This window comes from Notolepis coatsorum (assembly GCF_963971535.1).
Source record: "Notolepis coatsorum genome assembly, chromosome: 8".
In the NCBI taxonomy this organism is placed as follows: domain Eukaryota; kingdom Metazoa; phylum Chordata; class Actinopteri; order Aulopiformes; family Paralepididae; genus Notolepis; species Notolepis coatsorum.
This window is the reverse complement of record NC_140172.1, coordinates 149,888,137-150,032,315: the sequence shown is the minus strand read 5'-3', so window position 1 is coordinate 150,032,315 and position 144,179 is coordinate 149,888,137. Positions and strand designations below refer to the sequence as shown.

Sequence of the window (144,179 nt, the reverse complement as noted above, 5' to 3'; positions counted from 1 at the left end):
CTACAGTACGTACAGCTGATGATCTCCAGGTCGATGAAGCAGGTCTCCGACCCGTGGCTGTTAGTAGAAGTGCACTTGTACTTCCCAGAGCTGGAGCTGCTCAAGTTGCTCAGCTTCAGAGTGCCGGCCTTGGCATCTGAAACACAGACAGGAAGCGCGTCAACATGGAGGCACACGGACCAGTGCAGGTGGTCGCTACATTACATTTACATTTAGTCATTCAGCTGAAACGCTTTTATCCAAAGCGACTTACAAGTTCTGTACGACAAGTCATCAGGAAGGGCACAACTCTATCAGCAGAGTAACAATGTTCATCAAGGTGTTGAGTGCTACAGTGTAGGTTAGTTTATTAGGACAAGTGCATGACAGTAAGGTTAGTTAGGGTTAGATTTTTATTTTATTTTTAATGGTTGAAGAAGTGCGTCTTTAGTTGACGGCGAAAGATTGGACGGGTTTCGGCTGTCCTAACTGGGGTGGGCAGTTCATTCCACCATTGTGGGGCAAGGACTGAGAATAGGCGACTTCTCTTTGATGACCCTCCCGGAGCTCGGATAGGAGTAGGTCTGAAGCTGCCAGAAGATGCAGAACGTAGGGGTCTTGAGGGTGTGTAGTTAGAGACCATTGACCGGAGGCATGGCCGCCTAGTTATAGTTGAAAGTGGGGGTGCAAGATTATTAAGTGACAGGCAAGGGGTGGTTTGGAAGGGGTCCGGCACAACCCCCTCCACGGCAGATTTTTTTTAATTTAATTTAATTATATTGCAATTTCCTGCAATATAGAGCCTTCAATCTTGACCAATAAAGCTGCTCTTTTCACTATAAAACTCAGTTTATATTGCAGTATGATAGCCAATTACTATAATAATAATAATAATAATAATAATAATAATAATAATAATAATAATAATAATAATAATAATAATAATAATAATAATAATAATAATAATATATTATTTAGGGATGTCCCGATAGCGTTTTTTTATTTTTTATTTTGAGTATCTGCCGATACCGATCTTTCCCGATCCGATCTTTCACATTAGAAACCAATTTGACGCATTTTTGTCAGAAACTGGCGAAGCTAGACAAGCCCCTCCGTTCACATCCCCAGCAGCAGTAGCAACAACAACAAAAACAACAACAACCATTCTTAAATCATGACGTCAACATCATGAAAGATTCACTGCGAGGGCTCTTTTAGCTAACGCTAGCTAGGCACGTAGCTATACATTACAGTAGCATCACTTCACTGTCTGCCGAGCTAGCGTTGGATACCAAGCAAGCTAACATTGACTTTAAAGCCAGCACTAGCTAATGGTTAGGTAACGCTAACTGTAAACGACCCTCCAGGTAGCGTCATTCAGTTTGTGTGTGATAGGGAACCTTTATTTTGAAGCACCGCCAAACCGGAAGTAGCTAACCGGAAGCTGATACCGCGAGCATGAGCTCTGCTTGACGGTCCAAATGAACGTTACAAGGAAATAGAGTTCTCCGTGAATATCTTCTTTATTCTTTTGTTATATGGAAATGGTCTACAAGGTAACTGCTGTGCACTTTCTATGGTTTTAATGTTGGTTTGAATTCACTTTTGTTTGTGTTTTGACAACTTAAAGTTATTCCTGCTACTGTGAAAATACGTTGTTTTCTAGCTAACTTGGTCATTGCAAAATTGCTAGCTTATCCACACATTTAATAAGGTCCAGTGTACCAGCATTTTAAGAGTTTTTGTTTGATTGTAGATTTGGAAAAGAAGACTTTCATGTGGGTTATGGTTAAGCCCCTTGTAACTGAGGGGTACAATTCCCTGACTGTATTACTAGATATGATACTTACTACCACTACCTTTGTACTTAATATTCGGCCACCCAGTACACGGCATAAATATATTATCATGAACACTCTCACGTAGATGAAACGGATCCAACACAAATGTACGAATTAGAAACAGGTCTTTATTTCCTACACAGCGATGGTGTGTAGAATAAGCACTTAATCACTTAATTACATTTATGAATTGAAATAGTATGCACTTTTATGGCAAGGAGTATTCGTCGGTATATCAATAGAGAATGTCCAATCTCTGAAGGCGCAGGTGGTAAATATACGACCTGGAATAGTTAAGGAATAACAGCAATGATACTTTAATGATTATAGGCTGGATACACTAGAGGGGGTTAATCCGGTCGCTTGTAAGCCGACAGGAGTAGGAGGGGGGGGGGGGTAGAATCCAGCTGCCTCGTCCGGCCAAGGGTATCCCAGGTGAACCCACTGTAGTGCCGTTCAATGCGCCGGCGATCCTTGGACCACAGATGAAAGCAGGTGGACTCTTTGTGGGCCGGCTCTCTCCGGTCCACGGGGGAGAGACGTGAAGAGACCTCGTCTTGCAGAGCGTCTCCTCACCTTGCATCCTCTCCAGGGGGGGGGGTTCCAACACACGGCAGTGTCGGGGGTCTTTATCCATGGAATAATCAAAGTATCCAAAGCATAATCCGTGCCTGGGAAGGCGGGCTGTCGTCGGTAGAATAATCCGGTATACAGGTCCACTCGCTCGTCGGCTCTGGGGCTCCTCGGGTGCAGCTTCACATAGGGTCAACCACCCTGGGTAAGCAGCCAGTTCTCTGCCCGAAACGATGGGGTACTGACTACGGTAGTATTCTCACCGCACGAAGCACTATATATTAACAGACTATTATTAGCTTAATAGACTACGTCCAACTCGACGATATAGTGCCAAATATGACTATTCAAATATTAATATACACGATGTCTCAATACCGATGGTAGGCGAACTTGGCCTTACTCCCACACGTGGCGTCGCGGGGAGGCTTTACGTCTGTGACTCTATTGGAGGGTAAGAAACTGGACTGAAAAGAAAGTCCTACTTTAGTAGCGCAGTATATATACGCACTATGAACAAATAGTCCCATTAGTGGTGCGGTAGCCAAATTCCTACGCGGAACTAGGACTTGTTCGTACATGTCGAGCGGTACGTTTGAACTGGGTCTGAGGGGTATGGCAGCCTGGCACCAAGGTCTCGACCAATAGTAGAATGGAGACTATTATGGGATGTTCAGTAGGCTAGAATGGATATTCAATGCATATTGTACAAGGAATATACAAGGGATATCAGGGAATATTAGAGAATATACAAATACAATTAAATATATATATATAAATAAATATATATATTCGGTTTAATCTGGCCCTTCACAACAGCCACCCCCTGAATAGGTCCCAGACCTAATCAGTTAAACAGAGACAGATTAATCGCGTTGTCTATTTACACATAAGGGTTTGCTGTAGGGGTCAGTCAACTTCACAAAGTCATAGGGTTGTAGGGTCATGGTCATCATCGATTGTGTCTGGGAGTCGAGGCAGTTCTATGAGCCTCGCCACGGGACGGGTGTAAGTGCGACCCTGGACGAGCACTTCAGCTGCTCGGACCTTGCCGTCGGCACCGGTGATCACTTTGCTTACGCGGCCGGCCGGCCACATAGCTCTGGGCAGTGATTGATCAATAATCATGACGACTGTTCCTTCTGTCAAATTGTCTCTCTCCTTTACCCACTTCTGGCGGGTCTGTAGAGACGGTAGGTAGTGCAGTAGGAAACTGTTCCAAAACTTGTCGGCTAATACTTGGCTGTACCTCCACATTCGTCGGCCGTTCGCTTCTTCAGGCCGGTACATTGTCTGGGGTAATGCAGGATCTAGCCGCCCCATCAGGAGTGTGTTGGGGGTTCTGCGTAGGCGACCACCCACTCTGATGAGGGTGTGAGCGTCGCTCTCGGGGGCCAGGTGAATTAATCTGCTGTCGGATGGGACGGGCTTTCCTCCCTGTAGACAGGCCAATTCATCGGGGAACGAGTCTCTCTGGGCTCGCTGCAGTAGAAGCAATTCTGCTTCCTCGTAGTTAGCTGCTGACATATCAGCGGGGGACTTGCACTCCGGGTGGTACCGCAGGAATGTTCTTTGTTGTGCACTCTCTATGGACGTGCAATCGTTTATGTTAGGGTCGGTGGAGGCTACGGTGCTCAATCCACAGAACACAGACTTCTTAATTTCCACCTCCTCTGGACTTGCTTCCCTCGGGATAGGCATGGGCCACTGTCCTTCCGGGAGTCTTAGGAATGCAGGGCCGTCACTGTAGACATTGCGACGGGTGAGGTCATCCAGGGGCATCCCCCGGGTGATGACGTCAGCTGGGTTCTGTTTTGTATCAACGTAGCGCCACTCTGTTTCTCCGGTTAACTCTTCGGTTAGGTCTTGAATCTCGGTGACTCTGACTCCCACGAAGACTTTGTACATGCATGAGTCCGATTTGATCCAGGCGAGTACCGTCGTGGAATCTGACCACAGGATTGTTCTAGACACCGGTATGGTGAGCTCACGTTGGATGAGCGTGGCTAGGTGCGCTCCGGCTAGGGCTGCGCAGAGCTCTAGACGTGGGATAGATTGTTGCTTGCGTGGGGCTATTCTCGAGCGGGCGAGGACAAATGCTGTGTAGATCTCTCCCCCCTGGTCTTGGGCCCGCAAGTAGGCTACTGATCCGTATGCGACCTCTGAGGCGTCACTGAAGACGTGTAAGTCCATTTTACATGTCTCTGGCTTCACCGTGGGTGGGAAGTAGCTTCGGCGCATATTAACGCCTGGGAGTGAGTGGAGCTCCATCTCCCACTCTCTCCAGGTGGATGCAAGGTGTGCGGGAATGGGGTCGTCCCAGCCCTGGTCCTTGTCCCACAATGCTCGTACAATCATTTTTGCCCTGGTGGTGTACGGTAGAATACATCCTAGCGGGTCATATTGTCGGGCGAGTGTTGTGTACACACTCCGTCTGGTGGTCGGCGCCGCCGCCGGCCTTCCCTGCTCCGTAGTCAGGGGCTTGTGTCTGTAGTGAAGCGAATCTGTTTTGAATCGCCACACCAATCCCAGGGTCATCTCCTGGGCTTCTCCCGGGATTGTAGCCATCCAGGTCTCGCTGCTGGCTGCCTTGTCCTCGGAGGAGAGGCTGCGCAGTACTTGCGGATCGCTGCTGGCCCACTGCCTGAGATCAAAGCCGCCTTTGATCAATGAGGCGCGGAGTTTAATCAGGAGAGCCTCGGCTTCTTCCTGGGTTGAAAGGCTTTGTAGACAGTTGTCTACGTAGAAGCTGTTCTTTACGCTGTGTCGGACCTCTTCGTCCGCTGCTGGGTCCTCTGCTACATGTTTCTGTAGTGCAAATGTCGCACAGCAGGGGCTGCACGTCGTTCCGAAGGGGAGGACTTCCCATTGGTAGATGGCTGGGTGCTCATCTCCTGGCTTCTCTCTCCATAGGAACCGTAACAGGGGCTTGTCCGCCTCTACTAATCTCACCTGCAGGAACATTCCTTTAATGTCCCCGCTGATGGCCACCTTTTCCTGGCGGAAGCGGAGTAGAACGCCGAGTAGGGAGGGGCCGAGTGTGGGACCGGGCAGTAACTCTTTATTCAGATTTTGGGATCCGATCTGGTAGCTGCAGTTAAATACTATGCGGTCTTTACCGTTGTGATGGACCTTGTGGTGGGGCACGTACCACGATTCAGTGGTCTGGTCAGCCTCTTTAATGTCCATCTTTGTGACGTGTCCCGCTGTGATGAGCTTCTCAATCTCAGCGCGGTATACACTCTCTTGGGCGGGGTTCTTGGCTAAGCGCCGCTCCGTGTTCAGCAGGTACCGTTCTGTGGCGTCTGTCTTGGCGTGGAAAGTAGGCATTCCTTCTCGCCGCAGGAGTGGCGTGGCGTATCTCAACACGCCGTTGACCGGGACTCTCTTGGTCCCTGTCTCGAGGAGGTGAATTGCGTAGATGTCATCTTTAGAGCGAATGTCTTTCTTTCCGTTCTTAAAGGGCGTTTGTTCCAAGGTCCATAGCCGCTCTACGTGTTGCAGGAGTGCGGTTTCTCCCTCTGTGACTCGGGAGTGGAGACATCTAGTGGCTGTACTTCGGTTGAGAGATTTGGCGAGCGGGCCTTGGAGAGTCCATCCCAAACGGGTCTCGACTGCTGCAGGACAGCCTCTGGGTCCGGTATGAACCCGGTCTATCGGGACAATGAGGTCTGCATGGTCGGAGCCTATCAACAGGGTCGGCATAGCATTGTCTATGAGCGGGATCGGTAACTTGCGCAGATGTGCATATTTCTCCATCAGCTTGGCGACGGGGTATGTGTACCGCGACAGTCCTATTTCTTGGCTGGTGAAAGCGTCTGCAATCTGGTACCGTCGCTCAGGCTGGCCGCTTGCTGCGATAGAGAATGAGACATTCTCGCCCTTTATCGTCTTCAAATCTCGTCTTATTGTCCGAATTGTCATTTGGGTTTCGCTTCCCCGCAGCCCTAGCTGGGCCGCAGCGGAGGCGAGCAGCAGGGTCTTCTCTGACCCGTCATCGAGGACGGCGTAAGTGTCCAGGACTTTATTCTGGTAGCTTAGTGTCACACGCACTACTTTTAGGAGTACTCGGGCTCCACTGCTGCTGGCGGGATCGATGTACATGACGCTCGCTTTGCGGCTGGATGGTGCAGGTGAAGGGCGCCGTCTGTTACTGTCGTGAAGTATGTCCAGATGGGCTCCATCGCACTTGGTGCACCTTTTCTTTAAGCGGCATTCGGCTGCCATGTGTGAGCGCGCACAGCGAAAACGGCGCTTGTTGGACTTTATCCATTGACCTGCTTCCTCCGCGTTCAGCTTGGGGAAGGAGTCACATTGCGCTAGCCAGTGTTCTTTCTCACAGTAGGGGCACACTATCTTCCACTTCTCCGTTCTGGAGGGGGTACTGTGGCTCCTGCTGCTCGGTACTGACTCCGATTGGTGCATCACAGTCACCGATCTTCTTCCATCATTTAGTCGTCTGGTTCCTTCTCTGGAGCCAGGGGTGCTCCGTCCGAATGTATCTAGCCGTAGGCTGCTGACTTCTCTCGCCAGGAAGTCTGCTAGATCGAGGAGGTTCGGTTCGGGGCCATTCGGGTCTCTGTGGTCCCTCTGCCGCCTAAAGCGCTCCTGACGAGCGGGCGGCAGCTTCTCCAGAATCCTTTCCACATTTGAGTTGGCGTAAAGTTCATACTTCCCCTTCTCTCTTTGCGCTCCCAACATCCCTACCAGGGACTGCACTCTGATGGACAGGTCGTCCAGTGCTCGATTGTCTATTGCTGGGGGTAAGCGGTCGATGTGTCGGATCTCCTGGATCACGTAATCCCATATGCGCCCATACCTCTGGTCCAATGCTACCAGCGCTGCTGTGTATGGGGTGGTGGAAGTCGCGTATGCGAGCGCTATATTATGTGCGCGGGGCACCTTTAAGTGCTGCAGTAGGATGGCGTATTTGTGGCGTTCATCCAATACATCCACCAACATGGTCTCCAGACACATGCGGAGTTCTGTATACTGGGCCCGGTTCTCTTGGGTGAAGTCGGGTACCATAGGCGTGCCAATGTATGACGCTGACTGTGGATACATCGGCGAGCGTTGGGGGAGAGGCCTCCTAGGCGAGTCTCCTCCCGCTCCTTGGTATGGGCTGGTACCGGCAGTGTACCATGGCCCGCTTGTCCAGGTGCTGTTCCTCGGTGCGGGTCGTGCGTCGTGCTCACCCGTGTATAGAGTCGGGGGTCTGTAGCGCAGCTCCGCGGGAGTATAGCCTGGGCTGTACCGGACCTCCTGGTCCGGTAGAGTACTGTGCTGTCTTCGGGCGTGGTTCTCCTCCTCTTCCTCTTCGTCTTCAGTTAGGTCATCCAGTGCTTGTAGTCTCTGGTTTAGCCTCTCCACAGGATATGCTGCTCCTTCCCGGTTGCTAGGTCTCGCTTGGACCGGTGGGGGGAGGTGGTCTGTGGGGGGTATAGACCTCGTCTGTTGGTCAAGTTCAGGGTTGTTTACTCGGCTAGGGGATGCCGCCCTGGAGGTGTGTCTAGATGAGTTCCTGGAGCCTCTGGCGGAGGGAGAGGGTGTTGTCCGTCTGATCAGCTGTTCTATTAGTTGCGACTGCTGTCTGTCGCGCTCTGCGTCCCGTAGAGCACCAGCAGCTGCTCGCTGGCTGTCTGCTCGGTCTCGGGCCACATTCTCTTCCATCTGAATGCGTCTTATTTCCAGGCGTATGTGCTCTTCTTCGCTCCGTTGCTGTATCTGCAATCGATCGCGTTCACCCTGGAGTCTATCGCGTTCAGTAGAGGCTTTCAGGCTGACGAGGAATGCCTGCTGTAGTGTCCTCTCTGCCTCGCTGGGAGAAGGCGGTTGTATAGGGGAGCCTTCCCTCGGGGTACTCCTTGCGGAGCCTTGGAGTTCTATCTCCACGGTGCTCTCCCCGTCTTCTTCCGTGCCGAGTTCTCTCTCGGTAGCGTTGTATTCCTCCCGGGACTCATCTGGGACTACTTCTTCAGTACTGGCGGGGTGTGAAGTCATGTCTGGTTCCCACTGGTCCCCACCGTGAACTTGGTCAGTTACATTAGAGCCCGTAGGGGCCTCTATGGTCGGGGTAGTCTGGGCGTTGGGGTTAGACATACTTTTACTTTCTAGTTTTACCGCGTTTACTGTTAGTAGAAGACTAGGTTGTTGACTGACAGCGTAAGCCTCTAAGTACTGAGGGAGCCGTCGTTCGCGCTGCGGCCGTTGGTTAGGAGGATCGTTTCGTGGAGTGTTCATCATAGGCCATTTCAATATTAATAACACTATATTAATATTACACTAATTACCATCCGGCTCGAAGGACCAATTGTAACTGAGGGGTACAATTCCCTGACTGTATTACTAGATATGATACTTACTACCACTACCTTTGTACTTAATATTCGGCCACCCAGTACACGGCATAAATATATTATCATGAACACTCTCACGTAGATGAAACGGATCCAACACAAATGTACGAATTAGAAACAGGTCTTTATTTCCTACACAGCGATGGTGTGTAGAATAAGCACTTAATCACTTAATTACATTTATGAATTGAAATAGTATGCACTTTTATGGCAAGGAGTATTCGTCGGTATATCAATAGAGAATGTCCAATCTCTGAAGGCGCAGGTGGTAAATATACGACCTGGAATAGTTAAGGAATAACAGCAATGATACTTTAATGATTATAGGCTGGATACACTAGAGGGGGTTAATCCGGTCGCTTGTAAGCCGACAGGAGTAGGAGGGGGGGGGGGGTAGAATCCAGCTGCCTCGTCCGGCCAAGGGTATCCCAGGTGAACCCACTGTAGTGCCGTTCAATGCGCCGGCGATCCTTGGACCACAGATGAAAGCAGGTGGACTCTTTGTGGGCCGGCTCTCTCCGGTCCACGGGGGAGAGACGTGAAGAGACCTCGTCTTGCAGAGCGTCTCCTCACCTTGCGTCCTCTCCAGGGGGGGGGGTTCCAACACACGGCAGTGTCGGGGGTCTTTATCCATGGAATAATCAAAGTATCCAAAGCATAATCCGTGCCTGGGAAGGCGGGCTGTCGTCGGTAGAATAATCCGGTATACAGGTCCACTCGCTCGTCGGCTCTGGGGCTCCTCGGGTGCAGCTTCACATAGGGTCAACCACCCTGGGTAAGCAGCCAGTTCTCTGCCCGAAACGATGGGGTACTGACTACGGTAGTATTCTCACCGCACGAAGCACTATATATTAACAGACTATTATTAGCTTAATAGACTACGTCCAACTCGACGATATAGTGCCAAATATGACTATTCAAATATTAATATACACGATGTCTCAATACCGATGGTAGGCGAACTTGGCCTTACTCCCACACGTGGTGTCGCGGGGAGGCTTTACGTCTGTGACTCTATTGGAGGGTAAGAAACTGGACTGAAAAGAAAGTCCTACTTTAGTAGCGCAGTATATATACGCACTATGAACAAATAGTCCCATTAGTGGTGCGGTAGCCAAATTCCTACGCGGAACTAGGACTTGTTCGTACATGACGAGCGGTACGTTTGAACTGGGTCTGAGGGGTATGGCAGCCTGGCACCAAGGTCTCGACCAATAGTAGAATGGAGACTATTATGGGATGTTCAGTAGGCTAGAATGGATATTCAATGCATATTGTACAAGGAATATACAAGGGATATCAGGGAATATTAGAGAATATACAAATACAATTAAATATATATATATAAATAAATATATATATTCGGTTTAATCTGGCCCTTCACAACACCCCTGTTGGAGAGAGAGAGGACAAGGTACTGGGATGTCTATTTTATATTTGTATTCATAAATGTATTGGCTATGTCACTGTTATTGGAAGCCATTTGAGTCAAGTGTTATGTTAGCTGATTGAACAATGTGAATGTGGCACTAATGCATACAATGTATATATATCTGAGTATATTTTCTTTGTCTTTCTCTGTCTTTTCACTTCAGCTCTTACGTTGTGAATTGAAATAAACATTCATGAAACACCAGTAAAGGAGTCCATCCATCACTCTCCCAGGGATGCTACAGTAAGAGCTTACTCTATGGTGAAGTGGAACATCGGATATTCGTCTCCCGGACCCTGCACTGAACTTCACCCTCACTTGAGTTGTTAAGAGAAGGAACAGTTTCATTACCTTACTATAGACCTGATAATTAATTACTTTTTTTTGTTTTAAAAATGCACACTTCATGTAGAGCTTCCTTTGTTATTGTGTGTATTCTAGTCATTGCTTTGGCATGAACACTGATGTAAATGCCCATAGATAACACATTCAATGCTGGTTATTTGCCCTAATTTACCATTCAAAGTGTCTGCTGTGCTATTTCTCTGTCCATGTCTATGCTGCTCTGTATGAAGGCGCAACCACATTCACTTTATTCTAACGTTGAAAGGTGCAATAATTAGCTCATCATGGCATCCTTAGAAGGGAAAGGAGGGTTATATAAGGAAACTAGCTCCCCAGATGAGGTCAAAGGCTTAGGAGAAGAGCATCATACAGAGGTAGGCCTAGGGTTGGAAGAGTCTGAAAACCGACAGAAGGAAGCCAGTGAAGAGGAAAAAGGTCCCACTGATATCCCTGAGGAAGAGGATGACCTAACTGAAGGTCTCCGACGCTCCCACCGTACACCGCGCCCAACAGAAAGGATGCGTGCGCACCAAGAGGAAGAAGCATGCAAAAGGGAGAAAAGACTGCTGTACCTGTATGAAAAATGGAAGCGCGACATTTGCAAGGCAAGACACGAGATGAAGACATACATGTCAGAGGAGGAGCTCTGGACTCTCATCGACAAACTAAATGGGTCTAAGATGGACATTTGTACGATGTATGTCGAAATCAGAGGTTCCGCCGCGCCTCACAATGACATAAGACGACGAGTGGATACGTGCGAGACAGTAACCAATGAATTAGTCAACATCGCTCATGATAGAACCATAGGTTCAGAAGACGATTTCAATGTCCAACGGGAAAGGAGCCGACTTCATGAACTGCGTCGCCATGACTACGCAAGGTCGGTCTATGGAGCTGCCTCTGACGTCTCTGCATTAACTCAGAGCAGCGGGTCTGCACAAGGCTCGTCTATAATAACAACGAAGCGTGTGGAGGCAGCGGCTGAACTAGCCGAAAAAAGGAAGCCACCTATCAGATGATGCAAGTAGAGGAAAAACAAAGGGAAGTTATACGCGAACTAGAGGAACAACAACGAAAGGCTCTGGAGGTACAACGGCGTGAGTTGGAGCGACTGCAGGCCAAGAAGGAAGTGTTCGCAGCCCAAGCCAAACTAAAGGTCTACGACGATCAGATCAGACATGAAGCTGCCGAACACATCAATGAAAGCGATGCAGAGACGAGGAACGCACCTGCTGCCACACTCTTTCCATCTCATGCTGCACCAACCCTTCATTCTGACATTGCTTCTCTCGCACAGGTCTTCCATGACAGCATAGCCTTGAGTAGGCTTCCTGCGCCAGAGCCATTCGTTTTCAATGGTGATCCTATACAGTTCATCGAATGGAAAACAACGTTTACTTCACTCATCGACCAAAGAGCAACAACCCCAGCTGAAAAACTCTACTACCTGAAGAAGTACGTTGGTGGCCCAGCACGCCAGGCTCTAGAGGGCACGTTCTATCGTAACGACAAGGAAGCCTACAAAGACGCCTGGAATAAGCTGAATCATCGCTTTGGCCAGCCATTTGCCATTCAGAGATCATTCAGAGAGAAGCTATCCAACTGGCCGAGGATTCAGCCTAAGGATGCAGAGGGACTCAGGGATTTCTCTGATTTTCTCAACGCCTGTCGGGATGCCATTCCTCATGTCAAGGGTCTTGACATACTCAACGACTGTGAGGAGAACCGAAAGCTCATTTACAAACTGCCAGACTGGGCAGCCGCCCAGTGGAACCGTCAAGTCACAAAACGCTTGAATGAATGTCAAGAATTTCCAACTTTCGAGGACTTCACAAAATTCATATCAACTGAAGCGGAGATTGCCTGCAATCCAATCACGTCTTTCCAAGCTCTACACTCATCAGCCACTAGCGCCGATAAGGGAAATGTCAGAGACTCTAAGAGAAACAAAGCCAGCGTTCTTGCCACTCAAGCGAACACTGACAATGAGAACCGGAAGTTTAGGACTAATGCTCCATGCATTCAGTGTGAAGATGATGGACACCAGCTCCACGCATGTGAAAGATTCACAGAGATGTCATTGGATGAGCGACGCAAATTCATAAGGGAGAAGAGACTATGCTATGGATGTCTAAAGCCAGGACACAATGCGAAAGACTGTCGCCATCGTCACTCCTGTGACACCTGCAAGAGAAAACATCCTACAGCCCTCCACGATAACAACTATCAAAGAGAAGAAAGGCCTGCACCTGATACAGAATCAGATCAAGACCCTGAGGCAAGATCCCTCAGTGTAGCAGTTGGAGGCTCATCCAGCACATCAATGATTCTACCAGTATGGGTTTCCTCCAAAAGTAACCCAACTGTGGAGAGACTTGTCTACGCTCTTCTCGACACTCAAAGCGATACTACATTTATCGACCAAGAGGTGAGTGACGGTCTTAATACAGACAAGCATCCAGTTAAACTGAAGCTTACAACCATGAGCGGAAAGGACACAATCCTCACAAGTGAGAGAGTCTGCGGCCTTCGCGTAAGAGGATATAGCTCTGCCACTCAAGTCGATCTTCCGGTGGCCTACACTAAGGACTGCATACCCGTAAACCGTGCACACATCCCCACTTGTAAGACGGCTAAGAAATGGAGTCATCTAGCAGGAATAGCAGACGAAATCCAAACACTAAAAGACTGCGAAGTTGGTCTTCTCATAGGTTATAACTGCTCGAGAGCCATGGCTCCAAGGCAAGTCATCCTCGGAGCAGATGAGGAACCATACGCTGTACGGACAGATCTAGGGTGGAGTATCGTGGGGCCCTCAGCTCAAAGCCAGGATTCGTTGAGCACCAGTCGCATGTGCCACAGAACCACAGTTAAAGAGCTACCCCCGGCCACACCGGCCGATGTTATCCGCATTCTAGAGTCAGACTTTAAGGACGGCAGTGAAGACGGAAAAACAGTGTCTCAAGATGACATCACGTTTCTGAAAATGATGGATGAAGGAATACGGAAAACCAAACAAGGCCATTACGAAATGCCCCTGCCCTTCAAACACAGACCCAGCCTCCCCAACAATAAGAACTCAGCCCTGATACGCCTTAATCACCTTAAAAGGAAACTGCAGCGCGACGAAGGGTACAAGAAGAAATACGTCGAGTTCATGGAAGAGGTTATAGGAAAGGGAGACGCAGAACTAGTCGAAGATGATGGGAGAGAAGGCGAAACGTGGTACATTCCCCATCACGGCGTCTTTCAGCCAAACAAACCTGACAGACTTCGCATTGTGTTTGACTGCTCAGCAAAATACAAAGGAACAAGCCTCAATGACCACCTCCTTTCTGGGCCCGACATGTTGAACAACTTGAGTGGAGTGCTCATCCGCTTTCGCCAGCACCCAGTTGCTCTGATGTGCGACGTTGAAAAAATGTTCCATCAATTTCACGTCCAGGAAGCTGATCGAGACTACTTGCGCTTTCTCTGGTGGAAGCAAGGAGACCTGAGCTCACCGCCCAGGGAGTTCCGCATGAAGGTGCATCTGTTCGGTGCGGCCTCCTCGCCAGGGTGTGCCAACTATGGACTAAAGCACTTAGCTAAGGAGAAGGCACACACTTACCCGCATGGATCGCGATTCGTCATGAGAAACTTTTACGTGGACGACGGGGTCACAAGTGTTGAAAACACTGAGAGTGCAATTCAGTTAGCCAAAGAAGCACGCAAACTCTGTGCCACAGGTGGCCTCCGTCTACATAAGTTTGTGTCAAACAACAGAGATGTCCTCGAGAGTATCCCGCTCTCTGAACGAGCAACCAACGTAAAGTGCATGCGCCTCACCTTTGACGAGCTGCCACTTGAAAGAGCTCTCGGGATTCAATGGGACACGGAGTCTGACAACTTATGTCTCAACGTCAACCTTAAAGAACAGCCTCCTACACGCCGTGGCATCCTGTCAACAGTAGCCTCCCTGTACGACCCCCTCGGGTTTGTGGCACCGGTCCTGCTCAAAGGGAAGATGATTCTCCAGGAGATGTGCAGGCGTGGAACAGGCTGGGACGACCCTCTCCTAGAGGAGCTTCGTCCAAAATGGGAGAAATGGAAAGCTGAACTAGTACAGTTGGAAAACGTCACCATATCTCGTACCTACTCACCTGCTGGATTTGGGAAAATCTCAAAGGTGGAGCTGCATCATTTCTCAGATGCCAGTACTAAAGGGTATGGTCAATGTTCGTACGTAAGACTTAAAAATGAGAAAGGAGATGTCCACTGCGCCCTGGTTATCGGAAAAACGCGTGTCTCGCCGACCAAGGTCACAACTATTCCAAGATTGGAATTGACAGCCGCGGTTATCTCTGTGAAAATGAGCAGCCTGCTCAAAGAGGAATTTGGCTCTCCTGGTGCTGAGGAGTTCTTCTGGACTGATTCGAAAGTAGTCTTGGGATACATAAGAAATGAAGCAAGACGATTCCACACCTTTGTCTCTAACCGTGTCCAACGGATTCATCTCAGCTCAGACCCTCAACAATGGAGATACGTCCCAACGAGTGACAACCCTGCTGACCATGCGTCCAGGGGCTTGACTCCCAGCGAGCTGCTGATATCCAACTGGTTCACTGGACCCAAGTTCTTGTGGAACAAAGAAATGGAGCTGCCGGCAGATGATGCTCCAGAACTAACTATTGGAGATCCAGAAGTCAGAAGTGCTTTCACACTTAGCACAACGACCAAGGAGCAAAGCACTATAGTTGATCACTTGTCTAAGTTTTCTTCTTGGTCACTCGCTACTCGAGCTATCGCACGCATTCAGAGACGCGTCCACAAGAATAGGTCTAGCGGCCTCAGCACTGTGGCAGAAAGAGAGGAAGCTGAATGCCACATAGTCAAGGGCCTGCAGAGATCAGTTTATCGCGAAGAGCTGACGCTGCTGAGCAAGGGCACTCCTCTGCCATCTAACAATCCCCTGCACTCTCTTGATGCTTACCTCGATGAAGATGGTATACTCAGGGTGGGAGGAAGACTGCGCAACTCCACTCTTCCTCACTTCGTCAAGCACCCGGCCATCATTCCTAAAGATCATCACATTACCGAAATGATAATCGCTCATCATCACGAAAGAACGAAGCATCAAGGCAAGGGTCTCACCATCAACGAAGTCCGGTCCAACGGCTATTGGATTCCAGGAATCAACAGAGCAGTAGCATCTTACATTCGAAAATGTGTGAGCTGTAGAAGGCTCAGGAAACCTACGGAAGAACAACGGATGGCCGATCTACCCCCGGAACGTTTAGAGCCATCTCCCCCCTTCTCCTTTTGCGGTATGGACTGCTTTGGCCCATTTCTTACAAAACAAGGAAGAAAGGAAAATAAGAGATACGGCCTTCTCTTCACTTGCTTCAGCTCCCGTGCAATTCATATTGAGATGTTAGACGACATGTCTACAGATGCACTCATCAATGGCCTTCGATCTTTCATTGCAATACGTGGATCTGTTCGTGAAATCAAGTCAGATTGTGGAACCAACTTTGTTGGAGCCAAGAATGAACTCAAGGAGGCTCTAAAGGAAGTAAACCCAGACCGGCTGGCCACATTCCTCGCCGAAAGGCAATGCGACTTCAGCATGAACACTCCCCACTCTAGTCATGTGGGAGGTGTGTGGGAGAGACAGATTAGAACAGTGAGAAGCGTCCTACGGTCCACACTGGCTCTGTCCTCCGGAAGACTCAATGATGCCTCTCTACGGGCCTTTCTCTACGAAGCTATGGCAATCGTCAACAGTCGCCCACTGACTGTTACCAACCTCAACGATCCTCTGAGTCCTGAGCCTCTCACGCCAAATCATCTGCTGACCATGAAGTCTGCCAAAGCTCTACCTCCTCCAGGGGATTTCATCAGAGAGGATATTTATGGCAAGAAAAGATGGCGTCATGTCCAGTATTTAGCAGAACAGTTCTGGAGCAGATGGAAAAAAGAGTACCTCGCCAACATCGCTCTTAGACAGCGCTGGCACACCCCAAGAAGAAATCTCAAAGTCGGTGACATTGTCATGGAGAAGTCTTGTGATTTGCCTCGTAATGAGTGGAAATTATCTAAGGTTGTCGAGACGGTGATGGACAAGGATGGGCTTGTTAGAAGAGTGAGGATTCGAATTGGAGACCAGAAGATGGGAAACGATGGACCACGTACTGGAAAACCTTCCACTGTCGACCGACCAGTACAGAAGCTGATCTTGCTTCTTCCGACTATTTAAACCTACAGCTATATAGTCTTATTTTACAGTATATCAAGTCTAACACTCTAACCTCTCGAACAATCAGAAGTCATATAGAATTAGCGGCAGTGGCTAGTCCGTAATGAACTAGAATGGAGAAGTAAGATGACTCCTTCCATCCACTGGTCTGGGGGTCCACTTTGGGCAAGTGGTAGCACCCCCTAAGCCTCCCTACCTGGGGTTACAGGCCAACTAGGTTATTCCTTATTATGGAATCAGTCGGATTTACAGTGTAATATAAACCACTCCTGATTGGTGGGAGTGTAAACGACCCTCCAGGTAGCGTCATTCAGTTTGTGTGTGATAGGGAACCTTTATTTTGAAGCACCGCCAAACCGGAAGTAGCTAACCGGAAGCTGATACCGCGAGCATGAGCTCTGCTTGACGGTCCAAATGAACGTTACAAGGAAATAGAGTTCTCCGTGAATATCTTCTTTATTCTTTTGTTATATGGAAATGGTCTACAAGGTAACTGCTGTGCACTTTCTATGGTTTTAATGTTGGTTTGAATTCACTTTTGTTTGTGTTTTGACAACTTAAAGTTATTCCTGCTACTGTGAAAATACGTTGTTTTCTAGCTAACTTGGTCATTGCAAAATTGCTAGCTTGTCCACACATTTAATAAGGTCGAGTGTACCAGCATTTTAAGAGTTTTTGTTTGATTGTAGATTTGGAAAAGAAGACTTTCATGTGGGTTATGGTTAAGCCCCTGTTGGAGAGAGAGAGGACAAGGTACTGGGATGTCTATTTTATATTTGTATTCATAAATGTATTGGCTATGTCACTGTTATTGGAAGCCATTTGAGTCAAGTGTTATGTTAGCTGATTGAACAATGTGAATGTGGCACTAATGCATACAATGTATATATATCTGAGTATATTTTCTTTGTCTTTCTCTGTCTTTTCACTTCAGCTCTTACGTTGTGAATTGAAATAAACATTCATGAAACACCAGTAAAGGAGTCCATCCATCACTCTCCCAGGGATGCTACACTAACGCTATAGCTGCAAGGTAGCTCATATATTGACGCTATCAATAGCCCCAGTCGAGTGCGGAGGCTCGCATCACCATACGAGAAATATTCAGTTTCAATCTGTTTGCGCATTTAGTATACAGTCACAGTGTTCGACTTACGTAATGATTTGCTCCATTTTGGAAACACAGACGAATAATCCTCAAAGCGAATGTTATCCAGGTGGACTTTCTTCATTCAAACGAGGCATTCAAAACAGCTGTTTGGCAGAGGACCAGCCGCCTCCCCCATTCCTTTGCTTGCTCTAGTCACATAACGTCCACCTTGCAAACATTGCAACTGGCTATATTGGACTGGCTTTGGTTTCAATTTTAAAATGCTTCCAAACTTCTGACATTTTGTGTAGCTGCACCGAGTCATCAGGTGGACATAACCTGCCCGGCCGTGTTTACTTGCAGGAGCAACACGTCACGTTGTGGTACCATCGCATGCGCTCATGCTCTGGGGGAGGGACCGTGGGAGGCAGTTGATCAAACCATTAAAATGTGGAGGGCGGGGGGGTCAGAATCTTTGGAAACTTAAAAACTCGCTATTAAATATCATTGCGTATTATTAATTTGATTGAAATTACGTAGTTATGGTTACATTTATATATTGGGGGGGGACATATCATATTTTTCATATGATCAAAAAGTGGCGGTTCAATAACAATGCTCTCTTAATTGGAAAACGACCTATAAGATTCCCTATATGGGAAGAGCAAGGCATACACTCATTAGGGGATGTTTTTAACAAACAGGGTTTTTGTAGTGATAAAGAAATAGGCAAAAAATTTAATCTCACCAAGTCCACATGGCTTTTTCACAAACAGTTGGAGCTATGTTTGAAGTCTCACGGTGTTCCATTAGACAGACCAATTGAACACCACAGATACCACAAATTCTTCTACTCAAGAGAGACATCGAGAGGTTTTGTTTCAGAATTTTATCATCAATTACTAACGTCCTCGTATGAAACCCTCCAACTTGACTCTGTCTGGAGGAGGGATATACCAGACCTGGAAAATGACTTTGATTGGCAAGGAGCCTGGGCAAATGTCCGACTTACATCAAGGAACCCGGATCATCAACAAATCAATCTTAACTATATTCACAGGACATACTTGACTCCTATAAGACTGTGCCGAATGGGGCTCAAACAAGATTCCAAATGCACCCAATGTACAAATGGGGACGAAGGGACATTTATGCACATGTATTGGGACTGCTCACCAGTTAAGGCATTCTGGAAAGATGTGACCCAACAAATATCAAAACTCGTATCTTGGAATATACCTGTACACCCCTCGGTATTGCTGTTGAATGATGTTTTTGAGTTTGCAGTGAATCCACAGCTAAAGAGATTGGTTTTATCGGGTATCACAGTAGCCAAAAAGCTGATCGCATCACGCTGGTTTCAACCGGAAAAAATGTGCCGTAAAGTTTGGTTTCTTACATATCTCGATGTAATTTACCATGAAATATCTACAGCAAGAATTCTGGGTCTCAACGAATCCAAAATGTCAATGTGGTTAGAAGTGGTGGAGAGAATAAAAGCTAGCTTATAATGGTAGTGTCTGGTTAGGTGCGAGGGATAGTGGAGGTACTTCTCAAGGTGGGGTCCGGGAGGGGGGGTTCGAGCTGAGCATATGTGTGTAGGGTTTTTTTTTTTTTTTTTTAGATAACAGGTATTATGGGTATATCTTATATAAAACAACTAACCAAAAGGTGATCTCATTGGATGTGCCCTGACAATTAATGCTTGTATATCTTATCGTGTGTTGTCATGTTTGTTTATATGTTTGTTTAAAAAATAATAAAAAAATAAAATACAAAAAAAATAGTGGCGGTGCAAAAGCACACGTTTGCTCCCCCAAGTTCAATTGTGGGGGTGCAGCTACTCCACTTGCTCCATTGCTCAGGCGCCGGTGACCGGAGGTAGGTGGGACTGGTAGCGCTTGGCACTCTGCACCTGTCCTCTGGCCCATGGAGGTGTTATAGAACTGGAGTAAGTAACATTGGCCACAGTACAAGGAATGGTCAGTTTACTAACATGCACCCTTTGACCCCTTGATTTCAACATTTTTGACGAAAGTGCACTTTTTTTGTACTGACCGAATCTATTTATTTATTGGACTTGACAGATCAACGATATAGGGATCCCGTTCTGGCAGTGTCATGGCTCTTGTGCTTTGAAGTGCCATGTACAGTATGTCTCTTGTCCCTGTTTTGTCTTGTTTTGTCTTGAATGTGTAGAAATGCAGCTGTTTGCCACATCATGCTCTAAATTGCACCTTGCAGGACTAATAACGTTTTTTTTTAATTGAATTGAATTGAATTAATTTCAACATAAATTGCTCACCCAGTACGCTGACATACGGAAGCCCTAAGAGGCCAGTTCAGTAAACGTGGTCGTCTGGTTCATAGAACAATTAGAACATGCTCAGTACGTGTCTGTCAGCTGATAGATAGATGCTGTCTGCTCTACTAGTCAACTTCACCAGCTGATAGATAGATACTGTCTGCTCTACTAGTCAACTTCACCAGCTGATAGATAGATGCTGTCTGCTCTACTAGTCAACTTCACCAGCTGATAGATAGATGCTGTCTGCTCTACTAGTGAACTTCACCAGCTGATAGATAGATGCTGTCTGCTCTACTAGTCAACTTCACCAGCTGATAGATAGATGCTATCTGCTCTACTAGTCAACTTAACCAGCTGATAGATATACTGTCTGCTCTACTTGTCAACTTCACCAACTGATAGATAGATGTTGTCTGTTCAGTACTAGTCAACTTCACCAGCTGATAGATAGATTCTGTCTGCTCTACTAGTCAACTTCACCAGCTGATAGATAGATGCTGTCTGCTCTACTTGTCAACTTCACCAGCTGATAGATGCTGTCTGCTCTACTAGTCAACTTCACCAGCTGATAGATAGATGCTGTCTGCTCTACTAGTCAACTGCACCAGCTGATAGATAGATGCTGTCTGCTCTACTAGTCAACTTCACCAGCTGATAGATAGATGCTGTCTGCTCTACTAGTCAACTTCACCAGCTGATAGATAGATGCTGTCTGCTCTACTAGTCAACTTCACCAGCTGATAGATAGATGCTGTCTGCTCTACTAGTCAACTTCACCAGCTGATAGATAGATGCTATCTGCTCTACTAGTCAACTTAACCAGCTGATAGATATACTGTCTGCTCTACTTGTCAACTTCACCAGCTGATAGATAGATGTTGTCTGTTCAGTACTAGTCAACTTCACCAGCTGATAGATAGATTCTGTCTGCTCTACTAGTCAACTTCACCAGCTGATAGATAGATGCTGTCTGCTCTACTTGTCAACTTCACCAGCTGATAGATGCTGTCTGCTCTACTAGTCAACTTCACCAGCTGATAGATAGATGCTGTCTGCTCTACTAGTCAACTTCACCAGCTGATAGATAGATGCTGTCTGCTCTACTAGTCAACTTCACCAGCTGATAGATAGATGCTGTCTGCTCTACTAGGAACTTCTTAGGAACTACTTAGGAACTTCTACTCATGTACAATAGAGAGCATCCTGACTGGCAACATCACCTCCTGGTTTGGGAATAGCACTGCACAAGACCGTAGCAGACTACAAAGAGTGACACGTTCAGCCGAACGCACAATTGGAGGGGGGCTTCCCACCCTCCAGAACAGTTACAACAAGCGGTGCAGGGGGAAGGCTAAGAGAATTATTAAGGACTCGAGCCACCCGAACAACTGCCTCTTTGAACTGCTGCGGTCAGGCAAGCGATACCGGAGTCTTAAGGCGAGCACAGAAAGACTCAGAAGAAGCTTCTATCCCCAGGCCATCAGGCTGCTAAACGAACAATAAACACTATGCAACAACCATCAAATGCACACAGCACACACACCCACACACTCACTGAAACCACACAAACACACTTTATATTTATTGATAAAGGATTTGCACTACAACTCGTACACCCACTGTAAATTGTACCTAAATTGCACCTCATCCCATTTCTGCCTTGCACTATATAGTATTGTATTAGTACACTGCACAGTATTGTATATTATATGGTAACTCAGTTACGTCTATTCTGCATCGAACATTGTACATATGTCTATACTGAACACTGTGACCTCATTTTTTTTTTACTTCTAATTTACATGCTATACTATGTTATTTTATTTCATACTTATCTTGTCTTGCACAGTCTCTGGAGCGTAACAGTAAGAAGCATTTTGTATAAAAGTATTCTGTATGACAACTATTAAAGAAACTTGAAACTTGAAACTTGAAACTTGAACTAGTCAACTTCACCAGCTGATAGATAGATGCTGTCTGTTCAGTACTAGTCAACTTCACCAGCTGATAGATAGATACTGTCTGTTCAGTACTAGTCAACTTCACCAGCTGATAGATAGATACTGTCTGTTCAGTAATAATAATAATAATAATAATTCATTTAATTTATATAGCGCTTCTCAATAACCCGAAGTCGCTGACAGTAGTCGGGAGCAGGAGTACAAACAAAGAAACGAAAGCAAAGAAACAAAAACAAAAACAACAAAGAAAGCAAAGAAACAAAAACAAAAGGATCATGAGACCATGGGGGGAACAGGGGAGACAGCCTGATAGCACAAAAAGACTGGAGACAGACATCAATCAGGTTGGAGGGGAGGGGGGGGGGGGGGTTAGGGGTGGGGGGGGGTTGAAGGCAAGGGAGAACAGGTGGGTTTTGAGGCGAGCTTTGAAGGTGGAGAGTGTAGGGGAGTCTCTGATGGACTGGGGGAGGGAGTTCCAGAGTCGGGGTGCAGTGCGAGAGAAGGCCCGATCTCCGAAGTTTTTAAGCTTGGATGTCGGGACAGTGAGGGAGGCAGTGGAGGAGGACCGGAGGGAACGGGTGGGGCGGTAGGGGAGAAGGAGATCAGTCAGGTAGGGGGGGGCAGGCTGTGGAGGGCTTTGAAGGTGAGGAGTAGTGTTTTAAAGTTAATGCAGTGTTTGATCGGGAGCCAGTGGAGGGAGTGGAGGACAGGAGTGATGTGTTCGCGGGACCGGGTGTTAGTGAGGAGGCGGGCGGCTGAATTTTGGACCATTTGCAGTTTATGGAGGGAGCGGGAGGTGATACCAGTGAGGAGGGAGTTGCAGTAGTACTAGTCAACTTCACCAGCTGATAGATAGATGCTGTCTGCTCTACTAGTCAACTTCACCAGCTGATAGATAGATACTGTCTGCTCTACTAGTCAACTTCACCAGCTGATAGATAGATACTGTCTGCTCTACTAGTCAACTTCACCAGCTGATAGATAGATGCTGTCTGCTCTACTAGTCAACTTCACCAGCTGATAGATAGATACTGTCTGCTCTACTAGTCAACTTCACCAGCTGATAGATAGATACTGTCTGCTCTACTAGTCAACTTCACCAGCTGATAGATAGATACTGTCTGCTCTACTAGTCAACTTCACCAGCTGATAGATAGATGCTGTCTGCTCTACTAGTCAACTTCACCAGCTGATAGATAGATTCTGTCTGCTCTACTAGTCAACTACATCGGGGACATTGAATCCTTGTGTTGTGTTAATTACAGCTCGAAGGTAGCAGTCCCTATAAGACAAGGTATTGCAATTTTTTTACATCTACATCATTTCATGGAGGAGGATTCAAGGATTCAGTGTCCCCGATGATGACATCACAATATTCAAGGTAATCTACTGTCAAACTAAATTAATGTGTGCAAAACTGTTTCGAGTTTTTGGATGTGTGGGAAATGATGTGCAAAATAAAACAGCGTTGTTTTTGGTGAAGTGCCCCTTTAACATCCATAGCTATTATATAAAAAAGAGCAACTCCAGCTTGAAATGGTTACACAGAAAACAAACTGCGCTGTGTGAAGACGTGGTGGGTCTACTCACTGAGCATGGGCATAAAGAAGACCTCCTGGGTGGGACTGGTCTTCTGCCAGAGGTAGAGAGGAACCGGTCGGCCGGAATTGGACCCGCAGTTCAGAGTGACGTTACCCTTCAGCACCGGCTTCCCCGACAGAGAGCATTCTGGGACGGAGGGCGGGACTAGGAGAGGGAGAAGAGACATTTTATTTTAGATGTGAAGCAATGTCACTCACTTACTCACTCGCTCACTCACTCACTCACTCACTCACTCACTCACTCACTCACTCACTCACTCACTCACTCACTCACTCACTCACTCACTCACTCACTCACTCACTCACTCACTCACTCACTCACTCACCCACTCACTCACTCACTCACTCACTCACTCACTCACTCACTCACTCACTCACTCACTCACTCACTCACTCACTCTGCCCCTAGTGGTGGTTCCCAGGCATGGCTATGACACTGTGTCCTTGTTTAATTTAGTACAAACCACTTTACTTATTTACCACTGTGGTGAGCAACACCACAACAGCAAATATAAATATATATAAATACAAATATATTACAACTAGTATATTTCACTCAATCAATTATCATTTTGTGTAACAAGCAGCCAGGTGATAAGAGGTAAGGAATATATTACTGGTTTAACCTTTTTTAGACAATGCATGTTTCTGAAAAAGAACGTGGCTACATGTACTATATAGTCATAACAGAAACCACACGTAGACTATAAGTATATCATGTTTGACATGAAACATTATTGATGGTCGTAGAAAGACAGGTCTGTGTGACACAATACATAATATTTCTTCTCTCTCTCTCTCTCTCTCTCTCTCGCAGTGAGACCAGACATCAGGGACATCAGCCTGTGTGTTGTATCTCTTAACCCTTTGGGTGCCGTTCACGTAGACTAAGTTTCTATCGCCCGACGGTTGAGTGCCGGAAACGTAGATCTACGTTTTTCTCACAATATTTCTTTTATTCGCTATTGCCATTCATAATTCAGCGGGGCACCTTGTGCATGCTGTTCTGAGTGTGTCTGAGCTGGCAGACGGTCTTATACCGCCCTCTAACGCCTTCGGCCACTATTGCACTCCATTAGAAACGGTGTAGTTTCTTTTCTCTACTGAGCTGCGGCGTGGGGGCGGGTCCTAAACACTCCGGCAAAACACGCGCTTGTAGGGACGGCTTGATAAACTGACCCCGCCCGCCCGTTCATGTGCAATGCCCAATAACGTCGGAGACAGGATTGCTGTGGATAACTGGAATGGCGATCAGATAATTGGATAATTTTTTTTGCATTACATCAGAGACCAGGTAAGGACTCTATATATCCAATCTTGCGTTGATCTGATATTTCTTTCTCCCGCGATTGAAGCTGTCTGTGTGTGCTGTGTGTGTGGCTGTTTACCGTTGGGGGGGGGGGGGGGGGGGCGCCGCACTCCAGGGCCCATTTCATGTATGCACGAGGAGACATAATAATGATAATCTAGCATTGATTTCAGGAGGATTCGATAATCAGGCGAAAAATTACAACGTGATAAGTGAATTACACAAAAACGCTATTTTCGCGTCTTTTTCCTGGAATTACTCAGAAGCACCCAAACTATATTCATATTCAAAACGGTATAAAACGGAAATGTACGGATGAAAAAATAATCCGGTTTTTTGCACGTTGACCAGAAGCAACTCACTGACAATTGACGGCGTTATTAGACCCATAGCTATAATATAAAATATCGTTTTTTTTTTTTAAACTTACGTTTTTATTCAACATTTATAGACATACAACACTTAGACAATACTTACAATGACATAACAATATACAAATATGGGTCCCTTGAATATGGCGTCGTTCAGCCGCTTATACCCCCATAAGAGGGGCCCCCCCCCTCCCATCCACCCCTAGAAACCGGGCTCCCCCACATCCCAGGTCCGTCCCACGCAGGGCCGAGCACTCAGCGACACGGGTCCCTTGAATTTGATTGGGCCAGGCCCAGTAGAGGGGCGAGGGGAGTTACTCCCCCCCACCGAGCCAAGCCCGCTACCTCCCATGTCACCAAGCACCCCACCCCATGCACCACGAACCCACAACCCACGAGACCCCACTCTCCCGGGCCAAACCGCATAGACGATGGCTCCCTGCAGACATTCCCCCCCCTGAGCCAAGCCCGTAGAACTCCCACATATCCCAGGTCGATGTGCGCGGAGCCGGGCCCCCAGCCACACGGGTTCCTTGAATCAACTGGGCCAGGCCCAGTAGAGGAGAGGGACCGATTCTCCCCCCCACCGAGCCAAGCCCGCTACCTCCCATGTCACTGATATCACTATAATTTATGAAAAAATAACACTGACAACACAATAAGAAAAATGAAATGAAGATAAAATAAGCCATATGACTAGCACTCTTTCCCCCGTTGGCGGTTTGGAGGGGAATCAGCTCTCCTGTTGAAGAAGCCCCCCCCCCCCTAGAGATGGAGATATCCCCCCAAGGAGATTCTCCAAGCCCCTCTTCATGTCCAACATTTTGAATTCTTTTTTTAAAACTTTGACCAGTCAGCTGGTTCTTTTAGCGTTTATCGCTTTTTCTGGTCAAGCATGACCGACAGAAACAGGTTGAATGGGGTATAGATTGGGGGAAAGACACTCTGAGAAAATACGGCGAGTCCGGGAGTCGAACTCGTGTATCCCAGATCCGTGACGCGCACGGTTGTCCCCGATGCCGAAATAGCATCCGAGGTACGCGGTGAGCTACTGGAGCTCCCCAACATTTTGAATTCTTGTCTTTCACAATTGTCCATGTGCACATTTAGAGCAACTGCTATTCTAACATAACAAAAAAAAAAAAAAAGGATTAAAGACAATTGGCACTTCCCAGGTTTTTACCCCTGTTGGCGGGCTGGAGGGGTAAGGCTCTCCTGGAGAGGGCCCCTCTTATAACGACGGAGATACCCCAGTGGGGATTCTCCAATGCCCCTATTATTGTCCAACATTTTATTAAAGTTCTTATCTTTCATATGATAGCACCGTTCCAGAGCTCCCGGTCATGTCTCCGAATGTGTTGCCCCATATTCCCCATCTTCTTGGTTGCGCTTCATGTCTGTTAGTGTCTACAGTTTAGTCTAGTACATGTTATTTATATTATATGTCCCGAATCAAGACCCAATTCCCCCAACTACTGTGTTTACCTTGTCTGTATTCCCATTGGTCTGTGTGTTATCTGCAGTGTGTCTCGAGTCATAACATCCATTCACTCTCAAATAATATGTATATGTGGTATTGAATCTTGGTCAGTGTGTGTGACCTCAGTGCTCGAGTCCTGTTTGGTGTGTGAGATCTCCTTATTTGAATCTTGGCTGGTCTGATTGATCTCGGTGCTCGGCTCCCGGTTGGTGTGTGTGGCCTCAATGCTCGCATCTTGGCCGGCCTGGGCGATCTCCTTGCTTGCATCTCGGATGATCCGGTTGGTCCGGTTGTATCCAGCGTCTCCTTGTCCCTCTTTTGGGGGGCGTTTGTTTTATTTCTTTTGAATTCGCCTCCATGTTCCTCTGAATATTCTGTATATATTCATCGTGTTAGCTTCCATGTTAGCTTGTAGCTTCGTCTCCAGCCTCGCTGTTGTCTAACACTTTTATTTCCTTTGAATTCGCCTCCATGCTCCTCTGAATATTCTGTATTGCATCGAGTCCAGTCCAGTTGGTTTGCATGTTAGCATCATTAGCGTTCTGCTTTGCTTCTAGCCTGATCCGAATGCTAGCTTGCATATTCATCATGTTAGCTTCCATGTTAGCCTGTAGCTCCGTCTCCAGCCAGGCCTCGCTGTGGTCTAAAGTTGTGTTGGCTTGTTTTACCTGCTGCGTCACCCCCTCGTGTTGTCCCTTTCCCTTCGTTGTATTTTCTTTGTCGGGGGTCATTCTTCTCTCACTTCTCCTCGAGTTTTGTGCACTGGGTCTTGTCATCGTTCTTTTATCTTCGCGTTGTTACTTTTTATCGTGTTTTGTAACTTTGTATTACCTTTCTTGAATTTTGGACCGGGAGCTCTGTTCTGCAGCTGCCTACCTGCTCCTCGCCAAACCGGAAGTCTAAAATATAGGTTTAGCTCTACAAACAAGGTGCACGTTTACATGGGGTTAATGGACGGCAAAGGCCAGATGCACTTCCCGGAAGGGGCGTGGTACTCAATGTGTTAAGGCGAGACACCCCAGGTGAATAGGCAAATATAATCTTTTTGGTTGATTTTGAGATTTTGTTATATTTTGCTTCCTAAACATGTCTTCTATGAAACTAGTGACAATAAGACGTCAATAACACACAATTATTGTGTTTATTTTACTTCATTTTGCCTGATTGCATCCATAAATGTGCACATAATTTAATGGGGAAGTGCCTAATTTGCATAATAAAAATAAAATTCAGAAAACGTGCAATGTAAATTTTCTTAGTTTATATGTACATAACAAACTGGGAAAGTGTCATACTGTAGTCAGTGATATCTATTCAAATATATGTTTTGCCTATTCACCTGGGGTGTCTCGCCTTAAGGCTTAAGGCGAGACAGCACCCCCAAAATTGCTTTTGCTTTTTTTCGACGATATTGAGATTTTGATATTTTACTTCCGAAACATGTCTTCTATGAAACTAGTGACAATAAAATGTCAATAACACACATTTAGTTGTTTATTTGACTTAATTTTGCCTGATTGCATCCATAAATGTGCACATATTTAACACAATCCCGCCCAAGCATGGATATATCCGTCTTTCGAATCCATGCTTAAAGGACAGAAGGACGGATATATCCGTGGCAAGTTGTTTTGGTTTTTATTCCATTTTAATAACCTATTCAAGGTCGCCGAGCTGCACTGCAGATGTACCCTACTCTTTGAATTCGCCTAAGTGCATTACCGGCCAGATCCTCTTAGGGGCGCTGTCGCGATAATGCAGTGTGCCCTGTGGCTGAACGGTGCACTATTTTTTTTGACTTTCAATGGAGTTTCCAGCTGGATTCTGGATCTGCAGCCTGTAGCTTGGAATACGTTTTGGATCGCGGATTTCACTATGCAATAAGGGGATTTATCATCAGCAGACTACAAAGAGTGACACGTTCAGCCGAACGCACAATTGGAGGGGGGCTCCCCACCCTCCAGAACATTTACAACAAGCGTTGCAAGGGCAAGGCTAAGAGAATCATTAAAGACTCCAGTCACCCGAACAACTGCCTCTTTGAACTGCTGCGGTCAGGCAAGCGATACCGGAGTCTCAAGGCGAGCACAGAAAGACTCAGAAGAAGCTTCTATCCCCAGGCCATCAGGCTGCTAAACGAACAATGAACACTACACAACAACAACCACCAAACGCACATAGCACACACATCCACACGCACACACTCACTTTAAACAAACACACTGTAGCACCCACTCCACACACTTTATAGCACACACCCACTTTAAACAAACACACTGTAGCACCCACTCCCCACACTTTATATTTATATTTATTGATGAAGGATTGCACTACAACTCGTACACCTTACTGTAAATTGTACCTAAATTGTACCTCATCCCATTTCTGCTTTGCACTATATAGTACTGTACATTAGTACACTGCATAGTATTGTATATTATATGGTAACTCAGAACATTGTACATATGTCTATACCGAACACTGTGACCTCATTTTCTTCTTCTAAATTACATGCTATACTATGTTATTTGATACTATCTTGTCTAGCACAGTCTCTGGAGCGTAACAGTAAGAAGCATTTTGTATGAAAGTATTCTGTACTTCTGTATGACAACTATTAAAGAAACTTGAACTTGAAACTTGAGCCAATGGACATATCGATCTACCAGATGGCGATTGATAACGGGGAAATGCTCGGGGGGATCCAACCGGCTCATGGTAAGATCTTTTTCACGTAAAGTACAGCCCGATCGGGCCTTGTTATGATACTCAACCAGGCCATCAGCCTATGTGGCTACTTAGACGAACACGGTTATTGGTAATCAATAATAAGAAACGACGATTTAGCTCTACAAACAGCCCCAAGTCTGTTTACATTTGCTGGTCCTCTAGAGTTATATTAGACGCATCCCAGTGGCCGCCAATGTGTTAATGGGGAAGTGCCTCATTTGCATATATAAACATAACATTTTGAAAACTTGCAATATATTTTTTCGTAGTTTATATGTACATAACAAACTGGGAAAGTTTCATAGTGATATCTATTCAAATACTTTTTTTGCCTATTAGAGGGTACTACACTTACTACACTTTGTAGCCTGTGTGTAGTTCTGTTCAGTTCAATAACATCATTATTATTATTATTCAGTTATCAGGCATGTGTTTAGGTTGTCTATTACTAATGGTTTGATTGGGTGTTGTGTTTATAAATAGCTGTTTCAAATAGAAATGTATGGCATTTTACAATACAAAACTTTGAGGTCGTTTTCTGAAAAACTAGTTTTTATGCATTTTACTTACACACAAAGAGTTGAAACTCCATTTCCCCTAGTACCTACACACACCAAACTTTCCACATTTCTTCCCATCCACATTATGCTTCTTTCTATAGAAAGGTTTGTTGAATCATTCATAGCCGGGTTTATAGTACATTTTATACCAAAACTAGGCGTTTTTTTATGACAATAGACAGTATTTCCTGATGTATGGGCTGATAAGAGGACATAGCCACAAAGTCTTTCTATACAAAGTTTCGTTTTGAATGTATCAACAAAATGAAACCAAGTTTTTGAATCTGGCATTATCCATTTTGGTGATGCGAGTCTTGGCGATACATGCAAATATGATGGAGTTTTCCTTTAAGTCTCCAGGCCGCAGTGAGACTAGACACCAGGGACATCAGCCTGTGTGGCGTATCTCTTAACCCTTTCACTGCCGCACTACCAAACGGTTAACCCTTTCACTGCCACACTACAGAAGGAACCGTCGGTAGTATGATAGTAAAGGGTTAACCTTTTGTAGTGTGGCAGTGAAAGGGTTCAGTCTCCAGGCCGCAGTGAGGCCAGACACCACCAGGGACACCAGCAGCACGTATATCTCTTACCCTTCACGTCGAGGCGGAGTTCCGAGGATGAGCTGACGCCGAAGCCGGAGACCTGGCAGATGTAGCGGCCCGAGTCCGCCTCCCCGGTGCTGTTGATGTAGAGCGACAGGTTGGCGGAGGGCATGGCGGAGGTGAAGCCCACGCGCCCGTGGTGGTGGGAGTCGCCCACGACGATGGAGTTGGTGGCGTACGAGATGACCTGTAACGCGGAGAATCAGCGGTTTAAAAAAATAATAATAATAATAATAATTATTAGTTGTCATTAGGGCTGTCAAAATGTATGCTTTAACTTTGGATATTAATTTAAATTAATTAAAGCATTAAAATAAATTAATCTAGATGAATCTATGGAGTGAAAAATCTTCAACGTTCTGAACTTTCAGCAGTATAATTTCGTTACTGATGATCAAGGAATTATAAACGACCCCCCCCCCTTTCCTTCATGCATGATGAAGCATAATGTATACCGATCATATACATTTGAATTTTTTAATATAGAGTGTATAGGAAAGAAACGCCAATCGATAATCTATCATATGCGTCAGGGCCTATAACTCTCGTTTTTGGAATTACAGCAGAAAACCTTAAAAACATACTTATATTCTAGACGGTATTAACACAACAATGTAATGTATGAATGAAAAAAATATAACGTTCCCACATCCTGAACGATAGATAATCGATGTTGAATGGGCCATAGTAATGTCAATATAGCAATACAATTTAAAAAGTTATAGCCCTGCAAAGAAGGTAAACATCTCCATAGGCTTTCAACGGTGGCAGACTGGGTACAATAATGGGCACAACCCCCGGCGCCCAATGTGTTAATATGATTTATATTACTATTAAAATATTATTAAAATAATATTTGAATCTAAATATACTTTCTTTGTGTTGATTTTACATTAATTCCATGATTTTACTCAAGTAAATATCTGTTACAAGCTTCGGTCTTAAGTCGAAAAATGCAATTTTTTATCTAGATTAATTAAAGAAAATTGTGAGATTAATTAGTTAATTTTTTTTAATCTATTGACAGCACTAGTTGTCATACAAAAATACAGACTACTTTTATATGAAATGCTTATTTCCGTTATGCTCCTGAGAGTGTGCTAGATAAAAATAGATAAGTATAAAATAGAAAGTCAAGTACGTAAACAAAGTGTAAACAAAAAGCACGAGTACAGTACAGTCATCGTACAGCACGAGTACAGTACAGTCATCGTACAGCACGAGTACAGTACAGTCATCGTACAGCACGAGTACAGTACAGTCATCATACAGCACGAGTACAGTACAGTCATCGTACAGCACGAGTACAGTACAGTCATCGTACAGCACGAGTACAGTACAGTCATCGTACAGCACGAGTACAGTACAGTCATCGTACAGCACGAGTACAGTACAGTCATCGTACAGCACGAGTACAGTACAGTCATCATACAGCACGAGTACAGTACAGTCATCGTACAGCACAAGTACAGTACAGTCATCGTACAGCACGAGTATAGTACAGTCATCGTACAGCATGAGTATAGTACAGTCATCGTACAGCATGAGTATAGTACAGTCATCGTACAGCACGAGTACAGTACAGTCATCGTACAGCACGAGTACAGTACAGTCATCATACAGCACGAGTACAGTACAGTCATCGTACAGCACAAGTACAGTACAGTCATCGTACAGCATGAGTACAGTACAGTCATCGTACAGCACGAGTACAGTACAGTCATCGTACAGCATGAGTATAGTACAGTCATCGTACAGCATGAGTATAGTACAGTCATCGTACAGCACGAGTACAGTACAGTCATCGTACAGCACGAGTACAGTACAACCAAAAGATGTACATCCTGATCTGCAATGCACACTTTTTAGAACTGTATATAGTAATCTTTATTTTAGTCATCTTATTTTATTCTATGCAAAATGTATTGTATTGCACTGCACACTTTTTTCGAATTGTATATGATAATCTTGTTTTAGTAATCTTATTTTATTCTATGCTAAATTTATTGTATTTTATTATTGGAAGCTGATATAGTCGAGGGACCACAATAAATAGATGTTCACTCTTCTTGCTGTAAAGTACTGAAATAAGTGACAATAAAGGAATCTGAATCTGAATCTCTGAATCTGAAGATGTTTGACATCCAACCAGAGTGCAAATGTAACAGTACAGTGCAATAGTAATATACAATGTACAGGTGATTAAACACGAGGCAAACGAGGCATAGCATTGGCTTCGGTCACCACAGTGTACAGTACGCTGGCTATCTGGTATTGACCAGTATATACAGTATATCCAGCAGTGTACAGTACGCTGGCTATCTGGTATTGACCAGTATATACAGTATATCCAGCAGTGTACAGTACGCTGGCTATCTGGTATTGACCCAGTATATACAGTATATCCAGCACACACACACACACACACACACACACACACACACACACACACACACACACACACACACACACACACACACACACACACACACACACACACACACACACACACACACACCACACACACACACACACACACACACACACACACACACACACACCACACACACACACACACACACACACACACACACACACACACACACACACACACACACACACACACACACACACACACACACACACACACACACACACACACACACACACACACACAGCCCCTCACCAGCTTATAGGTGCTGTTGGTCACGTAGTTCCACACCACTACGTTCTTGCTCAGGTCGCTGCCGGCACCGGGTTGTACCAGGCCTTCAACACCACCCTCTCACCACGGATCACATCCACCCTCGTCTGGGCATCTGGAGCATGGTCCACACACCTGGAGAGAGAGAGAGAGAGAGAGAGAGAGAGAGAGAGAGAGAGAGAGAGAGAGAGAGAGAGAGAGAGAGAGAGAGAGAGAGAGAGAGAGAGAGAGAGAGAGAGAGAGAGAGAGAGAGGTGGGAGAGGGAAGGGGAGAGTGAGAGTGGGGGAGAGAGAGAGGAGAGGGGGGAGAGAGAGAGGGAGAGAGAGGGGAGATAGAGGGAGAGGAGATAGAGAGGAGAGGGAGAGAGAGAGAGAGAGGTGGGAGATAGAGGGAGAGGGAGAGAGGGAAAGGGGGAGAGAGAGAAATAGCAAAAAAAATAGCATTTGCTTGTATTTAAATTGTTCATTCTAGTTCTAGACAATAAATCATCTTGAATCTTGAGAGAGATGCATGTAAGGAGAGAGGAGAGACAGACAGAAAGAGAGATGGAGAGAGAAGAGAGACAGACAGAAAGAGAGATGGAGAGAGAAAGAGAGACCAGACCGAAAGAGAGATGGAAAGAGAAAGAAAGACAGACAGAAAGAGAGATGGAGAGAGAAAGAGAGACAGACAGAGGGAATATATCCAAGTTCAAGTTTCTTTAATAGTTGTCATACAGAAGTACAGAATACTTTCATACAAAATGCTTCTACTGTTACGCTCCAGAGACTGTGCTAGACAAGATAGTATCAAATAACATAGTATAGCATGTAATTTAGAAGAAGAAAATGAGGTCACAGTGTTCGGTATAGACATATGTACAATGTTCTGAGTTACCATATAATATACAATACTATGCAGTGTACTAATGTACAGTACTATATAGTGCAAAGCAGAAATGGGATGAGGTACAATTTAGGTACAATTTACAGTAAGGTGTACGAGTTGTAGTGCAATCCTTCATCAATAAATATAAAGTGTGGGGAGTGGGTGCTACAGTGTGTTTGTTTAAAGTGGGTGTGTGCTATAAAGTGTGTGGAGTGGGTGCTACAGTGTGTTTGTTTAAAGTGAGTGTGTGCGTGTGGATGTGTGTGCTATGTGCGTTTGGTGGTTGTTGTTGTGTAGTGTTCATTGTTCGTTTAGCAGCCTGATGGCCTGGGGATAGAAGCTTCTTCTGAGTCTTTCTGTGCTCGCCTTGAGACTCCGGTATCGCTTGCCTGACCGCAGCAGTTCAAAGAGGCAGTTGTTCGGGTGACTGGAGTCTTTAATGATTCTCTTAGCCTTGCCCTTGCAACGCTTGTTGTAAATGTTCTGGAGGGTGGGGAGCCCCCCCTCCAATTGTGCGTTCGGCTGAACGTGTCACTCTTTGTAGTCTGCTTCGGTCTTGTGCAGTGCTATTCCCAAACCAGGAGGTGATGTTGCCGGTCAAGATGCTCTCTATTGTACATGAGTAGAAGTTCTTAAGGATCCCTCTTCTGACTGACTTGGAACTTCCTTAGGCACCTGAGGAAGTAGAGGCGTTGTCGTGCCTTCTTCACAACACTGTCAATGTGTGTGGTCCATGTCAAGTCCTCGGATATGTAGGCTCCGAGGTACTTAAAGCTGTTGACTCTCTCAACCGGTGCCCCGTCGATGCTGAGGGGGCTGTAGTCCTTGACCCCCGACCTCCTGAAGTCCACAATACGTTCAGGGAGAGGCTGTTTTCCTGGCACCATCCCGCCAGGACCTTGACCTCTTCCAGGTAGGCCCTCTCGTCGTTGGCAGAGATCAGGCCCACCACCACTGTGTCGTCAGCAAATTTGATGATTGTATTGCTACTCCGCTGAGCCACACAGTCGTGTGTGTACAGGGAGTAGAGGAGGGGACTCAGAACACAGCCCTGGGGGGCCCCTATCCCTATCCAATATATTAACCAACAAAGCAGAAACACATCTCAGGGTTGAGATAATGGAAAACTTCTTGTGCTCGTGCTGAACTCAGTCTGATCCCAGAAGGATAAGAAGAGGATGAGTCAGTGTCGTCAGAAACCTTCCAATCACGCTTTAAGAAGTATAGCGTTGTTTCTCAGTTATGAATAACTTCCGTGAGAACCTTGGGGCCCTGAGTCCGTGACCCATCCTCTTTTTATAATCCTAGTCTGTCAAATGGATGTAAAGCATGTCAATCTGTCACTTTAAAGGACACACACTCGCACGTTTCTACTGTATTCCTACCATGTTTCTACTATGTTTCTACTGTATTTCTACCATGTTTCTCCTGTATTTCTACCATATTTCTACTGTATTTCTACCATGTTTCTACTGTATTTCTACCATATTTCTATTGTATTACTACTGTATTTCTACTATGTTTCTACTGTATTTCTACCATGTTTCTCTTGTATTTCTACTATGTTTCTACAGTATCTCTATTATGTTTCTACTGTATTTCTACTATGTTTCTACTGTATTTCTACCATGTTTCTCCTGTATTTCTACTATGTTTCTACAGTATTTCTACTGTGTTTCTACTGTATTACCAGCCCTCACCTGATTCACACAGAATGATAGATATTAGGAGGCCAGAGAAGCATGTTGACCAGAAGGTTGCTCTGCCCATGATCAGCTGCTCTCCACTGGATCTGATCACTGGAGAGAGAGAGAGAGAGAGAGAGAGAGAGAGAGAGAGAGAGAGAGAGAGAGAGAGAGAGAGAGAGAGAGAGAGAGAGAGAGAGAGAGAGAGAGAGAGAGAGAGAGAGAGAGAGAGAGAGAGAGAGAGAGAGAGAGAGAGAGAGAGAGAGAGAGAGAGAGACAGAGAGAGAGAGAGAGAGAGAGAGAGAGAGAGAGAGAGAGAATGAATGAATGAAATTAATGAAATTAATGAATGAAAACTTAATTTTTATTTAACAGATTGCAGAATGGGTACAATACAGTACGGCTCAATACACACAATTGTTAAGGGAATGCATACCAGAGAAAGACGTTTGTCTTGTTTACATCAGGGTCCCCCATTTTCAATTCATAGTGACATTTATGACATACACAACATACATGACATTTATGGCATAGGGACATATAGGTATTTAGTACTGATACATTTGTGACATAAACGATATTCAAATATACAGTACTGTTACCCATAGATCCTAACAGAGTATATACATATGATGGGGAGGGGACTGTACATTGGGAGGGGGTGGGTGGGTGGGAGAGAAATATACATACGTTGGTGAGAGAATATACATGCGGTGGGGAGGAGACTGTACATTTGGAGGGGGTGGGTGGGTGGGAGAGAAACATACATACGTTGGTGAGAGAATATACATGCGGTGGGGAGGAGACTGTACATTTGGAGGGGGTGGGTGGGTGGGAGAGAAACATACATACGTTGGTGAGAGAATATACATGCGGTGGGGAGGAGACTGTACATTTGGAGGGGGTGGGTGGGTGGGAGATAAACATACATACGACGGGTAGAGAATATATACATGCAGTGGGGAGGAGACTGTCTATTAGGAGGGGGTGGGGGTGGGGGGGTTTGGACATTTACGGTGGCCAGTTTCGAATTGCAGCCTCCCGTAGGTGCTCTTTGAGAGCGGTTTTGAATGTGGGTAGGGATTCACATTCCTTTACAGCTTTGGGTAGGGCGTTCCACATTGATGTGGCATAATTGCGAAACGTGTTTAGTCCCTTGTTTGAGCTTCCTCTGGTGTTATGGTCGTGGTATTCACTGACCTTTGGGAAGTATTTTGACATGTACATGGGTACCTTAGTCGTATAGTGTATCTTGTAGACCAGGCCCATTGCAAGTTGCTGTACTCTGTCGTCTACTCTAAGCCATCCTAGGTTGTCAAAGTGGGCAGGGGTGAGGTGGGTTCTAGGGATAAGGTCAAGTAGAAGTCTGACCAGTTTGTTTTGTGATGTTTGTAATCTTGTTTTTAGCGCCTTTGAGGTGCTTTGGTACCATGAGGTGCAAGCATAGTCGTAGTACCCTTGAATGAGTGCTCCTGCCAGAGTCTTCAGGGTATTCTTGTTTACCAGAGAGGAGATCCGGTACAAGAATCTAGTTCGTTGGTTGACTTTTTTTTATTACATTGGATGCCATTTTGTCACAGGAAAGATTTGCCTCTAGGATGGAACCCAGGTAGGTAATTTCATCTTTCCTTGTGACAATATTGTCACCCACTGTTACTGAGAAGGGTCCGTGTACGTTTTGATAGTTCGTTTTTCATTTCAAACGGAAATACGAAAAAAGGAAAAAAAAAATGAAAAATACGAGGTGTTTTCCTATTTCCGTTTGAAACCAAAATCGAAAAAACGGGGAAAACTGAAATACGGAGCTGTTTTTCGTATTTTGGTGTCAGAATCAAATGAAAAAAGGAGTAAATAATGGGCCGATTTTGGTCCGTGTACGTTTGGATAGTTCGTTTTTAGTTTTTGATGTGAAGAATGGAGAACGGAACCACGTGACAAGTACATTTTTCAATGTAAAAGCCATGCACTATCTAACGTTAACGAATATATAACGTTATGAATAAATACATGCATACAGATCTATACCAGGGTAACGTTATGATACATACATTTTTCGTTTTGTGCATTTCATTTAGACATGATCTTTTATGTGAAGTAATAGCCTAATATGGTCTGTCCCAAATAGTGTTGTCTAAACGCACGTTATACAAATATCCTAGTTCAGTGGTCAGCAATAGGTGACTCGCAGGCTGAAATAGGTCCGCCAGCAATAATATCTGCCCGTCAGATTATTTTGAGAATATGATTTTTGTGATGAAGATTCGCTTTATTGTATCGCAATCGGGCGTGCTGCACACGCTCACACTATGGACACTTTACAGAAGGAAAGATCACTTAAAGAATAGTATAGCTTGAGATCGTATAATATAGCATTGTATAGCAGTGTACATAAAGACCCAATGCCTCATCCGTAGCTAACAGTGTACTGCACTGCCACCGGACCTAGCATGTCCTACCATGCTCTGTAAATAGCTCATGTACAGATACCGATATGCCTACTTTGTTTACTTGTTTATTGCACTATGTCGCTCTATTGGTTGGACTCTTATTATTATTACTTGTACTATGTGCACATTGTTGCGGGCGAGACCCCCCGCATTTCACTGTATACCTGTATCCCATGACAAATAAAACTCTTGTATCTTGTATCTTGTATCTTGTAGGTAAAGTTAGAAAGATATTCACAGATTAGAATTTCCGCAGTCAATAATTCTTAAGCGAAATGTTTTTAAAACACAAAGGACACCGCTTTCCTATCGTAGTAAGGTAGACCAGGGGTTCCCAAACTTTTCAGGCCAGGACCCAGAAAATAAGGCGTCAGAGAGCCGCAGCCCAATGCACATATTCTTTTTTTGTCAGGCGACCGATTTTTTAAGCCAAATATCACTTCAATCCTATTAAGTTAGTTCAAGTTAGTTATTCATTTATATGTGCTATTTATGAGAGGGCTAACTTGTTGAAAATAATAATGATAATAATAATAGCCTCATTAAAATACTATTGTTGCTTCGGTTGTTTTCAGCGTTTTATGTGCATAATCTGTTATTTAGTTTGAAATGTTCGTTGAAATAAGTAGATTTTTCGTTTTTGTTTATTTATTAAGTTAATATAAAACCATATAGTCACATTCTAGAATACAATAGAATCGAATTTTAGAATACAACTAGAAACACTGTCACTGTCTGATACTGTGCCATCAGAAATGTTCTAGAATGTTCTATTATGAGATCATACTGTGACATCACAAATGTTCTAGAATGTTCTATTATGACATCATACTGTGACATCACAAATGTTCTAGAATGTTCTATTATGACATCATACTGTGACACACAAATGTTCTAGAATGTTCTATTATGACATCATACTGTGACACAAATGTGCTAGAATGGTCTATTATGACATCATACTGTGACATCACAACGAAACATGTTTGAGTTCCATTTGAATAATATAAATAATAATATTGGTAAGGCTATCCCCGAAGCCTGTTTTTGGGATTCAAACTTCGTCAGGGTTCTTCGAACGGACGTTCGAACCTTCGTTTTTTAAGTGAAATGTTTTTAAAACACAAAGGACACCTCTTTCCTATCGTAGTAAGGTAGACAATGAGCTACAACCTTATTTTCACCTAAACGAGCCGTCCTCGGAGCTGTACAATTAATAATATCGATCTCTATGTGCAGTCGGCTGTGAGGCAAGTGCGCAGCCAGGGACCGTCTAAAAAGTGCAACACCGAAAAGAGACACTACAAAAAGATTCAATAACTTCACTGTCATACAATATGGTTTGATATTAACATTCAGTATTCAATATTGTCTGATTCAATATTAACATTCAGTATTTAAGTAGAACAGCTAGCTAGCTGTTGTGGACACTCACCTTTCCACAGCAAAACGGTAGGCAAGGGACCTTGGTTGAGAAATGCAGGTTTCAGTCTGTGTTGTAGGATAGACAGTCTATCTATCCTGTTAAGATGCACAATGAGATCTTCTTCTTCTTCTTATTTGAATTTCCGGCAGTGTAGACGCATCGTGGCGTATTACTGCCCTCCACAATTCTTGCTTCGCCCACACTTGAGAAAGTTTACACTCCTCTTCTTCTTCTCATCTTCAAAACACATTTCTATCGTCTCTGTCTCCTTCTTCTCTGCTCCTCTTGTCATACAATCACAATACAAACATCATCTCCTCTCTTGGATATATATAGAACACAAATGTTCTAGAATGCTCTATTATGACACCTTCTGTGACATCACAAATGTTCTAGAATGTTTGATTATGACATCATACTGTGACATCACAAATGTTCTAGAATGTACTATTATAACATCATACAGTGACATCACAAATGTTCTAGAATGTTTGCTTATTATGACATCATACTGTGACTGCAGAAATGTTCTAGAATGTTCTATTATGAGATCATACTGTGACATCACAAATTTTCTAGAATGTTCTATTATGACATCATACTGTGACATCACAAATGTTCTAGAATGTTCTATTATGACATCATACTGTGACATCACAAATGTTCTAGAATGTTCTATTATGACATCATACTGTGACACAAATGTGCTAGAATGGTCTATTATGACTTCATACTGTGACATCACAACGGAACATGTTTGAGTGACATTTGAATAATATAAATAATAATATTGGTAAGGCTATCCCCGAAGCCTGTTTTTGGGATTCAAACTTCGTCTGGGTTCTTCGAACGGACGTTCAAACCTTCGTTTTTTAAGTGAAATGTTTTTAAAACACAAAGGACACCTCTTTCCTTTTTTTTATCAATTTTTTTTTATTATTATTTAGATGAAACAAGACAACACATTAATCACAATCACAATACACAGAACTTCACAGGAAAATAACAAAAACAATAATAATACAGAAATAACAATTTATAAATTATAAAGACAAAAAGAAAAGAAAAGAAAACAGAGTTCAACCTTTTTAAATTTTAAATTCAAGGGGTACTATCTAATAAATGACCAAATAGTGAAGAAATAGCTAAATAGCTGCCCCCCAATAAAATCCCCAGTTAAATTCAAGACATCACAAAAGACAAGACAGACAAGACAGACAAGACATTTCCTCCTCCCCCTCCCACGAGACCGCCGGACTCCCCCGAACAAGCACCCCAACCCCGCTCAGCCGCACACGGCGGTCCTGACCTTCTCAGCTGCTGTGAACCACAGGTCAATCCCAGCCTGCCCCACCCCAATCACCCGCGCCGTGGATATCTCAAGATAAATCACATCCAACAGTGTTAGGGACCAGTTAATCACTGTGAGCTTCTCAGGCTCCTTCCATCTCAATGCTATTAGCTTCTTCGCTGCTGTGACGCCCGCTAGGACAACCCTTTTCAGTTGTACGGACGCGGGTAGTGTTGTTATATCGTTCAGGAGTAGCGTAACAGCTGTGAATGGGATAGTTAAGCCACACAGATCTGAAAGTTTGTCCGTTATTGACCTCCAGAAGCGGGCCACTGGTGGGCAATCCCAATACATATGCATATAAGTGCCAGTGGCCTTTTGAGAGCACAAAGTGCACCGAGAGTCGGTTATCAGTCCCATAGCAAATAGCTTCCTAGGTGTAAGATAGGTCCTATGAATATAATTAAAATTTATTTGCTGGTGATTGGGGTTGCGGGAAGACAATGCCACATTTGCCCAAACATCATCCCAGTCAAACTCGGGGTCCAACTCCGGGATATCCACACGCCAGATTGTATCCAATGATACATTTTATACGTGGATCGAATTAAGAGCGTATAAAAATCTGAGACAAACCCTCTGGAGGTCGTCCTGTCCACTATGAGCCTGAGGAAGGGGTGTGGGTGCAAAGCTTGAGCCCATGGCACGCCATGCGCCCTCAGCGCTGACCTTAGTTGAAGGTAAAGAAAGAAGGACTCGCCGGGAAGATCATAAAATTCTCTTAAGTCCTGAAATGCACGGAGGCCGTTCTTATCATAAATATCCTCCAGAGTATGAACTCCCCTCCTTTGCCATTGAGGAATATTAACCGGCTTGTGCCCAACAAGTAATTGCTGGTTATTAAAAATTGGAGAGTCCAGGTGCCATGGGCATTTAACCCCACACAACTTCTGTACATTACGCCACGTTTGGATCACGTGAGTTATGATCGGTCCATACCTCAGTCGGCATTTCGAAATAGGGACAGTGGAGTACACCACATCCTGCAATCTTAGCGGTGACACCGCCACCGCTTCTAAGGAGCGCCAAGAAAGTGAAGTTATTGAATCTTTTTGTAGTGTCTCTTTTCGGTGTTGCACTTTTTAGACGGTCCCTGGCTGCGCACTTGCCTCAAGGCCGACTGCACATATAGATCAATATTATTATTATTAAATGTACAGCTCCGAGGCCGGCTCACCTCATTTAGGTGAAAATAAGGTTGTAGCTCATTGTCTACCTTACTACGATAGGAAAGAGGTGTCCTTTGTGTTTTAAAAACATTTCGTTTAAGAATTATTGACCGCGGAAATTCGAATCTGTGAATATCTTTCTAACTTTACCTAAGTCTCCCGATTCCGATACAATAAAGCGAGTCTTCATCACAAATCATATTCTCAAAATAATCTGACGGGCAGATATTATTGCTGTTGGACCTATTTCGGCCTGCGAGCCGGCTATTGCCGACCACTGAACTAGGATATCTGTATAACGTGCGTTTAGACAACACTATTTGGGACAGACTATTTAAGCTATTACTTCACATAAAATATAATGTCTAAATGAAATGCACAAAACAAAAAATGTGTGTATCATAACGTTACCCTGGTATAGATCTGTATGCATGTATTTATGTATTTATTCATAACGTTATACATATTCGTTAATGTTAGATCGTGCATGGCTTTTACATTGAAAAATGTACTTGTCACGTGGTTCCGTTCTCCATTATTCACATCAAAAATGAAAAACGAACTATCAAAACGTACACGGAACAAAATCGGCCCATTATTTACTCCATTTTCCATTTGATTCTGACACCAAAATACGAAAAACAGCTCCGTAAAATAGGAAAAACCCCGTATTTCCGTCATTTTCTTTTCGTTTTTTCGTATTTCCGTTTGAAACAAAAAACGAACTATCAAAACGTACACGGACCGAGAAGCCGTCGGTCTTGCTGAGTTTGTTATTTGAACCGAAGAGAATGGACTCTGTTTTGCCCATGTGTAATGATAGTTTGTTATCAGCGAGCCAGATGTTGCCGAGTTCAGAGCTGAGGGTTTTTTCAACCTGCAACTTGTTTTTGTCAGAGACCAGCAGGCCTGAGTCGTCCGCAAACAGGAACAAGTTGCAGTCACAGGTTGACGACATGTCATTTGCATAAATTAGGAACAGACAGACAGACGGACGGGCGGACGGACGGACGGACGGACGGACAGACAGACAGACAGACAGACAGAAGGACAGACAGACAGACAGACAGACAGACAGACAGACAGACAGACAGACAGACAGACAGACAGACAGACAGACAGACAGACAGACAGACAGACAGACAGACAGACAGACAGACAGACAGACAGACAGACAGACAGACAGACAGACAGACAGACAGACAGACAGACAGACAGACAGACAGACAGACGGTGGCGTATCAGTCAGTAACAAAAGTGTGTCCTCTCTGAGCTTTAGTCTGGCAGAGCGACAGACTCGTCCTCAGCCCAGTCCAAAAAAAAGCGCATCGTCCTCGTTGAAAAAAGAAATAAAAACGGACACAATGGATGCATGTAGCTGCAGGTCCTTAACATCCCAACTTCCATTCTGCTGTATGTCTTTACACTGGAGGATGTATGTGGTGTTGATGTTGTTGTTGTTGTTGTTATTGTTGTTGCTGTTATTGTTGTTACATACACAGAGGGCCAGGCTGAAGAGAGAAAGAAACATGTCTAAAACAGAGCTTCCCTGGTGATTCCATGGTGCCCAGTACCTAAAAACCACTGCTCTAAAGGCCCAATCTCGAACTAAGTCCACGTACCTTGTGGTGCAAGTGCTGTCAGGACGTGACCTCTACAGGTCAAGTGTTAAGTGTCTTGAAGGTGTAATTGATTCGTTAAGGTTTGTATAGTTGATAAACACTGGAGCAGAATGGACCTGAATACAGTCCAATCTGAAACATGTGAATTATGATGTGAAGAGATTATTCTACATCAATAATAACTACTCTTATTACAATCCACGTGTGTATACCAGTTAATATGCACACATAACTCCCGGATTGGGCTCTTTTTAATGGCACACATTATAGCAATTAATGTATTCAAGACAAGCCTTTTATTTTTTTGTATTTACATATACAGTATATTGTGTCAAGTAAAGAAACAGGCTAAACTTATGAACCATATAATGTCGCTGCAAGTTCTGCAAACAAAATAAGTGAGTTATAAACCATAACAGACTGTATAACTACACATATTGATGGCCAAACGTGTGCTTATTTATGTACAGTATGTGACCTTCTAAAACAATGTGCAGTGTTCACTTGTTCCTTTGGCTTTCATGTTTATGGAAGAAGATTTGTACTAATATTTTCAAATAAAAGATAAATGGTTGTGAAGGTGTTTTTTTCTTTCTTTCATATAGAGATGCTAAATATGATCACTGATGATCACTTCTGGTCTGCCGGTTCCAAAATCAGTAGTTTTATTGTATCTTGTTCTCAGTTTGGCTTGATGCTGGTGCTTCAGTAAAGGTCACAGGGTCACCCGAAATCAAGAGGTTTCTTCCTCTAGGAGTCATGAATGTTCAAATGTGCAACTAACGGGTCAGGAGATATACGTGTCTTTGATTTGAAAATGTTGGCCTGATGGTGGCGCTAGAGAAAAGGTCATAGGGTCACCAAAATCAATAGGTTTCTTCGATTATGGTTACGTATAATGCTTATTCAGCACTCTTGACTAACATGAGACAGTGGCTCAGGAGGTAGAGCAGTAGTCTTGTAATCCGGAGGTTCCCGGTTCGATTCCCGCTCCTCCCGGGCAGCGTGTCGAAGTGTCCTTGAACGAAACACTTAACCCCTAATTGCTCCCGATGAGCAGGTTGGCACCTTGCGTAGTTACCTCCGCCGTCGGTGTGTGAATGGGTAAAAAAGTGAGGTACAAATTGTAAAGGGCTTTGAAACCTCAACGGTATAAACGGAATGGGCCTGGAATGTACATTATTCTGATTATAGAGTAAGCAAAAATATAAAATCAACAGAGTGTATATCTCAAATATATTAAGATACAAATCAAAAGAAATGACAAAACAGAACGTAAGAAGTGCGCCGGGCCTTGCAGAGATCGGCTGAAGAACAGAACACACGGCACCCGTAGTAAGAGTTGTTGTTGTTTTGGCTCGTTTTCCTTCCTCATCTTCCTCTTCCTCTTCACGTGGAGCTACAGTACTAAATTGGCAGAAAAAGGTGCATGGCTTTTGTATTCAAATGAAACAGGTTTTAATGTTTTTTTATGTGTTTTTTTGTAGTTATTTCTTTTCATCTTGAAGGATCCTACAGAGAGATGGACACATGTAATCGTGACGACATGCTATTTTAAATGTGATCCGGATTACAATCCAGTCCTGAATAGAAGAGTAAAACACAACCCTGTCGGACCAGAGAGGTCAGAGTGAAAACCTACGCGTCAGAATCTTCCCTGTTAAAAGAAAATCAATAAAAAGATAAAAACAAAAAAACAAATCAATAACAGAATAATTCATCCGTGTAATGAGGCGGCGATGTGTTTTCATTGCTTGCTTCTCATGCTCTGGAGAAAGACCTTTTAGCCAAGTCCTTCTGGAGAAAGACCTTTTAGCCAAGTCCTTGAAACTTTATTAGTTTCAAGTTTCTTTAATAGTTGTCATACAGAAGTACAGAATACTTTTATACAAAATGCTTCTTTCTGTTACGCTCCAGAGACTGTGCTAGACAAAAGATAAGTATGAAATAAAATAAGTATAGCAAGTAAAAAATAGAAGTCACGTACGTAGACACAAGTGTTCAGTATGTACATATGTACAATGTTCAATGCAGAATAGAAGTAACTGAGTTACCATACAATATACTATGCAATACTAATATACAATATACTATATAGTGCAAAGCAGAAATGGGATGAGGTACAATTTAGGTACAATTTACAGTAAGGTGTACTGAGGTATGGGTTGTAGTGCAATTTTTTTGCCAATAAATATAAAGTGTGTCTAGGTGTTCTAAAGTGTGTAGAGTGGGTGCTGCAGTGGGTTGTTTGTTTAAAGTGAGTGTGTGCATGTGGATGTGTGTGCTGTGAGTGCATTTGATGGTTGTTGCATAGTGTTATTGTTCGTTGAGCAACCTGATGGCCTGGGGATAGAAGCTTCTTCTGAGTCTTTCTGTGCTTGCCATGAGACTCCGATATCGCTTGCCTGACCGCAGCAGTTCAAAGAGGCAGTTGTTTGGGTGGCTGGAGTCCTTGATAATTCTCTTAGCCTTACCCCTGCACCGCTTGTTGTAAATGTTCTGGAGAGTGGGAAGCCCACTCTCTGTAGTCTGCTACGGTCTTGTGCGGTGCTATTCCCAAACCAGGAGGTGATATTGCCAGTCAGGATGCTCTCTATTGTACATGAGTAGAAGTTCTTAAGGATCTTCTGACTGACTTGGAACTTCCTTAGGCACCTGAGGAAGGAGAGGCGTTGCCGTGCCTTCTTCACAACACTGTCAATGTGTGTGGTCCATGTCAAGTCCTCGGATATGTGGACTCCGAGGTACTTAAAACTGTTCACTCTCTCACTCAGACGTGAGACGTGAGATATGAGACATGAGACGTGAGACGTGAGACGTGAGACATGAGACGTAAGACGTGAGACGCGAGACATGAGACATGAGATGTGAGACGCGAGACATGAGACAGATACAATGGCATGTAATCAGTGGTTTCTCTGGAAATGCCACCAATGATTGTCAAGACACACTTCCTAGTGGACAAATACATCCAGTTCAGTTCAGTTCAGTTCAGTTCAGTTATTTTTTATTTCAGGCTTTGGACACGGTCATTCCATAAATCGTCAACGTTTTACCAGCTGCTATTGCAGCATTGTCCATTTGTCCGAAAACGGCTAGGGAGAAGCACCCACATTATAGGCCCACTCAAAAATCTATTTCTGCCTAAGCCACTGGTGTGTAGCCTGAATATCGAGTAGCAAACACGGCTACGCTATGCTAACGTTTATCTACTTCTGTCATCAAAGAGGATAATATCACAAAGGTCAAAGAGTGATGCTGGTGAATGTACTGTAGCATGGCATACTGTACAAAACAACACATGACAGACATACATACCAACACTGTTACAGACGGCTTCAGGCCCTTCCTCTACGTCGTAATAACGTGTGGTGTAAGGATGGTAGCACCTTGAGTTACACCTTTAGTGAACTATTTACTAGGGCTGTCAGTTTATCGTATTAGATTAGATTAGATTAATTAATTACACAGCAAATTATCGCGTTATGAAAATTAACTCAAAATTTATAAAAAAACTAAAAAAAGTTTAAAAAGAGTTTTTAATCTCATTCATTCCATAAGAACGTAGAATACACATTTACAGACTTTTTTTTTTAAATGGTCCATTTGCATGTTCTTGGTATCTGATTCTAGGGACATCTATGGATCTCAGGGAATGTATTCCAGAAATACTGTGTCTGTTACTAGGCTAGAGTAAATTGTAATGAACCAAATGAGAATATCAATAAATTTTTTTAATCTTTGACTGTGAATAACACCATGCTAAAATGTACCAAACCTGAAAAATCTAAACAAATTAATAAATGGAAGATTAAACAGAAGGTTTTGTATAGATACAGTACTTAATTCTGCCATCCGGACACATGCCATTTGAAATATGATTATAGAATATAGAATATCAGGCCTAAAATGGTTATGCGATTAAAATGCGATTAATTAGATAAATTAATTACAAATCCTGTAATTAATTAGATACATTTTTTTAATCACCTGACAGCACTAGTAATTACCTCTGGAGCTATTTAGCTTGCAGTAGTGTTCCCCCTGGACTTCAAGTAGGAACAACAACAACACTAACACACCGTTTTTATGGACACTGAAGAACAAAAAGAAACACGTCTCCCCCTAATGTGACTCATACCTGGTGAGGAACATGACCAACATGATGTTTTACCTTTCAGCAGTGTAGGGACCTTCTCACTGTCCTCTTTCATAGCATAAAGAACTGCAGGAGGAGAGACACACATACACAGCTCAGCCATCCATCCACAAAAGGACTACCATCTGAACTGAATCCTGCACAGGCTGTCAGCCTCAAATTGATTATGCTTCAGCTTACTGTCTCAACTTGATCTATCCATCTATCCATCTATCCATCTCTCCATCTATCCATCTCTCCATCTCTCCATCTCTCCATCTCTCCATCTATCCATCTATCCATCTATCCATCTCTCCATCTCTCCATCTATCCATCTATCCATCTATCTCCATCTCTCCATCTCTCCATCTCTCCATCTCTCCATCTCTCCATCTCTCCATCTCTCCATCTCTCCATCATGCAGCACCTCTGGTGAAGTCGTCGGGCCTCTCTGAGATCACTGCAGCAGTAAATCCTCTCAGGTCTCAAGAGTTATTGACTCCATGGCTTTCTGATCCCTGGCTGTGACCTCTGACCCTACTGTCTGTCTGTCTGTCTGTCTGTCTGTCTGTCTGTCTGTCTGTCTGTCTGTCTGTCTGTCTGTCTGTCTGTCTGTCTGTCTGTCTGTCTGTCTGTCTGTCCGTCCGTCCGTCCGTCCGTCCGTCCGTCCGTCCGTCCGTCCGTCCGTCCGTTTCTTAATGGTGGCGTCATTCTGATATGATGGGAGTAGGTGAAACACAGTTTGCAGCAAGAGAACGGAATGGAAGAGGCAGAGACGGCAGGATACGTGTAAACAGACTTTACTGACACGACAGTACGTTACCAACGAGAACATAAACGGTAAAGCCGAGCAAGCGCTAGAGGACGACTGAGTTGTAAAACACGGAAAAATAAACAATAACAAAACAAAAGACTAAGTACTCACAAGCGCAAATTACAAACAGCAAGGCACGGGGGAACACAGGAGAGACGGCGAGCAGGATGACACTGAGAACTAGGAGGATACTGAGACAATGACGCCACAAGGAAGTCAGTAACAAGCAGACCTTAAATACTACCACTGATTGTAACAACTGACAGCTGGCGAGACCAGGCAATAATGCAAACAGACAACATCTGATAAACACACTAGGAATACACCAACTAGACACAGAAAACATAATCAAACATAACAACCAGACAGGGAGACGACATCACACACACACAGGGATGGCCCAAGATAACAAATAGTTAGATATTAGTTCTATTACTTGGAACCAAAACAAGATGGCCGCCTGTACCATCAGGCTAGTCTGGCCACTAGAGGGTAGGAGACCAATGTTAGGCAGAGAGCCAATGTTGGATGGAGGGCATTGCCCAAAGTTAGGTGGAGAGCACTGCCCAATGTTCCCATCCTGCCCCGTCCCGCCAGGACCGGGCCTAGGATCGTGACAGTTTCTAGGTTTTTCTTGGTGGGTTAAGGGAACAACCGCCTCCTGTTAACACAATCCCGCCCGACATCGGATAAATCCGTGTTTCGAATCCAACGGTTGAGGACCCGGCAAGGTTGTTTTGGATTTTATACCATTGTAATAACCTACTCGATGTCACCGAGCTGCACTGCAGATCTACCCTCCTCTTCGAATTCTGAAAAGTGCATTACCGGCCAGATCCTCTTAGGGGCGCTGTCTCGATAATGCAGTGTGCCCTGTGGCAGAACGGTGCACTATTTTTTTTTACTTTCAATGTAGTTTCCAGTTAGCTGGATTCTGGATGTGCAGCCTGTAGCTTGGAATACGTTTTGGGACGTGGATTTCAGTGTGCAGTAAAGGAATATATCATCAACCAATGGACATATCGATCTACCAGATGGCGATCGATAACTGGGAAATGCTTTGGGGGATCCAACCGGCCCACAGTAAGATCTTTTTCACGTAAATTACATTCTGATCAGACCTTGTTATGATAGCCATCCACCCGATCAGTGTATGTGGCTACTGAGGCTAACACGTTTATTGGTAATCAATAATCAGAAACGATGTCCCCCACCCCCCCTTTTCATGCATTCATGGTGGACCATCATACCGATCATATGCAGTTTGAGTTTTAACTGTAGCTTCTGTATATCCGAAATGCCATTGGATTTAACATTAGTAGCTTAGCGGCCTGTATCTCGCCTTCCAGGGAATATCCCAGCCGAAATCCCTTATAACGCTTATATTCAAGACGCTATAAAATGAGAACGTATTGATGATTTTTTTTTTCTTTAAGCCATTTTGAAGGGACGGTTTATGGTTTCAATTGACAATGAGAATGGACAGATAGCAATACTATAAAGTATAGATTTAGCTCTACAAACAGCCCCACGGACTATGCAAGTCTGTTTAGAAATGCTGGCCGTTTAGAGTGATTTTAGACGCATCCAAGTGGCCGCGAAAGTGTTAAACTAAACATAGGGAGGTGGTTGGTTCGCCGGTGTGTTGGTAGCAGAGTTGACTCTCGGGTTGAGGCCGAGCTTGACCCCGTCTGCCCGAGAGTGTACCCCTGCATCTTTCATGACGTCTGCCAATTGTGTCTGCCTCTCCTTTGAACCTCGACCCCGCTGGAGGGGTCGGGTTTGTGGAGGTCATGACATGGTGCACAGCATACCAAACACCCCTTCCGCCGGGTACTGTTCTCACAGTAGACCCTTTAGGTGCCTGTCTAGTCCGCAATGCTCCAGGCACAGGTAGAGTTCTGGCCTGTTGCCTGGATTGAGGGATCAACCCCTTTGGGGGTTGTCTCCCCGGCGCGCCGTCTGGCCCCACAGTATTGTGGGGGGGTAGCCTCTTGGGGCTTACGGCCATGCCAACCTGGACACGCCCGATCTCGTCAGATCTCGGAAACTAAGCAGGTTCGGCCCTGGTAGTTCTTGGATGGGGGACCCCCTGGGAATACCAGGTGCAGTAAGCTGGAGTGCTTCAGGCCGGCGTGCCAAAGAGGGGAAGGGCCTACTCTTGATTTAGGCCATGTCCGATACGCTGGCAATGTGGGGGGTGGTGTCATCAGTGACCGTCTGGTGGGGCCCCGATGCTACGGCATCGTTGACCTCACCGGGCCCCCTTTTTTGGGGGGTCCTGGCCCTCAGCTGTTCCTGGGGCTGGGTCCTCCTCCGCGCTCCGCTGCTACGGCCTTGCCACGGGGTTGGTTTCTTGACCTTGACCCTGTGATGTTGGAGACTGTGACGGGGGTGTTTTGCTTCCCGTCCGTTCCCTGGTGGCATGTGGGATGTGCGCCTGAGCGGTCGCGGGTCCTTCTGTGTGAAGGTAAGTCCCACGATCTGCTCACCCTGTGCGTTTGAGGTGCTAAACCCTCTTTGCACAGTCGGATCCGATTCCCTCCCGTCCCCCTCTAGGGGGGTCCGGGGGCTCGGGTCCTCCCCGGTTTTGATGGTTGTGGCAACTTGTGGGGGGCCTCAGCGGGTACATCTGTTGAGCTTCCGCTCTGCTCTGTGTTCCACTAGAGAGCAGAGCGTAAGCTATACGATAATATAACATACGGTTATCCTATAACCATAGTTATATGAGTATAGCGAGCGCTCTGCTCTGACTCACTGAGGACCCCGTGGTCTTCGCCTTCGGTGGTGAAAGACTTGGGAAGGAGCTGTTGGTGTGGTCACGACCCCGCTTATGTAGAAGAGCGGATGTGGGTGTGGCCAGGCGGATGGGTGTGTACATGTGGAGAAAAATGATTCATTGTTAGATTGGATAAAGGGATAGTTCCACTAGAGAGCAGAGCGCTCGCTATACTCATATAACTATGGTTATAGGATAACCGTATGTTCCTTCTTTAACTCCAAACAGAGTTAAAGTAACACTAAGGGGATTAGACAAATAACACTGCTCCGAGTAAAATGTTTACTATTTGGGAGTGTTAATTGCACTCCCTAAAGTGTCAAGTTATCAACTTTGAAAACATTTTAAAATTAATTTTATATACGTATATATTAATTATAAGAATTAATTCCAAGTGGGCGGCTAAGTGGCGCAGTGGGCAAGGCGCTCGCCACTAACGCAGGAGATGCTGGGTTCGAGCCCAGCTCTCTGCGTTGCTTCCGGCTTGGCTGATCGTTCATACTAATACAATTGGCAGTATTAGGTGGGAAAAGCCGGTGGGTGGGGATCGGACGTTGTGGACAGCGACTCCTACAGGTCGGTTGGTGCGCCTGTACAGCAGAATCAGGAGATATCGGGGGCAGCGTGAGCCTCCCACGCGTTACTCCTCGCCACTGAGAGATTGCGCTGTGCAGGTGAAAAGATGCGACGGCTGCCTCCTCGTGTACCGGAGGGGACACGTGATGCAAGGCTTCGTCCACATTGCAGCCTGCCAGTGGGAGGCATGGTCTAACAACGTTCGAGACAGGGGAGGGTAGAATTGGATAATACGAAATTGGGATGGAAGAAAAATAGAAAATGTAGATTAAAAAAAAGAATGAATTCCATAAACAAAATCATTTTCAAAAATAATTTTTTTTGATTATTTTTGATGATTTTCAGGGGCTTTTTTTGTATTTCGGGGGCACCGCAATTTTTTGATGAAAATTTACAGTCGACACTTTTTTTTACAGTCTTTGTCCCTATGTTTGATAATGTAATGTTAATGTCTCCAGATATAGGGCATTAGGGCTCTACGCTAACCTTTTTCCCAAGGAGCACATGTGCTCCTAAATAAAATTTAAATAAATAAAATCTAAATACAAATTTAGGAGCACACAAAGACATTTAGGAGCACAGTGAGAATTGTTCAAGTAACACAGAGTTTATTAACAAACTATTTATTACATGCATTTTATACTGTGCGTGTGCATACTAAGGGCTAAACATCTGTGCAAATAGCACATACCACCAAAATCACAAATTGGCCCATGCCTACTGACACGCCGAAACAGTACCTCATTGCGCAAACGGAAACGCTCCCACTGTCCATATAACTTGCGTAGGCATGGGTTTACTTCTTGCAACAGTGCTTTGGTAGGTGGGGTCCCGCTGGCCACCGCCTGCCATACTGGCCCCAGTTCGGGATCTTCTGCTTGGAGTTGCCGTAACTCGTCCCAGCTATATCCGCTGTTTCCCTTCTGGGCCACTATTTGCCTTGCGACGACCGCCGGAACCCCTGACGGATCGGTCCGCTCCTCGGGGCCCAGGCGAGCACGGACTTCTTCCGCCGGGATCACTAGGAAGCCCTCCTTCGGGCCCACCTCGTCCGTCTGCCTTGCGACAATCGCTGGGACGTCCGGCGAGTCGGTCCGTTTCTCGGGGACCAGCCGAGTACGGACTTCTTCCGCCGTTATCTTTTCACCGTCAGTTGTTCTGGTCCATGGCGCTGTTTATCTCTCCGGCCTTGCTCGGCTCGCTCGCTGGGTCCATGGCGCTGGCCTTGCTTGGCTCGCTCGCTGGCTTGTCTCGCGTCCATGGCTACCCCTTCACGCCTCGTCACTGCACATAGTCTCTTACTTTCAAGCAACTTCAAAACAAGCAATATCCGGGTCCAAACGCGCACCAACTGTTCGATTCTGATCGATCTGGCCAGTATCACGTCTTCTTGTGTTATCCTCTCTCCATCCAATTCCTCTGCGTTGTGTAATTTTAATGGTCCTGACGTCTCATATACTGGCTGATACAATCCTTATCTCTCCCCGTTAGTGCAATCCGCAAACCATAATAATCCTCCACCTTCGTAAGAATTCGACACTTTGACACAGCGTAATACCTTTCTTGGAAGAGCGTTGTTTATTCAATAAACAGAACCTCATAATCAGATGTTATCAAATTGTATCGTCCTTGCTATCGTCCTTCTGCTATTCAGTCCAATGGTGGTCAGGCCTGGTCGTTAGCCAAGACCATCCTCGTGGTAGCCGAAGCTAATAATGATGTGGCATCCTTCCTCCCCCCCCCCTCCGTGATGAGAGGAGAGAGTCTCTAGTCAGATTGTAGTCTGCCCTTAGCCACTCTTGGTCTGGCTTACACCCGGAAACACTCTCAGCTTTATAGGAACTTTGTCATAGCAACGATAGCCCGCCCCTCTTCTGGTTGTCATGCGACGCGCTGTCATGACAACGCTAATAACCTTTCACACATTTCAAAACGTTTCATTACTGTTTCATTAAGATGAACCCCTCTCCGCCCTGCTCTCTGGGCCCACACTCGCTATCAGCTTGTTGTGTCTTAGATCTGAATTCAAAACATTCTGCTCTGCTAACGCGGCCTGTGCCTGTGAAACCGCTGGTCCACCACCGTCTATATCAGGGGTGGCCAACCCGCGGCTCGCGAGCCTCATGCGGCTCTTTGCCCGTCAATGTGCGGCTCTTCCATCCATTTTTTTTTTTTTTTTAAATTAAAAAAAAGTTTTTATTTTTTTATATTTTTTTACTTTTTTTTTACTTTATTTTTTTTATGTCACTCATTCCATAAGGACGTAGAATAAACATTTACAATTTTTTTTTAAATGGTCCATTTGCATGTTCTTGGTATCTGAATCTAGGGACATATATGGATCAGTGTCAGAAATAGTGTGTCTGTTACTAGGCTTGAGTAAATTGTAATGAACCAAAGGAGAATATCAATTCTATTTAAAAAAATTTGTATCTTTGACTGTAAATAACACCATGCTAAAATTGACCAGACCTGAAAAATCTAAGCAAATGAATAAAGGGAAGATGATTAAACAGAAGGTTTTGTAGATACAGTACTGAATTCTGCCATCTTTTTTATAATGTAAATTTCTCCACCATTTTTCATCATATTGCAACATTGCATCATTTTTTGCAAGACGTTCACAGAAAGGTAGAGAAACTAACAGCGTTCTGTTTTATGGCAATAACGTTCAGGTTTGTGGGAGATAATCCCAAAAAATAAGAGAAATTAAAAAGTAAATCCAGAAGTCAGATGATTGACAGGGGCTGGTGTGAGCTTGGTAGGGTAGTTTTTCGAAATTTGAAAGCCCTGAGTCTCTTCCTTCAAAAGACTACACTCACTTTTGGCTGTGCCACTTCCTCCTGTCAATATGCGCCGGTTTCCGACTCAATGCCCTGAGATTTCTATAATCTTATATTTCACTAATAACAGTTAAAATAATTGGTAAACAAACGTAATGCTGAAAATATACACTTTTACTGTATATCTCGGGCTTAAGAGGTTAACCCTGTGAGGCCCAAATTAAAAAGAAATTAGCAACTTCAGAGGCCAGAGGGTGGGACATATAAACACATTTACTATCAAATAGCATTGTGAGGCTGAACAACAGGACCAATTGACTATACATGTGCTTAAAGGGGAACTATCTTATAAATGGCTTTTTTCAGTGTTTACCATTGTTTCTTAGCTATGTGGACTTATGGATATATGTCTCTAATTCTCATATTGGCGAATTCTTCCAATTCTCCTCTCACAATATTCACCCTCACTGAACTGAGTCATCTGAAAATGTGCATATCTGTGATGTCAGAGATTTCTCAGCTGCATAATAATGTGGCAGTTGATGTGGCAGTTGGCACCAGGCCACACAGTGGTTGGAGCCCAGCCTCAAAACGGCTTAAGATCTTGAGGTAGAAAAATGCGGTTTTTAGTACTTGATTAGAAATACAAAACAATGCATTTTTTTTGAAAAAAACCTAGGTGTTCCATAGACTCACAGGAATTGTGTAAAAGTGCCCAAATAGTGAAAGAAATAGTCAAATAGTTCCCCTTTAACATTTTTTAAATAAACATTATTTTTTTAAATGGCTAAAAGTGATTTTGTAATTTTGCAACCGTGGGTCTCACAGGGTACTTTTAACCCTGTGAGGCCCAAATAAAAAAGACATTAGCAACTTCAGAGGCCAGAGGGTGAGACCTATAAACACATGAAGGGTGCCGTGACTGAAAAAAAAGGTTGAGAAACGCTGGTATATGGTGTGGCTCTTTGTGGTACCACAGTAATTTTTGTGGCTCTTAGTCTCTGACTGGTTGGCCACCCCTGGTCTATATCATCCCGTGATGATAATGGTATTACCCTCTTAAAGCGTCTCTTTATATCAGTTTATAAACCAAATATACATTGAAAAACCACCAATTTCACTCAATCCCCCCTTGATTCTTATCACCCCTTCAGAATCATAAATCATTATTTGTTTTTTTAATTAATTATCCCAAAAATAGACTGTGGTTGAAGCAAACCAACCTCATCTCTTGTGCACAAAAAATGAAGACGGCCCGCGGTCAACCCAGTGATCTTGCTGGCTGATGTCCGTTTGCGCCCCCTTTCGTGCACAAAGGGAACCGAAACAGACTACCAAAACCAACAACATCCAACGACTCATAACAATTAGGGCCCCTCTGTCTGCTCCCAATAATTATATCCTGTTGTTTTACTGTTTTCCCTCTTATCTACCTTCTATATATATATATCCTTCTATATATATCTTATATATGAATCCTCCATTTATATCTCATACTCCTATCAATTATTATCAATGAACACAGGACTTCTCGCTGTTGTCTCGTCTCTCGATCTCCTGATTGACTCTGAAAGGAAGTCCCTGTTTGTCCATGATTCATTCAATACACCCGCCCATGCTCTGTTGTTTCAAAACGCCTCGAAACAGCGTCTCCGCAGGAAAGCCCCCTCCGATGTCCGCCTCGTTCTTCCCTGGGCAACATCGCCTGCGACCGCTGGACTCCGCCCCGTCGGCCGTCTCCGCCCCCTGTCGGTCATCTTGGTTGAGGGTCGTCTCCACCGCCGTCGGTCCTCTCCAGACTCTGAAAGCAGAAACACCATGCCAGCAGTTTTTCTGTACACTCGACCCTGTGTTTTCTATTAGTCTACCATGGCTTTTGGGCCTGCAGCTCGTTCCATGGAGTTATCTCCCGTTCTCTATATATTTTTATTCTGCAAGCCCCTGCCATGGCCACGCCCGTTCAGACTGTTGGACGGTGTGAGTGTCCTACAGCCCATGGCGCTATTTGTTCTCTATTAGTCTCCCACCTTCTCAATACCCATATCTGTCCTATAGGGCTGTTCCCTGTTTGTTGTCTTCCGGCGTGACACCCGCAGCTAACCGTTTCCCACTTCCGTTGCCCTAACTCTTCGTCCCACGAGTGGCCCCCAGCACGCGCCAGTTCTGTCTGGTGACCGTGTCTTCTGAAGACCCTGCCTATCTATCAGGTGTGAGAAGGTGCGACTGGAGATCAAACTCCCTCTTATTTCATAATTAAACCTATTTAATTAACTGCACCTCATCTCTCTGTGCAATTCTTATTTAACCCATTCAATAATTAAACTCTATTTAATGAACCTGTATATCTATTATTATTATTATGATAATAACATACAACAGAGCATCGCTCTAACATACAACAGAGCAGTCCGTCGCTCTCTCCTAAAAGGGGCAGTTTTGGCGCCCTGGTGCTGTCCCGTCGCTCTATCCTACACAGGGCTGTTTCCGTCGCCCTGGAGCTGTCCCGTCGCTCTATTCTACACGGGGCTGTTTCCGTCGCCCTGGAGCTGTCCCGTCGCTCTATTCTACACTGGGCTGTTTCCGTCGCCCTGGAGCTGTCCCGTCGCTCTATTCTACACGGAGCAGTCCGTTGCTCTTGAGCGGTCCGTTGCTCTATTCTACACTTTGAGTTCCTTTACAAAGTTCTCACATACACCACCGTGTATACACACAAGCAGTTGGTAATTTGAAAAAAATTAAACTCCTTAATTAAATTAAACTCTCCTAACTGGAAACACTAGTATTACTATAAAAATAGCACCCTTTTTGTACTCAATCTGGAGTCACTCCCCCACCCCGCCACTAGATGGTCGTAGAGACCTATATCTAAAAATTCCTCTATGGGTAATGGAAACTCCCCAGCACTACCCCCCCTCCGCCACTAGGTGGCGACCTACTCCTCCTCTATTTGCCTGTATTATCCCACTGCCCCCCCCTAGATGGCGGCCAAACTCAGTCTAGAGGATTTTAGCTGACGTGTCACTCTTGTTCCTGTTCTTATCTCCTCGTGGCCCTGCGGCGATTTTGTCTGCTCAATTTTGTTGACATTTCCTCTCATCTTATCTCGCCCATCCTCCTCATGGCCCTTTGCGGCCATCTTGTCTCTGTGCCTTTTCTTTTCCACTGTCCCTTTAATGCCTTAAACATTCTCTCGCTACCGACCACACCCGTAACGTTTGTTCACTGCTCCCTTCACGTCACAGTCCCGCTTCCCGCTTTCTGTGTTTTGAACAGTAATCAACTAAATACGATGTTGCCCCTTTAATTCACTGAACATCTCCCCTTTGCCTCCCTTCTCATCTCCTACACAGTGGCTTCTGTGCTCTGTAGATAAAACTCTCGATTTTCAAAACAAAAACCGTGCCGCTCTGCCTGTCTCAAAACACACTATTACAGCTGGCGTTCTCTCTGTGTCAAACTAATTACGTTTACGTTTACGGATGCACTATTGTTCGTTTTCTTATTGGCTTGTGAAGTTGTTGAGAGACTCACTTTATCTTTTCACCGTCAGTTGTTCTGGTCCATGGCGCTGTTTATCTCTCCGGCCTTGCTCGGCTCGCTCGCTGGGTCCATGGCGCTGGCCTTGCTTGGCTCGCTCGCTGGCTTGTCTCGCGTCCATGGCTACCCCTTCACGCCTCGTCACTGCACATAGTCTCTTACTTTCAAGCAACTTCAAAACAAGCAATATCCGGGTCCAAACGCGCACCAACTGTTAGATTCTGATCGATCTGGCCAGTATCACGTCTTCTTGTGTTATCCTCTCTCCATCCAATTCCTCTGCGTTGTGTAATTTTAATGGTCCTGACGTCTCATATACTGGCTGATACAATCCTTATCTCTCCCCGTTAGTGCGATCCGCAAACCATAATAATCCTCCACCTTCGTAAGAATTCGACACTTTGACACAGCGTAATACCTTTCTTGGAAGAGCGTTGTTTATTCAATAAACAGAACCTCATAATCAGATGTTATCAAATTGTATCGTCCTTCTGCTATTCAGTCCAATAGTGGTCAGGCCTGGTCATTAGCCAAGACCATCCTCGTGGTAGCCGAAGCTAATAATGATGTGGCATCCTTCCCCCCCCCCCCCCTCCGTGATGAGAGGAGAGTGTCTCTAGTCAGATTGTAGTCTGCCCTTAGCCACTCTTGGTCTGGCTTACACCCGGAAACACTGTCAGCTTTATAGGAACTTCGTCATAGCAACGATAGCCCGCCCCTCTTCTGGTTGTCATGCGACACGCTGTCATGACAACGCTAATAACCTTTCACACATTTCAAAACGTTTCATTACTGTTTCATTAAGATGAACCCCTCTCCGCCCTGCTCTCTGGGCCCACACTCGCTATCAGCTTGTTGTGTCTTAGATCGGAATTCAAAACATTCTGCTCTGCTAACGCGGCCTGTGCCTGTGAAACCGCTGGTCGGCTAACTGCGCGACCCAGCGCTGCTCCACCGCCCCCAGGTTGGCTGTGTCCAGGTGCCGCAAAGGGTTGTGGTCGGTGACCACGGTGAATTGGGAGTTGAGCAGGAGGTCCCGGAATTTCTCTGTGATCGCCCACTTCAGGGCGAGAAGCTCCAGCTTGAACGCGCTGTAGTTTCGGTCATTCCTTTCGGACCCTCGTAGGCCTTGACTCGCGAAAGCGATGACACGCTCCACGCCTTCCTGTTTCTGACTCAGCACGGCCCCCAACCCCAGGTAGCTTCCGTCTGTGGTTACCACGAAGGGGAGTCGGAGATCCGGGTACGCTAACACGGGTGGCGCCATTAGACACCCCCGCAAACGATCGAAGGCCTCCTGGCAACCCGGAGTCACTGGAAGGGCTCGGGCCGGCCCTTGGCGAACCCTTTCTTTTCTTTCCCCATGAGGGCATGTAGTGGTTGTGCTACCTGGGCGAAGTGGGGGTACGAACCGCCGGTAGTAGGACATGAATCCGATCACTTGTCTCACCTCTTTCGCCGAACGTGGTGCCGGCCAGTCTTCCAGGGCCCTTACTTTGTCGGTGTCGACTTGAACCCCGGCCGCAGAAACTATGTGTCCCAGAAACTTTACATTCGCCTTGAAGAGGAAACATTTCCGGGGCTTGAGCTTGAGGCTGTGTTCGCAGAGGCGTCCGAACACCAGGTATAGCTTCTGACAGTGGCTCTCGAAGTCGCTAGAGAACACCAACACGTCATCCAGATAGACCAACAGAACGTCGAAGGCCAGGTCTCCTAGAACCGCGGTCATCAACCGCTGGAACATCGCCGGCGCATTACACAGCCCGAATGGCATGCGGGTCCACTGGTAAAGGCCAAAGGGCGTAGTGATGGCAGTCTTTTCCTGATCTTCCTCCTTCACCGCCACTTGGAAGTAGCCGGCTGTGAGGTTGAGTGACGAGAAGACCTTAGCCTGTCAGAGGGCGTCTAGGGACTCCTCTATTTGGGGTAGAGGGTAAGCATCTCGGTGCGTCGCATTGTTCAGTCGACGGTAGTCACAACAGAACCGCACGGAGCTGTCCTTCTTGATCACTATCACCGCCGGTGACGCCCATGGGCTACAGCTCTCCACTAGAACGCCCTGAGCCACCAGATCTTGCATGTGTTGTTTCACCTCTTGGAAGATGTGGGGAGGTATACTACGGTGCTTCTGTTTGATGGGGGGTGCGTCTCCAGTGGGGATGTAGTGGGTGATCGTGGTAGTGTAACCATAATCTCCGTCATCTACGGAGAACACAGCCTTGTGTTTCTCCAATACCTGGTTCAGTCGGTTCACTTGCCCCTGGGTGAGGTCCTGGAGGTTCGCCTGTACGGGTACCGATAATTGTCTGGTCTTCCTGTCTGGGGTCGCGGGGCCCGCGGTGTCTCCGGCGCCAATCGCCGTCACCCTCAATCCTCCGGCAACTTCCTCCACGACCACCCTCTCCTTAGGCAGCACTTGGTGAGAGCGGTATAGTTCCGCCAGTCTGGACCGGGGCAGGAGCACGATAGCTGTGTCGGTAGGGTTTAACAGCCGCACGGGTACCCTCCCATTCGTGGCGTGGGTCACTACATTGGCCACCAGTAGGCCGGGCGGTAGGTTGGCACTCGGAGTTCCCTCCAGCATTACTGGGCGTTGTATCCTCGCCGAAGTCCCACAAATAAAATAATAATTTGTTCTTACTTGCTTGCCTGGGTAAATAAAGGTTAAATAAATGTAAAAAAATAATAATAATAATTTGAAAACCGATACCGATATTTTCCGATATCACATTTTTATGCCAATATCGGCCCATAATATCGGTAGGCCGATAATATCGGACATACTGTTTACCAATCGTATATTATAGTTTTTTTTGTTCCAAATGTTATTTTTGATTACATCACTAACAAAATAATAAAATAAAAAAGACTAATTTAATCAGATGAATCACTGTATTCAAATTGAGGATTTAGTTTGAGGATATAAAAAAAAATAAAAAAAAAATAATTTAAATTTTTTTTATTTTAATTTTTAAATTAAAAACGAAGGTTCGAAAGTCCGTTCGAAGAACCCTGACAAAGTTTGAATCCCAAAAACAGGTTTCGGGGACAGCCTTACCAATATTATTATTTATATTATTCAAATGGAACTCAAACATGTTCCGTTGTGATGTCACAGTATGATGTCATAATAGAACATTCTAGAACATTTGTGCTGTCACAGTATGATCTCATAATAGAACATTCTAGAACATTTGTGATGTCACAGTATGATGTCATAAGCAAACATTCTAGAACATTTGTGATGTCACAGTATGATGTTATAATAGTACATTCTAGAACATTTGTGATGTCACAGTATGATGTCATAATCAAACATTCTAGAACATTTGTGATGTCACAGAAGTTGTCATAATAGCGCATACTAGAACATTTGTGTTCTATATATATTCAACAATTCTCTCAAGATCTCATTGTGCATCTTGACAGGATAGATAGACTGTCTATCCTACAACACTGACTGAAACCTGCATTTCTCAACCAAGGTCCCTTGCCTACCGTTTTGCTGTGGAAAGGTGAGTGTCCACAACAGCTAGCTAGCTGTTCTACTTAAATACTGAATGTTAATATTGAATCAGACAATATTGAATACTGAATGTTAATATCAAACCATATTGTATGACAGTGAAGTTATTGAATCTTTTTGTAGTGTCTCTTTTCGGTGTTGCACTTTTTAGACGGTCCCTGGCTGCGCACTTGCCTCACAGCCGACTGCACATAGAGATCAATATTATTAATTGTACAGCTCCGAGGACGGCTCGTTTAGGTGAAAATAAGGTTGTAGCTCATTGTCTACCTTACTACGATAGGAAAGAGGTGTCCTTTGTGTTTTAAAAACATTTCACTTAAAAAACGAAGGTTCGAACGTCCGTTCGAAGAACCCTGACGAAGTTTGAATCCCAAAAACAGGCTTCGCGGATAGCCTTACCAATATTATTATTTTTATTATTCAAATGGAACTCAAACATGTTCAGTTGTGATGTCACAGTATGATGTCATAATAGACCATTCTAGCACATTTGTGTCACAGTATGATGTCATAATAGAACATTCTAGAACATTTGTGATGTCACAGTATGATGTCATAATAGAACATTCTAGAACATTTGTGATGTCACAGTATGATGTCATAATAGAACATTCTAGAACATTTGTGATGTCACAGTATGATCTCATAATAGAACATTCTAGAACATTTGTGATGGCACAGTATGATGTCATAAGCAAACATTCTAGAACATTTGTGATGTCACAGAAGATGTCATAATAGAGCATTCTAGAACATTTGTGTTCTATATATATTCAACAATTCTCTCAATTCTCGAGTGGCGATGAGATGGAGGGTTCCCCCTCTTAGGGGGGCCCTCCAAGAGAGGAGATGATGTTTGTATTGTGATTGTATGACAAGAGGAGCAGAGAAGAAGGAGACAGAGACGATAGAAATGTGTTTTGAAGATGAGAAGAAGAAGAAGAAGAGTGTAAACTTTCTCAAGTGTGGGCGAAGCAAGAATTGTGGAGGGCAGTAATACGCCACGATGCGTCTACACTGCCGGAAATTCAAATAAGAAGAAGAAGAAGAAGCTGTGGAAAGGGAGTAGCTGTGGAAAGGCCATGCCGTATGTTCGTGGGGGGCGGCTGTTGTTTGGAGAGGAAGACAGAAGTGCGGCCTGTTCATGTGGGAGGATGGATTGGGAGAGATGCGCCGAGTGGCGGCGTCTGTGTCCGTCGGAACTGTGCAGCGAAGACATGCGTGGGAGCAGTAGTCGGTGGTGGGATGCGGAAGAAGTGGCTGCGAGAGATCAGGAACAGCGCAGGCCTTGCGATTGGTGGCCCCGGCCTGTGAGCGGCTACCCAGGGTATTGGGAGGATCGTGATGGAAGTAAATGGTGTGAGAAGGGCGAGGAAGATAGCGAAAGGGGTAAGGATGGCAAAGGGAAGGAGTCGGGTGCGACCGATATTCGCGATCAGTCGGAGTACAGTGGGGAGGAGAGGGAGAAAGAAGAGAGGGAGGAGGAGGGGTGGGAAACGGTGGGGAAGAAGAGGAAGAAGCGGACGGAGAGGAACGACAGCGATGGGGATAGTGAGAGTAGGGGGGAGGAGAGGGGGGGAGAAGGGGGGAAGAGGAAGAAGGGGGGGGACGATGGCTCGGGTGGGCCGGGAGACGAGGGTGCAGAAAGAGATGTGGCAAAAGCGGAAGTGATCCATATAGTGGTCAGGCTTGAGGGGGAGAGGGATGAGAGGAAAGTAGGTAGGCTCGAGTGGCCCAAACTCATTGCCGAGCGATTAGGAGAGGTAAAGTACGTGAACGTTTTGTGGGATGGGAATCTGGCCGTAGGGTGTGGTAGTGAGGGGCAGGTGGAGGTGGCTAGGAAGATGCAGAGCATAGGGGGGGTGGGTATATGTAAGGTGGCGAGAGTAGGGGAGAAGAGGGGGGGGGGATGTAAGGGGGTGATAGCTGGGGTACCGGTCGAGGTTACAGTAGAGCAGCTGGTGGAAGAGCTAACGGAGGACGGGCGTAATGGCATAGTTAAGAGTGCAGCAAGGATGAAGAGGGGAGCGGAGAGGGCAGTGACGGGGACGGTAGTGATTACGTTTGAGGGTGGGGTTGTTCCTAGGGAGGTGTTTGTAGGGCGTAGGATGTATAGGGTTAGGGAATTTGTTCATAATCCTCTTAGGTGCTATAGGTGCCAGGGGTTTGGCCATATAGCTACCACGTGTATGAAGGGGATGAGGTGCGCTAGGTGTGGCGGGGAACATGAATATGGGAAATGTGGAGAGGGAGTGAAGCCGAAGTGCTGTAGTTGTGGTGGGGAGCATAGTGTAGCGTTTCGGGGGTGTGAGGTGATGATGAAGGAGGTTGCGGATCGGAGAGAGAGAAGGGAGGGTAAGTTGACGTATGCTGGGGCGGTTAGCAGGGCAGGACAGGGTAGCCAAGAAAGGGTGCAGGGGGTTGAAGGAGGGCATTTGCCAGTGAGGGTAGAGCAGGTGGAAAGAGAGAGGGGAAGGGAGGAGAAATTAGGTATTGTGGCCTTCGTGGCAGGGGTAGTTACTGGTATGGCAGAGGCTAAGGGTAGAACAGAGATGGTGAAGATGATTGTTAGGATAGCGGTTCAACATCTGGGATTGGAAGGTCTGGACTGGAAGGAGGTGTGTAATGAATTGGCTGAGGGGGCTGCGAGGGACAAGGCTGCGAGGGACAAAGCAGCCCAGGATAAGATAGCAGGGGGCAAGGAGGGTCCCGCGGAGGGGGGCTCAGGCAGGAAGTAGCAGCAGTAGCTGCACTCCAATGGACAATGTAGTTGATGACGGGGTCCAGTAGAAGAAGAAAAAGAAGGTGAAGAAGGGGAAGAAGGAGAAGAAGAAGAGCCCATAAAAAGAATTGCGGAGGGCAGTAATACGCCACGATGCGTCTACTCTGCCGGAAATTCAAATAAGAAGAAGAAGAAGAAGCTGTGGAAAGATGGATTTTGAGAGGTGCGCAGAGTGGCGGCGTCTGCGTCCGCCGGAACTGTGCAACAAAGACATGTGTAGGGGTAGTAGTCGGTGGTGGGAGGCGAACGGAGTAGATATGGAGGATCGGAAACAGGGAAGACCTCGCGATTGGTGGCCCCGGCCTGTGAGCGGCTGTCCAGGGTATTGGGAGGATGGTGATGGAAGTAAATGGTGTGATGGAAGTAAATGGTGTGGGAAGGGCGAGGAAGATAGCGATGACGGAATGGAGTACAGTGGGGAGGAGAGGGAGAAAGAAGAGATGGAGAAGGAGGTGTGGGAAACGGTGGGGAAGAAGAGGAAGAAGCAGACGGAGAGGGACGACAGTGATGGGGATAGCCAGGGCAAGGGTAAGGGGTCGGTGAGAGTAGGGGGGAGGAGAGTGGGGGAGAAGGGGGGAAGAGGAAGAAAGTGGGGGATGATAGCTCAAGTGGGCCGGGAGACGAGGGTGCTGGAAAAGATGTGGCAAAAGCGGAAGTGATCCATATAGTGGTCAGGCTTGAGGGGGAGAGGGGTGAGAGGAAAGTAGGTAGGCTCGAGTGGCCCAAACTCATTGCCGAGCAATTAGGGGAGGTAAAGTACGCGAGAGTTTTGTGGGATGGGAATCTGGCCGTAGGGTGTGGTAGTGAGGGGCAGGTGGAGGTGGCTAGGAAGATGCGGAGCATTGGGGGGGTGGGTATAAGTAAGGTGGCGAGAGTAGGGGAGAAGAGGGGGGGGGGATGTAAGGGGGTGATAGCTGGGGTACCGGTCGAGGTTACAGTAGTGCAGCTGGTGGAAGAGCTAATGGAGAACGGGCGTAATGGCATAGTTAAGAGTGCAGAAAGGATGAAGAGGGGAGCAGAGAGGGCAGTGACGGGGACGGTAGTGATTACGTTTGAGGGTGGGGTTGTTCCTAGGGAGGTGTTTGTAGGGCGTAGGATGTATAGGGTTAGGGAATTTGTTCATAATCCTCTTAGGTGCTATAGGTGCCAGGGGTTTGGCCATATAGCTACCACGTGTAGGAAGGGGCTGAGGTGCGCTAGGTGTGGCGGGGAACATGAATATGGGAATTGTGGAGAGGGAGTGAAGCCGAAGTGCTGTAGTTGTGGTGGGGAGCATAGTGTAGCGTTTAGGGGGTGCGAGGTGATGATGAAGGAGGTCGCGGATCGGAGAGAGAGAAGGGAGGGTAAGTTGACGTATGCTGGGGCGGTTAGCAGGGCAGGACAGGGTAGCCAAGAAAGGGTGCAGGGGGTTGAAGGAGGGCATTTGGCAGTGAGGGTAGAGCAGGTGGAAAGAGAGAGGGGAAGGGAGGAGAAATTAGGTATTGTGGCCTTCGTGGCAGGGGTAGTTACTGGTATGGCAGAGGCTAAGGGTAGAACAGAGATGGTGAAGATGATTGTTAGGATAGCGGTTCAACATCTGGGATTGGAAGGTCTGGACTGGAAGGAGGTGTATAGTGAATTGGCTGAGGGGGCTGCGAGGGACAAGGCTGCGAGGGACAAAGCAGCCCAGGATAAGATAGCAGGGGGCAAGGAGGGTCCCGCGGAGGGGGGCTCAGGCAGGAAGTAGCAGCAGTAGCTGCACTCCAATGGACAATGTAGTTGATGACGGGGTCCAGTAGAAGAAGAAAAAGAAGGTGAAGAAGGAGAAGAAGGAGAAGAAGAAGAGCCCATAAAAAGAATTGCGGAGGGCAGTAATACGCCACGATGTGTCTACTCTGCCGGAAATTCAAATAAGAAGAAGAAGAAGAAGATCTCATTGTGCATCTTGACAGGATAGATAGACTGTCTATCCTACAACACAGACTGAAACCTGCATTTCTCAACCAAGGTGCCTTGCCTACCGTTTTGCTGTGGAAAGGTGAGTGTCCACAACAGCTAGCTAGATGTTCTACTTGAATACTGAATGTTAATATTGAATCAGACAATATTGAATACTGAATGTTAATATCAGACCATATTGTATGACAGTGAAGTTATTGAATCTTTTTGTAGTGTCTATTTTCGGTGTTGCACTTTTTAGACGGTCCCTGGCTGCGCACTTGCCTCACAGCCAACTGCACATAGAGATCAATATTATTAAATGTACAGCTCCGAGGACGGCTCGTTTAGGTGAAAATAAGGTTGTAGCTCATTGTCTACCTTACTACGATAGGAAAGATGTGTCCTTTGTGTTTTAAAAACATTTAGCTTAAGAATTATTGACCGCGGAAATTCGAATCTGTGAATATCTTTCTAACTTTACCTACAAGATACAAGATACAAAAGATACAAGAGTTTTATTTGTCACGGGATACAGGTATACAGTGAAATGCGGGGGGTCTCGCCCGCAACAATGTGCACATAGTACAAATAATAATAATAAGAGTCCAACCAATAGAGCGACATAGTGCAATAAACAAGTAAACAAAGTAGGCATATCGGTATCTGTACATGAGCTATTTACAGAGCATGGTAGGAGTCCGTCCGGTGGCAGTGCAGTACACTGTTACGGATGAGGCACTGGGTCTTTATGTACACTGCTATACAATGCTATATTATACGATCTCAAGCTATACTATTCTTAAAGGGGAACTACTTTACTATTTCTTTCACTATTTGAGCACTTTTACACAATTCCTGTGAGTCTATGGAACACCTCTGTAAATTTTTTTTAATTTTTTATTCATTGTTTTGTATTTCTAATCAAGTCCTCAAAAACAGCATTTTTCTACCTCAAGATCTTAAGCCGTTTTGAGGCTGGGCTCCAACCACTGTGTGCAGCTCATCATGTACCTGATGCCACACAGCCACATTATCATGCAGCGATGTCTCTCTGACATCACAAATCATCACATTTTCAGATGACTCAGTTCAGTGAGGGTGAATATTGTGAGAGGAGAATTGGAAGAATGCGCCAATATGAGAATTAGAGACATAGATCATATTAATATAAGTTCACATAGCTAGGAAACAATGCTAAACACTCAAAAAGGCAATTTATAAGATAGTTCCCCTTTAAAGTGATCTTTCCTTCTGTAAAGTGTCCATAGTGTGAGCGTGTGCAGCACGCCCGATTGCGATACAATAAAGCGAATCTTCATCACAAAAATCATATTCTCAAAATAATCTGACAGGCAGATATTATTGCTGGCGGACCTATTTCAGCCTGCGAGTTGCCTATTGCTGACCACTGAACTAGGATATTTGTATAACGTGCGTTTAGACAACACTATTTGGGACAGACCATATTAGGCTATTACTTCACATAAAAGATCATGTCTAAATGAAATGCACAAAACGAAAAATGTATGTATCATAACGTTACCCTGGTATAGATCTGTATGCATGTATTTACGTTAGATCATGCATGGCTTTTACATTGAAACATTTACTTGTCACGTGGTTCCGTTCTCCATTCTTCACATCAAAAACTAAAAACGAACTATCCAAACGTACACGGACCAAAATCGGCCCATTATTTACTCCTTTTTCGATTTTGGTTTCAAACGGAAATAGGAAAACACCTCGTATTTCAGTTTTTTTTTCTTTTTTCGTATTTCCGTTTGAAATGAAAAACGAACTATCAAAACGTACACGGACCCTTCTCAGTTACAGTGGGTGACAATATTGTCACAAGGAAAGATGAAATTACCTACCTGGGTTCCATCCTAGAGGCAAATCTTTCCTGTGACAAAATGGCATCCAATGTAATAAAAAAAAGTCAACCAACGAACTAGATTCTTGTACCGGATCTCCTCTCTGGTATTGAAATTAGTATTGAAATTCTTTTATTATTGGGAAAAACCACTTGAGATACAGTATCTCGTTTTCGAGAGGGTCCCACATTTTGTGCAATGTAACACATGACACACAACAACAACAAAAATTAAATAAATACAGGACATACAAAAACACAACAGAACAAGTACACATTGTAAGAGGATATGTCTCATTATAAGAGGATAAGAGGATATGTCTCAATCTCCATCATAAGAGGCCCACTCCACGGCAGTCACATGACGCTGCCACCGCAGGGCAAACAAATATGCTTACCCTGCGATGACACCGCCAGGCAGCCGCCGCGAGAAAGGCCCAACAAAACATTCAAAGGGTGAGTAGAATACAGGATGTAATAGAAATTGAGCTCCAGGACTGGCAGGAGAAGAGGAGCAATCAACCCGCCCAACAAGCGCCCCAAATCAACCAATCGCCCCCCCCTGCCTGAAAATAGGAGTAGAGCCAACTAGCTAACCCGTAACACCCGCATAAAGGACGGCTGTGCCCCACGTCCCCTCACCAGCGCAGGAGCCCCACCAAGGAAGCATGTACACTTGACAATAAAATTAGAACAAAGAGCATTTTTAAAGAGGTAAAATGAAGATATGGACCGAATGGTCACCGGAAGATTGTTCCAGTCCGAAGGGGCTTTGAACATGAAAGATTTCTTGGCCATTGCTTTTGAAAATGGAGAAACTGTGAAAAAATACTGTACAGAGTGTCTTAGACGATAAGTGCAAGAGAAAGGGACCATCAACTGTTTCAGGTAAGCAGGATAGTCAGAATGGATACATTTGAAAATAAATTGCAGCCAATGTCTCTGTCTTCTTAAAGTAGGAGAAGGCCAGTCTAAGGTTTGATACATAGTACAATGGTGGGTTGTGAACGGACAGTCAAGAACAAATCTGCATAGTCTATTGTAAGCCACATTTAGAGTAAATGGGTTTTGGAAGCAGCTTGATAGACAACATCCGCATAGTCCATTAATGGCAAAATAAGTTGTTGTGCAAGTCTCTTTCTAACAGTGAAGCAAAAACAATGTCTAGCTCTATAAAGGGCTCCAATGCTGCGATTCATTTTAATAACAGTAGAGGTAATATGGAAATTGAATGAGAGTTCGGGGTCAAGCCATACTCCCAAATACTTGATGCGTTCAGCTTTATGCAGAGGTGTATTATCGGCACATAAGATAACGCATGCCTTAGATTCGGTTGCCTTCAGTCTTTTCCGAGTACCAAAAATCATAAAGTGCGATTTGGTTTTGTTTAGTATTAGTTTATTTTCAGCAAGCCATTTCTGTAGTGTCTTAAAGTCATATTGTAAGGCTGATTGAATCTGTGCTACATTATTTTTGGATGTATACAACACTGTATCATCTGCATAAAGATGAACGCTGCAATCAGAACAGACAGAAGGTATATTATTTATAAATATTGAAAAAAGAAGTGGACCAAGGGTTGAACCTTGCGGCACACCACGTTCTTGGACCATTGTATCCGATTTGAACCCTTGGATGACAACACATTGTTTTCTATTATGAAGGTATGTATTGAACCAGAGTAATGCATTGCGTGATAGGCCAACAGAGTGAAGTTTATCTAGAAGTAGGTGGTGGTCAACTAAGTCGAAGGCTTTGCTCAGATCGATAAAAATTGCACCAGTTAATTTACCATCGTTAGTTGCAGAAAATATGTTGTTTGTAAGCTTTAATAGAGCTGTTGATGTTGAGAATTTTGACCTAAAACCAGATTGATGAGGTGATAAAATATTGTACTTGTCAAGAAATTTAGAGAGCTGATTATATATCAATTTCTCAAACACTTTGGCAATAGAACAAATAATTGCGATTGGTCTATAATTATTCATTTCAAGTGCATCTCCACCTTTATGCAACGGGGTAATACGAGAGCACTTCAATATGTCATGCATTTCGAATGTGGACAGTGACATATTAAACAGATCACATAATGGGTACATTAGAATATGGGATGCAAGTTTGAGGAACTTAGGTTCTAAACCATCTAATCCAGGACCACCACTTACTTTTAGGCTATTGATGGCATCAAAGACTTCCAAAGGTACAATTTTCATAAAAGAGAAGCTATGATCAGGAGGCCTATTACTGAAGAGATCAGACACGGGATCGAGTGATGATGCAGCAGTGACAGATGAACAATGCTGGATGAATGACTGTGCAATCAGCTGTGGATCTCGTATAATAGTGTTCACTTTTATCTGGTCAATAATATTATTTTTGGATACACCAGTTAAAGTTTTAATCTTATTCTGGTAAATACTGGTAAACAAGAATACCCTGAAGACTCTGGCAGGAGCACTCATTCAAGGGTACTACGACTATGCTTGCACCTCATGGTACCAAAGCACCTCAAAGGCGCTAAAAACAAGATTACAAACATCACAAAACAAACTGGTCAGACTTCTACTTGACCTTACCCCTAGAACCCACCTCACCCCTGCCCACTTTGACAACCTAGGATGGCTTAGAGTAGACGACAGAGTACAGCAACTTGCAATGGGCCTGGTCTACAAGATACACTATACGACTAAGGTACCCATGTACATGTCAAAATACTTCCCAAAGGTCAGTGAATACCACGACCACAACACCAGAGGAAGCTCAACAAATCATGTTAAACCCAGATTCGGCTCAAACAAGGGACTAAACACGTTTCGCAATTATGCCACATCAATGTGAATCCCTACCCACATTCAAAACCGCTCTCAAAGAGCACCTACGGGAGGCTGCAATTCGAAACTGGCCACCGTAAATGTCCAAACCCCCCTACCCCCTCCTAATAGACAGTCTCCTCCCCACTGCATGTATATATTCTCTCCCCGTCGTATGTATGTTTCTCTCCCACCCACCCACCACCTCCAAATGTACAGTCTCCTCCCCACCGCATGTATATATTCTCTCACCAACGTATGTATATTTCTCTCCCACCCACCCACCCCCTCCCAATGTACAGTCCCCTCCCCATCATATGTATATACTCTGTTAGGATCTATGGGTAACAGTACTGTATATTTGAATATCGTATATGTCACAAATGTAACAGTACTAAATACCTGTATATCATGTATGTCCCTATGCCATAAATGTCATGTATGTTGTGTATGTCATAAATGTCACTATGAATTGAAAATGGGGGACCCTGATGTAAACAAGACAAACGTCTTTCTCTGGTCTGCATCCCCTTAACAATTGTGTGTATTGAGCCGTACTGTATTGTACCCATTCTGCAATCTGTTAAATAAAAATAAAGTTTTCATTCATTAATTTCATTAATTTCATTAATTTCATTAATTTCATTCATTCATTCATTCATTCTCTCTATCTCTCTCTCTCTCTCTCTCTCTCTCTCTCTCTCTCTCTCTCTCTCTCTCTCTCTCTCTCTCTGTTGGCCAGTGATCAGATCCAGTGGAGAGCAGCTGATCATGGGCAGAGCAACCTTCTGGTCAACATGCTTCTCTGGCCTCCTAATATCTATCATCCTGTGTGAATCAGGTGAGGGCTGGTAATACAGTAGAAACACAGTAGAAATACTGTAGAAACATAGTAGAAATACAGGAGAAACATGGTAGAAATACAGTAGAAACATAGTAGAAATACAGTAGAAACATAATAGAGATACTGTAGAAACATAGTAGAAATACAAGAGAAACATGGTAGAAATACAGTAGAAACATAGTAGAAATACAGTAGTAATACAATAGAAATATGGTAGAAATACAGTAGAAATATGGTAGAAATACAGTAGAAATATGGTAGAAATACAGTCGAAATATGGTAGAAATACTGTAGAAACATAGTAGAAATACAGGAGAAACATGGTAGAAATACAGTAGAAACATAGTAGAAACATGGTAGGAATACAGTAGAAACTGTGCGAGTGTGTGTCCTTTAAAGTGACAGATTGACATGCTTTACATCAATTTGACAGACTAGGATTATAAAAAGAGGATGGGTCACGGACTCAGGGCCCCAAGGTTCTCACGGAAGTTATTCATCACTGAGAAACAACGCTATACTTCTTAAAGCGTGATTGGAAGGTTTCTGACGACACTGACTCATCCTCTTCTTATCGTTCTGGGATCAGACTGAGTTCAGCACGAGCACGAGACGTTTTCCATGATCTCAACCCTGAGATGTGTTTCTGCTTTGTTGGTCAATATATTGGATATATTCCCTCTGTCTGTCTCTCTTTCTCTCTCCATCTCTCTTTCTGTCTGTCTCTCTTTCTCTCTCCATCTCTCTTTCTGTCTGTCTCTCTTTCTCTCTCCATCTCTCTTTCTGTCTGTCTCTCTTTCTCTCTCCATCTCTCTTTCTGTCTGTCTTTCTTTCTCTCTCCATCTCTCTTTCTGTCTGTCTCTCTTTCTCTCTCCATCTCTCTTTCTGTCTGTCTCTCCTCTCTCCTTACATGCATCTCTCTCAAGATTCAAGATGATTTATTGACTAGAACTAGAATGAACAATTTAAATACAAGCAAATGCTAAAAAATTATGCTATTTCTCTCTCCCCCTTTCCCTCTCTCCCTCTCCCTCTATCTCCCACCTCTCTCTCTCTCTCTCCCTCTCCCTCTATCTCCTCTCCCTCTATCTCCCCTCTCTCCCCCTCTCCCTCTCCTCTCTCTCTCCCCCCCACTCTCACTCTCCCCTTCCCTCTCCCACCTCTCTCTCTCTCCCACCTCTCTCTCTCTCTCTCTCTCTCTCTCCCTCCCTCTCTCTCTCTCTCTCTCTCTCTCTCTCTCTCTCTCTCTCTCTCTCTCTCTCTCTCTCTCTCTCTCTCTCTCTCTCTCTCTCTCTCTCTCTCTCTCTCTCTCTCTCTCTCTCTCTCTCTCTCTCTCTCTCTCTCTCTCTCTCTCTCTCTCCAGGTGTGTGGACCATGTTCCAGATGCCCCAGACGAGGGTGGATGTGATCCGTGGTGAGAGGGTGGTGTTGAAGGCCTGGTACACCCCGGTGCCGGGCAGCGACCTGAGCAAGAACACAGTGCTGTGGAACTACGTGCAAACCAACAGCACCAAGCTGGTGAGGGGCTGTGTGTGTGTGTGTGTGTGTGTGTGTGTGTGTGTGTGTGTGTGTGTGTGTGTGTGTGTGTGTGTGTGTGTGTGTGTGTGTGTGTGTGTGTGTGTGTGTGTGTGTGTGTGTGTGTGTGTGTGTGTGTGTGTGTGTGTGTGTGTGTGTGTGTGTGTGTGTGTGTGTGTGTGTGTGTGTGTGTGTGTGTGTGTGTGTGTGTGTGTGTGTGTGTGTGTGTGTGTGTGTGTGTGTGTGTGTGTGTGTGTGTGTGTGTGTGTGTGTGTCGCGCGCGCGCGCGTGCGTGTGTGTCGCGCGCGCGCGTGCGTGTGTGTGTGTGTTGCATGAGAACTAAACTCAAAGGCAAATCATATATACTGGTCAATATCAGATAGCCAGCGTACTGTACACTGCTGCATACTTTATATACTGGTCAATGTCAGATATCTGGTGTACTGTACACTACTGGATATACTGTATATACTGGTCAATACCAGATAGCCAGCGTACTGTACACTGCTGGATATACTGTATATACTGGTCAATACCAGATAGCCAGCGTACTGTACACTGTGGTGACCGAAGCCAATGCTATGCCTCGTTTGCCTCGTGTTTAATCACCTGTACATTGTATATTACTATTGCACTGTACTGTTACATTTGCACTCTGGTTGGATGTCAAACATCTTCAGATTCAGAGATTCAGATTCAGATTCCTTTATTGTCACTTATTTCAGTACTTTACAGCAAGAAGAGTGAACATCTATTTATTGTGGTCCCTCGACTATATCAGCTTCCAATAATAAAATACAATAAATGTAGCATATAATAAACTAAGATTACTAAAACAAGATTACTATATACAGTTCTAAAAAGTGTGCATTGCAGATCAGGATGTACATCTTTTGGTTGTACTGTACTCGTGCTGTACGATGACTGTACTGTACTCATGCTGTACGATGACTCGTGCTGTATGATGACTGTACTATACTCATGCTGTACGATGACTGTACTGTACTCGTGCTGTACGATGACTGTACTGTACTCGTGCTGTATGATGACTACTATACTCATGCTGTACGATGACTGTACTATACTCGTGCTGTACGATGACTGTACTATACTCATGCTGTACGATGACTGTACTATACTCATGCTGTACGATGACTGTACTGTACTCGTGCTGTACGATGACTGTACTGTACTCGTGCTGTACGATGACTGTACTGTACTCGTGCTGTACGATGACTGTACTATACTCGTGCTGTACGATGACTGTACTGTACTCGTGCTGTACGATGACTGTACTGTACTCGTGCTGTACGATGACTGTACTGTACTCGTGCTGTACGATGACTGTACTGTACTCGTGCTGTACGATGACTGTACTGTACTCTTGCTTTTTGTTTACACTTTGTTTACGTACTTGACTTTCTATTCTATACTTATCTATTTTTATCTAGCACACTCTCAGGAGCATAACGGAAATAAGCATTTCATATAAAAGTATTCTGTATTTTTGTATGACAACTAGTGCTGTCAATAGATTAAAAAAAATTAACTAATTAATCTCACAATTTTCTGTAATTAATCTAGATAAAAAATTGCATTTTTCGACTTAAGACCGAAGCTTGTAACAGATATTTACTTGAGTAAAATCATGGAATTAATGTAAAATCAACACAAAGAAAGTATATTTAGATTCAAATATTATTAGATAAAAAATTGCATTTTTCGACTTAAGACCGAAGCTTGTAACAGATATTTACTTGAGTAAAATCATGGAATTAATGTAAAATCAACACAAAGAAAGTATATTTAGATTCAAATATTATTTTAATAATATTTTAATAGTAATATAAATCATATTAACACATTGGGCGCCGGGGGTTGTGCCCATTATTGTACCCAGTCTGCCACCGTTGAAAGCCTATGGAGATGTTTACCTTCTTTGCAGGGCTATAACTTTTTAAATTGTATTGCTATATTGACATTACTATGGCCCATTCAACATCGATTATCTATCGTTCAGGATGTGGGAACGTTATATTTTTTTCATTCATACATTACATTGTTGTGTTAATACCGTCTAGAATATAAGTATGTTTTTAAGGTTTTCTGCTGTAATTCCAAAAACGAGAGTTCTGTATCGTTAGTGGCTTAGCTTGGCATCGCCTTCTGCACTATCTCGCGTACGTGCACGCGTACTGAATAAACCACAAATGTACCTCTAATACCAGTATTAGTCTGACCACACCCCTCATCAGCTTACCTTCATAAGCAGGTGTGTGGTCACCTGCTCTCCTCCTTCTCGCTTTCACCACAAGGAAGAGGTGCCTCGGTAGATCCCCACACTTGACACCATGATGGAAGAAATTGGATTAGGAACAGCTTGGGAAACAAGGATACGTTGACATCATATCTTTATTTTCTCTCTCACTATTTTCGAGAAAATACGGCGATATTGTCTTCGTACTGGAGTGTCTAGAAGATGATGATCATTCTACAAACCCTCCACCGGTTTTCGTATTGGGAGCACGCCGCTGCATGCTTCTCAACTGCAGTTCCTTGCTGTGTTTGTTGGGGTGAAACCTGTCAGGCCACAGCTGAACTGTCGGACATGCCGCTGTTGTGAGGAGCGGTGCGTTCCAGGTTGGGTGAGTAGTGTTTGCTGGCGGGCTCCACTTGTCTGTTAGTGCTATGGGGGCTACTAGACAAAGTTTATGGAAACCGGCCCCAGGCTAGGGTCCTTTGTTTAGCCGTCTAGGCGACAGAAGGCCTTGGTCTGGCGACCATTATAGTTTTAACTAGTGGGCCGCGACCATTGACACTGGTGATCCCTGTGTGTTCTGGACGAGTGGATTCTCTCTGTCACCGTGTTAAGACCCCATCTTTCATATCCAAATGAGAGTATTCCTTCACGAGGGGATATGTGCATGTAATGTGCGATAGCGGCAGATTCATGTTCAAAGTCAGCTATACAGGCCAGTTGGTACTGTGCTGATTCCGCCGGACGTGTTAATGTCACCGTTGTGAAGCGGTGTTGACGTCTTGTTTTCTCTTTTCTCTTAAAAAGTGAGGAGGGTTCAGAACGGCGGCCTGTCTGGGTGAGTGTTATGTCATTGTTTACATGTTCATAGCTTACGGTTAGCCGGTCGGTGGCCTGGCGCGGGGTAGCTTGGCTTCTCGCGCGCCGCCGGGAGCTCGCTCCTGATCGCGTGCGTCGTAGATCGGCGTCTCGCGAGCGGAAGCGATAGCACCCGAACGGTTGGAGCAGCCGTTAGCTTGATGCTATTCTGTTGAACGTGCTTTGATTTTTAACATGTTTTACACTCTTGACCACGACGTCATCCTTGACAGGGGATGTTCGTCAACCCTGCCTGAGCCTAGACGGGGATTGCGTCAACAAAGAGGGCTGTGTTCTACGGTGGCTTGTGACGGCACTTCGCTGATCTGCGTTCCGGGCAGGTACGGGGTTGGCCAGACCCTCATAACACGTCTTCTGGTTTTACCTTGCTAAATGTATTGTGAATGACGGTGTTTTTTCCCAAAACGTGTGTTGTTGCAATGCATTTGAGATACGTTGCGGGTTGTGTGTGAGCTGTTTTTGTCACTGGCAGTAGCTTCTCCGTGCAGGTCGTGATGTATTGATCTGGTTGTTGTGTGAGAAACATCATGGTGTTTATGTGTACCGTGTACTCACTACTAAGGCAACTAACCTATGAAGCTATGCTTGGTGACGAGTGAGTAAAAGAATGTTCTTTCTCAGACTGTAATGACAATGGACAGTGAGTTCACACATTAACAGGTTTTCCTGTTTTAACTGGCCGTATTGAGGGTAAAATAGGAGGATTGTGTTTTTCCCCCCCGGTTCCCTGGGGACTTTATCACCTCCTATCAGACATGTTGTGCATTAATTGTGTCTTTTGTGTGGTAGGGATACGATGTAACTCTCAGCTTGATTGCTGAGGTTGTGCTAAATCTGCTGGAGAAACTTATTTCCTAAAGGGAAATTGGTTTGGTTGCTGTCATGTGTGCTTAGCAAGGCCTGTGGTCGATACTAATCAAGAATGATGTATTCTCTCATTGTGATGATGATGGGTTGTGTGTGTCATGTGACCTACAACTGGGTTGTACTGGCCACAGAAGCACATGTGTATGTTGGACCGGGGTTCTTAGAGCCCTCTCTATTCTGTGTTTTTCCTTAGTAAAAATCAGATAGCAGGTTAGCTCGTGCGCTGTGTGGAGCTGTGAAACGCTTCATAGAGCTGACTATGACTGTGTCATATTCTCTTTTTGTCGTTACGTCGTATCATGGGTGTGGGGTCGTAAAGGGGTGAACTGGTAACCTTTCCTCTCCCCATTGTTCTGTCGGTCAGGGGTACACCCCCTGTCCTTCAAGGTTCCCGTCACGTGGCGGTTCGGCACGTTACGGGGGGGGGGGGGGGGGGGGGGGGGAGGGAGTTCCTGGTCCCACGGCCTGGTATATTGGGCGTGTGCACCGCAGGAATTCCCCCGCCATAGAGTACGTCACCGTGCGCGTCTCTGTTGGTAGGACTTCCGTGTGCTGTTCAGGTCCATGTGATGGATCTGTTTTCAGGGGGGGTGGTCAGGGCTCCTCCTCACCAAGCGCCTACTCAGGCCTTCTGTGAGTTCGGACTCCTTCTTCCATGTGATCCATGTGAGGAAGCCTCCATCAGAGTACAGAGCCTTCCTCCTCAGATTGTCAAAGTGAGTGGACCCTCTAGAAGGGTCCTTTTCTATTGTATGTATATTCGATTCAATTCGTTTATTGAGTGTGTATGGGTTCGGTGCCTCTTCCCCGGAGGCCCTAAAACCAGTTTTTTACATGGCTCAAGGTGCAATATATTCTTTTCAATCTGTACAGCTCGCGTGGGAAGTCTCTCTGGGGATCCCCGTCTCTTTCCTATGGGAGGGTGGTGGGATGTAAAAATGTGAACATTTTTTACCCCGGCTGTGTAGACTGGGATACATACTGTTGATGCTTCCTTCTTTCTATTCCAGAAGTGTTGGAGTTAGGGAGTGTCACACCCCTCTTGTCGTTCCCCTGGGCGCCTTGGGGATTCAATGACAGGTCTAAATAGCCTGTTCATTGATGGGGGTGTGTCCCGACGCATGTATAGTGCTAGCTCGCTGTAAACAGGCGATTGACTGGCACGCCTTAGTTGCTTGTGGTTGAAACAGCGTTTTTATAAAGCAACTGAGATGGGGGTTTTTCCTCTTCCGGCGACCACATCCCATGACCTGGGTGGGTTGTCGACGGATCCTCGTTCATGTCTGGGGGATGATGACGGGATGGATCTGAACATATGTAGTGGGGTCTCACGCCCTTGGGGTGGGCCACCAGGCGCGGTTCGTCCCGACGTCTGGGTGGCGCCTTCTTTTCATGTTAAGATCAACACGCATATCTGCCCTTCTCCTGGAGTAGGCATGTCGGCGTGGTTAGGGCACGGGACTGGTTCTGGTCACGCTGGTCCAGATCAGTTGAACCCGTTGTCCGCCGGGGATGCAGATCTGCTGTTCTGGTACCCTGAGGGACTTGGGCTTTTTTCAGGGGGAAAAATGCCAGGTCGGTCTGGGTGTCACAGGGTTAAGCGCTATGGAGACCCTGGTTGGGTATGTTTTTACTCAGCACTGTCGTCATGGCTTACAGCCATGCCATTCTGTACGCGCTCGATCTCGTCGGATCTCGGCCGCTACACAGGTTGGTCCTGGTTAGTACTTGGTTGGGAGACCGCCGGGGAATACCAGGTACGGTGTGCTTAGGGGCTGGTTCTCCATTGTTTTTCGCTCCTCTCTCACGCATGGCGAAGAGGGGCCTGTGGGGGTGGTTTTTTGACCTCCTCTGGTGACCCTGTGCTTCCCGTACCGCCAGGCCCGGTCCGAAGTGATGTTTGCGACCCGTAGGCCTGGGTTAACCCTTTTTGGAAACTGAAACACTTGTACTGCGGTATAGCCGGTGTATACCCGCAGGTGTGTTTTGGAGTTTTTTCTTGAGGGGTTATAGGAACAACCACCGCATTGGGTAACACCGAGGTGGTTGATTCCCTGGTGTGTTGGAGCAGTGTCAACTCCCGGGTTCACCGGTTGAGGGTGCCCCTGCACGTTCATGACGTCTGCCAATCGTGTCAGCCTTCTCTGCCTCGACCCCTCTGGGTGGGGGTTGTTAAATGGAGGCTTGGTCATGCAACACCGCCAGCTTACGCTCCTTCCGCCGGGGCGGCTGTGTTCAGCTGTCCCCTCTGGCGCCTGTCTCGTCCGCAGTCTCCAGGCTAGGGTTAACAGCCTGTTGCCTGGTTTTTCCCCGGTGCGCTGCCTGCTTCCGTTGGTTAACCTTTTTTGTGTGCTTACGGCCATGCTGACTGCCTATTCTGCAGGGTCAGTGTGCCAGGCGGTGTACTATTGGGGGGACGGGGCCCGCTCGGCTTACTGGCCTGGTTGGTTCCGCCTGGGAATACCAGGTGCAGTAACTGAGGGGCCTTTGTCCGAATACGCTGGCGATGTGGGGGGCGGGGCACTACGTGCCCACCTGGTGGGGTCTTGATGCTGGCATCATGGACTTCTCCGGGCCCCCATTCCAGGGAGTCCAGTCCTTTTGGTGGGTCTGGGTCTTCCTTCGTGCTCCGCTGCTACGGCCTTGCCACGGGGTTGGGTTTGCCCTTGACCCCGTGATTCTGGGGGCAGTAACGAGGTTGTTCCTCCGTTCGTTCCCGGGTGGCATGCGGGTTGTGCGTGTGTGTAGTCGTGGGTCAAGCCACGGTCTGCTCACCCTGTGCGTTGAGTTGCTTGAGTGCCTCTTCGCACGGTCGGGTCCGTCGCCCTCCCGTGACGTCCCTAATAGGGGGGCTACCCTCCATTAGGGGGGGTCGGGGGGGCTCGGCCCTCCCTGTTCTGATGGTTTTGGGGGGCTGTCAGCGGGGTGTATTTGTCAGCCAAGTGGCTCCGCTTGGCCTCCCTTGTGCAGAAGGCGATGCCAAGCTAAGCCACTAACGATACAGAACGTTAGGTTATGACTATAACCAAGTTCTGTTAGTTAGGGGCGATGCTTGGCATCGGACGCCGCTGCAGCCCTTGTCCTCACCTTGTGGTGAAAGCTTGGGAAGGAGGAGAGCAGGTGACCACACACCTGCTTATGAAGGTAAGCTGATGAGGGGTGTGGTCAGACTAATACTGGTATTAGAGGTACATTTGTGGTTTATTCAGTACGCGTGCACGTACGCGAGATAGTGCAGAAGGCGATGCCAAGCATCGCCCCTAACTAACAGAACTTGGTTATAGTCATAACCTAACGTTATAGGCCCTGGCGCATATGATAGATTATCGATTGGCGTTTCTTTCCTATACACTCTATATTAAAAAATTAAAATGTATATGATCGGTATATACATTATGCTTCATCATGCATGAAGGAAAGGGGGGGGGGGTCGTTTATAATTCCTTGATCATCAGTAACGAAATTATACTGCTGAAAGTTCAGAACGTTGAAGATTTTTCACTCCATAGATTAATCTAGATTAATTTATTTTAATGCTTTCATTAATTTAAATTAATATCCAAAGTTAAAGCATACATTTTGACAGCCCTAATGACAACTAATAATAATAATTATTATTATTATTTTTTAAACCGCTGATTCTCCGCGTTACAGGTCATCTCGTACGCCACCAACTCCATCAACGTGGGCGACTCCCACCACCACGGGCGCGTGGGCTTCACCTCCGCCATGCCCTCCGCCAACCTGTCGCTCTACATCAACAGCACCGGGGAGGCGGACTCGGGCCGCTACGTCTGCCAGGTCCTCATCCCCGGCACCCCCAGCTTCACCTTGGACCTCCGCCTCGACGTGAAGGGTAAGAGATACGTGCTGCTGATGTCCCTGGTGGTGTCTGGTCTCACTACGGCCTGGAGACTTAAGAGATACGACACACAGGCTGATGTCCCTGGTGGTAGTCTGGTCTCACTGCGGCCTGGAGACTTAAGGCGAGACACCCTAGTGAATAGGCAAACAAATATATTTGAATAGATATCACTACATCTGCCAGGTCCTCATCGGCTTCAGCAGCTTATCCTTGGAACTCCGCCTCGACGTGAAGGGTAAGAGATATACGTGCTGCTGGTGTCCCTGGTGGTGTCTGGCCTCACTGCGGCCTGGAGACTGAACCCTTTCACTGCCACACTACAGAAGGTTAACCCTTTACTATCATACTACCGACGGTTCCTTCTGTAGTGTGGCAGTGAAAGGGTTAACCGTTTGGTAGTGCGGCAGTGAAAGGGTTAAGAGATACGCCACACAGGCTGATGTCCCTGGTGTCTAGTCTCACTGCGGCCTGGAGACTTAAAGGAAAACTCCATCATATTTGCATGTATCGCCAAGACTCGCATCACCAAAATGGATAATGCCAGATTCAAAAACTTGGTTTCATTTTGTTGATACATTCAAAACGAAACTTTGTATAGAAAGACTTTGTGGCTATGTCCTCTTATCAGCCCATACATCAGGAAATACTGTCTATTGTCATAAAAAAACGCCTAGTTTTGGTATAAAATGTACTATAAACCCGGCTATGAATGATTCAACAAACCTTTCTATAGAAAGAAGCATAATGTGGATGGGAAGAAATGTGGAAAGTTTGGTGTGTGTAGGTACTAGGGGAAATGGAGTTTCAACTCTTTGTGTGTAAGTAAAATGCATAAAAACTAGTTTTTCAGAAAACGACCTCAAAGTTTTCTATTGTAATATGCCATACATTTCTATTTGAAACAGCTATTTATAAACACAACACCCAATCAAACCATTAGTAATAGACAACCTAAACACATGCCTGATAACTGAATAATAATAATAATAATGATGTTATTGAACTGAACAGAACTACACACAGGCTACAAAGTGTAGTAAGTGTAGTACGCTCTAATAGGCAAAAAAATTATTTGAATAGATATTGTTGTGAAGGATCAGATTAAACCGAATATATATATTTATTTATGGATATATATTTAATAGTATTTGTATATCGTTTGATATCCCTTGTATATTCCTTGTACATATACACGGAATATCCCTTTATTCTACTACAGCCCATAATAGTTCATTCTCTTATTGGACAAAAGGACCAGGCGCCAGGGACAAGCCCCTGGCGTTCAAGTTCAAAGGTACCGACGAGACATGCCCTTACTAGCCTCAGCTCCGCGCAGGAATACGGCTACCGAAAGCAGAGCGGCACTACTTGTCCACCGTGCATATAAATATGGCGCAAGAAATGTAGAATTCCTCTTAGTCCTTTACCCTTCTACCCAACTAAGTAACAAGACGTGAAGCCTCACCCCACGATACCGCGTGCGGTGTAGTACGGCCTGTTTGGCCTTAGAATAGCAGTGAGACCTCGTGCGAATTAATAGCTGAATTGCCAGAGTTTGGCACCGTATTTCTATTAAGTAATAATAGTCTATTATGTATGGTGCATCGTTCGGTTAGAGTTCTAAAGTGAGCAGCACCCCCATCGTTTCCTCGCGTTATCTAGAGTCTTAACCAGGTTGGGCAGACCACGCGTGGTGCTTTCATCCGAGGAGTTCTAGGCGAGGACGAGTGGACCTGCACATTGGATTACCTACCCCGACGACTGCTGAGCCCTATACGGCATGGAATATCTATTTGCTTTGGTGCTTTGATTTGTGGAGCGGATAACCGCCAACACCGGTGAGTGTTGGATTTACCCCGAGAGGAGCCAAGGTGAGACGGCGCTCAGACCAGACTGAGGTCGCCTCGCTTCTTCTTCGTTGTGGACCTAAAGCTACAGCTACAGCTATCGTCTACAAGAGAGCCCAAGTGTATTCATCTGCGGATCAAGGTTCTACGGGCACTGTGTTCTGTACCTGGACTCTCCCTAGAAATCGTTGACCAGACGGGATACAGCCGACGGCTCTCCTACCCCCCCTACTGGCTTACAACCGGCGGGACCCCTTCAGTATATTATCCAGCTATAATCATTAAGTGACCATCGCTATAATTCCCTAAGAGCCAGGTTGTATACTTGCTTCCTGTGTAACCAGAGATTGGACATTCAGTGTTGATTTGCCTACGAATACTCATTTGCCTTACAAGTGCATTCAAATCATAAATGTAATAAGTAACTATTATATGTACCTTTTGCTATATATTAAATATTTGACTATTACCTTTGTGTGGACCTGATTTCATATGTGGGAAAGTGTTCATCATACTTAGATATCGTGTACTGTATGGCCAGTAATTAAAGTACATAAAGCGGTAGTGGTTTAATGATACCATACTTATCAATACAGTCAGGGAATTGTACCCCTCAGTTACAATTGGTCCTTCGAGCCGGATGGTAATTAGTGTAATATTAATATAGTGGTATTAATATTGAAATGGCCTATGATGAACACTCCACGAAACGGTCCTCCTAAAGTAGAACGCCCGCAACGTAGACGACAGCCACCTCAGTACTTAGAGGATTACGCTGTCAGTAAACTACCTAGCCTTCTACAAACAGTAAACGCAGTAAAAGTAGAAAGTAAAATTATGTCCGACCCTATCAACCAGGATACCCCGACCACAGAGGCCCTAGTGGGTTCTAATGTAACTGACCAAGCTCACGGTGGGGACCAGGAGGGAACTGACACGACTTTACCCCCCGCCAATACCGAAGAAGTAGTCCCCCCAGAGCTCCGGGAGGAAGACAACCCTCCAGAGGTGGAACTCTGCACGGAACAAGATGAGGAGAGCGCCGAGGAGATAGAGCTCCAGGACTCCCCAACGAGTACAGCCAGGAGCGGCTCACCTCTACAAGCGTCTTCCCCCAGCGAGGCGGAGAGGATGCTGTCACAGGCGTTCTTCGCCAGCCTGACAGCCTCTACCGAACGCGATCGACTTCAGGGTGAACGCGATCGACTTCAGGGTGAACGCGATCGACTCCAAGCACAGACGCTTAGCGAGCGCGAACAACTCCAAGCGCAGCAACGGAGCGAAGAAGAGCACATACGTCTGGAGCTGAGACGCCTTCAGACGGAAGAGAATATGGCAAGAGAACGGGCCGACGCCCAGCGCGCCGCTGCCGGTGCCCAAAGAGAAGCAGATCTCACCAAGCGCGAAGCCGAGCGCGACAGACTACAAGCGCAGCTAATGGAGCAGCTGATCACCAGGGCAACACCCCCTCCCTCCACAAGGGGTTCCAGAGCCTCGTCAAGACACACGTCAAGGGCACCCTCCCCTAACCGAGCAGGCGACCTTGAACTCGACCACCAGAGAGAGTCTACACCCCCCTCCGAACTCATTCCCCGACCGGTCCAAGTGAGACCCAGCTACAAGGAAGGAACAGCGGACACCGCGGAGAGGCTAAATAGACGACTACAGGATCTAGGTGACCTGGCAGAAGAAGAAGAGGGAGAAGAGGAGAGTCAAGCCCGACAGCAGCGCATTACTCCACAGGATCAGGAGGTCCAGTACAGCCCAGGCTATACCCCCGCGGCTCTGCGCTACAGACCCCCGACTCGACTCACGGGTGAGCATGACGCACGACCAGTCCCAAGGAATAGCACCTGGACCAGCGGGCCATGGTACCCTGCCAGTACCAGCCCACCGAGAGGCGTAAGAAGAGACTCGCCCAGGAGGCCCCTCTTCCAACGCTCACCGATGTGCCAGCCATCCATGGCGTCATACATTGGCACACCGACGTTTCCAGACTTCACCCATGAGAATCGAGCACAGTACACGGAGCTCCGGATGTGCTTAGAGACAATGATGGTGGATGTCGCTGATGAACGCCACAAGTATGCAATATTATTGAAGCACCTGAAAGTGCCCCGAGCGCACAACATAGCGCTGGCATATGCCACCTCTACGACCCCATACACCGCGGCTCTAGCAGCGCTGGACCAGAGATATGGACGTATATGGGATTACGTAATACAGGAGATAAGGCATATTGACCGCCTACCCCCAGCAACAGACAATCGCTCACTAGATGACCTGTCTATAAAAGTACAATCCCTGGTAGGGATGCTGGGGGCGCAACGAGAAAAGGGTATGCACGAACTATACGCAAACTCGAACGTCGAGAGGATTTTAGAGAAGCTGCCGCCCGCCCGACAGGAGCGCTTCAGGCGGCAAAGAGACCACCGTGATCCTAACGGTCCCGAGCCATCCCTCCTAGATTTAGCCGACTTCCTGGCGAGAGAAGTCAGCAGCCTACGGCTGGATACGTTCGTGCGGAGCACGCCAAGCTCCAGAGAGGGACCTAGGAGAGTAAACGATGGCCGAAGATCGGTGACTGTCATGCACCAATCAGAATCAGTACCGAGCAGCAAGAACCACAGTACCCCCTCGACGAAAGAGAAGTGGAAGATGGTGTGCCCGTACTGCGAGAAGGAACACTGGTTGTCACAATGTGACCAGTTCAAGAAGATGACCGCTGAAGAAGTAAGTCAGTGGATAAAGTCCAACAGGCGCTGTTACCGATGTGCGCGCAGTCACATGGCAGCCGAGTGCCGCCTAAAGAAGAGGTGTAGTCGGTGTGACGGAGCCCATCTGGATGTCCTACACGACAGTAACAAAAGAAAGCCTGCACCATCCAACAGCACAAAGGCAAGTGTTATGTACATTGACCCCGCTAGCAGCAGCGGCGCCCAGGTGCTCTTAAAGGTGGTCCGTGTAACACTGAGTTACCAAGATAAGGTCATGGACACTTACGCCGTCCTTGACGACGGGTCAGAGAAGACCCTTCTCCTCGCGTCCGCTGCGGCCCAGCTGGAGCTGTGGGGGAGCGAGAACCAGATGACGATTCGGACAATAAGAAGAGATCTAAAGACGATAAAGGGCGAGAATGTCTCCTTCACTATCGCAGCAAGCGGGCAGCCAGAGAGACGGTACAGGATTACTAATGCTTTCACCAGCCAAGAAATAGGACTATCGCAGTACACCTACCCCATCGCCAAGCTGATGGAGAAATATGTGCACCTGCGTCAACTACCTATACCGCTCATAGACGGTGCCACCCCGACCCTGCTGATAGGCTCCGACCATGCAGACCTCATAGTCCCGATAGACCGGGTCCATACAGGACCCAGAGGTTGCCCTGCAGCAGTCGAGACCCGCCTAGGATGGACACTACAAGGCCCCCTCGCCAAGTCTCTTAACCGAACAGCAGCCACTAGCTGCCTCCACTCCAGAGCGACAGAAGGAGACACCACACTCCTGCAGCATGTCGAGAGGCTATGGACACTAGAGACAATGCCCTTTAAGAACGAAAAGAAAGACATTCGTTCTAAGGAAGATATCTACGCTATAGCCCTCCTCGAGCACGGGACAAAGAGAGTCAACGTCAACGGAGTGATGAGATACGCAACTCCACTCCTGAGGCGAGAGGGAATGCCCACCTTTCGTGCCACAAAAGAGGTGACGGAGCGGTATCTATTGAACACAGAGCGGCGCCTAGCCAAAGACCCCGCTCAAGAAGCTGTGTACCGCGCTGAGATTAACAAATTAATCACAGCGGGACACATAAAGAAAATTGACATTAAAGAGGCCGATCAGACAACCGAATCATGGTACGTGCCGCACCACAAGGTCCACCACAACGGCAAGGATCGCATTGTGTTTAACTGCAGCTACCAGATCGGATCACAAAATCTGAATAAAGAACTCTTGGCCGGCCCAACACTCGGCCCCTCCCTACTAGGCGTGCTACTACGCTTCCGCCAGGACAAGGTGGCTATCAGCGGCGACATCAAAGGGATGTTCCTGCAGGTGAGGCTAGTGGAGGAGGACAAGCCCCTGCTGCGGTTCCTATGGAGAGAGAGGATCGGAGATGAGCACCCAACCATCTATCAATGGGAAGTCCTCCCTTTCGGAACCACATGCAGCCCATGCTGTGCTACGTTTGCACTGCAAAAGCACGTCGCAGAGGACCCAGCAGCAGATGAAGAGGTCCAACAAAGTGTGACAAATTGTTTCTACGTGGACAACTGTTTACAAAGCGTCTCGACGCCAGAAGAAGCCGAGGCTCTCCTACTCAAGCTCCGCGCCTCCCTGATCAAAGGCGGCTTTGATCTCAGGCAGTGGGCCAGCAGCGACCCGCAAGTACTGCGCCGCCTCTCCCCCGAGGACAAGGCCGCGAGCAGCGATACCTGGATGGCGACCATCCCAGGAGAAGCCCAAGAAATGACACTAGGACTAGTCTGGCGCTTCAAAACAGACTCGCTCCATTATAGACACAAACCCCTGATCAAGGAGCAGGGAAGGTCGACGGCAATACCGACCACCAGACGGAGTGTATACAGAACACTCGCCAGACAATATGACCCGTTGGGATGTATTCTACCTTACACCACCAGGGCAAAGATGATTGTAAGAGCGCTATGGGACAAAGACCAGGGCTGGGACGATCCCATACCCGAACACCTTGCATCCACATGGAGAGAGTGGGAGACGGAACTCCGCTCACTCCCAGGTGTTAATATACGCCGCAGCTACTTCCCACCCACAGTGAGGCCAGAGACATGCAAGATCGACCTGCACGTATTCAGCGACGCCTCCGAAGTAGCCTACGGTTCGGTGGCTTACTTGCGTACCCGAGAGGAGGGAGGAGAAATACATACTGCTTTCATCCTGGCTCGCTCAAGAATAGCCCCACGCAAGCAACAATCTATCCCGCGCCTAGAGCTCTGCGCAGCCCTAGCAGGAGCGCAGCTCGCCACGTTAATCCAACGTGAACTCACCATCCCGGTGCAAAGAACAATCTTGTGGTCAGACTCCACGACCGTACTCACATGGACCCGGTCTGATTCGTGCAGATACAAAGTCTTCGTGGGAGTCAGAGTCACCGAGATTCAAGAGTTAACAGAAGTAACCAGCTGGCGGTATGTGGACACCAAACACAACCCAGCTGACGTCATCACCCGGGGAATGTCCCTGGATGACCTCACCCGTCCCAACCTTTACAGTGACGGGCCAGAGTTCCTCAAGCTCCCCGAAGAAGAGTGGCCTACACCCACCCCACGGGAGGCGAGCAAAGAGGAGGCAGAGAACAAGAAACCTATGTTCTGTGGGTTGACACACACACTCGTCCCCACAGACCCGGTTCTAGACGATTGCCTCACCCTAGAGAGTGCGCAGCTAAAGACATTTCTGTGGCACCACCCAGAGGTTCAGCCCACAACTGACATTTCAGCAGCTGACTACGAAGAAGCAGAACTCCTTCTACTACAACGAGCCCAGAGAGACTCGTTCCCCGATGAGCTAGCCTGTCTACAGGGAGCAAAGCCCGTCCCATCAGACAGCAGACTGCTTCACCTGGCCCCCGAGAGCGACGCCCATAATCTCATCAGAGTGGGTGGTCGTCTGCGGAGAGCCCCAGACCTACCGGATGACGTTAAGTACCCGATAGTCTTGAACAGCCGACACAAGGTCACAGAGCTGATCATAAAGAAATACGACGAGGATGTGCACCACGCAGGGGCAGAGAGAGTCTTCGCGGAGATCAGACGTCGTTATTGGATACTGCAAGGGAGAGAAGCAGTGCGGCGCTTCCAGCGAACCTGTCTAGACTGCCGTAAGTGGCGCTCGCAGCCCAGTATACCCCGGATGGCTGACCTACCTCCCTGTCGCCTCCGACTCGGCGACAAGCCCTTCCACTCCACCGGTATGGACTGTTTTGGCCCGCTGTATATAAAGAGAGGAAGAGGAACCGAGAAGCGGTGGGGTATTGTATTCAAATGCCTGACCACCAGAGCGATACATATCGAACTCCTTCCAACCATGAGCACAGACTCATTCCTTATGGCCTTCCGAAGATTCACATCACGGAAAGGAAAACCGTCTACATTGTTGTCTGATCACGGGACAAACTTCAAAGGCGGAGAAAGAGAGCTGAGAGAGAGCTTCCAAGCTATGGGCCCAGAACTTAAGACCCACCTCGCTCCATCCCAGATTGACTTCCAGTTTAATCCCCCGAACGCACCTCACTTCGGTGGAACCTGGGAACGAGAAGTACGTTCCATAAAGACAGCCCTGTACGCCGTGCTTGGGGCCCAGACTGTGGCGGAAGAAGTCCTAATGACAGTCCTCACGGAGATCGAGGGAGTATTGAACTCAAAGCCCCTCGGTTACGTCTCAAGTGATGTAGCAGATGTCGACCCAGTCACCCCCAACACCCTCTTGATGGGGCGGCTGGACCCCGCACTACCACAGACAATGTACAGGCCTGAAGAAGCGAACGGCCGAAGAATGTGGAGGTACAGTCAAGTACTGGCTGACAAGTTTTGGAACAGCTTCCTACTCCACTACCTACCGTCTCTACAGACCCGCCAGAAGTGGGTAAAAGAGAGAGACAATTTGACAGAAGGAACAGTCGTCATGATCATCGACCAGTCACTACCCAGAGCTATGTGGCCGGCTGGCCGCGTAAGCAAAGTGATCACCGGTACCGATGGAAAGGTCCGAGCAGCTGAAGTGCTCGTCCAAGGACGGACTTACACCCGACCCGTGGCGAGGCTAATAGAACTGCCAAGGCTCCCTGATACTATTGATGACGACCATGACCCTATGACTTTGTGAGTTGACTGACCCTTACAGCGGACATTGAGTAGTGGACAGTGCGGTTAATCTGTCTCTGCTCAGCTAATTAGGTGGGACTAATTAGGGGGCGGCTGTTGTGAAGGATCAGATTAAACCGAATATATATATTTATTTATGGATATATATTTAATAGTATTTGTATATCGTTTGATATCCCTTGTATATTCCTTGTACATATACACGGAATATCCCTTTATTCTACTACAGCCCATAATAGTTCATTCTCTTATTGGACAAAAGGACCAGGCGCCAGGGACAAGCCCCTGGCGTTCAAGTTCAAAGGTACCGACGAGACATGCCCTTACTAGCCTCAGCTCCGCGCAGGAATACGGCTACCGAAAGCAGAGCGGCACTACTTGTCCACCGTGCATATAAATATGGCGCAAGAAATGTAGAATTCCTCTTAGTCCTTTACCCTTCTACCCAACTAAGTAACAAGACGTGAAGCCTCACCCCACGATACCGCGTGCGGTGTAGTACGGCCTGTTTGGCCTTAGAATAGCAGTGAGACCTCGTGCGAATTAATAGCTGAATTGCCAGAGTTTGGCACCGTATTTCTATTAAGTAATAATAGTCTATTATGTATGGTGCATCGTTCGGTTAGAGTTCTAAAGTGAGCAGCACCCCCATCGTTTCCTCGCGTTATCTAGAGTCTTAACCAGGTTGGGCAGACCACGCGTGGTGCTTTCATCCGAGGAGTTCTAGGCGAGGACGAGTGGACCTGCACATTGGATTACCTACCCCAACGACTGCTGAGCCCTATACGGCATGGAATATCTATTTGCTTTGGTGCTTTGATTTGTGGAGCGGATAACCGCCAACACCGGTGAGTGTTGGATTTACCCCGAGAGGAGCCAAGGTGAGACGGCGCTCAGACCAGACTGAGGTCGCCTCGCTTCTTCTTCGTTGTGGACCTAAAGCTACAGCTACAGCTATCGTCTACAAGAGAGCCCAAGTGTATTCATCTGCGGATCAAGGTTCTACGGGCACTGTGTTCTGTACCTGGACTCTCCCTAGAAATCGTTGACCAGACGGGATACAGCCGACGGCTCTCCTACCCCCCCTACTGGCTTACAACCGGCGGGACCCCTTCAGTATATTATCCAGCTATAATCATTAAGTGACCATCGCTATAATTCCCTAAGAGCCAGGTTGTATACTTGCTTCCTGTGTAACCAGAGATTGGACATTCAGTGTTGATTTGCCTACGAATACTCATTTGCCTTACAAGTGCATTCAAATCATAAATGTAATAAGTAACTATTATATGTACCTTTTGCTATATATTAAATATTTGACTATTACCTTTGTGTGGACCTGATTTCATATGTGGGAAAGTGTTCATCATACTTAGATATCGTGTACTGTATGGCCAGTAATTAAAGTACATAAAGCGGTAGTGGTTTAATGATACCATACTTATCAATACAGTCAGGGAATTGTACCCCTCAGTTACAGATATCACTATGAAAGTTTCCCAGTTTGTTATGTACATATAAACTACGAAAAAATATATTGCAAGTTTTCAAAATGTTATGTTTATATATGCAAATGAGGCACTTCCCCATTAACACATTGGCGGCCACTGGGATGCGTCTAATATAACTCTAGAGGACCAGCAAATGTAAACAGACTTGGGGCTGTTTGTAGAGCTAAATCGTTGTTTCTTATTATTGTTTACCAATAACCGTGTTCGTCTAAGTAGCCACATAGGCTGATGGCCTGGTTGAGTATCATAACAAGGCCCGATCGGGCTGTACTTTACGTGAAAAAGATCTTACCATGAGCCGGTTGGATCCCCCCGAGCATTTCCCCGTTATCAATCGCCATCTGGTAGATCGATATGTCCATTGGCTGATGATAAATCCCCTTATTGCATAGTGAAATCCGCGATCCAAAACGTATTCCAAGCTACAGGCTGCAGATCCAGAATCCAGCTGGAAACTCCATTGAAAGTCAAAAAAAATAGTGCACCGTTCAGCCACAGGGCACACTGCATTATCGCGACAGCGCCCCTAAGAGGATCTGGCCGGTAATGCACTTAGGCGAATTCAAAGAGTAGGGTACATCTGCAGTGCAGCTCAGCGACCTTGAATAGGTTATTAAAATGGAATAAAAACCAAAACAACTTGCCACGGATATATCCGTCCTTCTGTCCTTTAAGCATGGATTCGAAAGACGGATATATCCGTGCTTGGGCGGGATTGTGTTAAATATGTGCACATTTATGGATGCAATCAGGCAAAATTAAGTCAAATAAACAACTAAATGTGTGTTATTGACATTTTATTGTCACTAGTTTCATAGAAGACATGTTTCGGAAGTAAAATATCAAAATCTCAATATCGTCGAAAAAAAGCAAAAGCAATTTTGGGGGTGCTGTCTCGCCTTAAGCCTTAAGGCGAGACACCCCAGGTGAATAGGCAAAACATATATTTGAATAGATATCACTGACTACAGTATGACACTTTCCCAGTTTGTTATGTACATATAAACTAAGAAAATTTACATTGCACGTTTTCTGAATTTTATGTTTATTATGCAAATGAGGCACTTCCCCATTAAATTATGTGCACATTTATGTATGCAATCAGGCAAAATGAAGTAAAATAAACACAATAATTGTGTGTTATTGACGTCTTATTGTCACTAGTTTCATAGAAGACATGTTTAGGAAGCAAAATATAACAAAATCTCAAAATCAACCAAAAAGATTATATTTGCCTATTCACCTGGGGTGTCTCGCCTTAACACATTGAGTGCCACGCCCCTTCCGGGAAGTGCATCTGGCCTTTGCCGTCCATTAACCCCATGTAAACGTGCACCTTGTTTGTAGAGCTAAACCTATATTTTAGACTTCCGGTTTGGCGAGGAGCAGGTAGGCAGCTGCAGAACAGAGCTCCCGGTCCAAAATTCAAGAAAGGTAATACAAAGTTACAAAACACGATAAAAAGTAACAACTCGAAGATAAAAGAACGATGACAAGACCCAGTGCACAAAACTCGAGGAGAAGTGAGAGAAGAATGACCCCCGACAAAGAAAATACAACGAAGGGAAAGGGACAACACGAGGGGGTGACGCAGCAGGTAAAACAAGCCAACACAACTTTAGACCACAGCGAGGCCTGGCTGGAGACGAAGCTACAGGCTAACATGGAAGCTAACATGATGAATATGCAAGCTAGCATTCGGATCAGGCTAGAAGCAAAGCAGAACGCTAATGATGCTAACATGCAAACCAACTGGACTGGACTCGATGCAATACAGAATATTCAGAGGAGCATGGAGGCGAATTCAAAGGAAATAAAAGTGTTAGACAACAGCGAGGCTGGAGACGAAGCTACAAGCTAACATGGAAGCTAACACGATGAATATACAGATAGCATTTGGATCAGGCTAGAAGCAATACAGAAAGCTAACGATGCTAACATGCAAACCAACACGCAGACTGGACTCGATGCAATACAGAATATTCAGAGGAACATGGAGGCTAATTCAAAAGAAATAAAACAAATGCCCCCCAAAAGAGGGACAAGGAGACGCTGGATACAACCGGACTAACCGGATCATCCGAGATGCAAGCAAGGAGATCGCCCAGGCCGGCCAAGATGCGAGCATTGAGGCCACACACACCAACCGGGAGCCGAGCACCGAGATCAATCAGACCAGCCAGGATTCAAATAACGAGATCTCACACACCGAACAGGACTCGAGCACTGAGGTCACACACACTGACCAAGATTCAATACCACATATACATATTATTTGAGAGTGAATGGATGTTATGACTCGAGACACACTGCAGATAACACACAGACCAATGGGAATACAGACAAGGTAAACACAGTAGTTGGGGGAATCGGGTCTTGATTCGGGACATATAATATAAATAACATGTACTAGACTAAACTGTAGACACTAACAGACATGAAGCGCAACCAAGAAGATGGGGAATATGGGGCAACACATTCGGAGACATGACCGGGAGCTCTGGAACTGTGCTATCATATGAAAGATAAGAACTTTAATAAAATGTTGGACAATAATAGGGGCATTGGAGAATCCCCACTGGGGTATCTCCGTCGTTATAAGAGGGGCCCTCTCCAGGAGAGCCTTACCCCTCCAGCCCGCCAACGGGGGTAAAAACCTGGGAAGTGCCAATTGTCTTTAATCCTTTTTTTTTTTTTTTTAGTTATGTTAGAATAGCAGTTGCTCTAAATGTGCACATGGACAATTGTGAAAGACAAGAATTCAAAATGTTGGGGAGCTCCAGTAGCTCACCGCGTACCTCGGACGCTATTTCGGCGTCGGGGACAACCGTGCGCGTCACGGATCTGGGATACACGAGTTCGACTCCCGGACTCGCCGTATTTTCTCAGAGTGTCTTTCCCCCAATCTATACCCCATTCAACCTGTTTCTGTCGGTCATGCTTGACCAGAAAAAGCGATAAACGCTAAAAGAACCAGCTGACTGGTCAAAGTTTTAAAAAAAGAATTCAAAATGTTGGACATGAAGAGGGGCTTGGAGAATCTCCTTGGGGGGATATCTCCATCTCTAGGGGGGGGGCTTCTTCAACAGGAGAGCTGATTCCCCTCCAAACCGCCAACGGGGGAAAGAGTGCTAGTCATATGGCTTATTTTATCTTCATTTCATTTTTCTTATTGTGTTGTCAGTGTTATTTTTTCATAAATTATAGTGATATCAGTGACATGGGAGGTAGCGGGCTTGGCTTGGTGGGGGGGAGAATCGGTCCCTCTCCTCTACTGGGCCTGGCCCAGTTGATTCAAGGAACCCGTGTGGCTGGGGGCCCGGCTCCGCGCACATCGACCTGGGATATGTGGGAGTTCTACGGGCTTGGCTCAGGGGGGGGAATGTCTGCAGGGAGCCATCGTCTATGCGGTTTGGCCCGGGAGAGTGGGGTCTCGTGGGTTGTGGGTTCGTGGTGCATGGGGTGGGGTGCTTGGTGACATGGGAGGTAGCGGGCTTGGCTCGGTGGGGGGGAGTAACTCCCCTCGCCCCTCTACTGGGCCTGGCCCAATCAAATTCAAGGGACCCGTGTCGCTGAGTGCTCGGCCCTGCGTGGGACGGACCTGGGATGTGGGGGAGCCCGGTTTCTAGGGGTGGATGGGAGGGGGGGGCCCCTCTTATGGGGGTATAAGCGGCTGAACGACGCCATATTCAAGGGACCCATATTTGTATATTGTTATGTCATTGTAAGTATTGTCTAAGTGTTGTATGTCTATAAATGTTGAATAAAAACGTAAGTTTAAAAAAAAAAAACGATATTTTATATTATAGCTATGGGTCTAATAACGCTGTCAATTGTCAGTGAGTTGCTTCTGGTCAACGTGCAAAAAAACTGATTCTTTTTTCATCCGTACATTTCCGTTTTATACCGTTTTGAATATGAATATAGTTTGGGTGCTTCTGAGTAATTCCAGGAAAAAGACGCGAAAATAGCGTTTTTGTGTAATTCACTTATCACGTTGTAATTTTTCGCCTGATTATCGAATCCTCCTGAAATCAATGCTAGATTATCATTTTTTTTTTTTTTTTTTAATTTTTTTTTTTTTAATTTTTTTATTATTGCAAAACAAAACGTATTAAAAGTCAGTACTCAACACACAATGTATAATGAAACTTTCAGTAAAGGTGGTTAAAATATATGCAAGTACAGAAACAGGATAAAACAAAAATAGTCAATAATAACATTTTAACCGTATACCGTGTATATCCAGCGAAGTTACAATTATATAAATGTTAGTATATAATATACCCCTAATACCTATTTTCTAAAACCCTACACACATATGCTCCAGCTCAAACTTCCGGTTAAGCTACAACATGTAGCACACGCATTTTGCAATTGCTCCGCTCCCACTAACGCTAATTTCGTTTAAAAACATTATTTGGACAGTAAAGAAAGAGAATAGACCACATCGTATGTATTGTTAAGACCCTCTACTAACCGTATCAAAAGACAATATGGTTAAAGGTGGAAAGAAGGCAGAGAAAATAACTACGGCAACTTCAACGGCGCAGGACGCAAAAAAACGAGAAAGACGCGTCCTAACCGTCGCTGGTTCTGAGCCGACGGCGACAAGCTCCGAGGAGGAGAAGGAAGAGGACAACTTATCGGGATCATCGATTACGGTCCCCGAAAGAGAGTCAATAGAGACCAACATAAAAGAAGGTACAGATTCAAGCTCCGTAAAAGGGAGAGCAGCCAGATTTATGGATTCCAACGTCACTGCATCTATCTACCATATGCCGTCAACTGAAGAAAGCAGAAATCCACCCGATTTCAACACACTGTCTAACCTGATGAAAGAACAGTTAGAACAGTCTAACCTGATGAAAGAACAGATGGTAGAACAGTCTAACCTGCAGATTACACACATCAAGGCGCTCGAGGCAAACGTCGAGGCTAAATTCGATCGCATCGAGGCTAAATTCGATCGCATCAATGAGAAATTAGAAGAAGTCAAGGAAGCGATCGATGCACAGTCAAAGCGAATCACGACAGTGGAGATTTCGGTGACAGAAAACACAAAAGCAGTCAAGGCGAACGAAGGTATCATGACAGAGATGGGAGAAGAGATGGAAAAAGTGAAAGATGAATACCGGAGGGAAATAAAATTGCTTAAAAACGAAGTGATGGAGAGGCAACTAGAAACCCATCGTTACCACAGGCGGAATAACATCCGCATTGTGGGGCTTGATGAATCAGTGAACTGCGATGACATCAACTTTCCAAAAGAGTTATCAACGATTTTGGAAAACTCCGATCCAAACAAAGTGCCAGAAGTGGAACAAGTTTACAGAATTGGTTCCCAGGGGCAAAATATCAACGGGCCGAGAGTCATCATTGTCACTCTGCGGAAAACTACAACAAGGGATGAAATCATCAAATATGCTCGCAACCAACGTGGGAAGCTGAAGTATGGTGATAAACCAATATTTATCTACGAAGATTTGAGCAGAGAGGCCATCATCCAACGTCAACCATACAAAGTTGTGATGCAAAAGCTGTACATAGCCGGCCACAAGCCAAGGCTAGCATATCCGGCGCTGTTATCATTCTTGGACAATAACGGCCGCAGGTCAGGTCCATTTACACCCTTTGATGCTGAGGATTTCCTGATTCAAAATGCAGCAAATAACCCAAAGCATGACGGAAATGCCGGAATCAGTTAAGCCTCTCTCTAAATATATACCAGTGTGGGAATGACTTTATTGTGTTCATCAATGAGGTCATTCCACCAGTGTTGGAATGACATTGCTGTGTTCATCAAAGTAGCAAACGATATGCAAGTCGTCTATAACAAAGTGTACTGTGTAGAATACGATTCATAATACATTATAATTTCAGTCTCTGGTCTCTGAGGGGACAAATAAATATCAATGCAAAAAGATCTATCTGGAATATTCTGGGTTTATCGCTCAAATGCCCTGGGTCTCTTAGATCATTCTGGAATGTAAAATAGTCTAGGCACTAGTATATTCTACAACCTTCTAGAATATAAGGCACCATGACAACGAAGCATACAACTCTAACAATAACATTCGGTGTGCATACACATAGCAGATAATAAATTAAATGAAGTGCAATCAGCCCTTAATAATAATACTTTAAAATTATCCACACATAAACGTATGAGCACAGCAAGGTTATTCTAACAATTTAAGTAATCACTCCATTAAAGGCACATTGAAGCGCTAAAAGGCGCTGCTTTTCTATCTTATCTAATCAGTTAAATCGGTTCTAGTGGCTTCTCCACGTTGATAATTATTTATCTCTTATTCCTTATCTATATCTTTCCATTGATTTTTATTTTATTAAATTTTTTCTTCTCATTACTCTATATTTTTTAAATATAATTTAACTTACATTGTTCTTTTCCAATGTTCTTCACATTAAGGTGTCAATATTACTATATATTTTTTAAATATATTGTAACTTACATTATTCTTTTCCAATGTTCTTCACATTAAGGTTTCAATATTGATCTACAATCTTTTCCTTTTTTTTCCCCCCACACGTTGGTGGAGGGTTCAAAGGAATATGTCGATAAAGGTTTATTCTCTTTTTATTTTATTTTTTATTTTTATCTTTAGGTTATTTATCACAATACTTCATTACAGTAAGGGAAGGTGCAAGACCAAAAGCGACATTCTATTGCAATAGAATGGAAATGTTAGATCCTATGGCAATGAGCATAGGAAAATTAGGATTACAATGCTCAGGTTGGGCAATCCGGTGGACCATGGGAGAAAGTCAATCGCGGAGGATGTGTTCTTGGAACACAGGCATGTTCGACTTTCTGGGAGAGGGGAAAATAGGGGATTTTTATTTGTATATATATATGTTTTTAAGCTCAGCTCTCAACGGGACCTCATTAATTGGATGTGCATCTATTGTAGCTTCATACTCCAGAAACATTACCAAAAACTACACGAAAACATGCATAGACTATGGCTAGTTTGAATATAATGGTATGGAACACCGGTGGGATAAACAAACAACACAAGCGCAAAAGCGTGCTTACACTGATGAAAAAAGAACATGTGGACGTGGCACTATTAAGCGAAACGCACATTTTAGAGGGAGACATAAATACGTTAGCGGATAACATATACCATAATATTGGTCACTCTTCTTTTGCTACGAGAACTAGAGGGGTAGCCATAGTCGTCAGACGCAAATTAAATATCGAATTGAAAGGGGTATGGTCGGATGCTGAGGGGCGCATAACTATAGCTAGGATTATACACAATAACAGGAAAATTGCATTGGCAGCGGTATATGCCCCGAATTTGTACGAAGTGGGGTTCTTCACTTCACTAACAGGAGAAATGTTAAACCATCCCGAGTACTCATATATAATAGGTGCGGATTTTAATGCCATTTGGAACCCAAGGATGGACAAAACTTACCTTTCCTTCTCCAGCGAACAAAAGAATTCATCTAAAGCATTAAAAGATTGGTCGAAATCAACAGGAGTAACTGATTTATGGCGTTCACTTAACCCCATGACCCGCAAGTACTCCTGTCGTTCGGCGAGACACAACACACTATCCAGAATTGATTACGTCTTTGCATCCCCGAGAATATTTGATAAATACGAAGTGGAAATGACACCCAATGCGCTATCAGATCACTGCTACTTAATCCTGAAAGCAACATTTGGTACACTATCTACCCGGGCCCCAAGATGGCGTTTTAATTCGATGCTGCTTAACAACAAGGAATTCATTACACAAATTAAAGAAGCTCTCACAGTATTCCTACAAGATAATGCTAACTCGGTGCAAGATCCCAGAATATTATGGATGTCGGTAAAGGGTATGATCAAGGATTTCTCGGATAGATTTACCTCCATATTGCGCAAAAATCAAAACACAAAACTGTCTGAAATGGAAAAGCTTTACTCAACGCTTTTTAATTCTTTAAAATACAACAACTCTACTAGACTAGATAACCAAGTTAACATTCTAAAGACCGAGATCAAAGCAATGTACAGACAAAAATCGGAATTGCAAATACGCAGCACTAGACAACAGCAGTACTTCCAAGGTTCTAAACCTAGTCACCTATTAGCCATGCGACTAAGAATTAATGCAAAATTTGCAGATATAACTGCCATTAGGAAACAACAAGCTCTAGTAACAGAACCCAAAATAATAAACGATACATTCAAAGAATTCTACTCCGATTTATATAACTCAGAAACGACCTTTGATCAAGACAAATTAGACACATATCTTAATCAAATTACTCTCCCTAAACTTACGGATGAAGAAGCTAAACAGTTAGAAGTACCGATCACATTAGAAGAACTCAAGAAGGCCATATCCGGAATGAAAAACGGCAAAGCTCCGGGAATTGACGGTATCCCATCAGAAATGTACATTTCTTGCTGGGACATATTTGGACCCTTATTACTAAATATGATCTTATACTCAGTCAAAGAGGGAAGCTTCATTGAACACCAAAATACCGCACTCATTTCAGTTCTTCACAAAAAAGACAAAGACCCCACTGAATGCGGTAGTTACCGTCCTTTAAGCCTCCTCGGAACCGATGTCAAACTGTACTCTAAGATATTAGCCATCAGATTGCAAAAGCATATGACGTCTTTAGTTCATACGGACCAAACAGGCTTCATAAAAGGTCGCCTGATCAATGATAACATAAGGCGAATACTGCACGTACTAGATACAGACAAAGAGGACACCACACCTAAGGCGATACTATCCCTGGATGCTATGAAAGCATTTGACAGGTTGGAATGGTCGTTTCTATGGGCAGTATTGGAAAGGATGGGGTTAGGAAAAGGTTTCATTGATATGATTAAAGTACTATACAAGGACCCATCGGCCATGATTACAACAGGCACAATCATCTCCAAAATCTTTCCGGTATCACGCTCTGCCAGACAGGGTTGCCCTCTTAGTCCCGGACTATTCAATTTATCATTAGAGCCTTTAGCACAATATATAAGACAATCCCAATCCATAGAACCAATCGTAATCAAGGGCACACAACAAAAAATTAGTTTATATGCGGACGACGTAATATTGTTCATGCAAAACCCCAACACCACATTGCCTCATCTGCTCAAGTTGATTGAGAACTTTGGTGATTTATCGGGATTTAAGATAAATTGGCCGAAGTCGGCTTTCCTTCCACTTAACACCCCTGCAAAAAAAGATATAACCCTCCCAGGTGCGATACCGATGGTAAAACATTTCAGATGCTTGGGAGTGGAAATATTCCCCACCATAAGACAAACGGTGAAGCACAATTACACAAAAATACAGAACAAAATCAAGGACGACCTGGACAGGTGGGCAAAACTTAAAAACTCAGTACAGGCAAGGGTATCAATAGTTAAGATGGATGTATTACCAAGAATCAATTTCTTCAGCTCAATGCTTCCGTTACCTCCTCCAGAGGGCTACTGGAAAAGATTACAAACCTCCACATACAAATTTATTTGGAATAACAAACCACCTCGCATAAAAAGATCCACCGCACAGAGAAGTAAAGCAGACGGTGGCATGGCAGTCCCAGATTTTTTACAATATTTTAATGCCTTCACATTAAGACCATTGAAGAAGATATGGTTTGACCCCGAGGCTTTGGTATCTTGGAGAAAATTAGAAGAAAACATAGTAGCCCCACAGAGATTGAAAGACATAGCATACACTAAACTTTCAATCAAGCATTGTGAGCGAGAATTTGGCCCAATAATAACCCATGCAATCAGGACATGGCGGGAAACACAAAGGAAATTTCCTAACAATCAAGTATGGCATAATCACACTCCCATATTCAATAACAATGCTCTCTTAATGGGAAAACGACCTATAAGATTCCCTGTATGGGAAGAAAGAGGCATACACTCATTAGGGGATATTTTTAATAACAAGGGCCTCTGTAGTTATGTCGAAATATGCATAAAGTTTAACCTCACCGAGTCCACATGGCTTTTTTACATACAGTTACGACTTTGTATGAGATCTCACGGTGTTCCATTACACATACCAATTGAACACCACAGATACCACAAATTTTTCTATGAAAGAGATACATTGGGAGGTTTTGTATCAGGTTTTTATTATCAATTACTAACGTCCTCGTACGAAACCCTTCAACTAGACAATGTCTGGAGGAGGGATATACCAGACCTGGAAAATGACTTTGATTGGCAAGGAGCCTGGGCAAATGTCCGACTTACATCAAGGAACCCGGATCATCAACAAATCAATCTGAACTATATTCACAGGACATACTTGACTCCTATAAGGCTGTGCAAAATGGGGCTTATACAAGACTCCAAATGCTCCCAATGTACAAATGGGGACGAAGGAACATTTATGCACATGTATTGGGACTGCCCACCAGTTAAGGCATTCTGGAAAGATGTGTCCCAACAATTATCAATACTCGTATTTTGGAATATACCTGTACACCCCGCGGTATTGCTATTGAATGATGTTTTTGAGTTTGCAGTGAACCCACAACTAAAAAGATTGGTTTTATCGGGTATCACAGTAGCTAAAAAACTGATTGCATCACGTTGGTTTCAACCGGAAAAAATGTGCCGGAAAGTGTGGTTTCTTACATATCTTGATGTGATATATCAAGAAATATCAACAGCAAGAATTCTGGGGCTCAATGAATCCAAAATGTTAATGTGGTTAGAAGTGGTGGAGAGAATAAAAGCTAGCCTATAATGGTGATGTCTGGTTAGGAGTGAGGGATAATGGAGGTACTATCCAAGATTATCATTATTATGTCTCCTCGTGCATACATGAAATGGGCCCTGGAGTGCGGCGCCCCCCCCCCCCCCAACGGTAAACAGCCACACACAGCACACAGCTTCAATCGCGGGAGAAAGAAATATCAGATCAACGCAAGATTGGATATATAGAGTCCTTACCTGGTCTCTGATGTAATGCAAAAAAAATTATCCAATTATCTGATCGCCATTCCAGTTATCCACAGCAATCCTGTCTCCGACGTTATTGGGCATTGCACATGAATGGGCGGGCGGGGTCAGTTTATCAAGCCATCGCTACAAGCGCGTGTTTTGCCGGAGTGTTTAGGACCCGCCCCCACGCCGCAGCTCAGTAGAGAAAAGAAACTACACCGTTTCTAATGGAGTGCAATAGTGGCCGAAGGCGTTAGAGGGCGGTATAAGACCGTCTGCCAGCTCAGACACACTCAGAACAGCATGCACAAGGTGCCCCGCTGAATTATGAATGGCAATAGCGAATAAAAGAAATATTGTGAGAAAAACGTAGATCTACGTTTCCGGCACTCAACCGTCGGGCGATAGAAACTTAGTCTACGTGAACGGCACCCAAAGGGTTAAGAGATACAACACACAGGCTGATGTCCCTGATGTCTGGTCTCACTGCGAGAGAGAGAGAGAGAAGAAATATTATGTATTGTGTCACACAGACCTGTCTTTCTACGACCATCAATAATGTTTCATGTCAAACATGATATACTTATAGTCTACGTGTGGTTTCTGTTATGACTATATAGTACATGTAGCCACGTTCTTTTTCAGAAACATGCATTGTCTAAAAAAGGTTAAACCAGTAATATATTCCTTACCTCTTATCACCTGGCTGCTTGTTACACAAAATGATAATTGATTGAGTGAAATATACTAGTTGTAATATATTTGTATTTATATATATTTATATTTGCTGTTGTGGTGTTGCTCACCACAGTGGTAAATAAGTAGAGTGGTTTGTACTAAATTAAACAAGGACACAGTGTCATAGCCATGCCTGGGAACCACCACTAGGGGCAGAGTGAGTGAGTGAGTGAGTGAGTGAGTGAGTGAGTGAGTGAGTGAGTGAGTGAGTGAGTGAGTGAGTGAGTGAGTGAGTGAGTGAGTGAGTGAGTGAGTGAGTGAGTGAGTGAGCGAGTGAGTGAGTGAGTGAGTGACATTGCTTCACATCTAAAATAAAATGTCTCCTCTCCCTCTCCTAGTCCCGCCCTCCGTCCCAGAATGCTCTCTGTCGGGGAAGCCGGTGCTGAAGGGTAACGTCACTCTGAACTGCGGGTCCAATTCCGGCCGACCGGTTCCTCTCTACCTCTGGCAGAAGACCAGTCCCACCCAGGAGGTCTTCTTTATGCCCATGCTCAGTGAGTAGACCCACCACGTCTTCACACAGCGCAGTTTGTTTTCTGTGTAACCATTTCAAGCTGGAGTTGCTATTTTTGTATATATACTGTAGCTTGCTATGGATGTTAAAGGGGCACTTCACCAAAAACAACGCTGTTTTATTTTGCACATCATTTCCCACACATCCAAAAACTCGAAACAGTTTTGCACACATTAATTTAGTTTGACAGTAGATTACCTTGAATATTGTGATTACTGAATCCTTGAATCCTCCTCCATGAAATTATGTAGATGTAAAAAATTGCAATACCTTGTCTTATAGGGACTGCTACCTTCGAGCTGTAATTAACACAACACAAGGATTCAATGTCCCCGATGTAGTTGACTAGTAGAGCAGACAGCATCTATCTATCAGCTGGTGAAGTTGACTAGTAGAGCAGACAGCATCTATCTATCAGCTGGTGAAGTTGACTAGTACTACTGCAACTCCCTCCTCACTGGTATCACCTCCCGCTCCCTCCATAAACTGCAAATGGTCCAAAATTCAGCCGCCCGCCTCCTCACTAACACCCGGTCCCGCGAACACATCACTCCTGTCCTCCACTCCCTCCACTGGCTCCCGATCAAACACTGCATTAACTTTAAAACACTACTCCTCACCTTCAAATCCCTCCACAGCCTGGCCCCCCCCTACCTGACTGATCTCCTTCTCCCCTACCGCCCCACCCGTTCCCTCCGGTCCTCCTCCACTGCCTCCCTCACTGTCCCGACATCCAAGCTTAAAAACTTCGGAGATCGGGCCTTCTCTCGCACTGCACCCCGACTCTGGAACTCCCTCCCCCAGTCCATCAGAGACTCCCCTACACTCTCCACCTTCAAAGCTCGCCTCAAAACCCACCTGTTCTCCCTTGCCTTCAACCCCCCCCCACCCCTAAACCCCCCCCTCCCCTCCAACCTGATTGATGTCTGTCTCCAGTCTTTTTGTGCTATCAGGCTGTCTCCCCTGTTCCCCCCATGGTCTCATGATCCTTTTGTTTTTGTTTTTTTGCTTTCTTTGTTGTTTTTGTTTTTGTTTCTTTGCTTTCGTTTCTTTGTTTGTACTCCTGCTCCCGACTACTGTCAGCGACTTCGGGTTATTGAGAAGCGCTATATAAATTAAATGAATTATTATTATTATTATTACTGAACAGACAGTATCTATCTATCAGCTGGTGAAGTTGACTAGTACTGAACAGACAGTATCTATCTATCAGCTGGTGAAGTTGACTAGTACTGAACAGACAGCATCTATCTATCAGCTGGTGAAGTTGACTAGTTCAAGTTTCAAGTTTCAAGTTTCAAGTTTCTTTAATAGTTGTCATACAGAATACTTTTATACAAAATGCTTCTTACTGTTACGCTCCAGAGACTGTGCAAGACAAGATAAGTATGAAATAAAATAACATAGTATAGCATGTAAATTAGAAGTAAAAAAAAAATGAGGTCACAGTGTTCAGTATAGACATATGTACAATGTTCGATGCAGAATAGACGTAACTGAGTTACCATATAATATACAATACTGTGCAGTGTACTAATACAATACTATATAGTGCAAGGCAGAAATGGGATGAGGTGCAATTTAGGTACAATTTACAGTGGGTGTACGAGTTGTAGTGCAAATCCTTTATCAATAAATATAAAGTGTGTTTGTGTGGTTTCAGTGAGTGTGTGGGTGTGTGTGCTGTGTGCATTTGATGGTTGTTGCATAGTGTTTATTGTTCGTTTAGCAGCCTGATGGCCTGGGGATAGAAGCTTCTTCTGAGTCTTTCTGTGCTCGCCTTAAGACTCCGGTATCGCTTGCCTGACCGCAGCAGTTCAAAGAGGCAGTTGTTCGGGTGGCTCGAGTCCTTAATAATTCTCTTAGCCTTCCCCCTGCACCGCTTGTTGTAACTGTTCTGGAGGGTGGGAAGCCCCCCTCCAATTGTGCGTTCGGCTGAACGTGTCACTCTTTGTAGTCTGCTACGGTCTTGTGCAGTGCTATTCCCAAACCAGGAGGTGATGTTGCCAGTCAGGATGCTCTCTATTGTACATGAGTAGAAGTTCCTAAGTAGTTCCTAAGAAGTTCCTAGTAGAGCAGACAGCATCTATCTATCAGCTGGTGAAGTTGACTAGTAGAGCAGACAGCATCTATCTATCAGCTGGTGAAGTTGACTAGTAGAGCAGACAGCATCTATCTATCAGCTGGTGAAGTTGACTAGTAGAGCAGACAGCATCTATCAGCTGGTGAAGTTGACAAGTAGAGCAGACAGCATCTATCTATCAGCTGGTGAAGTTGACTAGTAAAGCAGACAGAATCTATCTATCAGCTGGTGAAGTTGACTAGTACTGAACAGACAGCATCTATCTATCAGCTGGTGAAGTTGACAAGTAGAGCAGACAGTATATCTATCAGCTGGTTAAGTTGACTAGTAGAGCAGATAGCATCTATCTATCAGCTGGTGAAGTTGACTAGTAGAGCAGACAGCATCTATCTATCAGCTGGTGAAGTTGACTAGTAGAGCAGACAGCATCTATCTATCAGCTGGTGAAGTTGACTAGTAGAGCAGACAGCATCTATCTATCAGCTGGTGAAGTTGACTAGTAGAGCAGACAGCATCTATCTATCAGCTGGTGAAGTTGACTAGTAGAGCAGACAGTATCTATCTATCAGCTGGTGAAGTTGACTAGTAGAGCAGACAGAATCTATCTATCAGCTGGTGAAGTTGACTAGTACTGAACAGACAGCATCTATCTATCAGCTGGTGAAGTTGACAAGTAGAGCAGACAGTATATCTATCAGCTGGTTAAGTTGACTAGTAGAGCAGATAGCATCTATCTATCAGCTGGTGAAGTTGACTAGTAGAGCAGACAGCATCTATCTATCAGCTGGTGAAGTTGACTAGTAGAGCAGACAGCATCTATCTATCAGCTGGTGAAGTTGACTAGTAGAGCAGACAGCATCTATCTATCAGCTGGTGAAGTTGACTAGTAGAGCAGACAGCATCTATCTATCAGCTGGTGAAGTTGACTAGTAGAGCAGACAGTATCTATCTATCAGCTGGTGAAGTTGACTAGTAGAGCAGACAGCATCTATCTATCAGCTGACAGACACGTACTGAGCATGTTCTAATTGTTCTATGAACCAGACGACCACGTTTACTGAACTGGCCTCTCAGGGCTTCCGTATGTCAGCGTACTGGGTGAGCAATTTATGTTGAAATTAATTCAATTCAATTCAATTAAAAAAAAACTTTATTAGTCCTGCAAGGTGCAATTTAGAGCATGATGTGGCAAACAGCTGCATTTCTACACATTCAAGACAAAACAAGACAAAACAGGGACAAGAGACATACTGTACATGGCACTTCAAAGCACAAGAGCCATGACACTGCCAGAACGGGATCCCTACATCGTTGATCTGTCAAGTCCAATAAATAAATAGATTCGGTCAGTACAAAAAAGTGCACTTTCGTCAAAAATGTTGAAATCAAGGGGTCAAAGGGTGCATGTTAGTAAACTGACCATTCCTTGTACTGTGGCCAATTTTACTTACTCCAGTTCTATAACACCTCCATGGGCCAGAGGACAGGTGCAGAGTGCCAAGCGCTACCAGTCCCACCTACCTCCGGTCACCGGCGCCTGAGCAATGGAGCAAGTGGAGTAGCTGCACCCCCACAATTGAACTTTTTGATCATATGAAAAATATGATATGTCCCCCCCCAATATATAAATGTAACCATAACTACGTAATTTCAATCAAATTAATAATACGCAATGATATTTAATAGCAAGTTTTTAAGTTTCCAAAGATTGTGACCCCCCCGCCCTCCACATTTTAATGGTTTGATCAACTGCCTCCCACGGTCCCTCCCCCAGAGCATGAGTGCATGCGATGGTACCACAACGTAACGTGTTGCTCCTGCAAGTAAACACGGCCGGGCAGGTTATGTCCACCTGATGACTCGGTGCAGCTACACAAAATGTCAGAAGTTTGGAAGCATTTTAAAATTGAAACCAAAGCCAGTCCAATATAGCCAGTTGCAATATTTGCAAGGTGGACGTTATGTGACTAGAGCAAGCAAAGGAATGGGGGAGGCGGCTGGTCCTCTGCCAAACAGCTGTTTTGAATGCCTCGTTTGAATGAAGAAAGTCCACCTGGATAACATTCGCTTTGAGGATTATTCGTCTGTGTTTCCAAAATGGAGCAAATCATTACGTAAGTCGAACACTGTGACTGTATACTAAATGCGCAAACAGATTGAAACTGAATATTTCTCGTATGGTGATGCGAGCCTCCGCACTCGACTGGGGCTATTGATAGCGTCAATATATGAGCTACCTTGCAGCTATAGCGTTAGCGTTACCTAACCATTAGCTAGTGCTGGCTTTAAAGTCAATGTTAGCTTGCTTGGTATCCAACGCTAGCTCGGCAGACAGTGAAGTGATGCTACTGTAATGTATAGCTACGTGCCTAGCTAGCGTTAGCTAAAAGAGCCCTCGCAGTGAATCTTTCATGATGTTGACGTCATGATTTAAGAATGGTTGTTGTTGTTTTTGTTGTTGTTGCTACTGCTGCTGGGGATGTGAACGGAGGGGCTTGTCTAGCTTCGCCAGTTTCTGACAAAAATGCGTCAAATTGGTTTCTAATGTGAAAGATCGGATCGGGAAAGATCGGTATCAGCAGATACTCAAAATAAAAATAAAAAAACGCTATCGGGACATCCCTAAATAATATATTATTATTATTATTATTATTATTATTATTATTATTATTATTATTATTATTATTATTATTATTATTATTATTATTATTATTATTATTATTATTATAATAGTAATTGGCTATCATACTGCAATATAAACTGAGTTTTATAGTGAAAAGAGCAGCTTTATTGGTCAAGATTGAAGGCTCTATATTGCAGGAAATTGCAATATAATTAAATTAAATTTAAAAAAAATCTGCCGTGGAGGGGGTTGTGCCGGACCCCTTCCAAACCACCCCTTGCCTGTCACTTAATAATCTTGCACCCCCACTTTCAACTATAACTAGGCGGCCATGCCTCCGGTCAATGGTCTCTAACTACACACCCTCAAGACCCCTACGTTCTGCATCTTCTGGCCGCCTCAGACCTACTCCTATCCGAGCTCCGGGAGGGTCATCAAAGAGAAGTCGCCTATTCTCAGTCCTTGCCCCACAATGGTGGAATGAACTGCCCACCCCAGTTAGGACAGCCGAAACCCGTCCAATCTTTCGCCGTCAACTAAAGACGCACTTCTTCAACCATTAAAAATAAAATTAAAATCTAACCCTAACTAACCTTACTGTCATGCACTTGTCCTAATAAACTAACCTACACTGTAGCACTCAACACCTTGATGAACATTGTTACTCTGCTGATAGAGTTGTGCCCTTCCTGATGACTTGTCGTACAGAACTTGTAAGTCGCTTTGGATAAAAGCGTTTCAGCTGAATGACTAAATGTAAATGTAATGTAGCGACCACCTGCACTGGTCCGTGTGCCTCCATGTTGACGCGCTTCCTGTCTGTGTTTCAGATGCCAAGGCCGGCACTCTGAAGCTGAGCAACTTGAGCAGCTCCAGCTCTGGGAAGTACAAGTGCACTTCTACTAACAGCCACGGGTCGGAGACCTGCTTCATCGACCTGGAGATCATCAGCTGTACGTACTGTAGCGCTCCAGACCTCATGCTTAACACATTGACCACCAGTCACGATGATAGTCGGATTAACTCGCCATCGCTTGAGCGCCAGACCCAAGTATAGTCGGGTTTTAACTCTTTCAGTGCCACGCCTGGTTTTCCGTTTTACCGCTTGAATGCCACCATCGGCGCCAATGTTAACGTTAATATCGCCTAATCTATGTTTTAAATTATGGCTATGTGTCTAATCTGCCCATCGCATTATCAAAGACTATTTTCCAGTCAGTGCTGTGAAGACAGATTGTTTTTTTATCGCGTCGTTTCCATTTCAGAGCAGTTAGAAAAGCCCCCGTTTTGATATAAAAAACAGCTCATTCTGGAGCATTCTATGAAAATCATCTTTTAGTGGAATATTCCACAACGTTGATATTCGTCTGCCTTTTTATGAATCGTTTTCAAATAAACGCTAGATGATCAATATTATACGTGCACGCAAGCACATTACGGCCGCGCACTGATAATCGCTCCGTTGATTACCTCACGGAGTTTTACAGTGAAACCGAAAGAAGACATTTCACAAAACAGCTTATAACTTCATCAAACTTACTCCGATTATCCTACCACTGATAACATAGAGTCCTTACCTGACATCAGATGGTATCCAACTGGTATATTCCAATTCCTGATCACCATTCGAAAAAATCGATACGTGTATGGATCCAACGCGACACAGTAGATCTCTATGATCCGCGGGGATCTGAGGCTCCAGAATGAACTCTGGTAACCCCAGCTGGATCAGTGAACTGGAAAATGTGGAGTACCGGATTTTTTTCCCCATTCATTTTCATTGAGTCCATTCCAAAATCACTTATGTCATCTGGGAGACGACAGGGGGCGCTTTTTTCCACAGTGATCGTCGGCGCCCCTCGGCTATACTCGGGTAGGCTCGGGTGATACAATAATTTTTCAGATCGCAAAAAAAAAAAAAAAAATCCAAGAAATCTCGTGAGTGGCTAGCAACCACCTATAAAAAAACACGAGAAATCTCGTGAGTGGCACTGAAAGAGTTAATAGTTATTTCTTTTATGATGTGTGTTGATTCGTGTATGTTGTGTGTGCTCTCCCTGTCGGTCTGTAGCCACTAACGCAGGGGTGATAGCAGGAGCCATGGTGGGCGTTGTGGTTGGCTTCCTCATCATCATCATCCTCTTCTTCCTCATCTTCCTGCTGCGGAGAAGAAGAGAAACAAAGGACGACATGGCCAACGACATCAAGTGAGATCATGTGGATTCACTTCACTTCAAAAACCTATTTTCCAAAGCTAGTTTAGTAACAGTAACATTAACAGTAACAGTAACATTAACAGCATCTGATGCCTTTGATACCTTTAAAGAAAGTACAGTTCTACAAAATGAAAAAGAAATGTTATAGAATGTAATCTTAAAGATAGAATCTGCAATGGCGCCAAACATTGACCTCTAGGCAAAATAGCCTTTCTTGGTACTGTCACGTTTTAGATTCAAACGTGAAAGTTGTAAACGATACTTAACAATATAAGAGATGAAACACTTTTGAAGGTATTTATTATAAACAGTTTAACAAGCAATGTATAGCAAGGTACAATTTGTAATCTAGATTGTTACAACCGGCCGGTTGAGTATATAAAAGGAAGGATAAAAGTTAAGTCATTGTGCAGCAGTCTCGTCCGTCCAGTCAGTCCAAGCAGAGAAGAAGAAAGAAGTAGAAGTCTCTTCTCTGTCAGGGTGTTTTATTGGTCCCCCAATCGACCAGTGTGGTTGTGGTCTTCGTCCTGCGTGCACGCTGTGTCTGTGTGTATTGGTCAGTCAGTATGTCCGCCGTGCATGAGTGCATGTAACGCACATTTACGTGTACGTTTGTGCATGTGTGTCTTCTATGATAACGATCTGTGATTAATGGAGACTGGACTATGTGACCACTGGATGACCTAGTCGTATTTTATTCGGCTTGTGGCATCTTGTTAATTTATGTGATCCGGCTTATCTAATGCCGGTGAGTACAAGGGTGTGTGTGTGTGTGTGTGTGTAGGTGTGTGTGTGTGACAGTGAGAGTGAGTGTAGGGGGAGGGCTGTGCTTGTGTAGTGAAATGCATCAGTGTGTCTCCTGCAGTTTTATGGAGAATCACTACGTGGAATTTAGTAATTATTTGTCAGTCCCCCCTTTCCTAACGAAGTTAGGAATAAAAACGAAATAAGAAGAAAAACCTCACAGCAAAAACCATCAAAAAACAACCAAACAATACATTTAAAAAAAAAAAAAAAAAAGAAAAAAAAACACCGGCCGATTCACCATAACAACCCATCCGTCGCATAGCGCAAACCACGAGAGTATCATCACAATCATCAACTTCTCTACTGGTCTCATCAAACAGAGTCCTGCATGTGGCCAAAAACCTCCCGAGACAATCCACGGCCTTACGGCCTATTAAAGAACACATGAATAATAACATGCTCAACACTATGACATAACTGGAGGATAAAAGGCACACATCGTCCCATAGTCCCGCTATTATGGTAACGGCCCTTGGCGCAGCTCACAGCACATCAGACTCACTGTGAGTTGTCAAACATAACATAACAGTGTATAATAACAGTGTACAATAAAACACAACAGTGTATGATAAAACACAACAGTGTATAATAAAACATAACAGTGTATAACCCAAACCAGGGCGTAGGGCGCCAAAAGGCCCCTTAAAAAAACAGAAAAATACAAAAGAAAATGAAACTCCACCGCCGCCCGACGTCCGTGATGGATCACAGCTCTACATATCAGACTTGTACGCAACCCAGTAGGGCTTGTGGAGTGTGACCACATATATGTGGGGGCCCAGAGGAGAGAGAGAATATGGTGCGGGTATAGAGAGATGAGAGAGAGGGTAGAGTAGGAGACAGAACAGGTAGAGTCCTATAACACGAGGCGTCTTCTCCCGGTACCAGGTACAGGAGAGTCTGTGTTATCCGGTGAGGAGAGACCAGGCATAGCTTCCTCCCATTATCTGGATATCACGATCTGGCAACACGTGGCAACGGACAGCTCCACTTCCTGCACAGTCAGTGGGGGATAAACGGGGGAGGAGGAGTAGAAGAAGGATGTCCTCCGAGACGACTGCCCCCCCCCCCCCCCCCCGGTAGAGTCCAGAGTCTTTAGACAGGAGGGATCGTAGGTGGGCAGATGACCCAGAGGGGAAGAGAGTGGAGCGAACCGTCTTCTCCTTCCCACCTCAATCGTCCATCTTTCAATTCTTGTGTCTGCCACACCCCTCCAGGCTAACACATCTAATAACAACTACACAACACAAGCCAGGAAACATACTCGAGGGTACACCACCAATTCGAACAGTCATCAAAATTCATTACCGTAACTTTATAGAGGAATAAACAAAAATTCATTGCCGTAACTTTATAGAGGAATAAAAAACGAAAAAAGTAACCCAGCAATAACTGACGTCTATTTAACATTAACCAGGATCTGTAAAATATGGAAATGATGCATGACACTCTCGCACAATGTACATGTTCGAAATACTATTTAAGACAGTTCAGACAGTTCAGCCTTATTCCGCACAATATCAATCATATTTTAAGACGGTCCAATTTTAGTTCAGTCATATCTTGCACAATTTCAATCATACTTTAAGACAGTCCAACTTTAGTTCAGTCACATTTTGCATAATTTCAATCAATTTATACTTTCTCACCTATTATTCTAACATTCTTAATTCAATCAATTATTTCAATTCAGTAATTTATTCAGTTGTCGAGTCCAATTCAGTTGTTGAGTCCACACAAGTCTCACCCCGCAGGTCATCAGGCAGAGAGCGCCGAACAACACTCCATCCTCGTCAGTCAGCCATCACCCCCAGAGGACACCACATCATACCGAATTCAGGCCGAAGCCCTGTTGCCGGCCCCTCCCCCTCAATTCGGCCCCAGCCCTACATTTTCAGGCGACCATCGAGCGACAGCTCGTGATATCGTCCGGGGTTTCCAGAACCCACCTTAAGGCAATTCCACCCCAAGATCAGTTCCGTCACCACCGGCAGAGGTATGGAGAGGAGAAGGGCCTCGGTACGGTTCTCAGCATGACCACAGCGTCCCCAAGGAAGCGGACGACAGCTGACCGTTCCCCCATCGCGTCCATGGTCGCTCAGCCACTCCCCAACCCGACAGCCCGCGGAAGAAACAAAACACACAGAACACCACAGCTTACTCAACAACCACAAGCAGATTACAATTCATCTAGACACTCTCTATGAGAAAACCCATTGACTGAAACTCATACAAAATGCGTAAAGAACCACTCAACTTTCAGATTTCCAGTTCCGGCTCATCAGCGTCACCCTCCGTGCTCATTATCACTTATTTCACAAATGAAAAAAAAAAAAAACAACAAGAGAGGACAAAATCAGAAACACATATTCCAATAAAACACATAGTATAAATCAAATCAAACCCAAACAAAACACACATTGTCCTATATCAGTGCATTCCTAACGCAGATCTAATCTATTAAGCATACAGTAGTCTACCGAGTATACAGTATTCCAATGAGTATATATATACTAATGAGTATACAGTATCCTACTGAGTTATACAGCATTCTAATGAGGTAAACAGCATTTTACAGACCAGGGGTATATTCCAGCATCCAAGCTGGATGGTCCACAGCCTCTCCAGAGGAGAGCAGGAAAAAAAGCAAAAAAAAAAACAAGCAACAACATCCACGCTTTGACCCTTTTGACCTCCTTCCAGTTAAGAGTACCCTCCTCCCGTTCGGATGCACTCCTTGCCCTACTTAGATGCACCTCTCCCCACCAGGATCAGGAGATGCCACGTGTGGGGAAACCGGCTTCTCAGGGCCGCATCGCCTCCTACACTGGACCCCCTCTCATCCAACTAAGGATACAGGCCTCCACTTCCAGGCTAAGGTCTCCTCACATGAACAGAAGAAGTCCCCTTATTTCACCTTCAGGTGCAGTCTAAGGCTGGGTCCCTTTCCAATCTTAGGAGAGACAATCCAGATTCCTCTGAATTGACACCCCTCATCCCTCTGCTTCCCAGCATTTTCTTTTCAAAAACACTGATCACAGAAGCACAACTCGCCTACTAACCCTGTATCGGCTAGTAAGGTTACTGTGGCCTGACTGTACATTGAGCCAGGTGCATTTATGGTCTCCGCCATAACGCTCTCCCAACCGGCTGGCGACCCAGTCGATAGCGACCTCAAAGTCCGTCATCAAGTCAGAACCCCAAGCAGCTGACTGTCCGTAGTACCTATCAGCCACTCAGTTTAGAAACCGACGGTCTTGTCCCCACCCCGCTTGCTCTGGGCATGGACATATTGACCGTTTTCGCCAGCCTAGCCTGTTCACGGCAGGTGCTGCGCCCCCTCCGGTGCACTGCCCTGCTCCTAGGTGTGGACTGTCGCCCACGTACCACCCAGTGCCCACACCAACTTACGTGCGACGTTTCCTGGGCCGACTAGACGGTACCACAGTGGTATGTTATTTCATACCTCGTTACGCACGAGGGCCTTCAGTTTCTCCCCAGCACTATATGGTGTGTTTAACGTGCGCCCAGACTCTTGCGAGCCCACTGCCGCCTGTTGGAGACTAGAGGTTCGGGGTGCCTAATCCCCTCCCTAGTCTCCTACCACAACCATAGAAACATGCAGTAATCGAACCAAACATAACCTTTACACCCATACTTCAGGACACACATGTACCCCATGCACCTACCAATAAACCATGACAAACAAAATTTGTTAATACTGCCTTTCACACCGGTATCAACACACACATGTTTTAGTTGGAATCATAAACGCAGAACCATGCACCCATACAACAGACAGACATGCACTTAGTATCGTATTTAGGCAATCAAACATATTAGCGGCTATTCTCCCTGTCTGCCATCACTCCCCCCTAGGCCTAGGAGAGAGAGAACACGAGAGAGATTAATGGGGATCGCCCCCCTTGTGCTGAGCCGTCCTACCTCTCAGCATACCTGATTCCGTGTGCCATTTCTTTCTGGGGCACCCAAGATACCAAGTACCAGGATTAGTACACAAAAAACAGCCTCGTGTCCCAGGTTCGGGGGGTGGGCAGGGACATTCCCTGAACCGATGACCAGGCATGCCACACGAGAAACAGATTTCCATAGTCCATTCAACCTCCCCCAGAAAACAGGAGCAGTCAGCCAGGAATGTCTCGGCCTCCGCTAGTCCCTGTTTAGCTCTAGACTTAGCTTTGAACTCGAAGGATTTCGTCCCTTCCAAAACAGCGGTGGCAGTGGCCACTCTAGTGGCCGCCTGATTCGCGCACGCACTGAGTTCAACCTTTGCCGGTGCCGTTGCCGTCCAATGTCCTAAGACCCCTACCCTCTGCACCCTCCCAGCCCACTTTACAAATCTCGTACTGGCTTTGCGTCTTCCTTCGTCAGCGACCTTACCCAGCCAACGTGAATGTGTGGCCCCCAATACCTGGCCTACGCTACCCGGTTCACACGACCTCCACTTTTGTATAATTTGTTCAGTCATCTTCCTTGAAGAGGGATGGGAGAGAAAAAAGAAAAGGAGAGAGAAAAGTAAGAGGGAGAGAAGAATAGAACAGCGGCCCTCCCCGCCAACATTATCACCCAATCCAACACATTAAAATGACATCCAGACAGAGATTATAATAAAACGGCAAACTTAAAATGACCCAGACTCAAAACCCAAAAAGAGTAAAAAAGAAAAAACACAAAATCTACACCCAAAAAATTAAAATAACGTAAAATAAGGAGCAAATAGGGAGAGAGAACGAAGCGGAGTGTCGTGTGTGATGTGCGCGCAGTCAGCCCGTGTGTGTATCAGAGTCCGTGTGTTCATGTGTCAGTGTACGTGTGTGCGTGTCAGAGTGTGTGTGTGTATGCGTGCCTGTGTTCGTAATAGGTTGTGTATGCGTGCAGACAACGTGTGTGTGTGTGTGTGTGTATGTGTGTGTGTGTGTGTGTGTGTCGTGATCGTGCGCGCCAGTGTACGGGCGTGTGCTAGCGAGAACATCAGCGTGTGCGTCAGAGCTTGCCGATGCCCGTGTGTCGGGGCTGGACCCGCTGGTGATAACCTCGTTGTGAAAAGGGGCCAAACTCTAGACCTCTCTCGCGGGTCCCCCTGTGTTGGTGTGTGTGTATGCTGGTGTGTGTGTGTGTGTATGCTGGTGTGTGTGTGTGTGCTAGTGTGTGTGTGTGTGTATGCTGGTGTGTGTGTGTGTGTATGCTGGTGTGTGTGTGTGTGCTAGTGTGTGTGTGTGCTGGTGTGTGTGTGTGTGGTGTGTGTGCTAGAGTGTGTGTGTGTGTGTGTATGTGTGTACTAGTGTGTGTGTGTGTGGTGTGTGTGCCAGAGTGTGTGTGTGTGTGTGTGTGTGTGTGTGTGTGTGTGGTGTGTGTGCTTGTGTGTGTGTGTGCTAGTGTGTGTGTGTGCTGGTGTGTGTGTGTGTGGTGTGTGTGCTAGAGTGTGTGTGTGTGTGTGTGTGTACTAGGGTGTGTGTGTGTGTGTGTGTGTGTGTGAGTGTGTGTTGGTGTGTGTGTACTAGGGTGTGTGTGTGTGTGTGTGTGTGTGTGTGTGAGTGTGTGTTGGTGTGTGTGTGTTGGTGTGAAAGGGAGGGAAAAAGATTTATTGATATGTGTCTTATCGTTGGTACTTAAACTCTACCTGGCCCCGTCCCCTAATCTCGGGGTAATCTTAGTCAAGTCATAATTTAGTTACTTGTGGCATTTCGTGTCAAATTAATTGAGTTAAAGCTATTCGCTCCAACTCTGCATCTTGGGAAAATGACTGTGCCTTTGTATTAGGCCATTGTGTGTGCGTGAGTATTTATGGTCACTGATTAAGATCTTTGAGTGCTCTGCTGTGCCAGAGAGAGAGAGAGAGAGGGGGAGAGAGCCAAGGAAACCAGGACCTCGCAAGTATTCTGCTTACATGATTATACATGTACTATAGAACGTTTCTGCTATTATTTCCATGATTATACATGTCATAATCCGAGCCCAATGGCCGGGCCTTCCGCAGGTAAAGCAGTACGTGAGGTTCCGCTGTTGCTCTGCGCCCCCTGTCCCTCGGCGTGCACGTCCAGCCATCTGTCAGTTTGATTACAAAACACAGACACATGACTCGTTGGACGCAAGAGAGAGAGAGAGGGGGACGCGTCCACTCTGTACCATCACACAACAATGCACACTGTAGCCGTGAGCGCAGCAGACCCGCCCTCAAAATCCCCAAAAAAAACAAATGCACTGTGTAAAGCAGGTAATCTACAAATCCAAAGATTCATTTAAACTCGTGTAATTCTGCAGTCCAACATGTCGAAAGTACTAATCTTTTTGGTGTGAAGCTGGACAGCACTCTGTCTTGATCTCAGCATATTAATTATATTGTCTTTTTAAAAATGGGAAGAGCAATCGGTATTTCCAGGAGACGTACTCATTTACATTTACATTTAGTCATTTAGCTGACGCTTTTATCCAAAGCGACTTACAAGTTCTGTACGACAAGCCATCAGGAAGGGCACAACTCTATCAGCTGAGCAACAATGTTCATCAAAGTGTTGAGTGCTACAGTGTAGGTTAGTTTATTAGGACAAGTGCATGACAGTACGGTTAGTTAGGGTTAGATTTTTTTTTTTTTTTTTTTTTTTTTTTTTTTTTTTTTTTTTTATTCAGATAATGGTTGAAGAAGTGCGTCTTTAGTCGACGGCGAAAGATTGGACGTGATTCGGCTGTCCTAACTGGGGTGGGTAGTTCATTCCACCATTGTGGGGCAAGGACTGAGAATAGGCGACTTCTCTTTGATGACCCTCCCGGAGCTTGGATAGGAGTAGGTCTGAGGCGGCCAGAAGATGCAGAGCGTAGGGGTCTTGAGGGTGTGTAGTTAGAGACCATTGACCGGAGGTAGGCGGGAGCGGTTCCCTTTGCCGCACGGTATGCTAGGTCGAGGGCCTTGAAGCGGATTCGTGCAGCAATGGGGAGCCAGTGCAGGTCCCTAAGAAGTGGGGTGACATGGGCCGACTTCGGTAGGTTTGAGATCAGGCGGGCCGCTGCGTTCTGAATGAGTTGAAGAGGCTTAGTGGCAGTGGCCGGGAGGCCAGCGAGCAGTGCATTGCAGTAGTCGAGGCGGGAGATGACTGTTGATTGGACGAGGAGTTGGGTGGCTTCTTTTGTCAGGAAGGGGCGTATCCTTCTGACGTTGCTCAGGAGGAATCGGCAGGTTCTGGTCGTCGCTGCGATGTGAGCAGAGAAGTTCAACTGGTCGTCGAGGACAACACCAAGGTTCTTGGCGGTCGGGGACGCAGTCACAGCTGCATTCTCGACTGTGATTGAAAGGTCGGTTAGGGGGGAGGATTTGGCCGGCAGGTGGAGCAATTCTGTTTTGCTTAGGTTCAGTTTGAGGTGGTTGGACGTCATCCAGGCTGAGATGTCGGACAGACAGGCCGAGATCCGCACAGAGACGTGGATATCTGAGGGAGGGAAGGAGAGGAAGAGTTGAGTATCGTCGGCATAACAATGGTAGGAGAAGCCATGAGACGTGATAATGTTACCCAGTGATTTAGTGTAGAGGGAGATAGTGCAACGTTTAATTATATGCCATCTTGTGGCGCTGCCAGCGGTGACCTCTGTAAGCTCCAGGTTGCCCAGAACAGGGCAGCACGGTTGGTACTATGGGCTGCTGACCAAGGTCCAATGTGAGCCGTATATGCATGCCCGTGTCTCTTGGCCTAACGTCGAAGATAGATTGTCTTGTAATACACCCGTGCTGTTTAAATTGGTCATGAGCAGTAAAACTCCTGTCCCCATACATGAACCGATTGTGCAAAACTGTGCATGAGTATTACACTCGAGGTCCCAGTAGTGGGCAGCTCGAATTGCCAGGTCCTAAAACCAACGCTCTTAAGGAGATCTTTTAGTTTTAGAGCATTAACCCTTTGGAATAACCTGCCTCAAAACCTCCGCTGTATAGTAGATTCACTTTAAAAATACTCCCTAATCGTATATAATATGTATGGGTGCATAATGTATACAGGCCTAATATGTGCTTCCATTATCCTCTATGCTTTTTAAAAAAGTTGTTTGCAACTCCGTTCCGTGTTTTTTTTAAAAATGCTATAAACATATCCAGTCTTATATGGAGATCAAAACCGCTCTTAGAAGACAGACCTGCCTTCAGCATCAGAGACAGACTGAACATTCAATACATTCATTAATATAAATTAATTAATGAATAAGTAATATAGACTAGGATTAATTTCTCATTAGAATTATGCCTAATTATTCAAACGGTAAACACACACGCGCGCGCATATGACTATAGGACCTTCTACAGCTTGTCACAGTGACAGTAATCAGACGAGCTTCACATCTGTCAACAAAGAAACCATACTGCCGTAATTACTTCCGTCCTCAGAAGACTTATGACTAAAATACAACTTTCATTATATTTATCCTATACGGCAAACCCTTCCTGTCTCTCCACCTCACGAGGCATCATAAGGCAACAGTTGCATTTAGAATCCAGACATCCGACCGCGTAGAGCCACTTAGAATACGTGCAAGTGGAACAAATATTAACATTCTTGAATCCCATAAACATGCTTGCGTCCTGTCGTGATGTCGTGATTAAATCGTTTTATCAGTGAATCCAAGCAGATCAAAGTCGCAAAAAAATATATACTGAGACACTAAGAATCACTAAAAATAAGTTCCACCAAAACAGCAACGATTGCTGGATGTCGACTAACAACCATTCGACTTTATGAGTGTATATACATGTTGAGTTCTCATCACAGGGATAATAGCCAAATCTAAATTACAACTCTCGTCAAGAATAACAGCACATTTGGTCAATCACACCTGTACCGTCTCCGTGGGAAATACGGGTTCATTGCGTTAGATGTACTTCCAACAATAAAACGCGCTAACCAATCAATGTGACCGCAGAGGCTATAGGCCTATATACTATGTCCATGATTATATTGACTAGATTATAGATTATAGACTAGATTATATTGACTAGATTGTCCATGATTTGGGAGCAATGTAAGGACGATATTCACCATGATTGTAAACATCCATACCAATCGCTCAGATATCCAGTCACGCCTTCTATTTACTTCCATAGGACGCAAAAGTGGAATGTATTAGCGTTCTAGCCCAGACCCCGTCTTCTCACTCGGGTGACGACACAAAACAGATCTTATGGTTATGATGTAAAACGAATATTACAGGCGCTGGACATCTTTAAGTCCCTTATCAAATCGTATCGGTCTTCTGGGGGCTGCTTTATGGTTTCATTGAAAGTAAACAAAGAAAGGTTTACATTGTGTCTCTTTCAGTAGAACCACACAAAGAACACAGGCTACACTGTTATCAAAGCATACAAAATATGTGGGAGACCCTGATGGAAACAAGACAAACGCCTTTCTCTGGTCTGCATCCCCCCAACAATTGTATGTATTGAGCCGTACTGTATCGTACCCATTCTGCAATCCGTCAAATAAAGTTTTCATTCACACATTCATTCACCCGACCACTTTTGTTCTTCTGCCACCGTGCACGCACGTAATTTCATTCAACCCGATATCATCATCATGCAATATGTGTCTGGTACAGTCTCCAAAAAACAAAGAATCGCAATAATAATTACTGTTCCTGGTGGACCCCAGGAAGACTAATAAAATCAAATAATGGGTCAATTTACTAAAATTATGATTCATGGTCGCTCACTAATGTACGGCAAGCGGCACTAACAGTCCCCGCGCCTCGGACCAAAGAAATAATAATAACAACAACAACTGGTTGATTATGACTAATTGAAAACGGGGGACCCTGATGCAAACAAGACGAAAGTCCCTCTCCCCCCTTGGCCCTTTGCATGTCATGCAGTCCGCACACCGTGCGTGTAACTATAATTATGTAATAATATAACGCAGGACCTCTTTAGGGGGTCTTCAACCGGCATGCAACGAACTGGACCCTAAGTCCGGAATCAAAGCAATTCCTTTGGTATATTTCATTCCATGGAAGGTTATGTTTTCAGAGCCAAACAAATGAACGATGAAAATGATATCTGTATCGTCCCACTAGGCATATTATACTTTATGGTCTTCGTGCCTTGCGTTTATCAATAATACGTTTATTCATGCTCACGTAATACGTGAAACCCTGTAGGACGCAGCGGCGCCCTCAGACACTTGCGGGTTTGCATTGAAAGCGAACAGCTATAAATGCATAGTCCATATGTGCCTTCAAATATTTCCAGTTCCAGTGTTCTATCGTCCATTTTGCATGTATAACCAGCTATTATATATTTAATTAGAATATCAGAATGCATTACAGAATGTTGATCAGTGCGACTGTACCCGCAATATGGTTAATTCGCATTAGAAAAAATAAAGATTGCTGGTTCAACAGCATCTATAAGTGTGGTAATAACGCAGATATTGAGTGTATAATATTTCTGTGAATATGCGCGTGGTGCACGGCACGCCTCTGTATCCAACCAAAACGAAAACGATTGCTTCCAGCCCACGAGTCGTGCGTCCGTGGTGGCTGATGGGCCAGCAGTGCGCACGGCGGTGTTCAGAGTGGTCGCAACGAGAAGTCAGGTACCCACTCCCCCTATATAGCATAATACAATAATATAATACCCGCTCCCACAACTGCTTATATAGCATAATATAATAATATAATATACCACCCGCCTATCGTTAATTAACTAGATACATCCATCTAATCGTCAACGGGCAGCAAATTAGACCCGGGTAACTACCGCCCTGTTTCTATCCTTACATCCATCTCGAAAGTCATGGAAAAAATAGTATACGAACAGATCGAAAAGTACCTCGCGGAAAAAAATCTAATCTACGAATTCCAATCTGGCTTCAGAACATCCCACTCCACTGACACATGCCTTCTCTACTTGAACGACCACATCAAACAAGAGGTGGACGCGGGCAAATACTGCGGCATGGTCATGCTGGACCTACAAAAGGCCTTCGACACTGTCAATCACACCATTCTGATTGACAAGCTAAAAGCAATTGGTTTTGATAGTTTATCAGTGAGCTGGATACAATCCTACCTGGAGGGGAGGGAACAGATGGTGGAAGTAAACGGTACCCTATCCCCCCCCCTCACAGTGAGCTGTGGTGTTCCACAAGGAAGCATACTAGGACCGCTACTATTCCTAATTTATGCAAATGACATGTCGTCAGCTTGTGACTGCAACTTGTTCCTGTTTGCGGACGACTCAGCCCTGCTGGTCTCTGACAAGAACAAGTTACAGGTTGAAAAAGCCCTCAGCTCGGAACTAGGCAAAATCTGCATATGGCTCGCCGACAACAAACTATCATTACACATGGGCAAAACAGAGTCCATTCTCTTCGGTTCAAATAACAAACTCAGCAAGACCGACGGCTTCTCGGTTACAGTGGGTGACAATATTATCACAAGGAAAGATGAAATTACCTACCTGGGTTCCATCCTAGAGGCTAATCTTTCCTGTGACAAAATGGCATCCAATGTAATAAAAAAAGTCAACCAACGAACGCGATTCTTGTACCGGATCTCCTCTCTGGTAAACAAGAATACCCTGAAGACTCTAGCAGGAGCACTCATTCAAGGGTACTACGACTATGCTTGCACCTCATGGTACCAAAGCACCTCAAAGGCACTAAAAAACAAATTACAAACATCTCAAAACAAGCTAGTCAGACTACTACTTGACCTGACTCCTAGAACCCACCTCACCCCTGCCCACTTTGACAACCTAGGATGGCTTAGAGTAGACGACAGAGTACAGCAACTTGCAATGGGCCTGGTCTACAAGATACACTACGCGACCAAGGTACCCATGTACATGTCAAAATACTTCCCAAAGGTCAGTGAATACCACGATCACAACACCAGAGGGAGCTCCACAAATCATGTAAAACCCAGATTCGGCTCAAACAAGGGACTAAACACGTTTCGCAATTATGCCACATCAATGTGGAACGCCCTACCTAAAGCTGTAAAGGAATGTGAATCACTACCCACCTTCAAAAACACTCTAAAAAAACACCTACGTGAGACTGCAATTCGAAACTGGCCCCTACAAATGTCCTAACCTAGTTGTACAGTAAATGACCAAGTAAGGCTTTGTCAATATTCCAATGTACAGTGTAAAATGTGTGTGTGTCCCCTTCCCAACCCCCCCCCACCTCCAATGTACAGCCCTCACCCAACCCCACCCCACCCAACCAACCTCCACCAATGTACAGTTTCTATGCCAAATGTATATACACTCCTTTTCTGGACACTTTTGTATCACAAACAGTACTGTATTTGCAAATCTGATATGTCATAAATGTATAGATGTAGCAGTACTGTCTATCTGTATGTCATGTATGTCATATATGTTATGATGAATTGAAAATGGGGGACCCTGATGTAAACAAGACGAAAGTCTTTCTCTGGTCTGCATCCCCTTAACAATTGTATGTATTGAGCTGTACTGTACTGTACCCATTCTGCAATCTGTTAATAAACTTTTCAATCAATCAATCAAACGCATAGTCTGAAACTGCAATGTGAAGAGGGTTCAACCGTCAGTGGTTCCACAGACCTGCCCCCTCACGCGGCCGCTGCAAGGGTTCAAAAGTCCACGAAACTAGGACCCCTCTCTCGCAGAGCAGCACAACCATGCAATATGAACAATATATGTTTTAACAACAATAGGCTGGCCCCCCTACCACCAGTATATTCATCTTAATATAACGATAATGGTCACCTTACCAAGAACAGTTATAGCAATGTATATATAATATACCATTCATTACTATAGCACTCTACACACACCGTTCTCTGACGGCGAGGCCTGGAGCCTGCATCATATAATATCTGACAAATATACACCATGGCAAGGAAACAGCTAACGACCTATGGATATAGCCTCACAACACTTAGAATTTAAGACGCCTGTATAATACAATACACAACACTGAAATATGGGAATAAAACATCGATATAACACAACTCATAACCTAACCACATTCAACATGGGTTCATCGTAACTCATAACCTTTTCAATCGACTAAGCTTATTTCGCAGGCCAGGATTGCAGCTGGCTGACGCAATTAGGAGACTAAACAGGACTAATTAAGGCCGATCAACCTTAACCGTAACCCGTTCGTAATTCCCACGCACTTCAGCCCTACACAATCCCATGGTTTGTCTACTCAACCACTCCGGCCATACTCAAGCCCCTGTACACTGTGGCTCTAACTTAAACAAACAACCCTAACTTAAATAAATGGGTCATTCTAACCTAGTGGTGTGAGTGGAAAAAAAATTAAATAAAAAGTTCTAGTTACAAATTGCACCTTGCAAATATTCATTTCAACAACACAATTCAATGGGTTTTACTTATATTTTTAGCCACCTATTCACAAGACAATAATGAGAATGCATCCACTCATAACGGCTGTTTTAACTATGCAGATTTCGACTTAACGTAACAGGTTCATCTGCTTACCTTTTTGAAAGTGGATCCTTTGAGAGTGGATGTCCAGTCAATACTGTCCGCAAACAGGCTGGTAAGTCTGAATGAATGCCCACCAGGGACGCCAAATTGTCACGTTTTAGATTCAAACGTGAAAGTTGTAAACGATACTTAACAATATAAGAGATGAAACACTTTTGAAGGTATTTATTATAAACAGTTTAACAAGCAATGTATAGCAAGGTACAATTTGTAATCTAGATTGTTACAACCGGCCGGTTGAGTATATAAAAGGAAGGATAAAAGTTAAGTCATTGTGCAGCAGTCTCGTCCGTCCAGTCAGTCCAAGCAGAGAAGAAGAAAGAAGTAGAAGTCTCTTCTCTGTCAGGGTGTTTTATTGGTCCCCCAATCGACCAGTGTGGTTGTGGTCTTCGTCCTGCGTGCACGCTGTGTCTGTGTGTATTGGTCAGTCAGTATGTCCGCCGTGCATGAGTGCATGTAACGCACATTTACGTGTAAGTTTGTGCATGTGTGTCTTCTATGATAACGATCTGTGATTAATGGAGACTGGACTATGTGACCACTGGATGACCTAGTCGTATTTTATTCGGCTTGTGGCATCTTGTTAATTTATGTGATCCGGCTTATCTAATGCCGGTGAGTACAAGGGTGTGTGTGTGTAACAGTGAGAGTGAGTGTAGGGGGAGGGCTGTGCTTGTGTAGTCAGTCAGTCAGTCAGTCAGTCAGTCTGTCTGTCTGTCTGTCTGTCTGTCTGTCTGTCTGTCTGTCTGTCTGTCTGTCTGTCTGTCTGTCTGTCTGTCTGTCTGTCTGTCTGTCTGTCTGTCTGTCTGTCTGTCTGTCTGTCTGTCTGTCTGTCTGTCTGTCGGTCGGTCGGTCGGTCGGTCGGTCGGTCGGTCGGTCTGTCTGTCTGTCTGTCTGTCTGTCTGTCTGTCTGTCTGTCTGTCTGTCTGTCTGTCTGTCTGTCTGTCTGTCTGTCTGTCTGTCTGTCTGTCTGTCTGTCTGTCTGTCTGTCTGTCTGTCTGTCTGTCTGTCTGTCTGTCTGTCTGTCTGTCTGTCTGTCTGTCTGTCTGTCTGTCTGTCTGTCTGTCTGTCTGTCTGTCTGTCTGTCTGTCTGTCTGTCTGTCTGTCTGTCTGTCTGTCTGTCTGTCTGTCTGTCTGTCTGTCTGTCTGTCTGTCTGTCTGTCTGTCTGTCTGTCTGTCTGTCTGTCTGTCTGTCTGTCTGTCTGTCTGTCTGTCTGTCTGTCTGTCTGTCTGTCTGTCTGTCTGTCTGTCTGTCTGTCTGTCTGTCTGTCTGTCTGTCTGTCTGTCTGTCTGTCTGTCTGTCTGTCTGTCTGTCTGTCTGTCTGTCTGTCTGTCTGTCTGTCTGTCTGTCTGTCTGTCTGTCTGTCTGTCTGTCTGTCTGTCTGTCTGTCTGTCTGTCTGTCTGTCTGTCTGTCTGTCTGTCTGTCTGTCTGTCTGTCTGTCTGTCTGTCTGTCTGTCTGTCTGTCTGTCTGTCTGTCTGTCTGTCTGTCTGTCTGTCTGTCTGTCTGTCTGTCTGTCTGTCTGTCTGTCTGTCTGTCTGTCTGTCTGTCTGTCTGTCTGTCTGTCTGTCTGTCTGTCTGTCTGTCTGTCTGTCTGTCTGTCTGTCTGTCTGTCTGTCTGTCTGTCTGTCTGTCTGTCTGTCTGTCTGTCTGTCTGTCTGTCTGTCTGTCTGTCTGTCTGTCTGTCTGTCTGTCTGTCTGTCTGTCTGTCTGTCTGTCTGTCTGTCTGTCTGTCTGTCTGTCTGTCTGTCTGTCTGTCTGTCTGTCTGTCTGTCTGTCTGTCTGTCTGTCTGTCTGTCTGTCTGTCTGTCTGTCTGTCTGTCTGTCTGTCTGTCTGTCTGTCTGTCTGTCTGTCTGTCTGTCTGTCTGTCTGTCTGTCTGTCTGTCTGTCTGTCTGTCTGTCTGTCTGTCTGTCTGTCTGTCTGTCTGTCTGTCTGTCTGTCTGTCTGTCTGTCTGTCTGTCTGTCTGTCTGTCTGTCTGTCTGTCTGTCTGTCTGTCTGTCTGTCTGTCTGTCTGTCTGTCTGTCTGTTTCTTTTTTTCTTTCTTAACCCTCTCCTCTCTCCTCAGGGAAAACGCCCAGGGCCCTAAGTGTGTGTCCTGGGCTAAGAGCGGCATGGGCTCCGACATCATCTCCAAGAACGGCACCATGTCGTCCATCGGCTCCGGCCCCCACCACCACAAAGACCCGTTATATATATTAGAGCTGGTCCGTTAACGGCGTTAACGTGCTGCGTTAACGCTATACTAGTATCGCGCGATAATATAATTAACGCATTAATCTAAAAAAAAAAAAAAAAAAAAAAAAAAAATCTTTTTTTTTTCTTTTTTTTTTGCATTTTTTTTTCTACCTTTATTTACCCAGGGTAGGTTCGCTGAGCACAGATGTTCTTTTCCATTCACACCTGGGAGCTGCCCAGTACAACCACAGTTGACACCATTGGCCACTGAGCAACTCCACTGGAGCAGTTGATTCAAGCCATGTCACATAGTTCAAGTTTGAAATGATTCTTTCTGTTTTGCTCCTGAGAGTGTGCTAGATACTGTACTGTACTGGTAATATTATGTATTTGTGTTAACTTCTGAATAAAACAACTTATTAAACACAAGTACATCTTATTGAACATTATTTTGATATTTCATTACCAATTATTATAGCAAAACAGCTTTTTCAAACAGTCTGTAATGCATTTTGGAAACGGGAGATGGGCTCATGGTGTAATGGGCCACCTGGCCTGAGAAACATAAGGAGGAAAGAAAAAGTAAGGACTTACTTCTGGTCATTATTTGGGTAGAACACACATATTTTGAATGCCTTCGGCAGGTTTTTTTTTTTTTTTTAGCCATTTTAATCTAGATTAATCTAGATTAAATCCAGGATTGCAGATAGATTCATCTAGATTAAAAAAATTAATCTATGCCCACCTCTAATATATATATATATATATATATATATATATATATATATATATATATATATAATCAGTTATTAACTTGACTTTATTTGCCACCTGAAACGCTGGAGGCAGATCGCCGTAGCAACTGGCGAGACCTTTTGTTAAGAGCTACAGGTGTCTCTATCTATCTCAACACCGATCTGAGATAAAACCCTGTGGCCGCTCGATATCCCTCAGCGAGGTGCTAAACTCGCTAAGTTCTCGAGTCAATTCTCAATCCTAATCACGCCATGTATTAAGCCCCAGAACCTCTGATTAGTTCAACAAGTCCATGGACCACTAGCCTTGGTACCCCTCACCACAGCGTCCTGTTGTGAAGAGTCTCAAGGCCGCTGGATAAATCTCATAAACTGGCTGACACAGAGTCTCTGGTGCTTGCTTGGAATCCCTTCCAGGAGATTTGCTTAATTCTTCATGGAAGTCGCCAAGTCTGTATTTTATTTAATTCTCATTTCATAGTCACTGGTTAGTTTTATCCATTTCATATGAAATAAAAGAGTTGTTAATCTCTTTATTGTTTGTAATAAACAGAATGTCTGCTTGGGAAAACTCCTTTCATTGAATAGTCATATTCACAGCAATACTATTTAATAGTTAGTACTATTAATAATAGTATAATATTAGTGTATAATATTAATAATAATTTCCATAAGGCCAGGTCGAAAACACGCTCAATACAAGAGTATCCACATCAGAGCCCTACTTTTGACTCCAACCTGGGTACAGACGTAAGAACCCTGAATAGTCATTGGTATAACTTTAGCTAGAAGCAGTACTAGCAATTGATTGAATCTGTAATCAGGCTACCAGGACATATTGATTCCAATCAATTCCATCCCGCTTACCTCAGATGAAAGCAAGGCGTGGCCAGCGTTTTAAAAGATCATGATGGAGCTCGTAAAAGAACGCGGTCCAAGAGTTGAATAAAAGTATTTAACAAAGTTTGGTTTAATTAGGAAAAAGTTGTTACAATAATACTGTCTTGGAAAGATCCAATCCAGGAAAATAATAAACTCATCAAAGACTAAATCAGCATCTTTCGCCTGAAGAACAATAAAACCTCTATGGTTTAAGAATCATCACAAAAAGTGAGCTAAGAGCCAAGCACAGCTCTTCAAATCTAAACAGACAAGATAGTGCTCGCCATCATAGGGAAAAGCTCGCATTTAAAACATCCATATTCAAGTCCCAATACACCGCTCGACATTGAAAATGAAGATAAAAAGTCACGTAAGCAAGCCGAAGAGCTTTTCATGCGCGAACATTACTTTTTATACACAGTTCCGTAGCGTCATATTGCAAGCAAAGATAAACACTCCTTCTTTCAACTGTGTCTTGCCATTGGCTTATCGCTACTCCAATGGTTAGTAACTTGAAAAGTAAAAGTAATCAGTTTAACTGAAACGGATTACTGTACTTCGGAATTCCCCTAGGATCAATGTCATGTGCTTTCGCACTGGTCCCCGGCCTTATCAGCATGCTAGTGAGGGAGACTGGTCTTAGGAGGGATAGCCTGTAAGCTATAGATATATACAGATATATATATATACAGGTACTATACAGGCATATACAATAAACATATACTTAATCATGGTTAAGCTTAATCATCACCTGTTGTGTTTTAAACACACGTACAGCATCGTGCAGTGACCATCGGTAGTGTGATAGTAAAGGGTTAAGCATCTGTTGCACCAATCAGCAAGGTGCATTTTAGGATTCTTGGACGCGACCGGAGGTCGAACTGTTTGTAAAGTGAGACAGCAACAAATCTTCTTCCGAGATAAGGTCATAGCAACCAATCAGCACACAGCAGTTTATAGGCTCCTGGGGCGCCGACCGGAGCAGTGATAGGCTACAAGGTCATACACAAGGGAGGGAAAGATAATACTGATGCAAGCCTTCCTGCTTGGCAGTATGTATATAGTATGTAAGTATACTAAGTATTGATTATACTTTCTAGTTTATTTAACATGTGCAATCAACATATACTGATCATTTTAGTTATACGTTTATACACACAGTGAAAGAACGTAGTGTAGGCACAGAGCGTAACTGTCCTTGGAGGAGCTCCTCGTTCTGCCCGGAGGCCCTGTCCGGGGGAGGGAGCAGCAGTAACAGAGAACGGAACAATTGCACTGCTGTGATATACAAGATAATACATGTTCTTTAATCATATCATCAACGGTGAAAGAAAGTAGGCACAGAGGTCACTGTCCTAATAACGTCTGTGAGGGGGAACGGGATGGCAAATGCTGGGTCACGCTGGCTGTGACTCTCAACACCTTTGAACACAAACTGGGTTTTATTCAGTGATAAGTATATACTCACTGAATAAGTATATACTCACGCCGCTCTTATATTCATTATGCATTAATTGTATACAAAATATGTATAGATATCGATTTCATACATTTGTGCAGTATCTTCTTTTTTATTGTATCGATGTATTTTTTTTAAAATCTTTCCAATTCAATGTTTTTCTTAATATATATATATTTTTTTTTATATATGTCCCTATCTTACTCCAGAAATATAATCTTCCCTCCCCCCGACACCCTGTCAGACAAATCTTTGTTTCAAACGAAGCAGAAGAGCAAAACAAACACGTCCCCTGTATCCTCGAGACACGCGAGGACTCTCTCTCTCTCAGGTGCGCGGTCACACCTGTATCCTCGAGACACACGAGGACTCTCTCTCTCTCAGGTGCACGGTCACACCTGTATCCTCGAGACACACGAGGACTCTCTCTCTCAGGTGCACGGTCACACCTGTATCCTCGAGACACACGAGGACTCTCTCTCAGGTGCACGGTCACACCTGTGTGGTTAGAACCCTGAGAACTGAACATTCTAACGATGATGTCACAATAGCCAATAATCAGCGAGAGCTGTGTAGTGCTAGAATTCCAAGATAGAATAAAAAAATATATATAATAAAAAAAAAAAAAACTCACTCCTCAAAGGGTTATTGCCGTGAGGAAATATGTAGCTATTATTAAGGAACCTGGAGTAGTTAATCGACCATTCATCTGAAATCGATCGCCGGACCAACAGACGGACCAAACTAGCTGTGATTTCCATTCACCTCACCAGTGGAAAGAGTCTTTTGCTCATACAAAACAGTTTTTTGGATAGGAGATATATGAACAATAAATATTATCTAATATAAACTCATGTGAAAATAAAGATGGGACACATTTACATACATGCTATCAATGTTTAAAATGCAAAGTATCAACCTTTTCTTTTAGCTTTATGTCCAGTATGTCTTGTAAAATGCTTTAGAAAATGCTTAAAGCATAGTTTTTAACACAGCTTAGAAATGGCTTCTAATAATATTGGACAATATTAACACTAATATTAATACTTCCGCGGGCATATTTCCTGAGTTGTAATGATTTAAAGTTGCTAACCGCACTGAAATTGTAAATAAGATATTTATTGCTTGTTCGACGCGTGACAGATAGTTGTGTTAGACGTGTGACAGGCTCTGATAGTTGTAGACGTGTGACAGGCTGTCTGATAGTTGTAGACGTGTGACAGGCTGTCTGATAGTTCTGTTAGACGTGTGACAGACTGTCTGATAGTTGTAGACGTGTGACAGGCTGTCTGATAGTTCTGTTAGACGTGTGACTAGCTTTTTTTTTTCATACTGCAATAATGTCCCCTTGGTTTCTTGGACATCTGCTTATCGGTGTACCTCTGTTTCAGTCTCAAATGAAAAGGAACAAGGGAGACATGAATCAAGAGTCAGGGCCCGGCTACATCCATCCATCTCTGAGATTAATCAGTCCTTTGTGTCTGTCATCATTTGTGTGGCTGACCTCCTGAATGTCTGGTTTGTTTGTAGCATAATAACAGACAGACAGACAGACAGACAGACAGACAGACAGACAGACAGACAGACAGACAGACAGACAGACAGACAGGCGGGCGGACGGACGGACGGACGGACGGACGGACTCGTCCTCAGCCCCGTCCAAAAAAAAACCTGCATCGTCCTCGTTGAAAAAAGAAATTAAAACGGACACAATGGATGCATGTAGCTGCAGGTCCTTAACATCCCAACGTCCATTCTGCTGTATGTCTTTACACTGGAGGATGTATGTGGTGTTGATGTTGATGTTGTTGTTATCGTTGTTGCTGTTATTGTTGTTACATACACAGATGGCCAGGCTGAAGAGGGAAAGAAACATGTCTAAAACAGAGCTTCCCTGGTGATTCCATGGTGCGTGAGTGTTAAAAACCACTGCTCTAAAGGCCCAATCTGGAAGTAAGTCCACGTACCTTGTGGTGCAAGTGCTGTCAGTTGTTTGGGTGGCTGGAGTCCTTGATAATTCTCTTAGCCTTACCCCTGCACCGCTTGTTGTAAATGTTCTGGAGAGTGGGAAGCCCACTCTCTGTAGTCTGCTATGGTCTTGTGCGGTGCTATTCCCAAACCAGCAGGTGATATTGCCAGTCAGGATGCTCTCTATTGTACATGAGTAGAAGTTCTTAAGGATCTTCTGACTGACTTGGAACTTCCTTAGGCGCCTGAGGAATTAGAGGCGTTGCCGTGCCTTCTTCACAACACTGTCAATGTGTGTGGTCCATGTCAAGTCCTCGGATATGTGGACTCCGAGGTACTTAAAACTGTTCACTCTCTCACTCAGACGTGAGACATGAGACGTGAGACGTGAGACGTGAGACATGAGACGTAAGACGTAAGACGTGAGACGCGAGACATGAGACATGAGATGTGAGACGCGAGACATGAGACAGATACAATGGCATGTAATCAGTGGTTTCTCTGGAAATGCCACCAATGATTGTCAAGACACACTTCCTAGTGGACAAATACATCCAGTTCAGTTCAGTTCAGTTCAGTTCAGTTCAGTTATTTTTTATTTCAGGCTTTGGACACGGTCATTCCATAAATTGTCAACGTTTTACCAGCTGCTATTGCAGCATTGTCCAATTGTCCGAAAACGGCTAGGGAGAAGCACTAGGCTTGTCAGGCCCTACCCCTGAAGACTTACGTTTTTTTCTTTTTGTTTTTTCATTTCTTCCAGTTTATTAGTTTGGTCCACATTTGTCCCTTTTCCGTAGCCCTATAAGCCTAATGAAAGCACACTATATTTTGCATTCCAGTGTGCCAATATTAGCTTGGAAAAATTGGCCCACCCACATTATAGGCCCACCCAAAAATCTATTTCTGCCTAAGCCACTGGTGTGTAGCCTGAATATCGAGTAGCAAACACGGCTACGCTATGCTAACGTTTATCTACTTCTGTCATCAAAGAGGATAATATCACAAAGGTCAAAGAGTGATGCTGGTGAATGTAGTAGCATGGCATACTGTACAAAACAACACATGACAGACATACATACCAACACTGTTACAGACGGCTTCAGGCCCTTCCTCTACGTCGTACTAACGTGTGGTGTAAGGATGGTAGCACCTTGAGTTACACCTTTAGTGAACTATTTGCTAGGGCTGTCAGTTTATCGTATTAGATTAGATTCGATTAATTAATTACACAGCAAATTATCGCGTTATGAAAATTAACTCAAAATTAATAAAAAAACTAAAAAAAGTTTAAAATAGTTTTTAATCTCATTCATTCCATAAGAACGTAGAATACACATTTACAGACTTTTTATTTTAAATGGTCCATTTGCATGTTCTTGGTATCTGATTCTAGGGACATCTATGGATCTCAGGGAATGTATTCCAGAAATACTGTGTCTGTTACTAGGCTAGAGTAAATTGTAATGAACCAAATGAGAATATCAATACATTTTTTTTAATCTTTGACTGTGAATAACACCATGCTAAAATGTACCAGACCTGAAAAATCTAAACAAATTAATAAATGGAAGATGATTAAACAGAAGGTTTTGTATAGATACAGTACTTAATTCAGCCATCCGGACACATGCCATTTGAAATATGATTATAGAATATAGAATATCAGGCCTAAAATGGTTATGCGATTAAAATGCGATTAATTAGATAAATTAATTACAAATCCTGTAATTAATTATATAAATTTTTTTAATCGCCTGACAGCACTAGTAATTACCTCTGGAGCTATTTAGCTCGCAGTAGTGTTCCCCCTGGACTTCAAGTAGGAACAACAACAACACTAACACACCGTTTTTATGGACACTGAAGAACAAAAAGAGACATGTCTCCCCCTAATGTGACTCATACCTGGTGAGGAACATGAACAACATGATGTTTTACCTTTTAATATGTAGTCAGTCAGCAGTGTAGGGACCTTCTCACTGTCCTCTTTCATAGCATAAAGAACTGCAGGAGGAGAGACACACATACACAGCTCATCCATCCATCCACAAAAGGACTACCATCTGAACTGAATCCTGAACAGGCTGTCAGCCTCAAATTGATTACGCTTCAGCTTACTGTCTCAACTTGATCTATCCATCTATCCATCAATCCATCTATCCATCTATCCATCTCTCCATCTCTCCATCTCTCCATCTCTCCATCTCTCCATCTATCCATCTCTCCATCTCTCCATCTCTCCATCTATCCATCTATCCATCTATCTCCATCTCTCCATCTCTCCATCTCTCCATCTCTCCATCTCTCCATCTCTCCATCTATCCATCTATCCATCTCTCCATCTCTCCATCTATCCATCTCTCCATCTCTCCATCTATCCATCTATCCATCTCTCCATCTCTCCATCTCTCCATCTATCCATCTCTCCATCTCTCCATCTCTCCATCTATCCATCTATCCATCTCTCCATCTCTCCATCATGCAGCACCTCTGGTGAAGTCGTCAGTCCATTTTGTTTATGGAATTCATTCTTTTTTGTAATCTACTTTTTCTCCCCATTTTCTATTTTTCTTCCATCCCAATTTCGTATTATCCAATTCTACCCTCCCCTGTCTCGAACGTTGTTAGACCATGCCTCCCACTGGCAGGCTGCAATGTGGACGAAGCCTTGCATCACGTGTCCCCTCCGGTACACGAGGAGGCAGCCGTCGCATCTTTTCACCTGCACAGCGCAATCTCTCAGTGGCGAGGAGTAACGCGTGTGAGGCTCACGCTGCCCCTGATATCTCCTGATTCTGCTGTACAGGCGCACCAACCGACCTGTAGGAGTCGCTGTCCACAACGTCCGATCCCCACCCACCGGCTTTTCCCACCCCCTAATACTGCCAATTGTATTAGTATGAACGATCAGCCAAGCCGGAAGCAACGCAGAGAGCTGGGCTCGAACCCAGCATCTCCTGCGTTAGTGGCGAGCGCCTTGCCCACTGCGCCACTTAGCCGCCCACTTGGAATTAATTCTTATAATTAATATATACGTATATAAAATTAATTTTAAAATGTTTTCAAAGTTGATAACTTGACACTTTAGGGAGTGCAATTAACACTCCCAAATAGTAAACATTTTACTCGGAGCAGTGTTATTTGTCTAATCCCCTTAGTGTTACTTTAACTCTGTTTGGAGTTAACCCTTAGAAGTCTAACCTAAATAGCTCCTCCTCCTGAGAATTTCCCCCTTTTTTTTTGTTACATAATATAAAATTACAGATTCATACCTTCAAAATAAGCCATCAATTGTCAAATTTGAGACGATAGTTTTCAATCAATGTCCTATCAAACATTCTGGTAAAATCCTAACACCTTTTCAGTATAGGACTTTGAACTAGATCCAAGTTCATTCAGCTATCTGATGAGAGAACTACACTCCCAGAATTCAATATGATCATTGTCACTAGCACCATTTCACACCTGAGCAAAGGCCCAGTCATTCCTTTGTTATTCCAGTGAATGGACCCAGCAGGAGGCCTAGCCTGTGTGTGTTTCTGTGTCTGTGTCTGTATCTACAGTACTGTACCATATCAAAAAAAAATAAGCAAACTAGACTAGATGTAAATGTAATGTGTAAATGTGTAAATGTAAATGTGTGTGTGTGTCTGTCTGTCTGTGTATGTGTGTGTGTGTATGTGTGTGTGTGTGTGTCTGTGAAACATGTCTTGTACTCATTTACCTCACTAAATACATACTAAATGTGTAACTGTAGATTTCAAGAGAGAGAGAGAGAGAGAGAGAGAGAGAGAGCGACATTTATAATAATTATATTATTAGTTTTTGTACACACACACACTAATAACATGATCATAACCAGAGAAAACAAGACCAAAGACAACTGGAATAGAATATCACACAAGGAAGGTGGCGCATGCATAGAAGCTGGTCTACTTTGGGGGAAAAGGCATTTTTCTATCACTAAATATGGAGTACTCCCCATTCAAAGAGATAGGGCACAGATCTTGTTCATCTTGTTAGTCCCTGTTATCAACAATGAAGCAGAGTGAACCATCTTCTCTCTAGACAGACTTTGGTAGTACCCTCTTGTAAGACCTTCTGGTGTATAAGATTTCAGACACACATCCAACTCCCAACATACTAACCGACATACTGTCATCCATGAAAGTGTAAGAATAGGACCTTTGAGGGAAGATGCCTCTCCTGTTTTGGGGTAATACGCCCCCCACAGACATCTAATGATTTTGAATAGACTAAGCCTAGCTAGTAGCTAATGTTAGATTTCTGAGAAAGTAAACTATCATCTAACAAAATAACACAATAGCTATGCTAAGAACTGTATTACATCGGTTTAAAAAGTATTATAATGATAAAACAATTGCTAGCACTATTATATTGCTATAGCATCGCAATAGCTTGAATTTCTTCACCTCCTGGGGTAAAAAAAGATAGTGAGAAGGCTTTTGATAAAACTGAACTCTTTTACATGATGCATTTAGCGAATGAGACAGTATTAGTTATTTTGTTAAGCTTGTTGATACATTACATTACAATATTTCGTTCCATAATAGCAAAGCTGTAGTCTGATTTACCATCTAAATGTGTTTACTTAAGTGTACATATTATATGAATATTCAAATGATATATATTTTGAAAACACACACACACACACACACACACACACACACACACACACCGGGAGTAGTCTCAGAGAGGGAGATACAGAGGAGAGATGGAGGGAGAGAGAGGGAGATAGGGAGATATAGATAGAGAGAGGGAGAGAGAGAGGGAGAGAGATATATATAGGTTAGAAAGCAACCTGGGTTCTCAGACAGACAGACAGACAGACAGACAGACAGACAGACAGACAGACAGACAGACAGACAGACAGACAGACAGACAGAGAGAGAGAGAGAGAGAGAGAGAGAGAGAGAGAGAGAGAGAGAGAGAGGCGACGTCATCTTTCCTTCACAAAGCGCATCAAACGCTGTCAACTAAAGCACCGTGTTTACTACAGCGCGGGTGCATGCGTAAGCTGTCAACTAGCGAGATGCGTTGTACTTGTTACAGAGCTGGTTACAGAGCTGGTCCACACTGCTATTATGAAATGACCCGAAATGTATGTAATTTTGTCAACTAAAGCGGTCCGTGTTTAATAATAATAATAATAATAATAATAATGACTTGGATTTATATAGCGCGACAGCGCGGATGAGCAAACTCGTCACACAGCAGCCAGTGATCATTCATACCTCGTATACACAGACGCACTCTGCCATACAGTAGTTAATGTTAAATAAAGCCCATTTGAATTGAGAGAGAGCGAGAGTGTGTGTATGTGTATGTAAGCTTTTTTTTTTTTATCTGAGAGAATGTCCGCGAATGTCCTCAGACTCCTCACGCAGGAGAGGAGAAACGACTGCAAAAAGTCGAGTCCCGTGGATATTATTGCAACAGATAATTCATACATTATTATGTTTAGAATTTGGATGGGGGGGTAGGCTCTGATACCAGTCTCACGCCTCTGCGGGGGTGTAAGTGTAACACCTATTCATAGCGCACACGCCGCTATTGTGTGTGTGCGCGCGTCCATGTATGTGCGTTTCGTGACGCGATTGTAGTTCTTATCGCAAATGGAGATTATTACAATCATGCCATCTAGCAAGAATTAAACGTATTTACAATTCGTATTAGGTTTAGCAAGTTGGGGGACGTATACCTTACATGTCAAAGCACTAGAAATGGCAATTTTTCTATTTTTATCGATTTCTGAAAAGATGTCCTTTTTGAGCATTTAAGAGGGATTCTAATTTCTTTTGTTGTCCGCCGACGGGTTCAAAGCTCCAGCGTGACCCCTAAGGGTTAAAGAAGGAACATACGGTTATCCTATAACCATAGTTATATGAGTATAGCGAGCGCTCTGCTCTCTAGTGGAACTATCCCTTTATCCAATCTAACAATGAATCATTTTTCTCCACATGTACACACCCATCCGCCTGGCCACACCCACATCCGCTCTTCTACATAAGCGGGGTCGTGACCACACCAACAGCTCCTTCCCAAGTCTTTCACCACCGAAGGCGAAGACCACGGGGTCCTCAGTGAGTCAGAGCAGAGCGCTCGCTATACTCATATAACTATGGTTATAGGATAACCGTATGTTATATTATCGTATAGCTTACGCTCTGCTCTCTAGTGGAACACAGAGCAGAGCGGAAGCTCAACAGATGTACCCGCTGAGGCCCCCCACAAGTTGCCACAACCATCAGAACCGGGGAGGACCCGAGCCCCCGGACCCCCCTAGAGGGGGACGGGAGGGAATCGGATCCGACTGTGCAAAGAGGGTTTAGCACCTCAAACGCACAGGGTGAGCAGATCGTGGGACTTACCTTCACACAGAAGGACCCGCGACCGCTCAGGCGCACATCCCACATGCCACCAGGGAACGGACGGGAAGCAAAACACCCCCGTCACAGTCTCCAACATCACAGGGTCAAGGTCAAGAAACCAACCCCGTGGCAAGGCCGTAGCAGCGGAGCGCGGAGGAGGACCCAGCCCCAGGAACAGCTGAGGGCCAGGACCCCCCAAAAAAGGGGGCCCGGTGAGGTCAACGATGCCGTAGCATCGGGGCCCCACCAGACGGTCACTGATGACACTACCCCCCACATTGCCAGCGTATCGGACATGGCCTAAATCAAGAGTAGGCCCTTCCCCTCTTTGGCACGCCGGCCTGAAGCACTCCAGCTTACTGCACCTGGTATTCCCAGGGGGTCCCCCATCCAAGAACTACCAGGGCCGAACCTGCTTAGTTTCCGAGATCTGACGAGATCGGGCGTGTCCAGGTTGGCATGGCCGTAAGCCCCAAGAGGCTACCCCCCCACAATACTGTGGGGCCAGACGGCGCGCCGGGGAGACAACCCCCAAAGGGGTTGATCCCTCAATCCAGGCAACAGGCCAGAACTCTACCTGTGCCTGGAGCATTGCGGACTAGACAGGCACCTAAAGGGTCTACTGTGAGAACAGTACCCGGCGGAAGGGGTGTTTGGTATGCTGTGCACCATGTCATGACCTCCACAAACCCGACCCCTCCAGCGGGGTCGAGGTTCAAAGGAGAGGCAGACACAATTGGCAGACGTCATGAAAGATGCAGGGGTACACTCTCGGGCAGACGGGGTCAAGCTCGGCCTCAACCCGAGAGTCAACTCTGCTACCAACACACCGGCGAACCAACCACCTCCCTATGTTTAGTTTAACACTTTCGCGGCCACTTGGATGCGTCTAAAATCACTCTAAACGGCCAGCATTTCTAAACAGACTTGCATAGTCCGTGGGGCTGTTTGTAGAGCTAAATCTATACTTTATAGTATTGCTATCTGTCCATTCTCATTGTCAATTGACACCATAAACCGTCCCTTCAAAATGGCTTAAAGAAAAAAAAATCATCAATACGTTCTCATTTTATAGCGTCTTGAATATAAGCGTTATAAGGGATTTCGGCTGGGATATTCCCTGGAAGGCGAGATACAGGCCGCTAAGCTACTAATGTTAAATCCAATGGCATTTCGGATATACAGAAGCTACAGTTAAAACTCAAACTGCATATGATCGGTATGATGGTCCACCATGAATGCATGAAAAGGGGGGGTGGGGGACATCGTTTCTGATTATTGATTACCAATAAACGCGTTAGCCTCAGTAGCCACATACACTGATCGGGTGGATGGCTATCATAACAAGGTCTGATCAGAATGTAATTTACGTGAAAAAGATCTTACCGTGGGACATGTCCGTGGTTGGTCCTCAACCGTTGGATTCGAAACACGGATTTATCCGATGTCGGGCGGGATTGTGTTAACAGGAGGCCCGACGACTTCACCAGAGGTGCTGCATGATGGAGAGATGGAGAGATGGAGAGATGGAGAGATGGAGAGATGGAGAGATGGAGAGATGGAGAGATGGAGATAGATGGATAGATGGATAGATGGAGAGATGGAGAGATGGATAGATGGATAGATGGAGAGATGGAGAGATGGAGAGATGGATAGATGGAGAGATGGATAGATGGATAGATGGATAGATCAAGTTGAGACAGTAAGCTGAAGCATAATCAATTTGAGGCTGACAGCCTGTGCAGGATTCAGTTCAGATGGTAGTCCTTTTGTGGATGGATGGATGAGCTGTGTATGTGTGTCTCTCCTCCTGCTGAAAGGTAAAACATCATGTTGGTCATGTTCCTCACCAGGTATGAGTCACATTAGGGGGAGATGTGTTTCTTTTTGTTCTTCAGTGTCCATAAAAACGGTGTGTTAGTGTTGTTGTTGTTCCTACTTGAAGTCCAGGGGGAACACTACTGCGAGCTAAATAGCTCCAGAGGTAATTACTAGTGCTGTCAGGTGATTAAAAAAATGTATCTAATTAATTACAGGATTTGTAATTAATTTATCTAATTAATCGCATTTTAATCGCATAACCATTTTAGGCCTGATATTCTATATTCTATAATCATATTTCAAATGGCATGTGTCCGGATGGCAGAATTAAGTACTGTATCTATACAAAACCTTCTGTTTAATCTTCCATTTATTAATTTGTTTAGATTTTTCAGGTCTGGTACATTTTAGCATGGTGTTATTCACAGTCAAAGATAAAAAAAAAAATGTATTGATATTCTCATTTGGTTCATTACAATTTACTCTAGCCTAGTAACAGACACAGTATTTCTGGAATACATTCCCTGAGATCCATAGATGTCCCTAGAATCAGATACCAAGAACATGCAAATGGACCATTTAAAAAAAAATGTCTGTAAATGTGTATTCTACGTTCTTATGGAATGAATGAGATTAAAAACTATTTTAAACTTTTTTTAGTTTTTTTATAAATTTTGAGTTAATTTTCATAACGCGATAATTTGCTGTGTAATTAATTAATCTAATCTAATACGATAAACTGACAGCCCTAGTAAATAGTTCACTAAAGGTGTAACTCAAGGTGCTACCATCCTTACACCACACGTTATTACGACGTAGAGGAAGGGCCTGAAGCCGTCTGTAACAGTGTTGGTATGTATGTCTGTCATGTGTTGTTTTGTACAGTATGCCATGCTACAGTACATTCACCAGCATCACTCTTTGACCTTTGTGATATTATCCTCTTTGATGACAGAAGTAGATAAACGTTAGCATAGCGTAGCCGTGTTTGCTACTCGATATTCAGGCTACACACCAGTGGCTTAGGCAGAAATAGATTTTTGAGTGGGCCTATAATGTGGGTGCTTCTCCCTAGCCGTTTTCGGACAATTGGACAATGCTGCAATAGCAGCTGGTAAAACGTTGACGATTTATGGAATGACCGTGTCCAAAGCCTAAAATAAAAAATAACTGAACTGAACTGAACTGAACTGAACTGGATGTATTTGTCCACTAGGAAGTGTGTCTTGACAATCATTGGTGGCATTTCCAGAGAAACCACTGATTACATGCCATTGTATCTGTCTCATGTCTCGCGTCTCACATCTCATGTCTCATGTCTCGCGTCTCACGTCTTACGTCTCATGTCTCACGTCTCACGTCTCATGTCTCATGTCTCACGTCTCACGTCTGAGTGAGAGAGTGAACAGTTTTAAGTACCTCGGAGTCCACATATCCGAGGACTTGACATGGACCACACACATTGACAGTGTTGTGAAGAAGGCACGGCAACGCCTCTCCTTCCTCAGGCGCCTAAGGAAGTTCCAAGTCAGTCAGAACTTAAGAACTTCTACTCATGTACAATAGAGAGCATCCTGACTGGCAATATCACCTCCTGGTTTGGGAATAGCACCGCACAAGACCGTAGCAGACTACAGAGAGTGGGCTTCCCACTCTCCAGAACATTTACAACAAGCGGTGCAGGGGTAAGGCTAAGAGAATTATCAAGGACTCCAGCCACCCAAACAACTGCCTCTTTGAACTGCTGCGGTCAGGCAAGCGATACCGGAGTCTCATGGCAAGCACAGAAAGACTCAGAAGAAGCTTCTATCCCCAGGCCATCAGGTTGCTCAACGAACAATAACACTATGCAACAACCATCAAATGCACTCACAGCACACACATCCACATGCACACACTCACTTTAAACAAACAACCCACTGCAGCACCCACTCTACACACTTTAGAACACCTAGACACACTTTATATTTATTGGCAAAAAAATTGCACTACAACCCATACCTCAGTACACCTTACTGTAAATTGTACCTAAATTGTACCTCATCCCATTTCTGCTTTGCACTATATAGTATATTGTATATTAGTATTGCATAGTATATTGTATGGTAACTCAGTTACTTCTATTCTGCATTGAACATTGTACATATGTACATACTGAACACTTGTGTCTACGTACGTGACTTCTATTTTTTACTTGCTATACTTATTTTATTTCATACTTATCTTTTGTCTAGCACAGTCTCTGGAGCGTAACAGAAAGAAGCATTTTGTATAAAAGTATTCTGTACTTCTGTATGACAACTATTAAAGAAACTTGAAACTAATAAAGTTTCAAGGACTTGGCTAAAAGGTCTTTCTCCAGAAGGACTTGGCTAAAAGGTCTTTCTCCAGAGCATGAGAAGCAAGCAATGAAAACACATCGCCGCCTCATTACACGGATGAATTATTCTGTTATTGATTTGTTTTTTTGTTTTTATCTTTTTATTGATTTTCTTTTAACAGGGACGATTCTGACGCGTAGGTTTTCACTCTGACCTCTCTGGTCCGACAGGGTTGTGTTTTACTCTTCTATTCAGGACTGGATTGTAATCCGGATCACATTTAAAATAGCATGTCGTCACGATTACATGTGTTCATCTCTCTGTAGGATCCTTCAAGATGAAAAGAAATAACTACAAAAAAACACACAAAAAAACATTAAAACCTGTTTCATTTGAATACAAAAGCCATGCACCTTTTTCTGCCAATTTAGTACTGTAGCTCCACGTGAAGAGGAAGAGGAAGATGAGGAAGGAAAACGAGCCAAAACAACAACAACTCTTACTACGGGTGCCGTGTGTTCTGTTCTTCAGCCGATCTCTGCAAGGCCCGGCGCACTTCTTACGTTCTGTTTTGTCATTTCTTTTGATTTGTATCTTAATATATTTGAGATATACACTCTGTTGATTTTATATTTTTGCTTACTCTATAATCAGAATAATGTACATTCCAGACCCATTCCGTTTATACCGTTGAGGTTTCAAAGCCCTTTACAATTTGTACCTCACTTTTTTACCCATTCACACACCGACGGCGGAGGTAACTACGCAAGGTGCCAACCTGCTCATCGGGAGCAATTAGGGGTTAAGTGTTTTGTTCAAGGACACTTCGACACGCTGCCCGGGAGGGGCGGGAATCGAACCGGGAACCTCCGGATTACAAGACTACTGCTCTACCTCCTGAGCCACTGTCGCATGTTAG

General features: G+C 44.9%; 2 protein-coding genes across 2 annotated transcripts in view; one reads left to right on the top strand and one right to left on the bottom strand.

Annotated features, from left to right (window-relative positions):
• Positions 1-32,074, bottom strand: part of LOC311233639 (endothelial cell-selective adhesion molecule-like) — a gene marked incomplete at its 5' end in the record, with an annotated part of 33,443 nt that extends 1,369 nt beyond the window's left edge. Inside the window, 4 exons of the mRNA XM_084320605.1 lie at positions 14-136; positions 23,717-23,872; positions 30,771-30,969; positions 32,069-32,074. Coding sequence (XP_084176731.1) covers positions 14-136; positions 23,717-23,872; positions 30,771-30,969; positions 32,069-32,074 — 484 coding nt within the window. The remainder of the gene's footprint in view (positions 1-13; positions 137-23,716; positions 23,873-30,770; positions 30,970-32,068) is intronic.
• A 41,738-nt stretch (positions 32,075-73,812) lies between these two features.
• Positions 73,813-127,697, top strand: LOC311232900 (endothelial cell-selective adhesion molecule-like; the record flags this gene model as incomplete). The annotated part of the gene is made up of 6 exons (XM_084319734.1): positions 73,813-73,956; positions 81,611-81,851; positions 104,073-104,228; positions 109,785-109,907; positions 111,026-111,161; positions 127,550-127,697. 6 exons carry the CDS (start codon positions 73,813-73,815, stop codon positions 127,695-127,697), a joined length of 948 nt encoding a protein of 315 aa, XP_084175860.1.
• Positions 127,698-144,179: the final 16,482 nt, after the last annotated feature.